General features: G+C 40.9%; 4 protein-coding genes and 2 pseudogenes across 14 annotated transcripts; 4 read left to right on the top strand and 2 right to left on the bottom strand.

The window, feature by feature from the left end:
- Positions 1-6,707: 6,707 nt before the first annotated feature.
- Positions 6,708-55,260, bottom strand: METTL9 (methyltransferase 9, His-X-His N1(pi)-histidine). Of its 6 annotated transcripts, none has more exons than XM_028090430.2 (6): positions 55,213-55,260; positions 54,846-54,938; positions 40,627-40,817; positions 36,097-36,306; positions 28,336-28,520; positions 6,708-8,923 (listed from the first exon to the last, which is right to left on the bottom strand). In XM_028090430.2, the coding sequence occupies exons 2-6, from the start codon at positions 54,888-54,890 to the stop codon at positions 8,718-8,720; spliced, it is 837 nt and encodes a 278-aa protein (XP_027946231.1). In that variant the 5' UTR covers positions 54,891-54,938; positions 55,213-55,260; the 3' UTR covers positions 6,708-8,717. The 6 variants fall into 6 exon arrangements, with proteins under 6 accessions (XP_027946231.1, XP_027946228.1, XP_027946227.1 ...); XM_028090429.2 differs by lacking the exons at positions 54,846-54,938; positions 55,213-55,260 and adding exons at positions 26,566-26,638; positions 52,483-52,901 and having other exon boundaries at positions 8,765-8,920; XM_028090428.2 differs by lacking the exons at positions 54,846-54,938; positions 55,213-55,260 and adding exons at positions 26,566-26,638; positions 52,483-52,900 and having other exon boundaries at positions 8,765-8,923.
- Positions 10,821-20,857, top strand: IGSF6 (immunoglobulin superfamily member 6). 6 transcript variants are annotated; one of them, XM_028090431.2, is made up of 7 exons: positions 10,821-10,956; positions 14,230-14,589; positions 16,827-16,921; positions 17,593-17,640; positions 18,026-18,106; positions 19,025-19,057; positions 19,444-20,857. In XM_028090431.2, the coding sequence occupies exons 1-7, from the start codon at positions 10,851-10,853 to the stop codon at positions 19,498-19,500; spliced, it is 780 nt and encodes a 259-aa protein (XP_027946232.1). In that variant the 5' UTR covers positions 10,821-10,850; the 3' UTR covers positions 19,501-20,857. The 6 variants fall into 6 exon arrangements, with proteins under 6 accessions (XP_027946232.1, XP_027946234.1, XP_027946233.1 ...); XM_028090433.2 differs by having other exon boundaries at positions 18,999-19,057; positions 19,444-19,516; XM_028090432.2 differs by lacking the exon at positions 19,025-19,057.
- Positions 55,261-69,223: 13,963 nt separating the features above from the next.
- LOC148162850 (solute carrier family 68 member 1-like) lies at positions 69,224-119,907 on the bottom strand. Its single transcript, XM_088029024.1, has 7 exons — positions 119,899-119,907; positions 110,490-110,660; positions 108,790-109,515; positions 97,011-97,165; positions 93,915-93,998; positions 89,848-89,958; positions 69,224-69,356 (listed from the first exon to the last, which is right to left on the bottom strand). The coding sequence occupies exons 2-7, from the start codon at positions 110,637-110,639 to the stop codon at positions 69,224-69,226; spliced, it is 1,359 nt and encodes a 452-aa protein (XP_087885150.1). The 5' UTR covers positions 110,640-110,660; positions 119,899-119,907.
- On the top strand, positions 101,126-101,803 carry LOC114198789 (nucleoside diphosphate kinase D, mitochondrial pseudogene; annotated as a pseudogene).
- CDR2 (cerebellar degeneration related protein 2) lies at positions 115,395-143,671 on the top strand. The gene is made up of 5 exons (XM_028090447.2): positions 115,395-115,756; positions 124,773-124,885; positions 139,750-139,898; positions 140,157-140,321; positions 141,774-143,671. Exons 1-5 carry the CDS (start codon positions 115,678-115,680, stop codon positions 142,636-142,638), a joined length of 1,371 nt encoding a protein of 456 aa, XP_027946248.1. The 5' UTR covers positions 115,395-115,677; the 3' UTR covers positions 142,639-143,671.
- LOC114198765 (non-histone chromosomal protein HMG-14 pseudogene) lies at positions 122,558-122,890 on the top strand (annotated as a pseudogene).
- Positions 143,672-144,179: the final 508 nt, after the last annotated feature.

Here is a 144,179-nt window from a genome sequence, read left to right as displayed (position 1 = left end):
TTTATTTGTCAGAGAGAACGCAAGCAAACACAAGCAGGGGTTGCGGCTGGCAGAGGGGGAAGCAGGCAGAGGGAGGGGCAGGAACCCAATGCGGGACTTGATCCCAGCACCCTGGGATCATGACATGAGCTGAAGGCAGACACTTAGCCTACTGAACCACCCAGGCACCCCAAACCTTTGAGGCAAATATTACCATTACTGCTACTTCAGAGAGGAGGAAACAGGTTCCAAGAAGTCAAATGACCAGCCCAAGGTCACACAGCTACTGAGTGGAAGGGCTGTTCCCAAACCCAGAGCCAAGAGATCCAAAGCGTTGACCAGCTTTGCTCCCCAGCCTCCCTGCTGACCACCTGGAACCTCAAACTCCAGGTGGCCGGAGCTGTCTCAAGGATAGGAGCCCCGCTTCAATTTGGACCCACCCAATTTGTGCTCTTGAACATAGCCCTTAAACTCTCTGGGCTTGCATTTCCTCCTCTGTACAATGGGGACTGCAACAGTACCTTCCTCACCAAGACTCTGTAAACATTTTTCAAGTTCATGAATTTATCCAGTGCGCAGTCGGTGCTGAATTTGCTTTACCTACACTTGCCCATTTCTTGCTCACAACAGCTATGAGGTAAAATACGGAAAATATGTAAAGAATTTGCCTTGTATATTAAATAGGTAAATGCCTAACCGACTGAGCCTTCAGCTCAGGTCATGATCACGGGATCCTGGGATTGAGCCCCGCAGGAGCCTGCTTCTCCCTCTCCCTGCTGCTCCCCTTGCTTGTACTCTCTCTCTCAAATAAATAAATAAAATTAAAAAAGAAAATAGGTAAGGAACGGAGCCCAGCACTGGCACACAGAATCACTCGATGAACAGTAGCTATTATTACTGATGCTATTGTTTTTACGGCTATTACTACAAATGTTGCCATCACTGCTGTTCTTGTTACTACTATTAAGTGGGTTCGAAGCCCCTTCCTGGAAGTTTGTGCACACTCTCCCATGGACGCCCCCACCCCCAAGAGCCCTTAAAGCTGCAGCTGCCCTCGGCCCACTCTCCTTTCTGTCTCCACTGCTGCCCCCGCCCCATGAACCCCTCGGTCCCCTTCCCTGGGGAGGCCCCGCGGCGCCCCCCCCAGCCCGCGCAAGTCCCCTGCGCTCGGTCCCGCCTGGTCCTCCGCCCGGGGACCGCCGCGCGCGCCTCACCTGCGGTGCCGCTGGGCCGCTCTGAGTCCCGCGCGCAGGGGGGCGCGGGGCGGGGCCACAGGGCTCACCCGGGGCGGCCGGAGCGGCGGGGGCGGTGCCAGCCTGCGTGGCGCGACCTCCTCCCTGCTGGGTTCGAGTGGAAACCCCGCACAGAGAGCCCGGGGCGGGGCGGGGGGGGTGTCGCAGAACCCAGCGTGCCAGACGCAGACGCACAGAATGCACGCCGCCTGGCCCCTCTCTGAGATTGCGGCCGGCCAGGGAGGATGAAGAGCCGAAGACAGAGACACCACGTGCAACGTAGGGACTTTATTTGATCCGGATGCAAACAGACTGTTAAAAAATTATGACAGTTGGAGCAGTGTGGTCACTGGATAGGCAAAGGTGAAGTTTTTTAGGTGTGAGCATTGTAATGTGGTTCTCTTAAAAGTCCTTCTCTTTTGTAGATATATGTCTGCAAAACTGAAACATGATGTCTGGGATTTGCTTGGCAATAAAGGGGCCCTGAAGTGGCAGGAGCCTAGGTGAAACAAGATTGGGCCATGCGTGGATAATCGGTGAAACCAGTGAAAAGGGGTAATTATTATCTTTTTTCCTTTTTAAGGGCTTGGGATTTTTCCATAATGAAAGTTTTTTTTTTAATAATAAGAACTGTGAATATGTTCAGACTGGTTGGTCCGTAAATGTGACCTGATTTATCTGAAGGGAAAAAGAAAAATTCCTCCCAAATTAAAAAAGGCTCGTGCACCAAAATATTTACTGCCCCAGCATTAAGTATATACACACACAGCAAGTGGTGGTAGAAAAAGACCCAGTGTAAGTGTACACCAATAAAGAAATGGTTACATCAAGTGTGATACAGCAACTTTATGGGTTCCATAGCCATTAAAATGGGCATTGTAACAAAGACCATGTAATAGTAACACAAGGAAATGATTTTAGAACCCAAAAATTAAATATTAAGTAATAAAAAATTGCACTTTTATTAAAACTGGAAGGGAGTCGATTGAAGTGTTATGGTTTGGGATTATGCATAACTTTTACCTCTTTTCTAGTGAAAATAGAATTGTCAATTCTAGAGATTTCCTTGCAATCCTTAATATTTAACAAAACACATCTCAGTACCTGAACTTTTTAAAAATAGCTAAAATGCCTAAAGCCGACATTATTTTGTCAGTGGCAAAATTAGAGATTCTCTTCAGAAATGACCACCTAGGGGCGCCTGGGTGGCTCAGTCTTTAACCGTCTGCCTTCGCCTCGGGTCATGATCCCTGGGTGCTGGAATCGAGCCCCGCATCGGGCTCCCTGCTCTGCGGGAAGCCTGCTTCTCTCTCTCCCACTCCCCCTGCTTGTGTTCCCTCTCTCGCTGTGTCTCTCTCTGTCAAATAAATAAAATCTTTCTTTTTAAAGATTTTATTTATTTATTCGACAGAGAGAGACAGCCAAAGAGAACATGGCAGGGGGAGTGGGAGAGAGAGAAGCAGGCTTCCCGCAGAGCAGGGAGCCTGATGCCGGGCTCGATCCCAGGACCCTGGGCCTGAGCCGAAGGCAGACGCTTAACGACTGAGCCACCCAGGCGCCCCTCAAATAAATAAAATCTAAAAAAAAAAAAAAAAAAATAGCCACCTGTACTGTTCTGTTGCTCATCTGGTCAATATTTATATAATACTAGTGTTTAGTGTTCTCAAAAAAAAAAAAATTTCTTTTATCCCCAGCTCTTGGTTTAATCCTTTAAACAAGAAGCTCACTCTCAAGCCTTAAATGATGGGAAATGTCTTTCATCCTTTGTCAAGTTTTGATTTAGAAAACAGGTGTCAGGGCACCTGGGTGGCTCAGTCGTTAAGCGTCTGCCTTCGGCTCAGGTCATGATCCCAGGGTCCTGGGATCGAGCCCATTGGGCTCCCTGCTCTGCGGGAAGCCTGCTTCTCCCTCTCCCACTCCCCCTGCTTGTGTTCCCTCTCTCGCTGTGTCTGTCAAACAAATAAAATCTTTAAAAAAAAGAAAAAGAAAACAGGTGTCTATGAGTTTCACATGATTCATCCTGGAAGGATAAGAGTATCTTTTCATTTTTATATTTTTTAATATTAAAAGTTTATAAATATGTGGGGGGGTACATACGTGTGCAGAAAAAGTCTGAAAGGGCATATACTAAAATGTTAATACTGGTTCTCTCAGGGTTGTAGGCTAGGTGAAGTTTATTTGCACTTTCTTCTTTTCACCTATGTGTATTTCCACTTTGTCTATAACAAACATGTTACTTAAAATGCAAAAGCCAGTAGGGCTTTATGATCAGTCACAGCCACCTTATAAATAATAAAAACAGTGGCAGGGGTGCCTGGCTGGCTTAGTTGGTAAAGCATGTGATTCTTGACCTTGGGGTTGTGAGTTCAAGCCTCATGTTGGGTATAGAGCTTACATTAAAAAAATAAAAATTAACTTTTTAAAACTAAAAAAAAAAGTGGCAAAATCAAGTGTAGGAAAACCTGTTTTGTTCTGCTGAGTATAAAAAGGACTGCCAATGTATTCTGAACCACCTCAACTCTACCATTTGAAAAATGTTGAGAGTTCAAGGGTATTTAAAACCAATATTCTGAAAACAAAACACAATATTCTGTGTTGACTTCTAAACAGGCTATAAGAAAACAACATTCGGGCATTGTACCTGCTCTTAATTATTTTCCAGAACTTAAGAAGTGCAGATGTATAAGGCATTCCAATTTTACATGATCATTTATTTGGGGGGAATCCTTTCATTTTTGCATATATTCAAAATGATTTTTAAATGGTCTTGTAACAAAAATACTGGTTTTTAGTTCATGAGACTACAGCATACTGACTCCAAAATCCAGAGGGAAATCTTAAGTTCTAGTTATGTAACAGGACTCTCCTAATTCTCCAAAAGTATAAAATGTCATAGCCAAAAAGAAGTACTTTGATATCAGCACGGATTCCAATTCAGTGATATCAATATAAATAGTGAGTCACAAAGCACAAATTACTAGTAAATGAAACCCAATGGCATATAAGTTGTGCTATAAAGACAAATCATAGGGAATTCAAATCAAACCCACAATGAGTTAACACCCACATCCATTAGGATGGCTACTATGAAGAAAAACAGAAAAGAACAAGCATTTGGAAGAATGTGGAGAAATCGGAACACCCTTGTGCAGTGTTAGGAGTGTAAATGGTGCAATGGAAAACAGTATGGCAATTCCTAAAAAAAGTAAACAGGGAATTCCCATATGACCCAGCAGTTCCACTTCTGAGCATATACTCAAAAGAAGTGAAAGCACTTCTCTTGACAAGCACTGAGTGATATACGGAGCTGCTGAATCACTATATTATACACCTGAAACTAATATAACTCTATATGCTACCTATGCTGAAATTAAAAAAAATTTTAAAAAGGGGGTGCCTGGGTGGCTCAGTCATTAAGCATCTGCCTTCGGCTCAGGTCATGATCCCAGAGTCCTGGGATCAAGCCCCACATCGGGCTCCCTGCTCCGTGGGAAGCCTGCTTCTCCCTCTCCCACTCCCCCTACTTGCGTTCCCTCTCTCGCTATATCTGTCAAATAAATAAATATTTTTTTAAAAAAAGGAAAGAAATTTTGACACATGCTACCACGTGGCTGAACCTTGAGAACGTTATGCTGAGTGAAGTAACCCCGTCACAAAAGGACAAATGCTGTATGATTCCACATACATGAGGAACCTAAAGTAGTCAAATGAATAGAAAACAGAATGGTGGCTTCCAGGGGCTAGAGGAAGGGGGAATGGGAAGTCGTTAATGGGCACGGAGTTTCAGTTTTACGAGATGAATAGTTCTAAAGATAGACGATGATGGTTGCACAGTATGAATGTACTAAATACCACTGAACTGTACAACTAAAGATGACTAAGGGTAAATTTAGTATGTGTATTTTGCTGCAACTTAAAAAAATTGGAAGATAAATAATGGGGTCATGTCAGAGAACACTATTTACTTATTTGAGAGCAACAGAGAGAGCACAAGCAGGGTGAAGGGCAGAGGGAGAAGCAGACTTCCCGCTGAGCAGGGAGCCTGATGCGGGACTCAATTCCGGAATCCCGGGATCATGACCTGAGTCGAAGGCAGACGCCTAACCGAGCCACCCAGGCACCCCTAATAATTTTTAAACTAAGCAACTAAATGGGATATGATATTCTGAATTGGCTCCTAAAACAGAAAAAGTTCATTAATGGGAAAATGGGCAAAATCCCAGTACTGGCATTTACTTAATATACCAATGCTAATTTCTTAGTGTTAACAAACACATCACGGCTACATAAAGCGTTAACATTAGGGAAACGAGGTAAAAGGTATAGAGGAACTCTCTGTACTATCTCTGTAAGATTTCTCCAAATCTAACATTATATGAAAATAAAAATTTATTTAAAAATAAATTTTTAAAGAGCAAGTGACAACTTAAAAAAGTTCAAATTAATTCCCACATAGTAGACAAAGACAACACAAATATATTGGAATTGATAAAGGAAGCAGCAAAATATGAATGCCTATACATAGCTACAGTAGATATGAAATTTTAATTTTTATTGTGCCATTCACTGTCGCCTATCGCCTCATCATCCACTAACTGCAAATAGGCAGGCTGTTGAATTTTATATTGCAGCAATATTTCCTTAATGATTCTGGGTGCATATTTTCACTTAGATTGTGAACAAATGTTTCTTAGCACGGGTACAATGTGAACTTCCTTCTGCCAATTCCTGCCATTTTATCTTTTAAGTTGGTTGTAAGGTTGTGAGCATCCCGTTTCAGGTCAATTATAAGCCAAGTATGTGCTCAGTGGGTGCCTAGGTAGTGCAAGTCACACCAGACAGCCCTGACTCGGCGCAGGGTCTTCCAGTGTAATATGGAGGCGCTGGCTAGAAGCGAATTTGGGGGTACACAGCCATCTGCACAAACGTGGGGGATCACTTCAGCCACTGGAAGTCCATGTTGAATATGTGCTGTAGTTGTTAGAGAAAAGGATCATGAAACACTTCAATCAGTAACCAAGTAGTGGGAAGCAATTGATGAAAACTCTTCAGTGACGAGTCTGTTTAAACGCTGTACTCAGATCTAAGGGGAAACAAAGTTTTAATCAGAAAGATGACTTGAAACAACTAAGTTTATTTCCCAGCCCAGCTTCTTTGCTGTTAAAGGTCAACCGCGTAGAAACTGGTAAGACATACAGAAGGGCAAAATACACTATTGCTTTTAACTACTCTGCACAAGGGAGAAATGACTGAGGGTATTTTACCTTCTTTCCTTCCCTTCTCTGTAACCAGTGGCTCAACACTCAAGGGGCTCGCGCTGCAGGTGCAAGGGGCTGGCGCTGCAGGTGCAAGGGGCTGTGAATCACCGGTGCAGTTTGCCTTGCCTTTCCCCGTGACCTTCCAGGTCAATAGGTTAACTTGCTTTGACCACAAATAGAGCTCCTCTTAATTTCTCCAGCACAACCTTAAACTTGATATGAAGCACTTACACGAGGAATGGTGCAGACAAGAAGGCAGCTTTATTGTACTTTGGGGAAAAAACAGAGGATTCCATTTAGGGGGGAAAAAAGCCATTGACACTCAGTAAGCAACACTGCCACCTAGTGGAGTGGCGACACACCACCAAGACTTTCAAGACCAGGTATCAAATGTGCTAGGATTTGCTGGTTTAAATTTTCATCCTAAAACTGAACTGTTAGTATGTTGGTCTTCAGAGAACCTGATTTTGAGAAACTATTTTTTATCTCTGAAATGCATAAATGCTTTCTCTTTTTGGGGGGATAAAGAAGAGAGGTTTTTTGTTTTTTTTAATAGACCATCAAATTCTTGATTTCAAAATTATGTAACACTTTGCGGTAACCTGCCTCTTTGAACATCCATACTCTTGCACTCTTGTTCGACAGTCTAAACAGCAAGATTATGACAGTTTATAAAGAAACAAAACTCAACTGTTTAAGAACTACATTAAGTTTACTCATTTCCTCTATTTTTATAATCCAGGGTGCTAAGTATTCGCATTTCACTTATTTGAATTCCTGGGGGGGGGGGGAGCACTAGAATGCACCAGTAACAGTTTTGCATATATCATATAACCCAACTCTTCTTATGACAACACAATAACAGTGGAAGATACTGGTGTGAGGATGTGGGAATGCTGTTCTTAATGAATAATAAAGTAATTCTTCTCAAGGCTTTCGTTCTCCTTTTATACCCAGGTGTTGCAGTAAATGTGTTGACTTGATGACTTCTATGAGCATATAAATGAGAATATTTAATGAAACACCTGGCTGAAAAAAAGAAAGTCATGAGAATAACATATTGTTAATAACCACAATCTCAAATCTGTGCCTCTGTTATTACTGAGATTTTAGATTCTGGGTTAAGTGCTCTGCTCTCTTTGGAATATGCATAATGGTTATTGATCTTGCTAATGAGTTCCTCTGTTGCAACATTTGGGGGTATATGGCTGGAGGAACTCACGGATTCTAGAATGTAGGAGTCTGACAGGGTCTTCATCAATCCATATTCTTGGCAAATAAACTCAGTTATGGATTTCAGGAAGAACCAGGTTCTGGGAAAGAGGTATACACGTGTAGAGAAAGAAGTGGAATTAAAACATTTTTAGGCTGCATTTTGCCAGCAGCCACCATCAAATGTTTCAATTCTGAGAACCTGAGATTATCCAGAAAAGCAGAATTCTGAGCATAGGGTGGAAGCTATCCCAAAGTCAGAAGCCAGTGTTTTGCATTTCCCAAAGCAACATGAAATGGGGAATGGGGGGTGGTCCCTGAAGTACTAGATCTGAATGAGGTTGTTCTTCCAAGGGTTGATCTCGACTGCTTTGGTTCAGTGCTCACCACAGTCTGCAATAATCCCCTGGCTCCCACCCAGTAACAGTCCTGACTGCATCTGTCACATACTGCTCCTATTTGGGCACCCCTGAAGCCAATGCAATAAAAGATCCTAGGGAAGGAAGCCTTATATTAACTCAAACATGATGCCAGAGTCATCTCCAAAAAAGTTTATTAGCATGATTAAAAACATTTTTTGAATAATGACAAAGAATTTCTAAACATGAAAGAGTATCAGTGGCTATACCTTATAACCAAATATTTGCAATTGAACGGACAGCTTTATTGCCAGTCTTCATTTTATTAAAAACAATCATCCATATTTATTGGTTCCATGTGAGGTCGTGACTATTGCTTTGACTGGGAATGAGTCCCTACTGTAATTAAGTATAAAAAATATCTTCCATACTTGGAGTGTGACCTGTATACTGAGTAAAGAGTTGATAAAAATCCTCAAAGAGTTGGGTTTTGTTTTTTAAAAACATTCCTTTTACACACTACAAAGAAATAATTAGTATTTTGGCTTTTTAAATTCCTACATGATATTCAGAATGGCAGTCCCCAAAGGTCCTCCCTTCACATAATCACAAACGCAGACCCTTTTCTGGAGTGTACATTCTTGGGGTGGGCGCTGAAGACTCGGGCCTCCACGTGTTTATACTGGTTTGAGAACAAAGACAGCATCATCCAGAACGTAGTAGTCATTATACATGTCGCCTTCACACAGGTATGGTAGTCTGGTGAAAGCTTCAATAACAAAACCAGCTTTTCTGAAAACTTCAGGCAGACTATTCACTTGTTCTTCCCAATTCTGTCCCTTGATTTCTAAAATTTCTGATGGTTTCTCCCACTTGCCACCTACTAAAACAAATAGAAACATTAAGTTAAATTCTTGAACAAACAAGTTATTCAAAGAGAGAAGGGACGAAAAACAACATTTGCCAAGGACTTGGTATGTGTCAAGCACTGGGTACTTCGATGACTCATCTCCCCGATACCCTCTGAGGAGGACAAAGAGATGAAGTATGGACCCAGAGGGCTGAGGAACTCGCCCAAGCTTGCAAGGTTAGTGAGGGTAAGAGCAGAAATGTAATCCCAGGTTTATCTGCATCCAAAGCCCGTACTTTTACCTTCTCTGACAGTTTTAGATCTTACCCTCCATTAGACCAACTGAGTTGTCAGTGTTCATGGTTTTGGAGAACTCCTCATTAAATACAGGAAAATGGAAGCAGAGAGTTACCCATAAAATATGAAAGAAGGTTTAGGGATAAATGCAAGAAAATATACCCATGATGTAGTAAATGTATGCAATGTATTAACTAGAAAGGTTTATCAGGCTGAAAATAGACTAATGAAGGCTTTTAATTTATAAAGACAGATCACTGGTGTGTTTTTCAAGGGAAGGTGATCCACTCCCTAACTTTTGTAACACTTTTATAAAAGTTAAGCTCCAAAACCAGAGAAAGGTAGAGTGCTAGAACGGACGCGTCAGCCTAGCATTTCTTGGACTAGTGGCTAAAGTCTGAATCTGTTCCTTCCAAGCCCATGAGCATCAGATGCCTGTGGAATGGGGGTTGGGGTGCCTGGATAAGGTCTTCAGGCCTTCAAGTTCACACCAAGCATTGGGTCCAGACACGTGGACACAAAGATAATGATATATGTCAATTCTGGGGTGCTTTTAGGACTTGTGATGTTAAAAAAAATGCACACGTTAGAAGTATTACTAACTTCAGACAGAGAGTAGCTTTCTGTGAGAAAAGACATCATCAATAGGTGCCAAGAGTCCAAACACTACAGTGGAAAGATCTGTCGCTCGTCTTGGTGGCCCAGCACCTGAACCCTCTTCCTAGAATGGTGTCGGAGAGGCAGCGAAGGCAGGCACTAGCACATGATCTACACTCGTACACACCCGCCTGACACGTGGGATGAAGCACAAGTGACCCAGAGAAATGGCCACAAGACCACGCAGCTGGCACGGCATCAGGTGGTATGAACAACAGAGTGTGGTCCGTGCCACAGTCCCTAGTGCTTGGCAGCAGCAGTACACGCTTCTGATCAGTTTTGCAGCATAATCTGAAGCGTCTGTCTTGGCTGGAGACCCCACACAGGATCCTCCAAGCCTCCCGTGACTGTGTGAGCTACCCTCGAATCCTTCCAGTCAATTCCCTCTCACTGAAGTCAGCCAGAGTCCATTTCTGATGCTTCCAGGGAAGAACCTGACTGATGAGATCTCCGCGGGGCAGGAGAGGGGGCAAGAGGGAACCACCACAGAGGGCCCACACTTGGTTTCAACAACACAGTAACAAGGGGTTACACAAATCTGAGGTACAACTCGTTAATGCCACACATGTTTCTTCATTGTACCACGATGTACTGGTCACTAATTTTTCTCTCCTCTCTACATGAAGACACCTTCTGCTTCTTCCAGCTTTCCAGTGTCAATGCCCCAGCACTGAGCACACAGTAGGTGCCCCAGCATCAGCAACCACACGACTCTGGAAATTTAAAGTACCAATAACCTGTCAAACAATACTCTTTCCTGGGAATACACACTACGTGTAAATCAAAATCTCCCTCAAAACATCTACAAGCCCAAGAAAAAATTAACCTTATGAATATTTAGAAATGTGCTCTAGGCTAAAATCTCAACTCTAAGTGGTGAAACTGGATTACAAACAATTTTTTACACAATTTCAAAAAGTTCCTGGTTATGGTTCCTTAATAAGAGTTCCTCTCTTCAGTTCTTCTTTTCTAAAGAGGCAGGAAAAAAAGAGCCAACTCTCCTCAAATGCACAGTGACCACCACCGCACACACACACCCCAAGAAATGGAGACTGTGAAGGGAGGCAGGATCATTCTCGGCCTGGAAATCAATCTGATTCTCTTTTATGTCGGTAAGATTCTTTCTTTTCTCCTCCATTTTATCTAATCAATCACTATTCCTCATCTAATGCATTTATATTTTAAGCCCCTACAGATTAATTTTTCAATGTCTAATGCTATGGAAATGGTCTTTTTTCCCAAGACAAATAGTGTAATAAAAGAATAGCTGAGGAAGTTTCAGATTAACCTTGAAAATTCCCTTTGCTGCTTTAAAGAAGAGCACCTCACCAAACAAAGGGTTGAAAATGTTCTTAAAATCGCATGTGCTGGTCACAATGATGCCGTGTCTGTAAGGCAAACACGCGCTGCACGTGACAGGCACTACACAGTACTTGCTGAATATTTTCAAAGAATAAAGTGTCTGAAAAGCCAGATTTCGGTAAATTAAAAAGTACTTGTCATTAAAAAAAAAAAAGCTGCCATGGCTCCTTCCATAGAACATAACCATCCCATAATAGATATATTTTTTAAATTCTGCTTATACTGACTTTTTCCTCTATGAAGGAGAAAGTGGTTCTAATAATCCATCTCATCATAGTTGTAATAAAGCTAATAATCTCAGAGTTGCTCACAAAGTCTGTGTCATAGGACAGAGAAGGTAGCAAAAGCTCTTAAAATTGTTTTTTTCTCATCTGTGAAGAATTATATCAAAATGTTAACAATGGTTATTTTGAGCACAAGGACTATGAGTGATTTCAGTAATATTCTGATTTTTTTTCCTAATCCATATAAATGACTTTCATAAACTATTTTCATTAGTATTATTTTAAAAAAGAATTCTTATTTTTTAAAGATCTACTCTGACAGATATGAAGAGAGAATATCTGAGATTTACCCAAAAATGATGTGGGAGTGAAGGAGCAGGTGCGGGGGCGAAGGAGCAGGTGCGGGGAGAGGCGAGACAAGACTGGGGCAACAAGTAGCAGGGAGTTCACCGTGCTAGCCTGCTGCTTTTGCGTATGCTTGAAATTCTCCATGCGATGAAGTGTCAAAAATCAGTTTTCTATTTATTTTCCAGCCTGGATCACAGTAAAGTGATTTTTTTAAGAGGGGGGCGGGGGAGGGACTGAGGGAGAGAGAATCGAAAGTCAGACGCTTAACCGACTGAGCCACCCAAGTGCCCCCCAAGTGCCCCGAAAGTGATCTTTCTTTTATTCCCCTCTACCAAGAAGATAAACTTTCAGCCATTGCAGAGGGTACTGCATTAAAAAAAAAAAAAAAAAAAGAATCCTATAGGATAAGAGAATTCTTAAAGAGAAGTTCTTGCAGGACTAGGCTTGGTGTGACCCAGTACCCAAACTTCTCTTTTGCAAAGAGGCTGTGTCACTGGTGCGGGGGAGGGGCAGCTGTTTCCTCACCCATCAGCCCTCTCAAAGGAAATCCTTGACCGCTCTTCTTGGACACTGAGACTAACCGTTCAGAAGTCGGAAGTAAGTGGAGACATGAAACTACAAAGTTGCAAATATTTCTTCTTTCCTGGAACATTAGTTCTCCAAAATTTTTTCTTCCCTTTTAAGACTATCTGAAAAAGGACTTCAGACTGAGATGCTGTCAGTTAACTGTTAGATTTTGGCAGGCCCAACTCCATTTGAAACCCCCAATATATATTGATCATTATAACTTGCAAAGTGTTTGTACTTCTAATGGGGCTGCCTTTGAGTAGGAGACATGAGGCTGTATTTACCAGACTTAGGAGTGAGTCCAATCCCTCACCTGCAGACAAGTGAGGAGCCTGCTTGTCTTTCTCCAGGTGACCTTACACTCTCCTCTGGTCTATATTTATCAGGTCATTAAAACACTCCCAGCTCATCTCAGATCGTACATATACTAAAATTAAAACATGGGGAGAATATATCTGCATCGCAAATGCCACGATTCTAATTTTAATTTATCTTCTAGTTCTGGATGAAGACTAAGAAAACCATTAAGTGAAAAAACAAAACACAAAACTCTTGTCTGAAATTCAAGCATCAGACCACTTGGATTACTTTTCCAATTTCATTTACAGTAGCAAAGGACAAACTCAGAAAAATAAGACCATTTGGAACACATAATCAGGCAGAAGTCAAACTAAAAACTTGCATAAATTCCAATTTGTCTCAACCAATACTATTTTACATAGACCCTCCCTTACTCCAAAAAGGGTTTAGGGCAGATCTTCCCATCTATAAAGTGTGGCTTTCCACCTCACGGGCCTGGGATTAGAAGGCCAAGATGGGGACCCAGGCAGCATAATGTGGATGAAGCATGCGGCAGAGAGAGCACTAGACGTGGTGTCTGGTCCCGGGCCTGCTAACGCCCGCTGAGACGCCCGCTGAGATACCCACGATTATCCCTAAAACGGGCATGTGACACCATGTGAACAGGAGAAGTGGAGACAAGGCGCGGCAGCAGAACTAGCTACCTTTTATTAAATTCTTATTAAGGCTTAGCCAACTAAGTATTCCTTATGCATCGATGGCCTCACTTAAACCTCCCACTAATCCCTCGAGCTGCATATACTATCCCCACTTTGCTACAGACCACAGAGCTAGGATCTGAACTCAAGTCTGTGCTCTTTATCACAACACTGTTCATCAAACAAGACAGAAGCTACCAGGGACTACAAAGCAGGGTGCTGGTGCAGGGAAGAAATCAAATCTGCTCACTGTGGCATGGCTAACTCATTAGGTCTCGGCTTGGTAACCAAATATGCTGGAGGCTAAGCCAGGTCTGTATTTCCCCAGGTGTGCACCTTGTCTTTTATGTTTCCTGTAGGGACAACCAGGCTTACAAAGGAATAATTGTGAATTGCCATGAATTCCTAGCAATCCCAACCCTCACAAGGCCAAAGACAAAGAAAATCCCCTCACTCATGTGCTCAGTCAGCAGCGACACTTGCGCTGACCACACCGCTCCTGGGAGGCCGGGGGTACAGATGGGGCAGGACGTTTAGCAATCAAGGGAAAGCTTATAAGGTCCCCAAGAGTAAACTTGGGGACCCCAAATTCCTGACTCCAGATCTGCCACCACCTCTGCCTGCAACGCTGACTCTACCGGCACCTCTCTGTCCTCAAGTAACCAGACATCATAACTGACAGCAGGGTAAGGTCAGCAAGTGCGAGGGGTTAGGAAAAGTGAGGACCACTGCTGTCTTATTAGTATAGTCTTGTTTGTGCTGAGGAAGTGGTAAGAAAAAGAAAGGACTCTGGAGTTCCCTAGCCCTCAAATGTCAGTGAAACAGAAGCACAGGCAAAGGGAAGTGAGAAGCCTCCTAAACATGGCTCGTGTGCTTCCTCCCACAGGTGCTACACGTGAGTGTATGGTCTTTGTCCATCAACCGCCTTACCTCGAAGTAGCCCACACTCAAGGGGCCGCGACCATTCAGTGTTCCTTCTCCCACACGGGGTGCCCTTCAGAGCAACCAAAAAGCCTGTGGTTTCGCTACGGCACAGACCAGCCTGAGAACCTATGCTTCGATGGCTGCACTGGTGATGCAGGCAAATTCACAGTGAAGGAAGCCCTAACAGAAAGAGCAGTCTCCCTCACTGTAAACAGGGTGGCTCTGAATGACAGCGCCATCTACATCTGTGGAATCGTCTTTCTCAACTCAAAGGAACCAGGAGCTAAGCGGACCGGAGAAGGGACCATACTGGTGGTAAGAGGTCAGTCAGCTGAGGCTTTGCTCAGCCCTTTAAATGCATTACGTTACTTATATGCCGAGATGAAGGGACAGATGTGCTAACTCAACACCCTAGCCAGTGAAGGGCATGATCTGACACAAGCTGACAGGACACTGAAGCACTACTCCAATCCCATCTCCCAGCCTCTACAGACACAAAGTCAGGGCTCTGTCTCTCTGTGACCAGACTCTACTAGCGCAGGCTGGCCAACAGGTCCTCCTTTTGTGAATGACAGTGACCGGTAATGTGCCAAGTCCAAAGGGAAACTTGGGATGATTAGAGAGCAGCTTGTTCAGGAACTGGGCTGGCACTGCACTATCTAGAACAAAGCATAAGTGACCAATACATTGGACCTGGGGGGGGAAAAAAGGCAGTATGGAGAATAAACACAAATTTGAGGAGAAGCCACTGGGAGACCTCTGACCCCACCCATTCTACACGGACAGAAAAACAGAAAGGGATCGGTGTGACACTGACTTCTTGAGATTTGCTAAAACCTATGACAATTTCCTCATTCAAGTGAGGGTCTTGAACCTAGCTACATCCTATAAATCAAGAAATTTCAGGAAAAAAGCTTCACACAATTCTGGGGGAAAGAAGAGAAGGGAAAGAGTCCTTGACTTTTTTGGATCTCTTCCGTTAGAAAGGACTCTGGTACAATGAGCACTGAAATCATTAAAACATTAACTCAAAATCAACCAGCCCTACCATTTTAAAATAGGACTTTAGGGACCCGAGATCATCCTGTATTATAATTCCTGCTTTTAATTACTAGGGGTATTCTAATGGGCTTTTGGTATCCCATTGTCATTGAACCTTAGTTTATTCTCACCCATAAGATAAATTATAAATGAGTTAATACCTACAAAGCACTTTTGATGATGCCTGGCTTATAGCAAGTATGCTTAAATAAATGTCAGCTACAGATATTAAAACAAATATACAACTTTGGAGACCTGTATTAATCTTCTATAAAAAATGTTAGCCAAAACTAAAAATAGTTTGTAAAGAGATGAAAGGTCTCAAGACTGCAAGTTCATATGAAGACAGATTCTTCTCTAAGAGCAGAAATGAAGTATTACTAAGACAGCAATTTCCTGCCTCTTCTACAGAACTCCTAATTTAGCACTTGAAACTTTTTAAAAAAATCTTACAGATATGGCTAATTTGTTACAAAAATGTATGCTGTACAAAGTGAGTTCACAGGATGAGCATCTATGGGATATTTCGTTGAAAAGTACAAGTTGTTCAGATAATAATTACAAATCTAATTGTATTTTGTGCCTCAAATAATCAGGTAATAGAAGACATGGCATGTTGCTCTATCCCCACCCAGAGCATGGGACACTTCCTACAAGGAGGGCGAAATTCAGAATGTGAAAATGGATTCAATAATTCTACTTCCAAAAGTTTATTAGAAAGAAGGGGCACATGTAACAATGCCTGTCGTTTAAAGGTGTAGTAAGCCCTAAGATCCTCCACGTATGGCCTTCTCAGATCCTTGAACAGACTGCACTATTCAGTTGTTTATACGAAACAGTTCAAGGTTACAAATGTCAGCATTCACAAATACATGGCAAAAATATCTTAACTCCACGAACAGACTGTTGGCGACCCTTGTACATCATTTCTATCAAAAGAAATTTTAAATGTCCTTGAACAAACTGTCCTAAAATGTTTATCTAACTTCAAATAATGTGTTATATAAAAAGTGATTCTGAGCATTATGACAAGTAATTAATTGAATTTAAAATTTTTTTAGTTTTCAAAATGAGTAACAATTTTGGTATAACATATTTAAAGAACTGATGAACTGGTTTTAATTCTATCACATGCTTGAGGGTCTTCTGAATCAAGAGACCCTGAATAAATGTTTAAAGAAGAGCCAAGGGGCACCTGGGTGGCTCAGATGGTTAAACATCTTCCTTCGGCTCAGGTCATGATGCCAGGGTCCCAGGATAGAGCCCCTCTTCGGGCTCCCTGATCAGCAGTGGAGTCTGCTTCTCCCTCTCCCACTGCCCTTGCTCCTGTACTCTCTCTCCCTCATTCTGTCTTTCAAATAAATAAATAAAATCTTAAAAAAAAAAAAAGAAGAGCCAAGCAGAGCAGTTCATGTTTCACCTCTAACACCTGTAGCTCCAGTTATACTTTATGTATGTATTTGCAATAATATGTTTCAATAGTGATTGTGGCTCTTTCTGTTTTTGTAATTAACAAAGAAATGAAGGAACTACACAGCCCCCTGATAGCTGCTGTGTCAGTGCTCTCCATCTATGTTACTGGTGCACTTGTGATCTTCATAATCCTTTCCAAAGTAAGTCAAATTTCCTTGCACTAGATGTCCCTATAGCCTTGAATATTATCATAAGGAAATGATTTCCATCTCTCCACATGTGAGCCTCAGAAATTGCTCACCTAATTAACATCCTCCTGTACATCTGCAGGAAACACCACCTGCAGGAACAGTCTATGGAAGTGTAAATTCTCATGACTGAAATTATTACTAATCAGAGTACAAAACTTGCAATGGTTTCTCTTTAAAACCAGTAATATGAGAATAAGAAATCCTTCTTTATAAACTATCTTATTTGCGATCTTTCCACTGGGAAGCATTACTGTTATCTATAAAAGACCTAAGAACAGCCTTTAAGAGCAAAAAGGGGTTAACAAAGAGACTAGAAGCTGCCTTAAAATATTTTTAAAAGGCCTAAAGTTTTTGAGAAGGAATATCTTCTGGCTGTTCATAGGCTATAAGAGGGGGTACATATATGCTATATTAGGATCACAACAAAGCCTATAGTCAACATCAATATGAATTATTTTATTAATATAATAAAAGCATCTCAGGAATTACATAGAAATTAACTCTAACTGTATATCATTTAAATGTTAAGTTAGTTTAATCTTAATATGGCACAAGATATCTGCCACAACTGTTTTGAGTGCATAAAATGTCTCATAAGACTTTCCTTTTCTTCTTTACAGTCAAAATCTAACTCTTTAAGAAACAAAGAAACAGGATATTCACAAAAGGTACAGACCAACGCCTGTAAAATACCCTTCAAACGGTGGCTGGTTGTAATTATTTCAAACCCAAAATAATGAAAAAATTACAGAGAACATCATGGTAATTTTCAACCACAGAAACCATTTCTCATTACTGAGAAACTCAAGGATAATCTCAAGTGGTAAACTTTGTGATTTAAATGCGATCATTCTCAACCATAAATCCTACCTAACATACTCAAAATACAAGAGTTAATGGTCAGTGTAGATGTGCTGGGGGTTGGGGGTGTGCGGGGGGGCGGTAGTGTCTCTGACTGGTGGCAGTAAAGAAAGACAAAGCTCAGATGATGTGCAATAATCATCTCTTCTAGTCCTAAGAGAGATAGGAATTTTTTCTCCTTTGTGTTTACAGAAGAAGAGTGCCCGACGTATTTTTCAGGAAATTGCTCAGGAACTATATAGTAAGAGACAGGTGGAAACAAGACAACCACCTGTGAGTATAAAATATCAAAGAGATGTAATGCAGATATAAAGCATGCTTGAAAAAGCTAAGCCACCAACAAGCCATCAATAATCATGTTTTCCTATAGAGGAATATGAAAGAGGACTTTCATATAGAATACATTTTTATATAGAACCTGTTTTGATAAATACATAACAAAGGACATCTGATACAATATTAAATAGAGACCAGGTTGACATCTTAGTGACATGGAATCTTTCAGAAACACACTGGATATAGGCAATGTTTTCAATTCAGACAAGGGTCCTTTTGGGATTAAAAGATCCTTGCACGCATGCAGTAGCAGGCAATAAGTAAATGTTGCAAACAACTGTGAGTCAAATTATACAGAAAACATCACTTATTGCTAACAAGGCAGAAAAAATTCACATTAGAAAAGAGGAGCTATTGAAAATAAAAATCAAGTATTTCTTCAGTCTGAGGTTAGAGTGGCAGGAAGAATGCATTCATATTATCTGTGAGATATCTGACAGTGTCTCTTTAAAGTCCTTTATAACAGGTTTTTCAAACAAGATGCTGTTTTAGTGCTAGTGGGACAAATAGTTACGAGGGTGCACAATCAGGCCGCTCAGATTTAAATTAAACTGTATACTATAATATAATGAATTTATACACAACTAAGGATTTTTTTTTCTTAAACAGCTGCCAAGAGGGCAAATGTAACAAGGGTCTGATATGAGGTGTTGTGTTTTTTTTTTAATACAACTTTTTAAAAAGGATTTTCATCCAGGAGAGAGTGTGGTCTAAGTAGTCATTTCATACTTCAGTGTGTATACGAATTACATAAAGAAATGGTCTAATCACCTAAGATAGATATCACTCTGAATAATTATGAATGCCTGTTCACTCTTTCCTTACTGAGGCCGGACCATCTTTTTCTGCAAACAGACAATGATAAGTGTCCTGAAGACAAGTCTAGAAGTAAGTACTATTGTTATGTAAACCAGGACTCTCCCAACAGCATCTCAAAATCTCAAATTTCTGGTCAGCAAATCCCAGACTGGAAAACACTACAGGCCAAATAATCCTGTTGCTTCTACAACAACATGGACAACAAAAATGCAACTGAAGGGAATCTTAATATATATATAATAAAGAATAAAAAAATGCTAAAAAAAAGAGAAGAAAATTAATTTTCAGTTCCACATCTTACTCTAAATATAGGAAGAATAGTAACTGGACCTTTAAGATTACTGGAGGCTACTTGGGACACAGAATGCAAGAGGGCATACTAGTTTATATGTTGCTTACAATGGGACATCATTGGTTATATAATCTTAAATATGGCTTGTTACTTACTCTTGCAGGAGAAAGGCAACACTTACGAAAACAGAAGAGCACTTTCCAACTATGAAAGACCATAGAAATGTTTTAATTTCCAATTAAGTCACTGAAAGTCCAAATCCAGAAGTTATGACAGTGTTATTGGACATACGCCCATCAGGGCTTTAAAAAAACAATCAAAGGCAAATGGAAGACAATTCTCCACAAGGAAGGATGCCACAGTACAAAGAAACTATCACTAAAAGTAATTACCTGAAATACTAAAACCCTACAAAATACAACTGAAAAATACTTTCTAACTTGCCAGAATTCTGCGTAGTCTAGCATTAAAAAAACTTCTGTTTTCCTAACATACATCCGCTATTTGTGTCATTTGACATACGAGGTATGTGAGGACTCCTACCCTGAAGATTAGAAGTCACACCACATGCTTCTGTCTGCTTCTGTCTTGAGTGGAAGAATTGTCTTTATGGTTGTGGAAGTGATGGGCCAACGAGACTAAGATGGGAGGGAGAGGAAAAAGGAAGGGAAGTGCCAAAATTTGAGTTTAAAAAAAAAAAAGGAAAGAAGAAAAGAAAAACCATCTTGCAAAGTACCTTGGAGCAAATACTGTTCTCCTGGTATTGCCACTGGGTAACAGTAGAGTGCACATTTTCCTGCCTGCATATGCAAAATGACTTACATCATGCTACTAACAAAAAGTGAAAATAGAGTAAGAATATGATCGCTAAAAAATAGAAGCTCCGATGCGGAAGGTTAAACAGAAAACCTCAGAACCTCAGAACACAGAAGCCCCAGCCAACTCTAGATGTCAGTGTTGGGCCAAATAACAGCACCAGGGAAGCAGTGGGCAAGACACTGTGTTTACCTGTGCCTTTGCAATATTGATTTTTAACCAATTTAGGAGGGGAGTATCAGATAAGGGGTGGGGTCCAGCAAAGATGTTTATGGAATCATTACTATGTCACTGAGAAAACATACTATGGATTGTTCTTTGAAAGCTACCTCATTGTAAAAATCTATTTAAAGTACCCACAAGTGTGCATTCGTTATTAAAAATGAATTATAATTATATATAATTATAATATATTTTTATTTCATTAAAGTGTTTCTTTTAAAATTGTATTAAATGAGGTGAATTCTATTTTTAAAACCCAGAATTTTAAAATATTTTAAGATCCCTATGAAAATGTTTTGCAGTGATGGCCTGAGTCAGTGGTCTCCAACACATGTAATCACATGTGCCAGGAAAAAATGGAAAGAAGAGAGAGGGGGGAGCATGTGTTTCTATATATATGTGTGCGTGCCTATGTCGTACATTTGTGTGTGTATATGTGTACATGTATGTGTGTAAATTAAACAACTGGCATAAAAAGTCATAGAAATAGAAATGCTAATGTTTTCTTCCTATAACCCAAAATAAATGGTCTTGTGTTCTCCTGGGTGTACAGTCCTACTTTGAGACTGCTGTCTTGGATGAAATAAATGAATTTCTAAGCTAGATGGCAAAAAAAGGGTAAGCACTAACTATCCAGGTAAACAGAATGTGTTAGATTAGATCATTTACTTTTCATTTCTGGGAGTCATTACATTTTGGTACTCCCAGGGCTGAAAATACACTGTTCTTTGTGTAACTTAACTAACAGACAAAATCCCAAAGATAAATTAGTATTTGATTTAGAATAAGCCTTACCCAAAGCAACAAGGACTGTGTTTCCAAGATTGCTGTTTAAGCTGAAATTGGGATATGCTCTTCTTTGGGAAAGTAGTTACATTCCCTTAGGTCATATATATCAGTTATTGATGTATATATTAATATTCATTTTTTTATTCATCCATCTAGCCAACAACATCTACTGGGTACTAGACTAGTTCCAGTCAAAGGCCTTTCTTTCATGCCACCCTTGGGCCACACTGACCTTGTCCTTCCCTAATCCCACCTTGTTCACACTCCTCATGCTTTTGCATATGCTGTTCCCTCTGCCTGGTAAAATGCTTCTCAGATACAAACACAGCTCAAATGTCACCTCCTACATGAAACCTTCCATAACCTCCCCTAGCTGTTAATGGGTCTTTCCTTCTCTAAACCCATAGTACTTTGTCATATTTCTTATCACACTATCCTGCCATTGCCTGCTCACATCTATCTTCTGTATGATTCTCTAAATATCTTAAGACTAGAAGCAAGTTTGTCATTATCTTTGTATTTCCACTGCCTGGCGTTGCCTGGTCAAAACTAGGCACTCCAATGCATTTATATGAATACAAATGAACACTGTTTCTATAGAAAAATATTTTTTCAGCATGTCACCTGAGATATGAAGCACAATTCACTCCCTAGCCATCGACCCTCACCCCTCACTGTAAGCAGAATCCCTGGCAGTATTAATTTTCCTACTAGCTGAGCATCCAGAATTTTCACTGGAAAAAATTAAGCTACAGCTTTCTGTTTAGAGGATTAGTTTCCCATGACAATGAGAAGAGAATAAACTGAAACTACTCCCAACAAGGGGGAAACAACAAAGACATGGTTCTAGTGTCTATACACCCTACCCTCTGGACAAGAGCACTTAAACCACATACCGAAAGATGTTAGCAGGATTTTCAGAATAGGTAATTTCTTTCTCTCTGCTACATAAGACCTGAGTGAATCGGAGACCTCTGGCTCATAGGCACAGGGTGAAGACTCTGGGGGGTCAAGTCACATAAACCAATGGAGAGTGTACACACTTGGAGACAAAGTTGTGATGCCTAATGAAGTCATCAAATTATGATGATTACTGTGAAAAGAGTGAGGTCTCAAACAGACCTGAAGGACACTTGAGAAACATTTCAAACTGAAGGACTGTGAACAAATAGGATCAATAAAGCCACAAACAGAAATAAAGTAACAGGACAGAATGGGATGACCTATATCTAACGCGTATTAAATATCAACACTGAGACAGACACGGTAGGGCACTCTCCTATACATTAGATTCTTTAATACTCAGGACAAACCTTGAGGTAAGGACTAGCCCCACTCTTAGAGATGAAACACTAACCTTAACAAGAGGCCCGTGTTTCAAACAGGGCCAGCCCTCAAAGCCCAAGCTCTTTTCCATGCAACAGTCCTACCAGAGTCTTGCTTACTTCTATTTAGACTTATGGGAGTTTTAAGACTAAATATGCCTAATTTAACCAGAACAATGACCCTAGAAGAAAGTAAGAAAGTTGCCAAAGTCTACCTCTCAACAGGCACAGGCCTCGCTGGTTTCCCAGGAGAATTCTACCAAACTTTCCAAGAACAGAGAGCCACATGCAATTTAAATTGTTCCAGCGCATGGAGAAAAAAGTTGCAAATTATTTTTTACAAAGCTAGCAGAACACTGACACCAAAACACGACGAAGATAACATCCTCCAAATAAAGATCAGATATAAATCCATTATTATTCATTAATATTTTGCTAATATATTTATTCAGAAATTCTGTAAATACAATCTAGCAAGGACTTACAAGAAGACTATCCCATCTAAGCCCAGAAATGCACGGGTGGATACACGGTATACAATACCATTAGTTTAACAAGTCAAAGGAGAAAAAAAGAGAATGACTAGCCCCATAGATATTGAATATACAGGTAACAAAATTCAACAGCGATTCCTGACTTTTTAAGCTCTTAATGAAACAAGATTTAAAAGACTATGTATTTCAAGCCAAACAACAGCAATCTCAAGCCAAAAGACAGCATCATATTTAAAGTAGAAATATTCTCATTAAAGTAAAAAACAGGACAAAAATGCCTACCATTTTTAAAAACATTTTCTGGAATGAACTACCAATTCACTTGGGCAAAAAAAGTTTAAATATGAAAAGTAAGTAGCAAAACTATTTGCAGATCAAGGAAACACGAGAGAATCAATACAGAAGCTACTGGAGACAATAAAACAATTTAGAAATATAAATGATTACAAAATTAGTATATACTCAAAAAATCAATTCCTTGGGTATATACACCTACCAATCATTCTAAAATATGATGAAAGAGCCGTCTGCAACAACATGGATGAAACTGGAGGACATTATGCTCAGTGAAATGAGGCAGACACAGGAAGACAAACACTGCATGATCTCACTCATAGGTGGAATCTAAACAAGTCAAACTCGTAGAACCAGACTGTAGAATGGTGACTGCCTGGGGCTGAAGGGTGGGGAAAACAGGGAGACATTGGTCAAAGGACACAAACTTCCAGTGACGAGTAAGTTCTGGGGATCTAATGTACAGTATGATGACTACAGTTAATAATACTATGCTGTACACCCGAAGTTTACTAAAAGAAGAGATCTGACTTAAGTGTTATATCACACACAAAAAAGAGTAACTATGTGAGGTGGATGCATTCATTAGATTGTAGTAATAACTTCACAATGTATACGTACATTAATCATCACGCTGTGCACCTTAAATACACACAATTTTTGTCAATTTCCCAAAAGCTGGGAAGAAGTTTGAAAGTTAAAAAAATGATAGAAGAAAATTTTCTATTTAACAATATCCCACCCACAAACACACCATTAGAATAAATCCAAAAAAACTGTGTAGGACCTTTATGAAGAAAATTTTGTTACTAAAGATAAAGAATTGAATAAAATGAAAGGCACATCCTATTCTTAGCTAGGAAGACTCAATATTCCCTAAATTAATATATAAATTAACTAAGTGCTACAGTTGATCCCTTAAATAAAATAAGCCAACAAAAATCTGCAAAGGAACTGCTAGAAGGGGCCTGGTGCTCTGACATGAAAATGTATGCTAAGTTACAGTAATGACAACAGTTTGGTATTGGCACACACCGAAGGATGAATCTTAATAAAACCAAACCCATTCGGGACTTCAGTCTATGATAAAGGTAGCATTTCAAAGCACTGGGGAAAAGATGATTATTCCATAAACGGGGTTAAGATCCCAGGCTAGCTATCTGGAAAACTGTTTTTCACAAGCACTTCCACCTCTAGAAATGGATCACACAGATAACCTTAGACCTAACTTCCTTCAGGTTTGTTTTTTAAGATTTTATGTATTTATTTGACAGAGAGCTTGTGCTCTCTCTCGTTCGCTCTGTCTCAAATAATAAAATCTTTAAAAAATAAATAAAAAATAAAAATAAAATTACAGCACCCAAACCCAACCCCCAATTCCCGATGCCCCTTTCTTGCTTTTATAGTTCATTTTCTCTGTAACATTTATCACCAACAGCATGCCATTCGTTTCCTGTCTTCCTCACTAGAAATAAGCTCCATGAGGGCAAGACTATCTGCATGTTTTCCACTTGCTACATCTCCAGCATCTAGGCACTCAGTAAATACTTTTTTAAATGAATGAAGATAATCCGTGGCATAAGAGTACCAATTCCCTTCCACATTCATTGCAAGCCCAGCCCAACAGTGTAAATATGCTCAGGGCAGAGGGCTCCTCCAGACCCAGAGAGTGCATCATGACTGTCCCAGACCCCTCACCAGTTGCTGGCTGGGCAGGAACATGTGCCCCTATCCTTGACAATGGGCCCTAAAGTGATGGGGAGATTTCTGGGGAAGGTTTCCCTCACTAAAAAAAAAAAAAAAAAAAAAAATGATGTTTGGGGAAGAATGGTCCTCTCTTTTCAAGATTTTTTTTCCGGGGATGGGGAGGTTAGGGGGGCGCAGAGGGAATGGGAAAGAGAGAATCTTAAGCAGGCTCCACACACAGCGCAGAGCCCAACGTGGGGCTCCAACCTTGAGATCATGAACTGAGTGGAAATCAAGAGTCAGATGCTTAACTGACTGAGCCACCCTTCTGACCCTCTCTCTTTTCAAGATTTTGTCACGCCTACACATGACGTTTGGCACTACATTATCCATTTTGTAATTCTAAGAGGAATGCCAATACACTGAAGATGGAGAAAAGAAAGCAAGCTCTGAACTTCAACAGAACAGCTGTATAACAGAATTAACCCAACCATAGAATCGCTATCCTAAAATAAACTCTTAATTTTTAAAAGCAACTTTTAGTTGTTCCTTGTTTCTTTTTTAAGATTTATTTGTGTGTGTGTGTGTGTGTGTGTGAGAGAGAGAGCGAGCGAGCGTTGGGGGGGGGCGTGCGCGGGGGTAGAGAGAGAGGGAGAGAGTCTTAGGCAGACTCCACACTGGTAGGAGCCCAACATGAGCCGAAACCAAGTGTTGGCTGGCCACCCAGCACCCAGCTCCTTCTGTTTCTTAAAGCAGAAAGCAACCTAAAACATACTTACATATATGCAAAGACCTGCCTAAGAGTGTTCATTTCACTGTTATTTATAAAGCAAACTGCTGGTACCTAAAAGTACATAAACAGGGGCTTCGTCAAGTAAAGTTATACATCCAGTGGGGTGCTGGTAAATGTTTACCAACCACCTTGGAGAGGAGAGAGGCAATACTGTAGTGTTTGCCAATTTCCAAGACTTAAGTGCTCCCACCACTGACCATACAATGGTCAGTTTCAAAAACAGTCATGTTCAATGACCAGTTCACTAACTTCAGGACAATATAATAATCAGCTCTCATGAGCCAGTAAAACCAGCTCCAGCATACCACTGCTTATATCCAGATGATGATGTAGGTACATATGTGCTGATAAGGAACAATTTTCTAGATATACTTAAGTGGAAAAAGGCAACCAAAGGATTTACAATGGGATTTAATTATATAATCATTTTTTTCACGTGCACACAGAATTATATTTGCATAGACTATCTTAAGAAGAATATTCAAGAGACCTGAACAAGACTGTGGAACTGGAATGGATGAGAAAATTTTCAGGTATAACCTCCTGCTAGCTGCTTGAACTCTTTTTACCGTGAACTGCATTTTTTATAAAAATTAGTTTTAAAAAAATTAAACATTTAATGACCCCTAACCAAAACTGGGTCAGTAAACCAAATAAACTGAAATTGAAATTAGAAAGAACACATTTTACATTTTTTTCCAACTTAACCTAAGTAACAAAATTGCTGTGGTTTGATTTAAAGACAAATCCAAGAATTATAAAAAGATCATTTCATCTACAATTGCTTTCTGTTAAAAACTAGACTGAGCCAAGTAGGCCAAGCACACTCCTATATTCTTAAAACAGCCCAGTATTCATGAACTCACACGGCAAGGTCACTATGCAGTTCACAGTCCTCACACCGTGTCACATGGAAATCATCAGGATCTAATGAGTGACCTAGAGAAAGGAAGCAATAATAGAGTGCTGTGGAGCAATCTGCAAAATGTACAGGTCACTAAAGGTCACCCACAGCAACAAAGCTTCTTGTCTCAGGTTTGCTATGTGTCACGTGTCAGACTCCTTGGACTCAACTCTGCGCTATGTGCCCACAATCAAGGAGCTTGTTTTCAGGCCTTGTCCAGTTGGATTTCCTCTCAATTTTTAGTGTGAGCAACACAAGGAAATAAAATTCATGGTTAAATTGATGTTTCTTCCCCTGCTCTTCCACCTCCTGCTATGCCAGGAAATAGCACTCAAATTCTATCATGTGGTTGCCCAACAGGACACAGGAAACTGGGACCTTACAACCTGATGACTAGTGATTGCAATACAGAGATGGAGCAGAGACTTAATTACACAGTGAACAGCACTGAAAAAAGGTCAGGTTGCTGAATTATCAAGGACATTTACTATCACTGTCGTACGCATGTGCGCGCGCACACACACACACACACACACACACACACACACACACACACACTTAAAGCAATGTTTTCTTTACCATGACAAGCGATTCTACACCAGGAATGTAAAAATGGAGAAGTCAGACGGGGGAAGGACTATCAGGTCTACCTGCACTCTTTCCCACTCTCCTATGTCTAAAGAATTCTCCATTTCCCCCATCATCAACATGAATCTAAAATCATTTGGTCAATGTTAAAGCAAGCATTTAATATGAAGGGACTATGACCTGAGGGGGAAAAAATAAGGAGAAAAAGAAATGAAGGAGCAAGTGAGTGGCAATGATTTACATTGGATTTCCATGGTGATAAGCAAACATGAGCATTATTCCCTAAGACAGATTTTCACAGATATTTGATAACTACAACGCTTGCAAAATAGTAATGGATTTCTTAAAAATGTCTGCAAGCTCTTGGAGCTTTTGAATCCAAGGCTGAACTAGGCAGTAAAATGGGAAAACTAAAGATTTTAAAATATTAACATGTATTACTTACATAATAAATAGTTTTTATATTACTGCACATTAACTTATGAAAATGCAAAGGAGACGCTTAAAGTTGAAACTTTCAACATGACCTGAAATGCAAACCATGTTAGCTAAAACCATGAGTTAAGGTGACTACAACCAGGTCACAGTAAATATGAAGTCCTATGAAATCAAACTATTTCTTTTAATATATTCTTCATTCAGTATTGCTGAAGAGCAAGACTATGCAATCACAAAACCAAACGTCACACAAAGAAATGATACATGCTGGAACACAAATGGTCTTCAGAAAGGGTAAAAAAGATAACAGCATTTATCATTTTGACAGTCTGGAACAAGAGATGTAAAGTATAAAGCAGCTATGACATTCAGCAATATATACAGGTAAATTAAAATGCATCACTTTGTTCTTGACTTAGCTTATAAGCTAATAAACAAATGGTTTAGGCTCGATTTCGGAGCAGAAAATATGGACACATTTCAGGTTTTCAATTTCAAGCAGGCAGACCCAGCTGAGTATTCACTATTACCAGTGCAAAGGGAGTACCAGAATTCTACAAAATCCGCATTAAGATGAGCATTAACCAAGGTGATATTTTACATGAGTTAACCATATTCCTTTAAATTCTAGGCTATTCTAGGAAAACAGACTCACAAACACCAATAAATCTCTATGCTGGGTAAGAGGTGACCGGACCACACTTACCGTTTTCCACATAGGGATGAAAGGGTAAAACCAAGGCGAGGATCACCCTGCCTCTAGTTGGCTCCAAGACACTTCTGATATCTTTTAACAAAGTCAGGGGCTGATCACAGCGGTCCAGCAAATTCAAGCAGCTGATGACATCATACTGGAACCCTGTATTCTGCCATTCGTTTATACCAAGCACTCTGAAAACATCAGAAAGAACCTGATTGATACAAACCCACTTAAAGACATCTTTAAGAATAACTGACATGCCAGTACCAGGCTCTAACTTTATCTTCTAAATCCAAGTAAATGCAAGATCATTCACTTGTCATTTATATTTGCAGTAATAAAATGGCCAGGCAAAGAAAAACAACAACCCTATTCCTTTAAATTTAGCATTTCACCTATTTCCAAATCTAAAAACATATACTTCCTTTATAAGAACTAATCATGTTTAATACCATATGAAGATATAAAGTGATAAAAATGGTTATAACTAGGCCACCAAATTCCTTTTTTTTAACCTAAAAACATTTCATTCATTTAAAACTACCTCTTTTGAACTTTAAGCAAAATACAAGAAGTCACCTTTTCTTTTAGTAACTCCACTAGTTGCTGAGATCCAGGGAACTGTGAGTTAGTAGTTCTAAGCTTAGAAATCAAGGTTAGTAGGGTCGCCTGGGTGGCTCAGTCAGTCGAGCATCAAACTCTTGGTTTTGGCTCGGGTCGTGATCTCATGAGTCATGATCACATGAGTTGTGATCTGATGGGTCACAGGATCGAGCTCTGCATCGGGCTCTGTGCTCAGCCACAGGGTAGGGGGATCTGCTTAAAGGATTCTCTCCCTCTGCCTCTCCCCCCCCAATGCCCCTCCCTCTCTTTCTTAAAATGGATAAACAAATCTTTTGAAATAGGCCATCAAATTCTTGAACATCAAATGAACAAAAAACCCTACTTTCTACATCCATTGGAATTTAATCATAAAATACATCAGATATTCGTGTTTTCTATTCCTGGGGTCCCTCCTATTTTTAAGAATGGCTGGGGGTGGTATAAGATAATTTCCATTTACAACCTATGGCCTTTTGAGCACATCTCTGTTCCCAGGAGACAGATGCCATCTCAGACTTAGGATCTTCATATCTGAATAACTATACAGAAAACGATAAAGCACAGGACATCCTATTAAAACTGTAAGGGAAGAGCGCAGTTAACACACCACTCTCAGCCCTCAGTCTCTCGATCTCTCCCTCCCTCTCTCTCTCAGAACACTTCTAAGTCCTTTACAATGTTTTATCCACCGAGAGAAGGAATTCTCTTATCAAGAGTCTTTGTTAAGAAATGGGCAGAAGACATGAACAGACATTTTTCCAAAGAAGACATCCAAATGGCCAACAGACACAGGAAAAAGTACTCAACATTGCTCGGCATCAGGGAAATCCAAATCAAAACCTCAATGAGATACCACCTCACACCAGTCAGAATGGCTAAAATTAACAAGTCAGGAAACGACAGATGTTGGCGGGGATGTGGAGAAAGGGGAACCCTCCTACACTGTTGGTGGGAATGCAAGCTGGTGCAACCCCTCTGGAAAACAGTATGGAGGTTCCTCAAACAGTTGAAAATAGAGCTACCATACGATCCAGCCGTTGCACTACTGGGTATTTACCCCAAAGATACAAATGTAGGGATCCGAAGGGGTACGTGCACCCCAATGTTTATAGCAGCAATGTATATACCAACTGTGGAAAGAGGCAAGATGTCCATCGACAGATGAATGGATAAAGAAGAGGTGGTATATATACACAATGGAATATTATGCAGCCATCAAAAGGAATGAGATCTTGCCATTTGCAACGACGTGGATGGAACTGGAGGGTGTTATGCTGAGTGAAATAAGTCAATCAGAGAAAGACATGTATCATATGACCTCACTGATATGAGGAATTCTTAATCTCAGGAACAAACTGAGTGTTGCTGGAGTGGTGGGGAGTGGGAGGGATGGGGTGGCTGGGTGATAGACATTGGGGAAGATATGTGCTATGGTGAGCGCTGTGAATTGTGTAAGACTGTTGAATCACAAATCTGTACTTCTGAAACAAATAATGCAACACATGTTAAGAAAAAAGAAAAAGAAGAAGATAGCAGGAGGGGAAGAATGAAGGGGAGTAAGTCGGAGGGGGAGACGAACCATGAGAGACGATGGACTCTGAAAAACAAACTGAGGGTTCTAGAGGGGAGGAGGGTAGGGGGATGGGTTAGCCTGGTGATGGGCATTAAAGAGGGCACGTTCTGCGAGGAGCACTGGGTGTTATGCACAAACAATGAATCATGGAACACTACATCAAAAACTAATGATGTAATATATGGTGATTAACATAACAATAAAAAAGTTAACCACTGGAAAAAAAAAGAGTCTTTGTTAGCCACAAGATTAAGGCAATTCTGTACATTACTCACTCCTGCTTGGTTATGACGATCAGAATGTGGCATGTGAGGCGGAAGGCAACAGGAGAAAGGATCTTTGGTAAACAAGTCTCTGATAATGCTGAGTAGATACAGCACAGTTACCTTAGAAAATTCTAAAAGTATAATGAGGGCTGTTTTAGAAAACTCATTAGCATAGTGATATTTGAGAGCATTTTCGAATAGTGGAATAAAAGGAGCACAAACCACTCAGCCGCATCTTCTTTTCAGTCTAGATTTTTTTTTTTTTAAGATTTTATTTATTTGACAGAGAGAGACACAGTGAGAGAAGGAACACAAGCAGGCCTCCCGCTGAGCAGGGAACCCCACACAGGGCCCAATCCCAGGACCCTGGGATCATGACCCGAGCCAAAGGCAGACGCCTAACATCTGAGCCACCCAGGCACCCCACTCAATGATGATTTTAAGAAACTAGATGTAGCTCATTCAAACTATAAAGAGCGTACTTTTGGGATACAAATACTATCAATTCCCATTTTATTTATTTATTTAAAGATTTTTATTTATTTGACAGACACAGAGAGAACACAAGCAGGGGGGGGAACAGGAGAGGGAGAAACAGGTGCCTGGCTGAGCAAGGAGCCCGACGCGGGGCTCAATCCCAGGACCCCAGGATCATGACCTGAGCTGAAGGCAGTCACTTAACCAACTGAGCCACCCAGGTGCCCCTCAATTCCCATTTTAAAAACCGAGATGAACCATTAAAAAGGACTATTTGTATATTAATACCTTAGTCAAACAGCCTGTTTAAATTCATAAATTGCAAAAACAAATTATATACTTGATTTAAAACAAAAACAAAAAGTCTTAGGCCCATCTATAAGGAAGCAGAAGCCAAGCATTATCATCATGTTTTAATCTAGAATAATCTCACAAAATCCATCTCTGAATTACCTGCAGATTTTGAAAGACATGCTCCTAACAGAAAATTATGGCTTTAACACAGGGACAGTGACAGCTACATGCTTAGAAGCCCAACTTCATCTTTACTTCTGTTTGGTGATTTTTCACTTATAAACTCAGTTCCACCAATGAAGACAAATGTACTGGCTCCACTCAAACTGCATGTTAGCCCAGGAATAAGACACATGGTGAAGACTTCCTCATGAGAACAGTGGAAGAAGTGACTTGTCCAAATCACACTGCAAGTCACCCGCAGAGTAAAACTGACAACTGGGAAACTCTCCTACTGCATGCGCTATTCAGGTCAATGAACCCACTCTCCCCAGATAAGGTGAGAAAGAGCCTGACAATGGGTCTGTGAATGAATGCCATCAGGGTGGTGGGTCGAGAGAGAAGAGCAGTCTCCAACATCTTTTCATTAAAAAGAGAAAATAAAGAGGATGTTAACATGAGAAACAGAATTCTTAACTACAATATTTTCTTTTCAAGAAAGATCCCAAACCTCCGGATAATGGAGATTAAAGTCAGGCACCTTTCAAACTTACATTAAAGATCTGTTCTCTGGTGTTAAAAATGTACATACAATTCCTTTTTGATTACCCACATGTGAACGGTCTATGTGAATTTAACTCTAAACCCACCCCCCTTCGCAGCTCAGCATCTTCCCACACCTGTATTTCCTCCACCATCTACTAACTTCCCTTCAGATCACCTAAACTAATTTTGCCACTAACTTTTGGTGAAGCAGACCAAGAAAGGAAAACATGCTGCCAAAATTTTTCCCTGCCACAGAATCATTTTTTTTTATGTACTGTCACTTTAATTGTGGAACTGTTCAATGGTGCCCACAATCAAAAATTAACTGTATAATCCTTTCCTTTGTATATTAATATCTTAGTCAAACAGCCTATTTAAATTCATAAATTGCAAAAACCTGTTTTGGCTTTTGCAAAACAGGTTATTTCTAACCCTGGAATTATTATTTTCAAGAACACAAGTTAAAGTAATAGCTTACCTTCCAGGAGGATTTAAAATATATATATGTGTGTGTGTGTGTGTGTGTGTGTGTGTATATGTATGTTATATATATATTTAAGGATTTTATTTATTTGTCAGAGAGAGAGAGAACACAAGCAGGGGGAGTGGCAGGCAGAGGGAGAGGGAGAAGCAGGCTCCCCACCAAGCAAGGAGCCCACCAGGCAAGACTGATGTGGGGCTTGACCCCAAGACCCTGGGATCATGATCTGAGCCGAAGGCAGACGCTTAACCGACTGAGCCACAAAGGCATCTAAAATATATTTTACAGACGTGACAAAGCAATCAATATTTTGATAAATCCTAAATGAAAAGCAAAACACCAACAGTATAAAGAAAAATTATTGTTTCGTTTTAAAAATCAAAGCCATATCCTTAAGTTCTACAATTGGGTTTTCTGGCATAAATCAATGATATCTTAGCAACACAGAGGAAAAACCCGGCTGTTTTCTGTGTATTATTTCAAAAATGATATCCAGAACCTTTATTAAAAAGTCAGTTTTTCATGCGCTCAGACATTGCAGAGAAACAAAAAATAGCTAGCTCCCAAGCCAAAAAACAAGGTATTAAGCTACAAGTCTGCCCTGCCATCATGGGTTGGATGAATCCCAACCTTAGTGAGATACTACTTCCTCATTAAAATGTCAGATTGTTAAAAAAAAAAAAAAAAAAAAAAACCTCAGATTGTGCCGAAAAACACCACTTCTGTGAGTATGTTTTTAATCCTAATAATATGGCGGAGGGAATATCAACCAGCATGAATTTCCTATTTAGGTAAAATTGTGAATAGATTTTGGCATATGTGCTATACATCAGGAAAAAAATTAAACTAAGTATTTTTCATCTGGAGGTAAGTTTACTACTAGGTTACATAGCATGTAAATGCTAGATACAATGAATTATTAATTCAAATGTCTAAGTTCCACTGATAATTCCATTCAGGCATTTAGTCTCAAAAAAGGCTTCAAAGACAAGCAAGGAACGAAAGGGGCAAGAGTGGGTAGGAGGAGAATGAACACGTTTCAAACACCTTCCTCCCCATTCGCACCTTCAAAACATTTTTTTTAAAGTGGGAGGAGAGCACCAGATTAGGAATTAGGCATGATTTAAACCATTGTTAAAACAAAGGCCAAAACATTCCAAGTTTTGAAATGATACATTAATTTTTTCTTTTTTTTTAAGATTTTATTTATTTATTTGACAGAGAGAGACAAAGCGAGAGAAGGAACACAAGCAGGGGGAGTGGGAGAGGGAAAAGCAGGCTTCCCATGGAGCAGGGAGCCCGATGCGGGGCTTGATCCCAGGACCCTGGGATCATGACCTGAGCCAAAAGCAGACGCTTAACGACTGAGCCACTGAGGCACCCCTGATGCATTAATGTCTAAATGAAGAAATACTTATTACCACACAGGCCCTCCAGGATCTAACCTAAGACAGACTACTGGAGCTAAAGGGGATCTTACAAATCATGGAGCTCAACCTCACACAGATAGAAGTCTCCTATAATAGCACCCCTAACAGCTATTTAAACACGGAGAGCTGGCAAGGACTTGGATGCTCAAGCTGTTAGGAAGGTAAATGTCCCTAACTCTACCTCAACTTCTGAGAGCTAGCTGTGCATGATTATACCAAAGACAACACTTACTCTCCTTCCACATAAAATCCCATTACATTTGTTGATCGTGACCTTCCCTCCCACCCCTTTCCGACTTGGTCTTTTCTTCAAGCTAAAAATTTCCATATTTTGCCAAAGTTCAATCCAGTCCTGCTCCAAGAGCTACACCAATGCTCAGTCTCTAGGGTTAGAGTGTATAAGCAGAAACATACACACTATGGTGGACAGGAAAGTGAGTGCATAATTCTTCTTTCCCTTTTTTGTAAGGCTCAGCCTGGCTTCCAAAATATCAGGGGAGGAAGCAGGCCCTATTCTCACCTCCCACATTCTGTACCCAGCACCTTCTTCCCCCATTCAGTAGAATCCATACTGAATTAAGAATACCTTCTTCCTAAGTCTTTCAAGCAGGAGATGGTCTTATTATTTTTTTTTAAGATTTTATTTATTTGAAAGAGAGAGATGCAGCAAGAGAGGGAACACAAGCAGGGAGAAGCAGGCTTCCCACCAAGCAGGGAGCCTGACGGGAGCCCAACGCGGGGCTCGACCCCAGGACCCTGGGATCATGACCTGAGCCGAAGGCAGACGCTTAACAACTTAACAACACCCAGGCGCCCCTGGAGATGGCCTTAAAACCAAGATTTGACACTTCATAGCCATTAGGATGGCTATTATCCAAAAAATAAATAACAAGTATTGGGGAGGATGCAGAGAAACTGGAAAACTTGTACATTGCTGGTGGGATGTAAAATGGTGCACCTGCTGTGGAAAATGGTACGACAATTCCTAAAAAAATTAAACACAGTCTTACCATATAATCCAGCAATTCCACCTCTGAGTATATACCCAGAAGTGAAAGCAGCGACTTGAACAGTTATTTGTATACTCGTGTTCACAGAAGCATTATTCACAATAGCTAAAAGGTGGAGGCTATCCAAGTGTCCATTGAGAGATGAATGCATAAGCCAAGTGTGGTATAACCCTACAACGGAGTATCATCCAGCCTTGAAAAGGAAGGAGATTTTGATACATGCCACAACATGGATGAACCTTGAAGACATTATTTTTAGTGAAATAAGCCAGTCACAAGAGGACAAATAATGTGTAATTCCTATTTCAGGTTCCCAGAATTGTCAAATCTGTAGAGACATGGCACAGAATGGTGGTTGCCAGGGTCCGGGGAAAGGGAGGGGGAATGATTTGGGGAATAAGTGTTTAATGGGTACAGAGTTTCAGTGGGAAAAACTAAAAGGTTCTAGAGATGGATGGTCGTGATGGTTACATGGCATAAATGTACTTAATACTACAGTCAGTGGTTAAAAATGGCTAAAATGGCAAATTCCATGTTATGTAGTTTACCACAGTAAAAAAAAGTTTTTTTTCACTGAAAAACAAAATTCAGGCTTTAAGAATGTCAGATTCCAATCAGGGAAAAGTCTCTCCATGTGCTCGACCTTTACCAAGTTGTCCTTCACCTGCCCTTCACCTGCCCTTCTCCTTCTACAGTGCCGTCCCCTCAAGTCCAAAATAATACTGACAAGGAAAGATGATTTTTCTCTGTTTCTACTTTACTGTAATATGGAAAGTTTTAAAAAATTTCTAATCATGGAAAATTGTTTGATTCGTATCCTTTAAATAATATACTCCTCAAATGCTCGATTTGGCAGCACATTTACTAAATAAGAAGAAATACATCTAAAACCAAGAAATATACCCCAAACCATGTCTAAAAATTATACCTGTATTTCTTCTTCTGAAGCTGCCATATCATAGTTTCAGACAGCTCAGTGGCATAAATTTCTTCAAAATGAGGGCTCATGATTTTTGTGACTTCTCCATCTCCAGCACCTAAATCAAGAAGTCTATGGGTTTTCCAGTCTGGATTAATTTTTAGCAGTCTCTGAAACTGATCGGGTGAAAACACAAACATTGAGCCTCTTCCTAGCAACCTGGAAAAAAAGGACAAAAATGGAAGAGTCCATGCAAATTAAGCACCCCCACATACATTCAGAGCAACTACAGTAATTCAGCCCCAACAGCCTCCTGAACCTACAAAATGTTTATTTTATGTGATTATATAGTTAAATTATACATTACCTTTTATATGATTTATAGGGTTAAAAGCAAAATTAGTAAAATAAGAAAATACCTCCAGGTATCATTCGGCTCTAAGATTACAAATAATACTCCATAAAGAGTGGGGAAGGGGGAGGAATAAAAAGTGGAAAGGAAACAGGATGAATGAGAGAGGAAGGGAAGGGAAGAAGAATGAGTAAGAAATTAAAAGGTGAATGTGAAGAATTTACATCAAACTAGGAAGGAGAGATGGATGGAGTAATGTTTTCTGTTACAGGCCAACAGAATCAGACTGTAGCACCAGCCAGTAACACTAAGCAGAAAAATCAAATAGGGAAAAAAAGCTGTTATCAAACTAAACAATGGGTGAGGAAAAAAATAGCTTCACTAGCATAGATTTTTAAGAGACACTAGAGAAAAGCAGAAGAGTGGTCCCTATTTTATCAGTTAATTTGCATTTAAAAAGTAGACTCATACTTCCATCGATTTATATATTACACAATTGTCTGGGTCCTATTATTTCTTAAGATCCTAGAAAACATTCAAAATCACAGTAATGCCTTTAAAAAAAGAGCTGGAGAGGAGTTAAATGGGGATCAGAGAGAACTCTTGGAACAGGAGCTGTGGCTCAAACCAAGTCTCACGGAAGCATCATGCTGGGGAGCAGAATGCACTCCCCGCTTAGCTCAAATCCTAGTCTTTCCAGGGCAGGGATTCTTCAACTCCCTTTAAGGGGTAGAACTCTTTCTTGAAATGAAGTGGAGCTCAGAGACGACACAGAAATGGTAAATGGAGAGCTGCTGCAGAAATAAGGTTAAGAGCCTTGGAGAAGCTGCCACATCTGGGCCTTTCCCTGCAGCCTGAAGCAGCTCCTGAGGCACTTCCTCTTCAGACCCTGGAACACAGTTTGAAAACCATGGATCTAGGAAATGGCAGGGAAATCTGTACTGTACTGCTACTTTCTGGAAAAAATCATAAGGTACAACATGTCACATGGTGACTGGAAAGATGCGTGCAACCTGGTGCTCCTGGTAAGACCAGTTTTAGAGAAGATTAAAACTGCAGAGTTCATATAACAAACTCCCTCTCTCCCATTTACCCATTAAGGCCTTAGGAGAGTTTAACCATATCTAATAGTGTGTTTACAGTAAATCTTCTGCCCCAGAGAAACGCTAAAAACTAGGGGGCATGGACATCAGAGACTGCTAACTATCCCTTACAGAGAGAAGCGATTTCCTCCAAGACAGTTGTTTTTTTTTAATCTGCTAGTGGAACAATAGGCTGCAGAAAGCAAATCTGCGAAAAGGGACTGAACTGACTGGAAGAGCTTTACAAAGTTTCCCACAGAAGCCAGAGTCCGAGCAGGAAGAGGGTACAGGCCGCATGGCCTGGGGGACACAAGTTCCCTGAGTTGGTGCTGACTTGCCACAGGATCAAAAGCAAGTTGCAAAAACAGTTATTTGGCTTAAACTTTCCTAGTTATAAAATAACATGCTTCCCTAGCCAACTTCTTGGGATGTAGGGAACCTGGACGTGGTAATCCTAAAACTCTAGAGCTAGAGGTCATCTGAGGTCAGAGCTCAGGAGGTCATCTGACTTATCTACATTTAAAAGGCACCAAAGAGAGAAACACTGTCCTATTTTCAAAGATCCTGAGCAAAAGAGGCTCCACAAAAAGATTCAAACTGTCGAATCAAAATTCAAGCCCAGTGTTTCTCAACCAGGACCAACTCTGCCTTCTAGGGGGCAGTGGGAGAAGGTGGGGGAGTCTGGGGTAGCAGGTGGGAGCAGGTGGGGAAGTCTGGGATAGTCCCAATGGCTTGGGAATGCTGTCAGTGAGGGAGGCCAGAAAAGCTAGATCTCCTGATACATGTGGGTCAGTCCCACACAATAAGTATCCCACCTAAAATACCAAGACACTCACCTAGCTCAATACAAAGTTTCCAGCAAACACATACCATGCAGAGGTATGGCTCCCTAATTTGTCTTTAATTTCCAAAGTTAGTGATGTTCATGGGGGGGGCGGGGCTGTTAGTGTTTAATAACCAACCTAGGTTCTCTGGCCATAATCTAAGTTCTCTCTAGATGTAGAATCTATAGAGAAGGTGTGCCTCCTTATCAATATTTTCCTTATAATATAAACTCTGAAAACAGCTATCAAGTCTATCCTGACTTGGCCTTCCCCTTGATGATATAAAGGAAGACTGATAAGTATCTTCTTAATTCAAGAAAGTACCATACAGTACAGGATATCTCAGAGATATTGCAAGTCCACTTCCAGACCACTTCAATAAAGGAAATATCACAATAAAGCAAGTCAAATAAATTGTCTGGTTTCCCAGTGCATATGCAAGTTACATTTACAAGATACTGTGGTCTATGAAGTATGCAACTGCATTATGTCTAAAAAAAAAAGTACATACCTTAGTTAAAAAATACTTTATTGCTAAAAAAAAAAAAATGCTAGCCATCAGCTGAGTTTTCACCAAGCCATAATCACTGATCAGAGATTATCATAATATAGTAATGGAAAACTTTTGAATATTGTGAGAATCACCAAAATATGACACTCAGATGCACAATGAGCAAATGCTACTAGAAAAATGGCACTGATAGACTTGTGTGATGCATGGTTATCCCAAGGTTCCAATTAAATAATAAAAAAAATGCAGTATCTGTGAAGTGCAATTAAGAGAAGTGCAATAAAATGAGGTATGCCTGTAATTATTTCAGAAAGAGACGGGCATTCATGGTAATAATCTATCATGGATGGAAAGTACCAACAGGCTCAAAATTAAGCTTTCAGGTGAGATAGGACCCAGGACAAGACATGTTTTGGGAGAGTGGGAGGTGAGAGCCATAGATAAGGAAACCCAAAGGGATTGATTAAATGTGTTGCCTCTCTTTGACCAAACTGTGAAATTCCAAATCAGGGAATTTTAACCAGGATCCAATGGGGTGGAAGTTGGGGGTAGGGGTAGGAGTGAAGGTGAGAGGTGGTGCAGAGTTTGAAATCTCCCAAAATTCTATGTGAAATGTTGAATGTAAATACTATTTGAAGAGAGGACTCCTACCTTTTATCATTTTTAAAGAGGTGAAGGACCCCATAAAGGATAAGAATTACTGCTACAGTAACTTGTCCCCCTTCCAAAGAAAAATAATACAGTACAGAACAGACCCTCAGAGCAGCCAATTTTAGAAACAAAATGTCAGACCAAGTTGTATCAACTCAACTACCTACACAAAAATAACAACTGTTTCCTGAAGCAAACAAGGCAACTTCATATAAACAATGAAGAAAATCAAGGAAGAAATCTTGAGAAATGGCTGGTGGTGCCTAAAAACATATTTAAGGACCAGATGATAGACTGGGGATCCAGACATTCAGGAGAAACTGGCTCCAAACCTCAAGGGGAAAAAAAAGTAGGCCCAACCAGTGGCTTTAAGCAGTCCAACAAGGCTTCGTAAACCCTGAACCCTACTGATTTTCTCCTTGGCATTCTAGATTCTTGGGCCTTGGGGACGTTTGAAAATTTGGCCAAGGAAAGATAAAAAATATTCCTGAAGTTTCTTCCATGGATTTATATGCGAGAATCACTCTGGAGATAGGTACTTCCACAGTAAGCTTAAAAGATTCTGGTGAGCCTAGACATTATGTAAGAACAGATTTTGTAACCTTCACTTGAAATAAACCATCACATGTTGTGTTGATTAATTAAATCCCCCCAAAAAACCTGCTCCTAGGAAGTGTGCTTAAGGCAAAGATTTTACTCTTCAGTTTATGTTAAGGACTTAGTTCTTGCTACTCTCTACCATAGGGAACTAGCAGCATTATGGGCATCACTTGGGAGTTCGTTAAAAATGCAGAATCTCAGGCCCCATACCTACTGACTCACAATCTCTATTTTAACCAGATCTCCAGGTTGGTTCTTGTACACATCAAAGCTGAGAAGCACTGCTCCAAGGAGAACACCCACTGTAGAAATACAGACTAACGAGGTTCTTTATCAAGTTATGGTGAATTTAAAAAGCATAACTGCAGAAGGCTGAAGATACTGGACCCACTACCAAGGATTCTGACTAGTAGAAGTGTCATAGCTGAGGTAGTCAACACGTTCAACAAAATAACTTCTCTCTTTCATTTTCTCTTTATAAATCTAAGGATAAGGAAAAAATACATAAGATTCACTTACCCATTGATAGATGTTCTAGACATAAACAGGCTAAAAACGGATGACACGAAAGAGTGATATAATTGGATAAATAGCCAGCCCGATTTCTCAATGCTGTTATTTAAGAAGATCTGCGTTCCTTGGTCAAGGTAGCTCTGAACAAAGACAGCCTGGAGTGATTCGCATAATTTCTCTCTGTTGCACACATACCACTAAAAAAGAAGAAGAAAAAGTGAAAACACACAACTAAAGTGTCATCTAAGAAGTCCAAAAACAAAAGCCAGAGGACTAAATCAAATCTAGTATTTCCAAATATTATAATCTCATGGCACTTGGCACTTTGAGGATAATCATCTCTTATACTCAGATGACCTATAAAGCGTAAAATACTTCTACATACATAATTTCTCACTTAATTCTCATTCGGGGTCTTTCGGGGGAGTGTGGGAAGGTTGAACAGGTTTCTGAGTCATGCAGCTTTAGTAGGTTAGTAGGAGGCAGAGCCAGGCCATAGTCCAGGTGTTCTGAGTCCTGGCCTAATATTTCAGTCTCTATACCCCCAGTACCCTGAGATCTAGGAAAGTTCTGTTGGCCTCTCCTTCACTGAAAATCAACATCAGAAGGCAAAAACTAGCATTATTAACTTTGTTTTTAGATAAGGAAACAGTCACATAATGCAGTGATTTAATTCAAAACCACCAAACAAATCAATGGCAGAGTAAGCAGCAGAAGTTAACACTCCGGTGACCAGATTAATCTGCCTTTCTTCTTATAGGCTATGTAGAGGCCTTTAGAAATAGCGAGGTCGGGCGCCTGGGTGGCTCAGTTGGTTAAGCGACTGCCTCTGGCTCAGGTCATGATCCTGGAGTCCCGGGATCGAGTCCCACAACGGGCTCCTGCTCGGCGGGCAGTCTGCTTCTCCCTCTGACCCTCCCCCCTCTCATGTGCTCTCTCTCATTCTCTCTTTCAAATAAATAAATAAAATCTTTAAAAAAAATAGAAATAGCGAGGTCATATGACATTCTCACAAACAGGGGCAATATGTGCTTGAGAAAGATTAAAAAGTTACTTAAGGTCACACTGCAACAACAAGAAGACAAAGTGATTACATGCTGGAGAACCAGGTATCTAGGAACAGGCTCTAACCAGAACGCACTTTTGAGAACAAAATTCAAGAACCTCAACCGTGGATAAAATGTAATCCTCCACGATAAATGTTTTCCATTTTCATTTAGAGTTAGCATACCAGGGAAGGGGGGAGGTAGACTGTAGGGTAGGCCAGCTTTAGAGTCAGCTCCACGGTCAAGTCCCGGCTCTGCCATTCCTGTGTAAACTCAGACAAGTCACTTAATCTCTGAGCCTCGTTCATTCATCTGTAGACTAGAGATGTCACTGGTATCTATCTATCCTAGTAGGGTATTGAGAGGATTAAACAAGATAATGCAGCCAAATCCTCAATATAGTACCAGACACACATAAGAATCCTATAATAACAACAATGAGATTCCTCTAACATGGCCTGATAAATAAGAGTAGGCCATTAATTACAATGATGAAACTGTAGGGTTGACCAGTTATTATTAATCCATTATCTGCTAAGAAACAATCAATTTTTCCCAGTAAACAGTCTATTGGCCAAAAGTAATTTGCTTCCCCCTCACAAATATGACCATTTATCAGCAGGTGTCCCGTAACTGCTTACACAACTGGTGGACCAATTTTACAGTCAGCCAAAGCTTGCTAAATGTTGAATGAAATCCTGGGTAACATTCCTGACACTAACATTGAAAGGAACCAGGTAGAAACTAATACAAACAAGCAAACAGGCACATTAAAATCACAAAGATTAACTCATCTTTTTTACAAACCCTATATCCAAACTAGATACCAAATCTCCCAGCTGTTGACTGATTTGTGTTAATTCACCATTTAAACACTGTTACCAAAACTGCTTGGACTTGAAAACAATTTTCATTTTTTCTACTCTATATGGTAAGCTCTGAAGCTTCTTATATTTACTGTCTACACTTTTTTCCTTGGTCTGAAAATGTTCTTGCTTAATCATTAACTAACTCTTAATATTCATTGTGCCTGAAGTTATGCCCCAGTGCAGGTCATAAACCATTTTTTATTATACTCATGACCTTCTGGTGCACATTCTGAACTCTGTAATACTGAGGCCACTCTGACTTTTATTTATTTTTTATTCTCTGAAATGACTAATCAAGATGAAAGCCATCACCTTGGTAGTAGGCAATCAGGTACATTCTATTAACGCAGACAAGAAGCCATTCAAGTGAAACAGAGGAGCTAAGAATTCCCTTGGCATCCACTTGTAAATGGACAACTGGAACAACAATGGACTCTGACTTCCAGAACTAAGCAAGACTTGGCATCATTAACTGCAAATATTGCTTTCAAGTACCAAGAGGAAAACTCAAGTTCTTAACAGCATTTCTCTCAATTTGTTGACATTAACACATGTGGTTGAACCTTTATAGCCAAACAAGGTTTCAGAAAAGAAACTGCTGGGGCGCCTGGGTGGCTCAGTCAGTTAAGTACCTGCCAGCGGCTCAGGTCATGATCCCAGCGTCCTGGGATCAAGCCCGGTGTCGGGCTCCCTGCTCAGCGGGGAGCCTGCTTTTCCTCCCTGCTCCTGCTCTCCCTCACTCTCTCTCTCTCTCTCTCAAATAAATAAAATCTTAAAAAAAGAAAAGAAACTGCTTACTGAACAGAATGTGCTACAGAATAAAAGGAGTAAAGCCCTCCTCCTTAAAGATAAAGGTTGAAATCCGTGTTCCTCCTGACCATCTGCAGGATACAAAAGTCAACTCCAAAAGCAGCATTATTCGTAATTACCAAAAAGTGGAAACAACCCAAATACCCATCAACTGATGGATAAACAAGGTATGACTGATCCATACAACAGAATAGGGATTATTCAACCATAAAAAGCAGTGAAGTACTGATTAATGTGACAACATAGATGAACTCTGAAAACATTATGCTAAGGGAAAGAAGCCAGTCACAAACGGCCACAAATAATACGATTTCACTCTCATAATCACTCTCATAAAGTGTCCAATAGGTAGATCCAGAGACAGGAAGTAGATTGTAGTTGGCAAGAGGGAGTGTCTACTAATGGATACGGGGTTTCTCTCTGGAGTGAAAAAAATGCTCTGAAATTAGAGTGGTGATGGCTGCACAAATCTGTGAAAACACTAAACACCACCGAGCTGTGCATTTTAAAAGGATGAATTTTATGGTATGTGAATTATATCTCAATAAAGGTGTTTTTTTTACATACACATACTTCTGGCATTTTTATCTTCCAGAAATTAAAAGTGGTTTGAAAATTTAAGTGACCCGGCAAACCTCTTTAAAAATGCAAATTTTTAAATGCAAATCTGATCACATCACAACCCTGCTTCACATAAGTCTAAAGTTAATACCCAAAATGCTCAATATGGCTTCCCAGGCCCTACACAGTTTGTCCATTTTGTGTCCACAGCCTTACCTCCTAACACTGTCTGCCACCCATAACCCCTGGTCATTTGCTATGTCACAACACTGCACCCCTCTCTTTTTCTGGAAGGCTCCTTTCTCATGGCTGTCTCACATGGTGTTTGCTTTGTCCCCTGCATTTCCCGCATCACCGCAACCCACTTTCTCTTCACCTGGTTAATTCGACCTAAGCCTAAATATTTCTTCAAGTATGTTTGCCTTGAACTTGCAGACTAGGCAGTGTTCCCCCCCCCATTCGAATACCCTCTCCTATATACCATATATCTCCTCAGCAACATTTATGACCACTGAATTGAATAACTGTACATAATTGTATTTTCAGTGTCTATCCTCCCAGGGAGACAAAGTTTCATAAAGGTAGGGACAATGACTGACTTCAGTGCCTGGCACAGATATAATGAACAATAAATGTTCGTCAAATCAATCATTGTTAAAATCACAGGCAGTCTAAGGGCGTGGCTCAGTGGGTTAAGTGTCTGACTCTCGATTTTGGCTCAGGCCATGATCTCAGGGTCCTGAGATGGAGCGCTGGTTGGGCTCCGTGCTCAGCAGGGAGTCCGCTTCTCTCTCCCTCTCCCTCCGCCCCTCCGCCCCTCCGCCCCTCCCCCTGCTCACGCACACTCTCTCGCTCTCTAAACAAATAAATAAATCTTAAAAAAAAAAATCACAGGCAGCCTCACAGAATTTGGAGGTTCTAGCAAAATCCTAGAGGGGATATAAGGACAGCCACAGAGATAGCTGTCACTGGGTTTCTGTCAATTTCTAAAACTTCAAGGTTTTTGAAAGGTCTTGCTTTTCTTAAGTTATTTTATTATTTTACTTTATTTAAGTAATCTCTACACCCAATGTGGGGCTTGAACTCATGATCCCAAGATCAAGAGTCATATGCTCCACTGACTGAGCCAGCCAGGTGTCCCTGAAAGGCCTTGCTTAAACCCACTTCTGCAAACAGTGGTTAAACCTACCCACTCACCACAAAATTGCATCATCCCAAGCAAGCAACAAAGGACAACACTGACTGAACACCTACCTTGTACCAGGCACCTGGCCAAGTGCTTCACATTTCATTTACCACCTCACAACTTCTGGATAAACGGGAAACCTGGGGTTTCTAAGCACTTCCAGCTGATTCAGGTTCCTATTCTAGGTGCGTGTTGTTTTATAAAAGTTTCCTTCAAAGAAGCTTCTCTTTAGTCTATCCAGTGTGTCTGAGATTCATTTTCAGAAAAGAAAGCAGGACCATTCTGTCTAACTAAACTGGACTGGGTGTGTTTAGAGAAAAGATAATCTGATCTAGATAGCAACTAAATTACAGGGTTTCTCAGCCTCAGCATTACTGACATTTGGGACCAGATAATCCTTTTGTTACAGCATCTGTCCAATGCATGATAGGATATTTAGCAGCATTCCTAGCCTCTACCCATCAGATGCCAGGTGCACTCCCCACCAGTCATGACAACCGAAAACATCCTAGACACTGCCAAACGTCCATCCCCTGGGAGGCAAAATCACTACTGCTTGAGAATGACTACATGGGCCAACCCAGAAAATTTCATTAGTGTTTCCTAATTATCACAGCTTAACAGTGATCCAGGGAAAATAAAGATGAACTAGCCTCCAGGAACTTACACTCCAGAGGAGAAAAAAATCAGAAACCAAGGGAACCGAGAGAATCATAATGGGATTATGATCTTGGCCAGGACCTTCAGGCCTTAAATAAGCAATCCCTTGCTCTAAGATTAGATAGCTGATAGAAAATCAATGCAGGAGCCCCTGCAACCATTTGGCGGTCCCCCGGAGTTCCTCTCTCCAGACAATCCAGCTTAAATGAAAAGCTGTAACGAGCTCACAGCACTGGTGGCCTGTCTGTAGGCTCCCATGCACTTTCAAGCAGGTGAGTTCTTTGAATGTGTGCTCCTCAAAGACGACAGAGACCAAGGTGCGCAGGCAAGAACAAAGCACCAGCTTGTTAAATGTTCACATTGGAAGGACTGTGTTCCCATCCTACTTACAGTAGGCTGGCCTCCTCAGCTGGAGACTGGTGTCTGGAAAAATGTCATCTTAGCAACCTCCTTTAAAGCTTACTTGAATTTTCTTCAATCCAAATAAGTAAGGAAATCTTTTAAATAACAAATTCTAATCAAACCAAGTTATGCCACGCAGTCATCTACTGATGCCAAGTACAAAGTAGAATGTGATAACTAACCAAGACATCTTCTAAAAATTACAGTAAATAGCAATGTTATCCCTACTTGCAGCAGACTATAAAGATACTAAAAATTAGACACATAAACAGCCAAATCAGGTAGACGTGAGTTCTTAACATGTATGTGACAGTATTCACTAATCAAAATAATAAGGTATTAGGTCAGGTCTTACAGATTAAGCCCCTGAACATCTCCTAATCTTTATATAACCTTGGTGGATGAATCATTCCTTCAAAGCATAAATGCAATTTTCCTATAAGATTATATTTGCTTATCAGACCGAGGGACACAATTAGAAGTTTTTCTGAATTTCTTTTTGAGTTCCTCAATAGTCAAGCGTCTGCTATATAATAGTCTTTTCTTCCAAAATACAAAGGACTTGAGCACAGTAGTAGAATTGGAATTAGAAAATTATTTTAAAAAGCCAACGTCCTGATTTTAGGTAATATGGTATAATAAAAAAATAAATATTTGGTCTTTAACCCCTAGATCCAGGCAGAGCTCCTAAAACCCTTGGGGAATCTCCTGAGTGATAAGAGAATATTTTGCATGCTAATACGATGGGGGGGGGGTACTACTGGAACTTTCAGCCCCACCGCCAATCTGTAGGGAAGGGAGAGGAGCCAGAGATTGAGTTCAATCACCAACGTCAATGATTTAATCAGTCATGCCTAGGTAATGAAACCTTCATAAAACTGCTAAACTACAGGGTTCTGGGAGCTTCCACGTTGCTGAACACACTGATGTGCTGGGAGGGAGGGTGGCTCACCTGGAGAGGACACGGAAGCTCTGTGCCACCGTCCACCCGCCCCCATACTTTGCCCTATGCATCTCATCCATTTGGCTCTTCCTGAATTGCAGCCTATAATTTATAATAAACCAGTAAACGTGTAAAGTATTTTCCTAAGTTCTGGGTCATTCTAGCAAATTATCTAACCTGATGGAGGGTTGTAAGAACCTCAGAATTTGTAACCAAGTTGGGCAGAAGCATGGGTAGGTAGTCTGTGCACCCACAACTTGCAGCTGGCATCTGAAAGGAGGGCAGTCTTCTAGGATGGAGCCCTTAAACTTCTGGACGGATGTTAATTCTGGGTTGTGTCAGAAAAGAAATGAATTGTAGGACACCCAGCCAGTGCCAGAGAATTAGTTGGTGTCAGAAAAAAAGACACCATAGGTAAGATTTTTTTTCCCCAACATTAAGCTTGACCAAAGCATGCACAAACTGGATGAAGGCCCAAACTTGGAACGGTTGTCCCATCCCTGTCTAACTCACAAGCTGCAAAAACTCCAACTGGTGTTTTTGTATAGTTACATAGCTTCAGTGTCTACACAGAGGTCCACTAGAGTGGAGGCAGTTACCTATTAAGGAGGCACCCTACTTTCACAGACCCTCTGACAACACAAAGTTTCCTAGGAGAGACATCATGAAAAGGTGGGGAAAGCTTGGGCCTTGAAACCAGACAGAGCTGGGGTCAAAACCCAAATTGCCACCTACCAACTGTCTCCCGAGCAAATTTTCTCTCTCTTAGGCTCACTCTTCTATCAAAAAAGGGGGTGTAGCACCTACCTCTGGGAGTTGTTACGAGGATGAGAGAGGATGATACATTAAAGCGTCTGGCACACAATAGAAGCACAATAACTTGATTTCCTTCCCCTTCCTGTCCAAGGCCCACAAAAGCCAGTCAGAGAACTGAAGTTCAAGGGAATGCCTAAAAGCCACACTGTAGGTCTGGGCACCCAGCCATTCTCAAAAGGAATGAGTAACCAAAGACCTGAGGCATTTAGTACCACTAAAAACAATTGGAAAGGCTCCACTGATGGGATCCATGAACACAGAATCTTTTCTACTACAGGGGGTGGTCAGACCAGGCCTGACGACATTGACCTCACAGCTAAGGCTTCAAAAATCACATTCTAAGTTTTGCAATGAGTCCTATCAGTCCAGACATTCAATCACTGACACTTTCTTGCATCTAAGCACAGCATAAGAGTAAATCTTCAAACCATTCTTTATTTTTCCACAAATGACACAAACCTAAACCAACAACCTCTTTATGTGAGATTTTCAACCTCTTTATGTGAGATGTGAATGACAGGGCACCCTCACGTCCATGTAGGGAAACAATTCATATGGATTAGATTAAGTTGTTTCAGCTCTGATTTAATAAATAAATTATTGGCAATTTTCATTTCAAATACTCACTCACTGCTAGAATTTTATAATCCTAAGATTTTACCAAAGCTTCAGAAGGTCTGAACAACTGTCTTTTACTGGCAATTACCAGGGTGCCCTCAAATACCTTCAAAGGGGAACATAAAGGCCTCTGGTATATCCAGCAGAAGAGAGAGATCCTAGTGTTCCGTGAAATTGAGGCAAACACTTATACAGGGTTTCAACACAGATTATAAGGAAAGAAACTCTTTACAAAATCTCTTTGGTATTCGGCTACAAAGGCCTCCAGGTTCTGGAAGGCAGTTCAGGAGAGGACACAAATCCACCAGTGTCCATCTGGCTAGCTGGCAACTGCCCCTGAGCATTGTTAACTCATGCCTGACTTTGGTCAGCCTCCACAAGTAAATGAAGAGGGGACAGGAGGCCGAATCTGTCCACAGCACAACCTTTGACCTATGGCTGTGATGTCCAAGTATTTTTTTTATTTGGAAAAAAAACAATCGTTTCAATTATCTTAAATCCCTGCTTGTAACATAACACAGTTCTGAACTTTTTTAAAAAGGTGAAAAAATAAGGCAGATACACACAAACTTCCAATTTTAAGTTACACCTTACTAATTCCAGATAACCAATGTTACCTGTGCTCTTAAAAATCCTTACAGTACATCACCTGAAGAAACTGTCTTGGCCTGGTTCCACAGAGTCCCATAACAATTCTTTTTTGCTCCATCGACTCAGAAACTATTGAATGACTTATTATCAAGAACCTAGTTAGCAGGGCCTTAGAGTCCTTTCAAGTTTCAGTAGCTCCATAATAGTTGCATTAACTTTAAGTAGTAGGTACAATGCATCAAAAGCACTAGATCCAAAGTTTTTGTTGTTGCTATCTTCAAGTTCCAAGCCTGCCAATACCGAAAAGTGACATATCTAGTTTCTCACTGCCTGGCTCTATTTCTTCCCAATGAGTCAAACCATCCACTGTGCAACCTGTGATTAAGAAATGTGCTCCTGATGAAGGAAGCTGGAAAGTTTCTTTGGGGAAAACTCATTTTCTAGAAGGGGCCACTTGTAGGTCATAAAGTACCAACCACGCTATTCAGCTGCTGCAGCATGAAGTACTTGCAGACAAGTAAACGAATGTGGTGGCTCTATGCCAACAAAACTTTATTTGTAGACACTGGAATCTGAATTTCATATAAGAAATGTTCACATGTTACAAATATATTATATATTTTCTGCGACCATTTAAAAATGTAAAACTAATCTGACTTCATAGGCTGTAACAAGTCAGTGAGCCCAATTTGGCCTGCAAGCCATATCCTGGCTTTAAGAGAAGCCCTTCCTTGCTTCTCCCTTGCCCAAAATGAAAAATAATCCCAGTTTTGAAGCTAGCACACCCAACCAAGTTACTAAAATGGTGCTGCTCCTACAATTTTAGAGCGACTTTAGCTCAAAGGAGCCTTGCATCTCATCTCTAGGCGATAGTAAATAAATAATTTTTAATGATAAACATTTCCCAAGACCTCTCTTTTAACCAGAGAATCCTCCACCATAATTTCTTCATAAAATAACCATAAAGAAAACTTGTGCTAAGTACGGTTCAATTAAATCCATAACCCCACTTTCATGCAAATCCAAAAGAACCAGATGTGGCTGGCTATGGAACCCACACACCCAAATGAACACCAGAAAACCTTGCATGAAACTATAAATTTGAAGGGGGAAAGAATGTTAGAGTTAAGTTACTTCACAAGTCAGAAAGTTTATAAGGCAAACCTAGGATCCTGGAATATAAATCATCAACGCAGCATTCTGCAGAGGGGACAGTCCCCTCTTTTACTTTATCTCACTGTGGTTTCTACAGTTTCTTTTGTTCATTTTCATCTTTATTCACGGGCAATATTTTCATAATGTCAATGCATCACCTCAAAATAACCTCTGGATTGATCACTCTAAGGAAAAGGGCCAATCCCCCCCTAAATATTCAGAAAGTACCAGATTAGTCTTCACCTTGGAGAACATAGCTGCCAAACTGTTAGTCCAACTGGTTAAAACACACCTGTGTACACACATACCTGAGTAGCTCAGAAGTGTAACAAAGTAAAGGAGATACCTGAAACCAGTATCAGTTTTCCTCAGAACCTAACTGATTCAGTTTTAAAAAGGTACAAATTAGAAAGTACCTCCTGTTAGGAGATAATGTGAGGCACTGTCTATAGTCTACCTATTCCAAAAAAACCAAACTACTTAAACAGCTTTTCAATTTTTAAAATATAACCAATTCCTCCATAAGCAGTGAAAACATATCAAGTGTGTTATAGTATACATAATCAGGAGTCATCAATACCTACAGCTAAGAGACTCAACCGTAATTCCACAACAGTGGAAATCTGCCTCCTTTTTATCCTACCCAGAACCTTATTTCTACCAATTATTGAAAATGACGTTTCTAATTCATTGTTTTACACCACCATCCATATTCCATATGGCTATGTGACATTCTGGTAACTGTACATTATCACTGCAGTACTTTAGGGTTTTCTCTGAGAATGATTAGTGTTAAGTAATTAACCCGTTGCAAAGAATGTGGTTTTACAACTTAGGATCACCTACTGACTTTAAGTACACTCCTAACAATATCATAGGCATGATTACCTAACAAATTACAATAGCTGTGGGATCACAAAAAATTTCATGGAAATGTATGATTTCCTTTAAAAATAGAAAAGGGGCCACGATCAGTAATTACTAGATAAAAACTAAACACTACTTTTCTTAATGAATTGCTTTATGTCCTTAGATAATTCTTTACTTTCATTAGAATACACGGAATCCACCCCAGTGTAAACTCTCTGAACGCCTGGCATAGTAAGAAACCTAACATAGGAAAATGAGAAATCTATGAAAACGATGAGACACAAAATGGGGAATAATCGCTTACTGCTCTCTGGAAAGGCAAAATGCACTATAAATGCTAGCAATTATAAGCCAACACTCCGGCAGAGTTCGAAAGCCTCCTTTCAATGAATTCAAGGTTAACCACAAACTACATTACAGTCAAAAATGAAATATCACTCCTAATTCTGCAGTTGACCAGCAAATACTTCTGTTAAGTGGCACAAAACTCAGCTAATGAAAAGACGACCTAACCGGTCACCTCGCACGGTTCACGATCCGCAACTCTGAAAGGAATTCACTCCTGCCTAATTCTGTTTTTTAAAAAACCCTTCCAGGAAAAGCTTGCATCATCTTCTTTCCTAACCACATCTTTCCGGTCAGATAACCAACACCGAAGTTTAAAGGAGATCTCTCTTAGGCCGGAGGGGGAAGGTGCAGGAGAATGGGAGTGTGAGGACCTGTCAAACACATTTTTTTTTTTAACTGCCGAGGGAAAATGTCACCCGAATAAGCCCAGAGAGTTAAATGGCTCACGATGCATGGTTAAATTTCTTTATGGCCCTTTGTATGCTCAGAGATTCGACCAGACAAAAAGAGGGACCGGCTTTTCGCTTTGATTCCCGGGAGTTATAAAGGCAGTCCAGGGTAATGGGCTCGGTCTGGTCGTTTACACCGCAGGCCCCGGGGCCAGATGGATGCCCGCGGCCACGCGCCCGCCCCAAAGTTCCTGCGCCCTGCGGCCGGGCGCTTGCGATCACCGCCCGGGAGCCGGGAACAATGCGGGGCTCCGGGGCCCACCCTCGGGCCCCGGGAGGAACCGGGAGGCCGTTCTCCGCCCGCGCCCGGGAACAAAAGGCGCCGCGGGGCCCTGGGCCGAGCGCCCGGGGGTGGCGGCCGCAGCGCCCGGCCGGGAAGACGTCGGGAAAACTTTCTGAAGGGCCGAGGCGGCGGGGGGCGACGGCCCGGGGGGCCCTCTCTCGCCGCGGCGCCCCGCACAATAGCGGGGCCGAGCGCGGGAAGGCCCGGCTGCCACGCCCCCGCCCGGCCCGGGCCCGATCCCGGCCGGCCGCGTACCTGGTGGTTCTCCTTCCTGCCGCCCGCGGCCGCAGCCGGCCCGCCGGGGCCGCTCGTCATGTTCACGTACAGGGAGCGGGTGAGCGGGCTCCGCAGCGTCCACATCCTCCGCGCCAGCCACACGGACGCCAGGCTCAGGCACAGCCAGCCCACGAACAGTCTCATCGGGGGCCGCGGCCGCTCGTTCGGATCACCGCCGGCGCCGGGGCGAGGAGGAGGAGGCGCCGCCGCCTCCGGCCGCCGCCGCCACCGCCCGGGCTCGAGCCATCGCGCCCAACTTGCCCATCCAGCCCCTTCAGGGCCAAGGCGGGGGGTGGGGAGGAGCGGGCGGCGCACAGCTTTCCCGCCTCCCCCTTCCTTTCCGCCCGCGGAACGCCGCCGCCGCCGGCGCCAGTTTCCACCCGGAGCACGTAAGAGAGACCGGGGCGCGCTCCCCGGTTGATTGAGCCGCCGGCCGGGAGGCGGGACAAAGGGAGCGCGCATTCGGCCGGCGCGCGTCCACACCTTCCGTCTGGGCCGGGGCTCCATGTAATGGCGGAGATGATTTTAATTTTCTTAGAGTAGGGGCGATACTTCAGAAGGTAGTTCCTGAAACCTTCCGGTCTCTCCAAAGTGGTGCCCTTAGGACTTCTGGTCATTCCTCGCTTTAGTCGTTGCCTCTGGGTGCTTCATCCCCCTACCCCCCGGCCCCGGCAGGACTTCCACCTGGTTGTGCAGATCGACCCGGGGGTGAGGAGAGGGGAGTCTCCTGCCGTTCGTACGTCCATACTGTCAGACCAACACCTTGCCTGGGACGGACGCTGCCAGTTCTTAACTGTCACTGGCTCGGCTGCGTGGTTTCCTATTTACATTTAGAGCCGACGAGCCAGACCCCCACCCCTACGGCCTCCACCCTGCTCCGGAGGAGCTACAAAGCAGTCAGGAATCTGGCGGGGGGGGGGGGGGGAAGGATATCACCAAACTCTCCCCTCCTCCCAGTCCTGTTCCCCGAGCCTGGCAAGTTGCTGGCTACATGTTTCTAAGAGGCATCAGTGAAAGCTCTGCCTTTGTTGGAAGCTACTGCAGCTGGGACACCTGCAAGTAATATTTTGAGGTACTGACGACCCTGCCCAAGAATGAAGACCAGCCCCCCGACACACACACACAAATCAGAGTCCCTTGCTGCTAGTTTCCTTGAACAGGCGGAAGTTGAACCCAACACTCTTAAAGCAAACTCAGCTCTGGAAGCAGTCATTTAGCCGGATGTTTCTTTGATCATTTATAGCACGAGGAGACTTAGCAACGTTTCAGAACTGAAGGGTTACCCTGTGTTCCTGTGTCTGAAGTTCTTCCTGCTGCTACAACCAAGCTACAACTAAGGAGTAACATATTTCACAGGTTCTCTAGCTTCAACACCTTTCCAGGTTTGTTTAGAAACTGCTTTTAATTTCACTGCACTAGAAATAATGTAAATACATTTATTTTAGTTCCAAAGAAACAAGCCTTTCCGTTTACTCCAATATTGCTCTTCAGAGATTGTCATTTGTGAAACAGTGGTATGGTGATCCACTGATGAGGAACAAAATCGTCCTTTACCCACAAACATTTTTAGTAGCTTCTTAAGAACCTCAGCTCAGCACTTTTAGGTTAACAGGGATGTCTTGTTGCCTAATGTGAGGTAGGCTATATAACTAACAAAAACACGGGGCGGGGAAAGGGGGAGGATACTTTGTGTTCTCTCTTTTCAGTATACTCCCTAACTGCTTCCTGCCAAAACTGCAAAGAGCAAGAACCTTCCTAAATCTAGTTCAAACCTCTAGTGGTCCTGGCCCTCGTCATCAAAACTATATGAGCCAGTCCGAAGAATTCAGTTTGTTTACCAGGTCACCTTTCCCTCTATCTCTTGAAATCAGTGTCAGATAAAGCAGCTCTGTCTGAGCCAAAAGAAAGCCTTCATATTTTTAGAGGGGGTGGGGTGGGGAGGAGGGTGAAAGCAGCAAGAGTATGTAAAGTGACATATTTCATTCCTGAAAACAAAGGAGTCAGAAAGGTATGCCCCCCAACTATAGAGTAAACCTGAGGAGCCACAGCTTAGAGACTACAAACTGTGTCAGATGAACAAGAAGCAACTAGACAGCTGCTGCACTCAAGGATTTGGAGGTCCGTTGACGGCCATGGAGCCTAGCATCTCAAAGGAGCAGATTTTCGTTTTTATACCTGAGCAGCTGGCCTGGAAAAATAAATCACCCACACATTTAAAAGACTGTATAATAATCACAAAATAGTCAAATACATGTTATTTACACTTAGCAAGCACAGGAAGACAGCAAAGCACAACACAATCAAATGATTTGCCTAAAGGTAGAGCAAATTCAATAGCAGACCTTTTCATAGAACTTGGTATCCCAGCTCGTGATCCTTCGATCCATCAAAGAAGCCTCAAGCCTCGCTGTCTCTCTCTCTTCTCAGAGAGCCTCCTGAATTACAAATGAGGAGGAAGGAAAACAGCAAGAGTAAATATACTAAGCAGAAGTTCAGATTGCCCTCGGGGACTGCCCCCTTCCTTCATCTACTAGAATGTCACTACTGTTTATTAAAACCTCAATTAAAAACCTCAGTTATCCATAATGGAGAGGGGAAGAGGCACAGATAACACGAGAAGCCCAAAACCAGCCAATATCCTTTCTAACGTGACTTTCAAATGCAGTCAGTGATATTCCAAAGATACATTAATGACACCCCTGTACTGACCTCTGCTCACTGTCCTCCTGACCAAGAGTTCAGGTGTCTAACTTGGGTCATAGCTCTGTGCACAAGCCCCAAATCTTGACTGGATCACTTCCCTCTCTAGAACTCTAAGCAAGGGTACCTTTTGTTGCAATTTTCTTATCAGCTACAGATTACAACATTTTCATGTTCTCTTTTCAGTGACAAAATATAATGTAAAGGGAACCCATTGAAAAAGGGACTTGGATCTGTGGAGGGCACAAAATGTGCCGGTCACTGTGGGTCACTGTCATCTCCTTGAAGAGATAATAGTCTAAAAAGAACTAAATCACGTGTTTTCATGGACTTTTTTTAATACTTCTTAATGTCTTGTAGAGTGTCAGAGAATAGTGCAAGTATTCCCCAATATATTCAGTAGATGTGCCCTGTAGTAATTAACCAATGAGCACCTCTAAAAAATAAATTAGTAAATGTATTCAGCAGTTATTTTAATTAGTAAATATAGGGGATTTGTATCTGAACCTGGTTGACCTAATTTCAGTTATAGGTAATGATCACTGTGGTTTCTGAGTGATAAATTCTAAGCTCAGGTGAAACTGCAAACAGATTAAAAAAAAATTGGCAACGTATAGTAGCAGAATTAAACCAGGAGTCAGACCTATAGAAGCAAGTTCAAATAACACAGTGTACTCTTGGAGATCTCCCAGTGCAACTCATTAGCATGGTGGTGTGACACAGACTACCTGAGTTTGAAGCCTGGTTCTGTGCTTCTTGATAATGCAATTTGAGGCAAATAATTTGACCTCTATAGGTCTCAGTCTCCTCATCTGTAAAATGGGAATAATAATTGTTACCTATCTCATAGGGATGTGGTAATGATTAATATAAAGGGCTTAATGTACTGCCTCAACACATAGTAAACTCTCCAAAAAAATGTTAATTTGCTCTTGTTTCCAATGTAAGTTGGATAATTCAACCTCTTCTGATCCCCACCCCCTTTCCTCATTTATAAACTAAGGGTCATGATTCTGAGCTGCCTACATCACAATACCTCTGTGAGAATCAGATGATCTGAAAGTCTCAACCAACATTATCATAATAAGGATGTTCAGTCCTAACATGACTGTGGTCTCTGCAAAGCTACTCGCCATAAAACATTCCCTTAGAGCCCTTGATAAGAGCTCCTCTTCATAATATGTCTATTCCCAAGTTCCTTCCTGAGGCTTCAAACTAAGGGAGGAAGGAAGGATGAGAAGGGGGGGAAAGATAAAAGTAGAAAACATTCAAACCTAAAATCACAGAATCAGGCAGCAAATGGAAGTCACCTACTTGTCAAGGATGCCTATCTTCTTAGTAGGAAAGCCTTTTGCACTCTGATACATAGAACTCCATGCCAACCATGGCATTTCACCTGCTTAGAAACTTCTAAGCCCCGTTGCTTCCTTCCCCTGCCCCGCCGTCACACACCATGGTAATCTCATACCTGTCTCAGTTTATGTCAGGAATAACATCAGAAAGACAAATACCACTTACACATAGCCAGTAAATATTTATTGAATACATGCCATACACCAGGCACTGGACTAAGTGGAACAAAAAATAAACACAATGCCTCATACAGCTTGCTGTCTAGTAGGGAGGCAGACCTGTCCAAGGAATTAGAAAATGAATATATAATTACAAACTGCTGAATGCTAGAAAAGAATTGGATATTGTTAGAACTTATAACAGAGGAATCTGACTTGACTAGGGTATGGGGAGTGGAGTGTTTAGGGAGAACTGCCCAGAGGAAGTGTGGCATTGAAGCCCTCGTTTTGACATCTCCTTGCTCAGTTTGAGAGCTTCTGAGTTGCCCAAGTTCCTCTGGATTATAGGTGCATGCAGTAATTATGAGAAAAGAAATAGGGGTGCCCTCGGAGCCTCTTAGGACGTGAAGACTCACGGTGGGCCACCTATGTAATTATGTTGTACACATACATGACTGCTTTTAGGATCCTTCAAAAAAAATTGCACATAATAGTTTAACTCACTTAAAGGAATATATGTAGTATTTTAAAATAACATATTCAACTTTGCAATGTCCTTCTAGGAGGAGGTCTGAGTCAGAGCTCTGAAAAAAGAGAGAAGGCTATTGTTTTTCACTCACTTTTCTGGGGCATTTTCAAAGGTCCAAAGATCTCCTTTGATCTTGTTTTAAGTATATTTTCAAAACATCCCTATCCTTGGCCTCTTAATTGCTGTCTCCTGCATGTATGTGGGTTTGGTCTTGTGAATGGCCGCTTCCTCTCCACCCCATGCGCCGTGTTGGCTCACTTCATGCCGCTGTGTTTTCATATGCTTATTTTGAAACTATAAAGCCTTTTTGTTTTGTAACTATAAAACATTCAAACTTATGGTTTATGTGAAATTCATGAAAAAAATTGCATGGTACAATGAGAAAGCTTTAAAGCTTAAAATCTAAATATTTCATAATAGACAAAATATATATGTACATACATAAACATAAGGAATCTTAAAGAGTTTGTATAACATAGCACAGAACCACATCTCTGCTGGCATGGAAAGATGACCATTTTATTTTGCACAACCACGTACTGGTCTGACGATTGAGGAAGAATATGTTTATGAAAGAGGATACTTGAGCAATCAAGCAACCTGAAAATCAGACAGAACTATCTCCCTTCTCTGGTGAAAACAGTGATTGATTTTTTTTTTTAATAGCCACAACTAATGTCAGTTTGCTTTACAACTCAGCCTAGGATTGTCCTTTAACGTATTATGTGCACAAACCATTAAACCCAGAGGAAAGGCATTTGGCCATCAAATAACCAAAACCTCAGCATGGTGAGACCCCTGCAGCTGTTTTCCTCTGGTTCATGATTTCCCCTTACCAAGCATCCTGTGTTCCTTACAGTTTCCTAAAATCAACAGTCAATCCTGAAAACAGCTATTAGGCTATTCTACAATAGAAAATTTATTTTAAGTTCAATAGCTTTGTATGCTGAAGTCTTTCGAGAAAAGTTTTGGATACGACAGGGGCAGGCATTAGAAGCTGGCAGCTTCGGGCGCCTGGGTGGCTCAGTTGGTTAAGTGACTGACTGCCTTCAGCTCCGGTCATGATCCTGGAGTCCCGGGATCGAGTCCTGCATCGGGCTCCCTGCTCAGCAGGGAGTCTTCTCCCTCTGACCCTCTCCCCTCTCATGTGCTCTCTCTCTCTCAAATAAATAAGTAAATAAAAATCTAAAAAAAAAAAAAAAAAAGCTGGCAGCCTTTCCTTTCACCAATAGCACTCCCATTCCACGTTTTTCCTCCAGCCTCCCACACCAGCTCTGGGAGGTAAGCGCGCGAGAAGCCAGCTTTGCTCAGAGACCTCAAGAAAGTATAGTTTGTTATCTGTGAATATAGAACAGGTTGCTCTACCTCCAGGAAAATCCATCTTATAACCAAAACTATAAATGACATTGGAGCCGGATTTGCTGCTTTTTTTAAACATCTTATAAGTTTAAACAAATTCCCTTAGGTTAGTTACATGCACTTTTTAAATTTTCATAAAGAGACCTATTTACAGATAATTTTTACCTCTACAAGGCTCATTATCCAAAGGAATAAGTATTTTTTTAAAGATTTTATTTATTTGAGAGAGAGAACATGAGAAAGAAAGAGAAATCATGAGCAGAGGGGAGGGGTAGAGGGAGAAGCAGACTCCCCGCTGAGCAGGGAGCCCAATGTGGGGCTCAATCCCAGGACCTAGGATCATGACCTGAGTGGAAGGCAGATGCTTAACTGACTGAGCCATCCAGGTGCCCTGGAATAAGTCTTCAAGGAAAAAAATCTAAGTTATCCCTGTAGTTATTTGATAGTACAGTGGATTAATTTTTAGATTCTCCAATACCCTCTTTGATACATGGACTGGAATTTCTCCATTGTTCTAGACATGGGCATATTTTCATCTTGATACATGGTAGAGCATATCATATCTGAGAACATTTAATATTTGTTAGCTCTTTTATGCCATTTAGAATTTATATCTGGACACAAGCGTCAGGAATACATTACATTTTATTTATTTATTATTTATTTATTTATTTATTTATTTGAGAGAGAGAGAGAGAGAGAGAGAGAGAGAGAGAGCATGAGAGGGGGGAGGGTCAGAGGGAGAACAGACTTCCCGCCGAGCAGGGAGCCCGATGCGGGACTTGATCCCTGGACTCCAGGATCATGACCTGAGCCGAAGGCAGTCGCTTAACCAACTGAGCCACCCAGGTGCCCTACATTTTTGACATATATGTTTAATGATGTTTTAAGAAAAAAAATTAAGTCAGGTCTTTTTTTAAAGATTTTATTTATTTATTTGACAGAGAGAGATAGCGAGAGAGAGAACACAAGCAGGGGGAGCTGCAGGCAGAGGGAGAGGGAGAAGCAGACTCCCTTCTGAGCAGGGAACCCGATGCAGGGCTCAATCCCAGGACCCCAGGATCATGACCTGAGCTGGAGGCAGACGCTTAACCCACTGAGCCACCCAGGCGCCCCTAACTCAGGTCTTTTTGACATGATAGGCAGTACATGCAGTTGATCATCAGAACTGCCCTGTTAAAATTGCCCTGGAAAAAAAAAAAATGCCCTGAAAAAAATTCTAGAAATAGGGAAATAAAATTGCTGTCTAAAAAAAAATCACACTTGGGGCGCCTGGGTGGCTCAGTCGGTTAAGCGGCTGCCTTCGGCTCAGGTCATAATCCCAGGGTCCTGGGATCGAGCCCCGCATCGGGCTCCCTGCTCGGCAGGGAGACTGCTTCTCCCTCTCCCTCTGCCTGCCTCTCTGCCTACTTGTTCTCTCTCTGTATCTCTCTGCCAAATAAATAAACAAAATAAATAAAATCTTAAAAAAATTAAAAATTTAAAAAATTTAAAAATCACAAATAAATAAATAAATAAAAATCACACTTTGTAAAAGCATATGTATAATGGATTAGAGCAAAGAGATGCAAAGTCACCTTTTAGAGAGGCAGGTCCCCAAGGCAAGACTTGACTGCAGATTGACTGAAGGAAGGTCATAACATTTCTACAGAAAAAAACAGCTCATTGTGGGTGGAGGTGGGGAGGAGTGTCAGCCTTAGAAAATGGAAAGGCAGGGGTGCCTGGGTGGCTCAGTTGTTAAGCGTCTGCCTTCGGCTCAGGTCATGATCCCATGGTCCTGGAATCGAGCCCCTGCATTGGGCTCCTGGCTCCGCGGGAAGCCTGCTTCTCCCTCTCCCACTCCGCCTGCTTGTGTTCCTGCTCTCACGGTGTCTCTCTCTGTCAAATAAATAAATAAAATCTTTAAAAAAAAAAAAAAAGAGGGCGCCTGGGTGGCTCAGTTGGTTAAGCGACCGCCTTTGGCTCAGGTCATGATCCTGGAGTCCCGGGATCGAGTCCCGCATCGGGCTCCCTGCTCAGTGGGGAGTCTGCTTCTCCCTCTGACCCTCTTCCCTCTCATGCTCTCTATCTCTCATTCTCTCTCTCAAATAAATAAATAAAATCTTAAAAAAAAAAAAAGAAAAAAAAGAAAATGGAAAGGCAGGCTGATTTGGTCATGGATCTCCATCATCAGCCCAGGAGGCAGTACCCTCCACTTGGCTCTGTGCAGCAGATGTCTCTCTGTGTGGATGGAGATGGGTGCATCCATTTTAACCAGGTTCCATGACATCATCCATTAACATCACTCTAAATGGCCACGTCCCTCATTACAAGCTCACCACATGGTGGGGATGTGCTGATGGGGAATGCAGGATCTGTCTCATTGATAAATTTCTCAGTGTAAATTAGTAAATAGGTTTGGGTGTTTTTATTTTTTATTTTTTGCACTGGGCTGAGAGTTCTGTTAATGTGCCTGTGGGTAATGAGTCCATTCTCAGTGTACCCACATATCAAGTTTCAATACCAGCAAAACATTAGGCAATGGTGATTTACCCACATCATTCTCCTAATGGGGACTGAAGATGGCCAGCCAGCCTTCCTTCAACCAACAAATATCAGACCTCGTTTGTCTGAAAAGTGCAATGGGTAGGAATGTGAACATTCCCAGGTTGTTCAGACATGCCTGTGGTTCTCTTTCAAGGTCTTTTTTTGCCCCACAATACACTCTAGTCCCTAAACCCCATGTCAGTTTATCCAGCTCTCATCTTTATCATCAAAAACAGGGTGAGCCTTCATACCAGGAGGCAGGAAATCAGATTCTTGTTATGTCCCTGACATTTCCCATGTGACCTTGGAAAATTACATCACCTTAATTATTTTGTCTGTAAAAATGGTAATTAATAAAGACCACCTGTACATGTACACCTAGATTAAAGACTTCCAGTTACAGGATCTGTTCCTTCACCTGCTTACTTTCTTTTGTGAATTAGGAATTCTGTGGATTTTTCCCCAAATGCTAATACAAACATACCTGTACTTACATAGTACAAAAGAGAAGTGGTTTAACTGTTTTTCCCACACTAACAATAAATCTAACCAATTCAGAATTCCCTAGCGCTCCACAAAATAGGAAATAATTTACTGCAAAAAGTACATACCTGTGACAAAGTTTATAAGCAGAGACATCTATTCTTTTGATAGTTGTATGCTTGACAAATTGTCAGCTGCTTATGACCCGAAGTCAAAATCCTTGCATTTCTTAGTCCCCATTCCATCACCCTCCCCCATAGTGTGAGGCTTGCCCAGTTCCCTGGGAGGCATTTGGGAGGAAAAGCACTCTAGAAATGAAAATGGGTGTATTTCTACCACATGAAATTCTAGATCTGGGCCACAGCCTTGCTTTTCATGAACAGACCACTAGAAACGACAGAGGACACTAGATGCCAGTTGTTGCACTAAGTGTTTTACATGTGGCATCTCTTTTAATCCTCATTACAATCTAATGAGGTTGATACTATTGTTACTACCTTTTTGTTTTTTTTCCAAACAGGAAGAATCCAAGGCACACAAAGCTTCCATTGCACAGCCAGTGGGTGGTTGAGGCAGGATTTTTAAGTAGGAGGTCTGATTTTAGAACCCAGATCCTTCACATAGTACTCTACTGCCTCCTAGTGTTTATTAGCTGTCCTCAGCCCACGAGCATCAGAATCCCCGGTGGTGCTAGTTACAGTGCAAGTTCCTGGGCCATCCCAGGCGTACTGATTCAGAATCTGGCTGCAAATAGGGGTCTGTAACATGGCTCACAGGGAGAAGGCAGGGAAGAGGTTCTTAGCAGAAGCAATATGTACTTTAATAAAAAAAATTACTAAAAAAAGTATTCGATAGTCGTGAAGTTTTTAATGAGATAATGATTTTTAAAATGTTGAGATAACCTAAAAGAAGAAAATATCTCCTTTTTTAAAAAGATGTATTTATTTATTTGAGAGAGAGAGCATTGTGGGGGGTGGGAAGAGGGGAAGGGCAGTAGGGGTAGGGACAGAGGGGGAAGGAGACGGAGAGGGAGAGAATCCCAAGCAGACTGCACACCCAGCTAGGAGCCAGACACGGGGCTCATTCCCATGACCCTGAGATCATGACCTGAGCCGAAGTCAAGAGTTGGACGCTTAAGCGACTGAGCCACCCAGGTGCCCCGAAAATGACATTTCTAAATAGCAAGTCAAATGGCATTTGTGTAATCACTTCAGGACAATCTCCGAAAACTAAAATGAAAACAATTTCTGTGGTCTTTAAATATTTTTTAAGTCAGGTAATTCACCCTCTGTAGTGTACAATTTGAGTTTTGACAAATGCATACAATTATGCATTTGTCAATCAAAATATAGAATATTTCCATTCCCTAAAAAAAAATTCCCAGCACCCCTTGTTGTCAACCTCTCTCCCCACCTTAGATCCTGGCAATCACTAATGTGTTTGCTGCCCCGATGGTTTTACCCTTCCAGAAGCCAAAGGCAGATGCTTAACGACTGAACCACCCAGGCACCCCAGCACTGTGTAAGTTTAAGGTATATAGCATAATGACTTGGCTTACATCTATTGTCTAATCATGACCACAATAAGTTTAACATCCATCACCTCATATAGATACAAAAAGAAAAAAAATAAAATGTTTTTTTTTCCTTGTATGAGAACTCTTAGGATTTACTCTCTTAACTTTCAAATATACCATCCAGCGGTGTTAACTATAATCATCATGTTGTACATTACATCCTCAGTACTTACTTATAACTGGAAAGTTGTGCCTTTTGATCACCTTCCCCCTCTCCTTCCCCTGCCTCTGGTAACCACAACTCTGACCTTTTTCTGTGAGTTTTGTTTTGGTTTGGGGTTTTTTTGGTTGTTGGTTTTTTGTTTGTTTGTTCGAGTCTACTTATAAGTAAGATCATATAGTATTTCTCTTTCCCTGACTTAGCTCACTTAGCATAATGCCCTCAAGGTCCATCTGTATTGTCACAAATGGTAAGATTTTCTTCTTTTTATGGCTAAATTCCATTGCATACACACACACACACACACACTACAACTTCTTTATTCATTCATCTATCTTTGGACACTTAGGTTGTTTCCATGTGTTGGTTATGTAAATAATGCTGCAATAAATATTTACTTATTTATTTTATTATTATTTTTTTAAAGATTTTATTTATTTATTTGACAGAGAGAGAGTGAGAGAGGGAACACAAGCAGGGGGAGTGGGAGAGGGAGAAGCAGGCTTCCGGCAGAGCAGGGAGCCCGATGTGGGGCTCGATCCAGGGACCCTGGGATCATGACCTGAGCTGAAGGCAGACACTTAACGACTGAGCCACCCAGGCTCCCCTATTTATTTATTCTAGAGAGAGAGCGTGTGTGCGCGAGCAGGGAGAGGAGCTGAGAGAGGGGGAGAGAGAGAATCTGTGCTAGGCGGAGCAGATGTGGGGCTTGATTTCAAGACCCCAAGATCATGACCTGAGCCAAAACCAAGAGTCAGTCTCTCAACCAACAGAGCCACCCAGGGGCCCCTACACTGCTGCTATTTTATTTTATATAGTCAATTATCTTGTTTTGAAAATTTTGTGGCGATAATTGTGGATTCACATGCTGTAGTAAGAAAGAGTACAGAGTTATCCCATGTAATCTTTACCCATTTTACCCTAATGGTAACGTCTTATAAACTATAGCATATTATCACAACCAGGATTTTGACACAGATTTCCAGAGTTTTACTTACATGTGTGGGTGTTAGTTCCATACAGTTTTATCACATGTAGGTTCATGTATCCACCACCACAGTCAAGATACAGAACAATTCCATCACCGCAAGGATTGCTTGTGTTGCCCTTTATAACCACACTCATCTCTAACCCTTCCTACTCCCATCTTAAATCTCTGGCCACCACTTATCTGTCCTCTGTTAAGTGTCTGCCTCATTTCAACAAATGTTATATAATAGGAATCGTATGGTATATAACCTTCTGTGATTGGATTTTTCATTTGGTATAATTCCCTGGAGAATCCCCCAAGTTGATGTGTATATCAATAGTTTGTTCATTTTTATTGTTGAGTAGTATTCCATGGTTTATATGTATCATAGTTTGTTTAACCATTAATTTGTCCTAGTTCTTTAACCATTAAGCTGTTCTAGTTTTTGGCTGTTATGAATCCAGCTGTTATGAATATTCATTTACAGGTTACTGTGTAAATACAAGTTTTCGTTTCTCTGGGATAAATGCCCCAAAGTGCAATTGCTATGTTTCATGGTAATTGCATGTTTAGTTTTATAAGAAACTGCCAAAATGTATTTCAAAGTGGTAGTACCACTTTACATTTTCACCAGCAAGATACAAGTGATCCTCAGTCACCTGTTAAAGTGATTAAAAATAAGCAAAAGAAGGTTTTTATATTTACCTTCATTTTAACCATTTCTGGAGATCTTTATTCCTTGGTGTAGACCCAAGTTTCCATCTGGTAACTTCCTTGAATACTTTATGTAATGCAAATCTGCTGGTAATTTTTTCAGCCTTTTGTTTGCCTGAAAGTCTTGATTTTACCCTAATTTTTAAAGATATTTGCATTGTTTATAAAATTTTAAGTTGATGAGTTTTTTCCTTTCAACATTTTGAAGATGTCATTACATTGTCTTCTGTCTTGCATTGTTTCTGATGAAAAGTGTGCTGCTAATCCAATTTTTGTTCCTCTCCATGTAATGTATCTTATTTCTCTGGCTACCATCAGTGATTTATTTTTATCTTTGGTTTTCATCAGTTTGCATATGATGTGTCTAGGTGTTTTTTGTTTCGTATGGTTGGTGGGGTTTTTAATATTAATCCTGGTTTTTTCCTGGTTCTCTGAGCTACTTAGAGCTTTAGCTTCTGGGTTTGATGTCTTTCATTATTTTTTTGAAAATTCTTGGCTATTGTCTCTTCAAATATTTCTTCTAACCTGTTCCATTTTCTTTTTGGGGTGGGAGGAATTCCATTAAAAAGTATGTTTGACTATTTTGTATTGTCCTAAATCTCTTGGGTGCTCTATTCTTTTTTTCCCTCACTCTCTTTGTGTTTGAGCTTGAGTAATTTCTATTGACATACTTTAAGTTCACTGATTCTTTCCTCATGGGGCATATTAAAGTTTGCACAAGTCCAAACTTCTTCACCATCTTTAGCTCCCCATTTCAGGATTGGAAAATAATACAGTCACCATCCCCATCCCTAGTTTTCCCTATCTCCAGGCCCTAAAAGAACTTTGCTGATTTTGGGGTAAACAAAATGAAAACAAATTCAGGAAACATACCATTTTGAATTCTCTTACTGCAGTATGCTGGCTTGGATCAGAGAACTCAGCATATGAATCAGGCTTACTCTACCTACATTCCTTCCACTACTTACTGAACATCTACCACAGACCAAGTAGTAGCAACCCAGTGAGTACTCTTATGATGTGCACCCAGTGGTATGCTGGAGCCTGCTCATCCTGGCTGGTGAGAAACTTGTCAACTTTTCAGGAATTCCTCAAGCTGGTTTTTAAACATAGCAATTATTAAAAAATAAATAATGTAAGTTTATGATTAAGGAAATGATATTAAAAACAAAAGTGGTAAGTACTCAAAACATTACTTTCTCATTACTATATTTTACTATTACTTATGCTTTTAATGTAATCAATGTCTGCTATATCTGTATGGTGATACAGCATGTACATCTGGTATTATGATTATTTTTTAAGCTGGTTTTTATACTTTTTTATTTTTTTAATTATGTTCAGTTAGCCAACATATAGTATGTCATTAGTTGTTTTTTTTTTTTAATTTTATTTATTTATTTGACAGAGAGAGAGATAGCAAGAGAGGGAACACAAGCAGGGGGAGTGGGAGAGGGAGAAGCAGGCTCCCCGCCGAGCAGGGAGCCCGATGTGGGGCTCAATCCCAGGACCCTGGGATCATGACTTGAGCCGAAGGTAGACGCTTAACAACTGAGTCACCCAGGTGCCCCTGTCATTAGTTTTTGATGTAGTGTTCAGTGATTCATTAGTTGTATATAACACCCAGTGCTCATCACAACACATGCCCTCCTTAATACTCATCACCCGGCTACCCCTTCCCTCCACCCCCTCCCTTCTGTAACCTTCAGTTTGTTTCCCAGAGTCCAGAGTCTCTCATGGTTTGTCTCCCTCTCTGATTTTGTTTTTGTTTTTGTTTTTATCTTATAATGGTATGTTACTGAGCATCACTTCCCCCAAATCTGTATTCAGTAATATCACATTTATAGCCTGAAGTTAGCCATAACAGATTTACTTGTACCATGGAAATCAGCATATATTATTGTTTTGTTTTGTTGATTATCTAGACCAAGGGTTGGCAAACTTTTTCTATAAAGAGCCAGATGGGGCGCCTGGGTGGCTCAATCAGTTAAATGTCAGCTCAGGTCATGATCTTGGGGTCCAGGGATGGAGTCCTGTGTTGGGCTCCCTGCTCGGTGGGGAGTCTGCTTCTCCCTTTCTCTGTGCCCCTCCCCCCTCCTCATGCTCTCTCTCTCACTCTCTCAAATAAATAAATAAAATCTTAAAAAAAAAAAGAGCCAGATATTTTCAGCTTGTGAGTCACAAACAGTTCCTGTTACACAATAATTATTTAACAAGCCTCTAAAAATGCAAAATTTTTCTTATATCTCAGACTGTACAGAAAGAGACCATAGGTTGGATTTGGCCCACAGTCTATAGTTTGCCAACCTCTGGTCTAGACTTAAGAAACAAGTAAAGAAAATGTTAATAATGCAGACAAGGGGTGCCTGGGTGGCTCAGTCGTTAAGCGTCTGCCTTCAGCTCAGTTCATGAGCCCGGGATCCTGGGATCGAGTCCCGTATAGGGCTCCCTGCTCCATGGAGAGCCTGCCTCTCTCTCTCCCACTCCCCCTGCCTATGTTCCCTCTCTTGTTGTATCTCTCTCTGTCAAAATAAAATAAAATAAAATCTTAAAATAAAATAATGCAGATAAAACTCAAACTGTCATGTGTATAGCTGTTACACTGTGAAAAGCACGGAAATTGAGGACATATTCTTTCTAGTATTCAAAACCTATTATCAGTCAATCAGAGAAGTTGCTCACATCATTAATGATCAAGTAAAGTTCAGAAGTATGTTTTTATTATTTCAGTTTTGTCTTACTAGTTAACATAAACAAAAATATAAAACAACATTTAGGTTGTAACTATACTCCTTGGTCTATGACATACGTGAGTTCTTTGTTGAACTGAATAGTAATCAAGCTTTTTCATAGTCTTGATTTCATGACTACTGTTAATTATAAAGACTAACAGTGGAATTTTAAGAAATAACAAAAAAAAAGAAATAACAAGTCACACTGAAATTATAGGTGTATGAAATTTACAATAAGGAGTAGGTATATTGTATTATTTGCAAGTCATATGCTACACATCCTTTTTATTAGTAAAATGTATAATAAAGTTGTATATGTATATATGTATACATCTTTTTTTTTTTCCGAGAGCCAGTTGTCAAGCATCTTCAGCACACCAATATAAACAACATGTCATGCTAAGCAATGACTGTTCTTGGGTAAGAGAATCTAACAGGGGTGCCTGGCTGGGAAGAACATGCAACTCTTGATCTCGGGGTTGTGAGTTCGAGCCCCACTGTGGGTGTAGTGATTACTTAACAATAAATAAGTAAATAAAACTTTTTAAAAAGAATCCAACAGGAACACAGAGTCTGAGTCAGTTAAATGAGAGCAAGCAACTAACCTGAAAGCTCTGGCGCTCAGTTCAGTGTATGTTGGAGTGTGTGTGTGTGTGTGTGTGTGTGTGTGTCTGTGTGTCTGTGCGTGTGTGTGTGAGAGAGAGAGAGAGAGAGAGAGATTGAGAGTGAGGGAATAGTGAAATAAAGATGTCAGAGGCAGAGAAAGCTACCTCAGCTCTTGCCTTTCTCACTCTAGTCCTTCTATGATTCAATTCTATTTTATGTCCTGTCCCCCATGCCTATGAATTTGCCTACTGGATCCTTACAAGAAACCTCTTTATTTAAGATAGCTGAAGTTGAATTCCTGTTTCTTCATAACTAAAAGCTCTGTGCCTAAGACCCTGAGCAGTATAAATCTGGGTATATGGTTCTCTTACACCGGTCCCTGAATCCCCCAGATTTGACCACTATCAGTCACAGGGGAATCTACAGATGATGGTGATATGGTATTACTTAATGGAAAGAAAAAAAATGATGTCTTCACTAATACGACCAGCTGATGAAGCAGTATAGGGCTTAAAATAAAAGGAAGTGGCATGAACAGTCAGGTGGACTCTGGGAAACCAAACCAGCTCACGGAGTGATTCAAGGGTGAGGAATAACAGGTTGTGACCAGGCCACAAGACCACTTGGAAACAGCCAACAGAGAGGACTTAACTCATATTTAACTTTCTTATTAAGTTTATTATTATAGTCAAAACGTCCTAAAACATGTTAGATTTTTTTGTGTTCTCTGTTTTGTTTTCTAAACAAATTAGAGGTTATAAAGAACAGTTTTGCCTTCTGGTATAATGTAAACTCTATCAGAACAGATAAACAACTGAAGTTTTGTTTGACTCTCATGATAGCCAGCATTGGCCTTAAAGAGCCCCTGTGTAGTCTGTCTTGTTCCTGAGTGAGAATGGGCTCCAAACCAGAATCTGAATTACTGCAATGCCCAGGGGGACCAGGCAAATCGAATTAAACATAGCATCATGAAGATCTAAAATTGTACTAGGGAAAGAAAAAAAGATTTAAAACATAATTAGTTTCTCTAGGGGTTTCTTATTAATTCAAAGCTACATAACAAAAAGTTTCAGAACAGTTTTGCTTTTTAAAAAAGTAACAGAAATGTTATTAAATAATCTGGATTTTTTTGAATAATTGAATAATCCCTACCTTTCAGTTGCCCATACCAGAGGAGGCTGACATATAAGCCTGTGATCATAAAGCCTGAAGGACCACAAACACACACACACACACACACACACACACACACACACACACGGTACATGGGAGGAGGGCGGGCGGAGGTGAGGTATAATGCATAGGTATATACATCTACATGCTCATAATACTCCAGGCTTGAAATTACCATCCAACAGGTTTTAAAGATTTATTTTTTTAAAAAGATTTTATTTATTTATTTGAGAGAGAGAATGAGAGATAGAGAGCACGAGAGGGAAGAAGGTCAGAGGGAGAAGCAGACTCCCCGCTGAGCAGGGAGCCCGATGCGGGACTCGATCCCAGGACTCCAGGATCATGACCTGAGCCGAAGGCAGTCGCTTAACCAACTGAGCCACCCAGGCGCCCCTAAAGATTTATTTATTTTAGAGAGAGAGTACATGCGCGAGCATGCATAAGTAGGGGGAGGGGAAGAGGGAGAGAATACTCAAGCAGATTCCCCACTGAGTGCAGAGCCCCATGCAGGGCAAGATCTCACGACCCATGAGATCATGACCTGAGCCAAAACCAAGAGTTGGACACTTAACAACACAGGTGCCCCTTTCTGACATGTTTTAAACAAAATGGTGGGAACTTGGCATTCATTTTTATTACTAAACTTATTATTATTCTTCAACATAATTAGAGGTTACAAGAGGAAACTGTAGTTAACAGTGATATTCAGGAGTAGCATGTCCTGGTTTTCTGCCAAGAACTTCACTAAGCTCCAGATTTCTATGACTTTTGATTATGTTCCTGATATATTTTTTTCATTTAAATCGTATATAGTAAAAGAGGACTCCTGATTATTTGGGTGCTGACTATCCAGTCTGCTGCTGCTTTTTGGTCACCTAGGCTACCTAAAATATCACCTCATTCATTTAGGCAAGTGAGGAAATAAGTGAAAAGTTCAAACTATGTGATAGTTTAGGAAGAAGAAGAGGCAGTTTGTTACATTTTCATACGAAAATCAGTCACTATTACCAGAAATTAGGTATCATTCATTCATCTTAAAAAAAAAGAGGTACTGTGTTATTATTAATATGCTGACAATGGGCTAATAAGTACTGGGTATTCAATAGTTCCCACCCTCAAGAAACTCACCTCCTAGTGCAGGAGCTAGATATTTATCAAGCAATCACAGATAAGAGTGATTTACATATGGCAACATAAAATCACTGCATTAGGGGTGCCTGGGTGGCTCAGTCTGTTAAGTATCTCCCTTCAGCTCAGGTCATGATCTCAGGGTCCTGGGATTGAGCCCCACATTGGGCTCTCTGCTCAGCGGCGAGTCTGCTTCTCTCTCTCACTCTTCCTCTATGCTCTCCCCTCTCTCCTCTCTCTCTCTCTCAAATAAATAAATAAAATCATAAAAAAATAAAAGGTCACTGCATTAAGTGCATTAAGTGCTGTGATGGAAAACACAAGGTATTAGATAGGAGCACATAGCCAGAGGGTCTGGCCTACTCTTGGCAAGTGGAGTCCAGAAAAGGCTCCCCTGGGGAAGCAGTATTTGAGCTGAGTTCTGAAGAATAAGTAGGCACTAACTAGAAGGCCTCTGCCTAGAATCATATGCAAAACCTCCAACCATCACTACCTCCTCCTCTAAAAGCCATAGCTGGGAATGTATGTCCTAGGTGCTCTGGACTGGACTACATTGGTTAGGAATGGCCACCCCTTCCACCAGGCCACCCCTGCTCCAGCAGACCACCCTTCATCTTGAGTCCTACTCAGTCCACGAAGTGATTGATTATGACCTACCGACCCATTGTTCTTGTGCTGCTACTTTCTGGGCTCTGAGACAAACACAGGCTTGGGTCACAGGATGGGCCATCCAACACATACCAACTGTAGCCTCTGGAAGTAACAGATCCACCAAGGGTGCCAATATGAAATATGGTGTCACCTCTGCTCCACCCAAACTATCTATGGAAAACCTCATTTCTGGGGGCATGTAGTGTTTTGTCTTCCCTGTATTCCTTCTTTCCTTTAAGAAAAAAATCCTCTCCCTTCTTCCCTCCCCAACTGACCACCCAACTCCCACCCTGAAGTTCAGGCACATGCCCAGACCTAGTCAGAACTCCAGCCTCAGGCTACAACTACTGAGTCAGGGATGGGTATGTACCTTACAGAAAGCTTTTCAGGGTCCACTGGGGGACTTTTGCTGTGCTACTGAGAGAAATGTACATGTTTCCTTTAGGATCTTGGACTGTTGGGCCCAAGTAAGCCTGGAGTTACCTTGCTGCCATGTGGTAAAAGGCTGCACTCTATACAGAAGGAAAGTCGGGGACAGAGAAAACAGGTTCCTATCGTAATCTGAGTACTTACCCAGATCTGCCTCTGCCTGACTTTTCAGTTATAAGAGCTGGCAAGTTCCTTTTTTATTTCAGCTAGCCTGCACTGGGTTTCTGTCACAGCCAAAGTAGCTTGAATAATGTACCTTTCCCATTGGCACTTATGTCCAAATTACCATAAATTGGCAGCCTCTGACCATTATAGGGAAAGGATTCAGTGATTTCTAATTGGCCATTACTAACAAGGACACAGGAGGTTTGAAACAGCTGAGCACAGATTTTTGAGAATGAGAAGACAAGGTCATGGTTGTACTTTTGAACGTGATGTTGTAGGTGCGCATATGCCTGTCTCACGACCTTTGGCTGTTCACTGACTGGAACCACAAGACAGACCAGATGAGAGAACTGGATTGACAATGGGTGCAAGATGCCAACAAAGTAATGGAAACCCAAGTTCCAGTTTGAAGCAGCCTAAATCCACATTTCTCAAACACAAAGAAGAAAGGAATTGGCCTAATCAAGACCTTTAAAGGGGAAAAGAACCACAGGGCCATGACCATGAGCTGCTGGACACGGAATTACTACAATATGTCCTCAGAAGCCCAGTGTTTTATGAAAAGACTGGTTTGTGCTTGGCTGAGGCACTCCAGTGCATTTTTATCTGAGTGTTTCGTTAGCAGCAGGAGCCCATTACCCTTTGGCATTTTCTAGTTATAACAGATCCCAGTTTCAGAAATATCAAGAAATTGGATTCCACCCGCCAAGGGTTCTCTCCAGGAGATATTCGATCTCCAAGACAGAACCGTCTTTTTCTCTTTTTACCATGGTGAAAGGGCGCATGCGGAACTCCTGTGGTAATCTGCAGAGGCAAAGCCTCCTGTGAGCACGTGACCAATACTGCAGAGAGAAAGCTTTAGGCTAGAAGCTCAAGGAAAGGCAGGGGGATGAACATTTAAATGAGTAGGGTGATTTGATAACTACCTTGCTGTGGTTTAAGACCTAGTGCTTTTGGGCATACCTTGTTATTATTACTGAAACTGCAACCATTTTAATGTTTCATGTGCTCCAAAGCAGAGGCCATTTCCCCACTACTTTGTTGAATCATTTGATGCTCTTCAAAAAAATCTCCCTGGTCTTTCTGCTCCTTAAGATTCCTTCTTTCTCTTAAAATGTAATTCTAATCTGGGAAAGATGTCCAGGATTTAGGGAATTTCTTTTCCTCTCTCACATTATGTTCCCTCTACCTGGATATGGTTGAACCTATTGACCAGTTGGGCTTTTTATGCTTTCCAACCTTCACATTTTTGAGTGAATCTCTGGTAGAAAAATAATTCCTAAGCTCCACTTATAATTTTGCTCAATCAATAAATATTTACTGCACACTTACTGTTTTAGGTGCTTGCAATATAGAGTAAATAAATCAACGATCCTTATCATCAACAAAGCATACATTGTAGTGGAGGCAGAAACAATAAACAAATATTATAATATAATATATTTATATATTATATATTTTATTTTTATAAATATATTTATATATATTTATATATTATATATAATATAATCTTATAATAATAATAGCAATCGCATATCTTGCTTATGGGAAAAATTTTTGCACCCAATTTTCTCTCATAATGTTCTGCTTTCAAAAAGAAAAAACACCTACCCGCAGGTTATAACGTTCTAAAATATTGCTGTTTGGGGTCTTTTTCTTCATTTTCTTGCCTTAGCTTATACTTGCTAAACAATAATATTATTTTGTGGCAGTACAGATGCTTTTGAATTAAGGATGGGAAACTTTGAGTTCATATAATCTGTTGCTACCTCAAGAATAGGAAGGGAACTTCTCCTTTCTAGGGTCAGCCTGATGAGACCCTTGTAAGAATAATGATGGTGTCACATGGATTACATGTTTACTATGTGCCTGGCCGTTTGACACTTTTCTGTCATTGCTACAGATTTTCACAATAACCCTGAAGAAGACACTAAGGCTTAACCAGGTTGAGTTGCCCAAAGTTCCACAGCTAGTAAGTTTGGAACTAAGGTTTTTATCTAGATCTGAACTAAAGATCTCAACAAGAGAAAGTGGTATTTATAATATGCATTTATGAGAAGGAAAAAACACATTTTTTAAAGATTTATTTATTTGAGAGAATGTGTGTGTACACGGGGGAGGGGCAGAGGGAAAGGGAGAGAGAGAGAAGGGAGGTGGGAGTTGGGTGGTTAGTTGGAGAGGGAAGAAGGGAGAGGATTTTTCTTAAAGGAAAGAAGGAATACAGGGAAGACAAAACACTACATGCCCCCAGAAATGAGGTTTTCCACTGATAGTTTGGGTGGAGCAGAGGTGACACCATATTTCATATTGGCACCCTTGGTGGATCTGTTACTTCCAGAGGCTACAGTTGGTATGTGTTGGATGGCCCATCCTGTGACCCAAGCCTCTGTGTTTGTCTCAGAGCCCAGAAAGTAGCAGCACAAGAACAATGGGTCGGTAGGTCATAATCAATCACTTCGTGGACTGAGTAGGACTCAAGATGAAGGGTGGTCTGCTGGAGCAGGGGTGGCCTGGTGGAAGGGGTGGCCATTCCTAACCAATGTAGTCCAGTCCAGAGCACCAAGGACATACATTCCCAGCTATGGCTTTTAGAGGAGGAGGTAGTGATGGTTGGAGGTTTTGCATATGATTCTAGGCAGAGGCCTTCTAGTTAGTGCCTACTTATTCTTCAGAACTCAGCTCAAATACTTCTTTCCATGTCAAGGGGCTCAATCTCACCACCTTGAGATCATGACCTGAGCCAAATTCAAGAGTCAGATGCTTAACTGACTGAGCTACCCAGGCACCCCAGAAAAAAAAAATTAAAGAATAGTCATATACTGGGGCACCTGAGTGGCTCAGTCGGTTAAGCGTCTGCCTTCGGCTCAGGTCATGATCCCGGGGTCCTGGGATTGAGCCCAGCGTCAGGCTCCTTGCTCAGCGGGGAGTCTGCTTCTCCCTCTCCCTCTGCCCCTGTTCCTGTACTGTCTCTCTCACTCAGTCTTTCTCTCCCAAATAAATAAAAAATCTTTAAAAAAAAAAGAATAGTCATATAATTTCTGTGAAAATGAATTCAGAAGGTTTCAATGAAAAGCCAGGACCTATAACAAATACCAAGATCACTAGCAGCTCGATATGATCACATTGCTGAAAAGGAAATGTAAGAATCTAACTGTCTATACACCTGCTTTTCTTTGTGAGAGGTTGGAGATATTGTTAATGTTTTCACTTAGTCTTCTAAAGACTAACTGGAAACAAACAACTGTATAATATTTCTCAAAAAACAAACAAACAAAAAACAAAACAAACCCTGAGATTGATTATCTCCTCCTTTGGACATAATCTTGTCCTCGGGTGGTTCCCTTGCAATGGAACATTATCACTCTTATATACAGAAGAAAGACACGAACAATGGGGAAGAAATCATCATCACTGGTAATTCCACAGTAAAACACAGGATATATATTATTGTGGTCCTATGAACTTGTGGATAGAGTTTCCTCCACACAAGCTTACATCACAACCCCATTTCTGACACATCATTAGTAAACTGAGTTAGCCTCAATCATAATCTTTTGGGCCAAATGTTTTTAATTTGGAATGGTACAAGGGCTCCTGTTCATGATACCTGGCAAATGGACTTAGTATAGAACATTGTTAAACACTGATTATCTCAATATTTATTCTAGCAACCCCAACAGATGTATTGCTTATATGTACACACTTCTTTGCAGCTGTAATATTTTGTATATTTTTTAAGATTTTATTTATTTATTTGACAGAGAGAGACACACAGCCAGAGAAGGAACACAAGCAGGGGGAGTGGGAGAGGGAGAAGCAGGCTTCCCACCGAGCAGGGAGCCCGATGCGGGGCTCGATCCCAGGACCCTGGGATCATGACCTGAGCCGAAGGCAGACGCTTAACAACTGAGCCACCCAGGCGCCCCTTGTATATGTTTTTTAAAAGATTTTATTTATTTATTTGACAGAGAGAGAGAGAGAAAGCACAGGTAGGCAGAGCGGCAGGCAGAGGGACAAGGAGAAGCAGGCTCCCTGCCAAGCAGAAAGCCCGATGCGGGGCTCGATCCCAGGACCCTGGGATCATGACCTGAGCCAAAGGCAGATGCTTAACAACTGAGCCACCCAGGCGCCCCTATGTTTTTAATCCTATCTTCCCAAATAGACAGTGATGGGGGAGGGAGAAGAAGTCATATCTTAAAATTTGAGGCTCTGAATAGAAGGAGTGTCCTAACTACTGACTATTTCTTGCTTTTCCAGTGACCCTATAGTAAGCGCATGAGCTCTTCAGAGAAGGGGTTGTTTGTTTGTTTTTCCTATTCAAAGCTCTACACATCAGTGGCTTCACAGGTCAAGAGTATGTAAAAATATTAATCAAGGAATTTATAATAGGTATTTCAGAACTACAGGAGAATCAACCGCCTGATATTGAATTGATAGCTTGAAAGAACAAAATCCACCAGCACCAAGTATAATATGTAAGACTATCTCATTTCTAGTCTAGATAACCTAATCTTTAGTACTGAATAAAACCACCGATTTAGTCCTAATATGAAACAGAAATCATTAAACAAGCAGAAGAGAGTTGTTGCCTGAGAATTTCCAGGCTGTTGCTATAGTAAATCACTATAGTAAATCACTATAGAAAGCACTTATTTTCAAAAAACAGCTTTAGAATTGATTTTAATGATTAGCAACATATAATTAAATACCAAGAATATTTTTATTGCTTGAAAGACAAAGTCTTGAGGTTATTTGTTATTTGTCAATTATTCACCCTGAAGCAGTTCATTTTTGATCTGCTTCTTTGCTGGAGTTTAAGACAGTATTGTTTACTACATCATTAAGAGAAAAGTCATGTTTCTAAACTTTTGTTGCAAGTATAACTTTTGAAGTATTGTGAGGCTTTCAGACAAAAGAGAAGTAAAGGGAAAGCTGCATTTACAACATTTAAAAACACACTTGGGGGGCGCCTGGATGGTGCAGTTGGTTAAGCATCTGCCTTCGGCTCAGGTTATGATCTCCGGGTCCTGGGATGGAGACCTGCATCGGGCTCCCTGCTCAGTGGGGAGTCTGCTTCTCCCTCTGCCCCTTCTCCCATTCATGCTCTCTCACTCTCACTTTCTCTTTCTCTCTCTCAAATAAATAAATAATCTTTAGAAAAAACACACGTGAATATATAGCAGACTGATCTAGAAGAGTATTTTTAAAGTAATGTATTTTGAGTTTCCTGCAGAGTATCCACAGATGACAACTGTAATTCAACAAATAAATTGGCAGATTTTGACTACTGGGGAAATGCATCTTTCTATTCCAGAATGTCTCATCAAGCAGCAAGAATTTGGCCAGGACTATCAGACAGTGCTACCACATGGAGTGTGCAGTGCATTGCATCCTGTAACAAGCAGCCGAGTGCCCAGCTTGGGCTCCTCTTGCATTCTGCTTATCTCAACCTTGGATTTAGCTCGTTGTACTAGACTTTCTGTTTCCAGTCTGCCTCACCACTAATGCCATGTGAGTTCTGAAGGACAAAAAAGCATCATGCCTCACGACTCTTTGTATCTCAATTCCCAGCTCAGTGCTAACACCTACTAGGTACTCCACAAATGTTTGCTGACAAAAGAATGCAAGCATGCTTAATTGGCCAAATAGGAGGAGTAGCCTTTTTTCTATAATATACTAGAATTTCACTGTCATATTTTTTTGTGCAAAGTGTGGACTTTGCTGCATTTTTCATAGAAGTTACATGTATAAAATAATTAAGATAATCAATTTCCAATATTATGACATAAAGTACCTTATCCCCTATAATTAGAAGAGATTACACATTGGTTTTCTTGCCCAAGTACCCCATTTATGAATCTCCATTAACCATTAACTAACCATTACATTTATAGGCTACTGAGTAGTATATCCTTGGGTCAATAAGAAGAAAATAGATCAGGGTGCCTGGGTGGCTCAGTCAGCTAAGCATCCGCCTTCGGCTCAGGTCATGATCCCATGGTCCTGGGACTGAGCCCCATGTTGGGACTTCTGCTTCTCCCTCTCACTCTCCTCTGTGCTCTACCTCTCTCTCTCTCTCAAATTAATAAATAAATTTTTTTAAAAAGATGCTCTATTTTACCAAAAAAAAAAAGGGGGGGGGGGAAGAAATTAGATCTATTAAACTTAGTAAAATAATATACCCCTTAGAACCAACATTTCTCTAACTGTATCAAGAAATCACAGACCAGGCGCCTGGGTGGCTCAGTCGGTTGAGCGACTGCCTTCAGCTCAGGTCATGATCCTGGAGTCCCGGGATCGAGTCCCACATAGGGCTCCCTGCTCAGCCGGGAGTCTGCTTCTCCCTCTGACCCTCCCCCCTCTCATGCTCTCTATCTCATTCTCTCTCTCAAATAAATAAAATCTTTTAAAAAAATAAAAAAAAAGAAATCACAGACCATTTTTCAAAAATGGCAGCGGCAAGAATAATACCCCTGAACCATACAGATCTGCATATGGTAACAGTAAAGTATTAATCAGATATTAGAAAACTCTCTTACAAGCATGAAATTTATTCCAAATAGACATTTGCTAAATTCATATACCATGAATCCCAAAGCACTCTCTGATCACCTAACCATATCCTATTAAGTGTGCAGTTGGCCTCTGGACTTCAGTCAGGCACTTTCAGATTACCAATAGCTATGTAAGGCCACCAGATACCAAATGTTATCACTCAAAGATAAACGATACTTGAGTGCCCTAAATAAGTTCATACCTCTAAAAATGCTTACTGGACCAGGAGACTACTTTACCAACGTGTCTGGTTGTCAACATATCTTTGCCCAAGTCAACAAGAATTAATCTCTAGAGCCTCTGTTTCCAAGGAAGTAAATCTCTAGGTTCTCCACATTGGCTGCACAATCGAATAAGCTAGTAAGCTTGAAAAAAATACCAAAGTCTGGATCTCACCTCCAGAAATTCTGATTTAACTGGTCTAGGGTGTGGCCTGGATATCAGGACTTTTTCAAGCTCTAAGTGATTCTAATGTGAAATGAGGTTGAGAAACATTACTTTAGGGCCTCTATTCTCAAAGAAAATTTAAAGGGGCACAGGTTAAATACACCCCTTCTTCCAGCATCCTCTCATATTTATCAGTGAATGAACTTTGAGTCCTTTCTACCCCAGATCCTGTTCCTCTCCCTTTCCCAGCCACCATAGTTTTCTTCCACAACACTGCTTGAGACTTTTGATGTTACCTGTGTTTCAAGTAACTTCCCCAGTGCAGGTGGAAAACATTCACTTAGTAGATGTAGAAGCTGAGATTGAAAAGAGTTCCTTCAAATCCTATAAAAGAAATGCCATCTAGAACAGTCCACATTCACTTCCAGTGTATACTCAACTCATTTCTTAACACGCAATTACCCAGTTGTGAGTCATGCCTCTATAACCAAGTATTACCAAGTTCTATTGATTCTAACTCCTTAATCTCTCTCATGTCAATCTCTTTCTTGCCTGCCATGTTACATTGCTTTAGTTCAGTCCCACGCCAGCATTTCTCATATAAAAGCAGTTCATTGGCCTTCAAACTGTTCTATCTTTGAAATTCAGCTAACCTCCCTTCAAACCATTCTCCACGCTGCAGGGTGCTGTTTTCAAAAGCAAATCTGATATTACTACTCCTTGGTTTAATAATAATAATATTCCATTTCTTTTAGAATCAAATCCACACTTCTTAAGCCCTTCTTTTACCATTCGCAGTTCCTCCAAGCATGTCATATGATCTCATGCCTCTTTCTACTTGCACAGACTCTGACTACGTTTTCAGAATTCATCTGAGAGATCACTTCTTTGCTACCCAGTCTGAATTACATGCTTAGCTAGGTGTACTCACACAGCATCCCATGTTTACATCTCTCAATAATACTTAACACATAGCATTATGATTTTCACTATAATTGACATCGAGCTTATTCAGAGTGGGAGCTGCATCTTTTGTCTCTTTGTGCTTTAGGGCTTATACAGGACCTGATATATATATAATCAGTGTTCGGTAAATGTTTGTTGAATGAATACCCTGCCATTTTACATGTCCATGTTTTACATGTACCATGTTACCCTTCTCTGGCTACCTCCAATCTCTGTTCACAGTATTAACACCTCCATTGAAACCCAGCTGAAGAATCTTCCTCTGTAAAGCCTGGAATTGGTTTCTGAGGCAGTGTTGACCACACCCGCATTTTAGCCACCATTATATCTTTTATATACTTCTAATTATAATAACTACCACTCTATGCTGAAGTCATCTGTCCTCGTGTCTATTCCCTTTACTACATTATATGCTCCTTAGTGATAGCAACCTATTTCATTGACCTTTGTATCCAAAGCACTTGTTACATAATAAACAATGAGTAACCAAGCTTTAATTTTTGTCCCCCTCTAATCCTTGTTTAATGTGACTGCCAGAATGTTCTAAAACAAAATTCAGGTAATGTCTGTCCCCAGCTTAAAAACTTTCAATGATTTCCTTTATCTACAGCAGTCTTTCCCAACGAACAGCTTCTGTACTCCTGGTAGGACACGTGACGATTTTCAGATGTCACAAAATTGTTCTTTTTATTTTAGTGGTTAAGTGTTTTGTGTTAGAAAAGAATGAAACCCGGGGCGCCTGGGTGGCTCAGTCGTTAAGCGTCTGCCTTCAGCTCAGGTCATGGTCCCGGGATCCTGGGATGGAGCCCCGCATTGGGCTCCCTGCTCCGCGGGAGGCCTGCTTCTCCCTCTCTCACTCCCCCTGCTTGTGTTCCCTCTCTCGCTGTGTCTCTCTCTGTCAAATAAATAAAATTAAAAAAAAAATGGGGGTAGGGGTGTAAGAAAAACTTTTAAAAATAAATCCTTGGCGGGCGCCTGAGTGGCTCAGTTGGTTAAGCGACTGCCTTCAGCTCAGGTCATGATCCTGGAGTCCTGGGATCGAGTCCCGCATCAGGCTCCCTGCTTAGTGGAGAGTCTGCTTCTCCCTCGGACCCTCCCCCCTCTCATGCTCTCTCTCTATATCTCATTCTCTCTCTCAAATAAATAAATAAAATCTTTAAACAATTTAAAAAAAATAATAAAATAAAATAAATAAAATAAAATAAATCCTTGGCTATGTAGAAAATCCAGAAGAATCAACAACAAAAATCTCCTGGGACTAATAAGCAATTATAGCAAGGTTGCAAGATACAAGGCTAATATTCAAAAGTCAGTTGCTTTCCTATGTATCAGTGATAAACAAGTGGAATTTGGAATTAAAAACATAACACCATTTATATTAGCATCGTAAAAATTAAGGACTTTAAGTATAGATATAACAAAATATGTATAAGATCTATATGAGGAAAACTACAAAACTCTGATGGAAGAAATACAAAATGAAGTAAATAAATGGAAAGATATTCCATGTTCATGGATAGGAAGATTCAATATTGTCAAGATGTAAGCTCCTCCTAACTTGATCTATATATTTAACACAATCCAAATCAAAATCCCAGCAGGTTATTTTGTGGATATCAACAAACTGATTCCAAAGTTTATATGGAAAGGCAAAAGATAAAAAATAGCCAACACAATACTGAAGAAGAACCAAGCCAGTGGGCTGACATTACCTGACATCAAGACTTACTATAGAAGCGCCTGGGTGGCTCAGTCAGTTAAACATTTGACTTCAGCTCGGTCATGAACTCAGGGTCCTGGGATCGAGTCTTGAATCAGGCTCTCCACTCAGTAGGGAGTCTGCTTGTCCCTCTCCCTCTGCCCACCCCCTGATTGTGCTCTCTCTGTCTCTCTCTCAAATAAATAAATAAAATCTTTTTTATAAAGCTACAAAATCAAGATAGTATGCTATTGGCAAAGAGAATCAATAGAATGCAATGGAGAGGCCGGAAATAGATCCACATAAATATAATCAGCTAATCTTTGATAAAGGCACAAAGGCAATACAATGCAGAAAAAGGTAGTCTTTTCAACACATGATACTGGAATAACTGGACATCTACATGCAACATCTAGACACAGATCTTACACCTATGTAAAACTTAACTCACAATAGATCACAGACCTAAATGTAAAATGCAAAACTATAAAACTCCTAGAAGATAACACAGGAGAAAATCTGGATGACTTGGGTATAGTGATGATTTTTCAGATACAACAGCAAAGGCATAATCTATGAAAGAAATAATTGAAGGGGGGGCACCTGGGTGGCTTAGTCTGTTAAGTGTCTGCCTTCAGCTCAGGTCATGATCTCAGCATCCTGGATTCGAGCCCCATATCGGGCTCCCTGCTCATCAGGAAGTCTGCTCCTCCCTCTCCCTCTGTGCTCTCTCTCCCTCTCTCTCTCTCTCTTTCAAATAAATAAATAAAATCTTTAAAAAAAAAAAGAAAGAATTGAAGGGTACTAAATGAAAAAAATATGCAGCCAAGAATACTATATCCAGCTAGGCTGTCACTGAAAATAGAAGGAGAGATAAAAAGCTTCCAGTACAAAGAGAAACTAAAAGAATTTGCAGTCACCAAACCAGCCCTACAAGAAATATTGAAAGGAGTCCTCTAAGCAAAGAGAGAGCCTAAAAGTAACATAGACCAAAAAGGAACAGAGACAATATACAGTAACGGTCACCTTACAGGCAATACAATGGCACTAAATTCATATCTTTCAATAGTTACCCTGAATGTAAATGGACTAAATGCCCCAATCAAAAGACACAGGGTATCAAATTGGATAAAAAAACAAGACCCATTGATATGTTGTCTGCAAGAGACTCATTTTAGACTCAAAGACACCTTCAGATTTAAAGTGAGGGGTTGGATTTGCAACGATGTGGATGGAACTGGAGGGTGTTCTGCTGAGTGAAATAAGTCAATCAGAGAAAGACATGTATCATATGACCTCACTGATATGAGGAATTCTAAACCTCAGGAAACAAACTGAGGGTTGCTGGAGTGGTGGGTAGGAGGGAGGGGGTGGCTGGGTGATAGACATTGGGGAGGGTATGTGCTATGGTGAGTGCTGTGAATTGTGCAATACTGTTGAATCACAGATCTGTACCTCTGAAACAAATAATGCAATATATATTAAGAAAAAAAGAAGAAGAAGAAGATAGCAGGAGGGGAAGAATGAAGGGGGGGGAATCGGAGGGGGAGATGAACCATGAGAGATGATGGACTCTGAAAAACAAACTGAGGGTTCTATAGGGCAGGGGGATGGGGGGATGGGTTGGCCTGGTGATGGGTATTAAAGAGGGCACGTTCTGCGTGGAGCACTGGGTATTATGTACAAAGAATCATGGAACACTACATCAAAAACTAATGATGTAATGTATCATGATTAACATAACAATAAAAAATTTAAAAAAAACTAATGATGTAATGTATGGCGATTAACATAACAATAAAAAATTTAAAGAGAAAAAAAATAAAGTGAGGGGTTGGAAGACCATTTACCACACTAATGGACATCAAAAGAAAGCTGGGGTGGCAATCCTTATATCAGACAAATTAGATTTTAAACCAAAGACATAAGAGACATAAGAGATAATAACATAAGAGATGAGGAAGGACACTATATCATACTTAAAGGGTCTATCCAACAAGAAGATCTAACAATTGTAAATATTTATGCCCTTAACATGGGAGCAGCCAATTATATAAGCCAATTAATAACAAAATCAAAGAAACACATTGACAATAATACACTAGTAGTAGGAGACTTTAACACTGCCCTCACTGAAATGGACAGAGCATATAAGCAAAAGATCAACAAGGAAATAAGGGCTTTAAATAACACACGAGACCAGATGGGCTTCACAGATAAATATTCAGAACATTCCACCCCAAAGCAGCAGAATACACATTCGTCTACAGTGCACATGGAACATTCTCCAGAGGAGATCATATCCTGGGTCACAAATCAGGTCTCAATCAGTACCAAAAGATAAGGATCATTCCCTGCATATTTTCGGACCACAATGCTTTGAAACTCGAACTCAACCACAAGAGGAAAGTTGGAAAGAATTCAAATACATGGAGGCTAAAAAGGATCCTACTAAAGAATGAATGGGTCAACCAGGAAATTAAAGAAGAATTTAAAAAATTCATGGAAACAAATGAAAATGAAAACACAACTGTTCAAAATCTTTTGGATGCAACAAAGGCAGTCCTAAGAGGAAAATATATAGCAATACAAGCTTTTCTCAAGAAACAAGAAAGTTCTCAAATACACAACCTAACCCTACACCTAAAGGAGCTGGAGAAAAAACAGCAAATAAGGCCTAAACCCAGCAGAAGAGGAGAAATAATAAGGATTAAGGCAGAAATCAAGGAAACTAAAAGAACAGTAGAACAGATCAACGAAACTAGGACCGGGTTCTTTGAAAGAATTAATAAGATGGATAAACCCTTGCCCAGACTTATCAAAAAGAAAAGAGAAAGGACCCAAATAAATAAAATCATGAATGAAAGAGGAGAGATCGCAACCAACACCAAAGAAATATGAACAAGTATAAGAACATATTATGAGCAACTATATGCCAACAAATTAGAAAACCTGGAAGAAATGGATGCATTCCTAGAGATGTATAAACTACCAAAACTGAACCAGGAAGAAATAGAAAACCTGAACAGACCCATAACCAGAAAGAAAATTGAAGCAGTCATCAAAAAATCTCCCAAAAAACAAGAGCCCAGGGCCACATGGCTTCCCAGGGGAATTCTACCAAACATTTAAAGAATTAATACCTATTCTTCTGAAACTGTTCCAAAAAATAGAAATGGAAGGAGAACTTCCAGACTCATTTTATGAAGCCAGCATTACCTGATCCCAAAACCAGACAAAGACCCCATCAAAAAGGAGAATTACAGACCAATATCCCTGATGAACGTGGATGCAAAAATTCTCACCAAAATACTAGCTAATAGGATCCAACCGTACATTAAAAGGATTATTCACCACGACCAAGAGGGATTTATTCCTGGGCTGCAGGGTTGGTTCAACATCTGCAAATCAATCAATGTGATACAATACATTAATAAAAGAAAGGACAAGAACCATATGCTACTCTCGATAGATGCAGAAAAAGCATTTGACAAAGTACAGCATCCTTTCTTGATGAAAACTCTTCACAGTGTAGGGATAGAGGGTATGTACCTCAATATCATAAAAGCCATCTATGAAAAACCCACAGCAAATATCATTCTCAATGGGGAAAAACTGAGAGCTTCTCCCCTAAGGTCAGGAACACGGTAGGGATGTCCACTACCACCACTGCTACTCAACATAGTACTGGAAGTCCTAGCCTCAACAATCAGACAACAAAAAGAAATAAAAGCCATCCTAATCAGCAAAGAAGAAGCCAGACTCTCACTCTTTGCAGATAATATGATACTTTATGTGGAAAACCCAAAAGACTCCACCCCAAAACTGCTAGAACTCCTACAGGAATTCAGTAAAGTAGCAGGATATAAAATCAATGCACAGAAATCAGTTACATTTCTATACACCAACAACAAGACAGAAGAAAGAGAAATTAAGGAGTTGATCCCATTTACAATTGCACCCAAAACTATAAGATACCTAGGAATAAATCTAAGAGGCGAAGAATCTGTACTCAGGAAACTATAGAATACTCATGAAAGAAATTGAGGAAGACACATAGAAATGAAAAAACGTCCCATGCTCATGGATTGGAAGAACAAATATTGTTAAAATGTCTAGGCTACCTAGAGCAATCTGCACACTTAATGCAATCCCTATCAAAATACCAACAACTTTTTTCACAGAAATGGAACAAATAATTCTAAAATTTGTATGGAACGAGAAAAGACCCTGAATAGCCAGAGGAATGTTGAAAAAGAAAAGCAAAGCTGGTGGCATTACAATTCCGGACTTCAAGCTCTGTTACAAAGCTGTAACCATCAAGACAGCGTGGTACTGGCACAAAAACAGACATAGATCAATGCAACAGACATAGATCAATGGAACAGAATAGAGAGCCCAGAAATTGACCCTCAACTCTATGGTCAACTAATCTTTGACAAGGCAGGAAAAAATGTCCAATGAAAAAAAGACAGTCTCTCTTCAAAAAATGGTATTGAGAAAATTGGACAGCCACATGCAGAAGAATGAAACTGGACCATTTCCTTACACCATACACAAAAATAGACTCAAACTGGATGAAAGACCTAAATGTGAGACAGGAGTCCATCAACATCCTTGAGGAGAACACAGGCAGCAAACTCTTCGACCTCAACCGCAGCAACTTCTTGCTAGACACATCACCAAAGGCAAGGGAAGCAAGGGCAAAAATAAACTATTGGGACTTTATCAAGATAAAAAGCTTTTGCACAGCAAAGGAAACAGTCAACAAAACCAAAAGACAACTGACAGAATGAGAGAAGATATTTGCAAATTACATATCAGATAAAGGGCTAGTATCCAGAATCTATAAAGAACTTATCAAACTCAACACCCAAAGAACAAATCATCCAATCAAGAAATGGACAGAAGACATGAACAGACATTTCTGCAAAGAAGACATCCAAATGGCCAACAGACACATGAAAAAATGCTCAATATCACTGAGCATCAGGGAAACACAAATCAAAACCACAATGAGATACCACTTCACACCAGTCGGAATGGCTAAAATTAGCAAGTCAGGAAAGGACAGATGTTGGCAACGATGCAGAGAAAGAGGAACCCTCTTACACTGTTGGTGGGAATGCAAGCTGGTGCAGCCACTCTGGAAAACAGTATGGAGGTTCCTCAAAAAAAGGAGCTACCTATGACCCAGCAATTGCACTACTGGGTATTTACCCCAAAGATACAAATGTAGTGATCCGAAGGGGCACATACACTCCAATGCACCCCAATTGCACTACTGGGTATTTATCCCAAAAATACAAATGTAGTGATCAGAAGGGGCACATGCACCCAATGTTTATAGCAGCAATGTCCACAATAGCCAAACTATGGAAGGAGCCTAGATGTCCATCGATAGACGAATGGATAAAAAAGATGTGGTGTATATATTGGAATATTATGCAGCCATCAGAAAATGAAATCTCACCATTTGCAATGACATGGATGGAACTAGAGGGTATTATGCTAAGTGAAATAAGTCAATCAGAGAAAGAGAACTATCATATGATCTTGCTGATATGTGGAATCAAGAAACAAGGCAGAGGATCACGGGGGAAGAGAGGAAAAAATGAAACCAGATGAAACCAGAGAGGGAGACAAACCATAAGAGACTCTAAATCTCAGGAAACAAACTAAGGTTTGCTGGAGTGGAGGGGAGTGGGAGGGATGGGGGGTATCTGGGTGATGGACATGGGGAGGGTATGTGCTATGGTGAATTTTGTAAGACTGTTGAATCACAGACCTGCACCCCTGAAACAAATAATATATTGTATGTTAATTTAAAAAAAGAAATAATTGATAAACTGGGTTTCATTAAAATTAAAAACTGCTCTGCCAAGGACAATGTCAAGAGAATGAGAAGACAAACCATAGACTGGAAGAAAATATTTGCAAAAGGCATACCTGATAAAGGATTGTTATCCAAAATATGCAAAGAAATCTTAAAATTCAACAATAAGAAAAAGAACAACTTGATTAAAAAATGGGCAAAAGACCTGAACAGACACCTCACCAAAGACATACAAATGGCAAACAAGCATATGAGAAGCTGTTCCACATGAAAAGGCATTAGGAAACTTCAAATTAAAATGAGATAAACACTTACTAAAATGACTAAAGTCCAAAATATTGACAACACCAAATGCTGATGAGAATGTGGAGCAATACGAACTCTTTATTTCTTTGCTGATGGGAATTCAAAACGGTACAGCCACTTTCAAAGACAGTTTGGCAGTTTCTTATAACACAAAACATACTCTTATCATACAATTCAGCAACTGTGCTCCTTGGTACTTACCCAAAGGAGAAAACATATATCCATATAAAAACCTGCATATGGATGTTTAAACAGCTTTATTCACAATTGCCAAAACTTGGAAGCAACCAAGATGTCTTTCAGTGGATGAATATATAAATAAATTATACATCCAGACAATGGAATATTAATCAGTACTAACAAGAAATAATTTACCAAGCCATGAAAAGACATGGAGGAAACATAAATGCATATTACTAAGTGAAAGAAACCTATCTGAAAAGGCTACATACTATATGATTCCAACTATCTGACATCCTGAGAAAGGCAAATCATGGAGACAGTAAAAATATCCTTGTCGTTGGGGTTAGAGGGAAGGGTGGGATGAATAGGTGGAGCACAGGGGATTTTTAGGGCAGTAAAACTATTCTCTATGACACTGTAATGGTGGATACATGTCATTACACATTCATCGAAACCCACAGAATGTACAACACCAAGAGTGAACCCAAATGTAAACCATGGACTTTGGGTGATAATGACATGTCAGTGTCATGTAACCAATGTACCGCTCTGGAAAGGGGGTGGGTGTTGATGTGGGGGAGGCTGTATCTGGTGGAGGACAGAGAATATAGAGGACCTCTGTACTTTCTGCTCAATTTTCTAAAACTGCTCTAAAAAATAAAGCAAATAGGGGCACCTGGGTGACTCAGTAGGTTGAGCGACCAACTCGTAGTTTCAGCTCAGGTCATGATCTCAGGGTCATGAGATCAGGCTCTGCACTCAATGTGAGTTGGCTTGGGATTCTTTCCCCCTTCCTTTCCCTCCCCCCTTTACCCCTCCCCCTGCTTGCACATGCTGTCTCTCTCAAATAAATAAATAAATAAAATCTTTAAAAAATAATAATAAAGCAAATAAATAAAAAATAAATTAATCTTCTACTGCCTCACTACCACCATTTATCTCACAGTGAAACAAAAGTAACAAAGCAGAGCTGCAAGGACCTACAAGACCTGGCCTCCCTCGTGCTTACTTCTTCCTTGTGAGATCTAGAAAGCCAGGCATGGTATCCCTCTATCCTTTTACACTTGCTGTGTTTTCTGCTTCCCCCAGAGGGCCTCCATGGTGTCCTCCCAATTCCCTGCATTTATTCAAATGTCACCTCCTAGGACCTTCCATCACTCTAATTAAAAATGTAGCTTTCCCCAACCTTTCTTATTCCCCATCTTATTTTATTTTTCACCAAAAAACTTATTGCCAACTAACATACTACGTATTTTATTTACTTTTTGTCTTCATGTCTCCCATTAGAACTAAGTCTATGAGGACAGAGATCTCTGTTGGTTTGTTCGCTGACACTCACTGACCCTATCACAGAGCATAGGACATGGTAGGCTCTCAATGACATTTGTTGAGTGAATAAATGAATAGCTTATTAAGAGTTCTCTCATGCTTCCAGACATTTTCCATGCTGTTTCTTCTGCCTGGAATGATGTTCTTCAGTGTTCAGTAGGGGAAATCCAACTCAACCTCCAAAATTCAGCTCACTTCTCAGAGGTGCTCCCTTGTCCAGGGAGACTGAAGTAGGAATCTCTTTTCTGTATTACCACAGTGCCCCATTTTATGCTTCTGGTAGAGCCCTTATCACAGTGTTTTATAATCTGTGGGGCTCCTTGGAGGCTCCTTATTCATCTTGTATCCCCAGCACCTCTAAACCTGGCAGATAGTAGCATGCCCTCAGAAACATTCGTGAATAAATGACGTAGATAAAAAGATAAAAACAATCAATATGTAGTTTAGTGTGAATTATATAGACATTTGTAGTATCCTTTAAGGAACATCCTTAAAGATACTCCTATGAAAATTTCTTTGGCATTAATACTCTCTGTTATAACTTCCTCAAAATCTGAGAACTAATGACTAATAATATCCAAAGTCCAAGATAATTGCCTGGTAATCAATGTAAAAGCCTGAGTTTGCTTTCATATTTCCTTTACATTATTTCAAAGGCATTTTTACTCTACCTTTTTTCTGGGTTTCCATATCCAAACTCTTTTAGCTTAGAGAGTATCATCATGGGAGCTGGTTTTGTAAACAAAGCCTTGATGCCAAAAACCACTGAGGAAAGGGGTAACCTGAAACAGACAAAGAGAGCATGGGTCTGTATCACACAGTGTGTGTGTGTGTGTGTGTGTGTGTGTGTGTGTGTGTGTGTGTGTATCAAGGACCTCTTTGTCAATTAAGTCCTCCTTGACCCTAACCAGACAATAGTAGAAATAGTATAGTAGTTATAGAATGTTGACCCCTCAGTGATAGTGGTTATAGAGCTAGAAGAACCAAACTCTTTCAATGAAGAAACAGATCAAAGAGAGACACAGCTAGACTCAAGTGGTTGATAAGTGAGAGCTGTATGTGCCCTGTCCTGTGTTGAGTCATTTAAACCCCACAACAGGGGTGCCTGGCTGGCTCAGTCCATGAGTTCAAGTCCCACGTTGGGCAGGAGACTACTTAAAAAAAATTGTAAAACCCACAACAATCCTATGAGGAAGACATTGTCACTCCTATTTTAGAGATGGGAGAATAGATGAAATTGTCCACAGTCCCATGGCTAGTAAGTAGGAGAGCTGGGATTCACACTGAAGTTTCTCAGCCCAGGTTTAATGAAGGGTTACTTAAGTGTGTTCTAACTAAGAATCCTGCCATATCATTTTTGATAATTAGGTTATGTCATATAAAAAATCAATAAATCCAGTGCGTTGACTGAATAAACTGAAATCCTGTCATATTTCCACTAATGGTGGAAACCTTGCAACCAAGGAGGAAAGAGAAGAAAAAGCAAGAACAGGGGGAGGAGGAGAAAGAAAAAGAAAGGGAAGAAAGATGAGGCAGGAGGATTGGAGGAAGTATAATTTTATGGGAAGAACTTGGGTTTCACTCCCAGTCCTTCAGTCTGATGGTTATATTACCTCGGGAAAGTTAACCCCTCTCATGAGTCTTAGTTTCTTGAAAATGAGGATAATTATGGTTGTATGATAATATTGTAATACAATTGCTGTCTATCTTCCCCACTAGGCTGTCAGTACCACAGGGTAAGGGCTACATCTGTTTTGGCTCATTGTATTAAGTTCTCTTTTTTTTAAGATTTTATTTATTTGACAGAGAGAGAGAGGGAGAGAGCACAAGCAGGGGAAGCAGCAGGCAGAGGGAGAAACAGGCTCCCAGCTAAGCAGGGAGGCCAACGTGGGGCTCAATCCCGACCCTGGGATCATGACGCGAGCCGAAGGCAGATGCTTAACCGACTGAGCCACCCAGGCGCCCCCACTGTATTAAGTTCTTATCTGACATGCTCAGGACAGTCAACAATCAGCTAGAGCAAAACAATCCTTTTTACAAGAAGAGATGTTAACTCTTCCACCCAGGCGCCCCCACTGTATTAAGTTCTTATCTGACATGCTCAGGACAGTCAACAATCAGCTAGAGCAAAACAATCCTTTTTACAAGAAGAGATGTTAACTCTTCTGTTTTAAGTGAAATGTACTCATTCACCAATCTTTTCTTTGGGTTTTTCCTTTGAGTATGGGCCCATGGGTGAAAGTACTGTGCCATCTTTCTCCCAAGGACAGTATCCATATTACATGATCTACAGTTTCTACTGCCAATTATAGAGAGAACCTAAAGTTGTTTACAAGGCAATCTGAGAACACAATAGCTTTAGGTTTTTATGACTTTCCCTCAAGACATTTATAGTTCTCATCACATCAGATCTAATAGTATTTTTTTTACATCTTGCCTTTGTCTAATCTTTATAAAGCATTCAACTTAGTTTTCATAGAAATAACTTTCATCTCACCCTTATAGATCCTAAGCAATTAAATACTGTCATTATAATAACATTTGCAGCTGACATTAACAGATTTAAAACAAAAAGTACTAACTCTTGCTAAGGATACAACTTAATTTTTTCAAAGATTTTATTTATTTGTCAGATAGATAGAGAGAGAGCACACACAAGCAGGGGGACTGGCAGGCAGAGGCAGAGGGAGAAACAGGCTGAGCCAGGAGCCCAATGCGGGACTCAATCCCAGGACCCCGGGATCATGAAGTAAGGATAAAACTTATGCTGCCAGAAAAGCACAGGTATCCTCCAGAGTAGCCACTTGTCAAAAGCATACAGCATGCCATGTACATAAAGAGTATGTTTTAGGAGCACCTGGCTGGCTCAGTTGGTGGAGCATGCAACTCTTGATCTCAGGGTCATGACTTTGAGTCTCACGCTGGGTGCAGAGATTACTTTATAAGTTAAAGGGACACCTGAGCGGTTCAGTTCATTGGGCGTCCAACTCCTGGTTTTGGCTCAGGTCATGATCATGGTTGTCAGATTAAGCCCCACATTGGGCTCTGCACTCAGCATGAAATCTACTAGGTATTCTTTCCCCCTCTCCCTCTCCCCTTCTGCTCACTACCCTCTGCCTGCTTGCGTGCTCTGTCTCTAAAATAAATAAATAGATACATACATACATACATACATATATACATATGTAAGTAAACTTTTTTAAAAATTAAAAAAAGAGAGATAGAGTATGTTTTAAAGGGAATCTGTTACAAGGCCTCCTATATTGTATCTCCAGCATTTACCACTATGCCTGACACATTAGGAGGCAATCAGTACATATTTAAATAATATCTTTTTTATTTTTTTTAAGATATTATTTATTTATTTGAGAGAGAGAGAATGAGAGAGAGAGCACACGAGAAGGGGGAGGGTCAGAGAGAGAAGCAGACTCCCTGCCGAGCAGGGAGCCCGATGCGGAACTCGATCCCGGGACTCCAGGATCATGACCTGAGCCGAAGGCAGTCGCTTAACCAACTGAGCCACCCAGGCACCCCATATTTAAATAATAACTACCATACAAGGCTGGGGTGAGACTTGAATGAGCAAAAGCCACACAATGCTTATACACATTGGCATGTGGTAAATGTTGGTGCCCTTTTCTTTCCAACTGTTTGAGACATTTTATTTACTTGTTTCCAGTCTCATTCAAAAAGAATTTGAGATGGGCGCCTGGGTGGCTCAGTCAGTTAAGTGTCTGCCTTCGGCTCAGGTCATGATCCCAGTGTCTTGGGATTGAGCCCTATGTTGGGCTTCCTGCTCAGTGGGGAGTCCGCTTCTCCCTCTGCCACTCCCCCTGCTTGTACTCTCTTTCTCTGGCAAATAAATAAAATCTTAAAAAAAAAAAAAGAATTTGAGAGTTGTAAGATGTTTACTGAAGTTTCTTCTTGTTAAATTACTCATTTTAAAAAAAGTGATTTGAGTCAGTCACTTTTCTAGACACTGGTGAAGACATGGTCCTACACTGTAAGGAGCTCAGCACCTTGCTTATCAACCCAAACATAACTTAGTAACAAAACCCTGAAACAGGAAAGGAATTATGTAAAGAGGAAATCAAGCAGCTGGATTGGCAAAGCTTTCCTCAACATAAATTTTATTAAAAAAAAAAGAGGCCATGCTGTCTCAATGTTTCTACAGAGCTGATAAAGAATGTACCTGTGTTAAAATAACACATTCCTCTCTAATCTGTAAATAGGGCACATGTCAGAAAACATTACCAATCAAGTGAATTTTACAGCTTACCACCATACTAAAGAACAAAACCTCTCACCAGCAGCAGCTTACAGTTTTTCAAGTAAAAAAAGATAAGATGGACCTTTTTTTAATTTTTAATTTTAATTCTTACAATGTCACAGAGCAAAGGCCACTTTGCCTTAACATCAGTATAATAAGCATACTGCAATAGGTAGAACAAAGCTATCTGAGATTTCACTTTGGTTTCTGAGATCTAATCCTGTTGTAGCATTGGCTGTGTGAACCTGAGGGATAAAAAATTATGATGCCCTTTCAAAGGCAGGGGAAAGTTGCCCAGGACAAACAATTATGAATATCCTATTATGTTCTACTCTCTAATTCCCAATGATGCGTCTTATGATCGTCTCTTAGATACATGATTTGTAGTGGTAATATAACAGGCAGACTCTGATAGGTCCTGCCTCCATGTGATATTCTCGTAGCTAATATTTGAATAAATGTACTTACTGACGATTGAACTTCAGTAAATCTGCATCAACCATGTCAGCTAGTGGCAGGTTAAACAAGCGAAAAGAAGCTTGCACAATCACCCTAGAAGCAATTTTAAAAATATACATATAAAATATGCATATAACTAGGAGGCACAGATTTTGTTTAAAAAAAACAAACATCAAATGAAAGTTGAAATTTTGTTTGTAAGAAAGAAAAATGAAATAATGTACAGTTGACTCTTACTATTATTTGATAGAGCACAAGTAGGCAGGCCACAGACAGAGGGGCAGGCAGAGGGAGAGGAGAAGCAGGCCCCTCACGGAGCAGGGAGCCCGATGCGGGGCTCGAAGCCAGGACCCCGGGATCATGACCTGAGGTGAAGGCAGGCGCTTAACTGACTGAGCCACCCAGGTGTCCCCCAAAACCATTTTTTAAAATCCCAAGCAAAAAATAGTTATTTCATTTTTTTATTCATTTATTTATATTTAATTTTTTAAAAAAGATTTTATTTATATGACAGAGAGAGAGCGCACAAGCAGGGGGAGCAGGAAAGGGTGAAGCAGGCCCCCCATGGAGCAGGGAGCCCGATGCAGGGCTCGATCCCAGGACCCTGAGATCATGACCTGAGCTGAAGGCTGACACTTAACCAACTGAGCCACCCAGGCGCCCCAGTTATTTCATTTTTAAAAGAGAAGTATGTATTCATATCTATATAATATTTGGGGGGATAGAAGTGTGTGCCTAATATATCTTTATTTTATAGTACAGTTAACCCTCAAATAACACAAGTTTGAACAGCATAGGTCCACTTATATGGGGACTTTTTTGAATAAATACAGTACAGTACTATAAATGTATTTTCTCTTCCTTATGATGGTTTTCTTATTCATGCTTTCTTTTTTCTAGCTTACTTTATTGTAAGAATACAGTATATAATACATATAATACACAAAATGTGTCTGCTTCTCCCTCCGCCTCCTGCCTCGCCTGTTCGCTCTCTCTCTCTCTCTGACCAAAAAATAAATAAAATCTTTAAATAAAAATAATGGTTTGGGGTTTTTTAGTTTTTATTTAAATTCCAGTGAGTTCACATACAGTGTAATATTAGTTTCAGGTGTACAATTTAGCAATTCAACACTTCCATACAACACCTGGTGCTCATCACAGCAAGTGCACTCCTTAATCCCCATCACCTATTCAATCTCCTCCCACCTCCCCGTAACCATCACTTTGTTCTTTACAGTTAAGTCTGTGTTTTTAAAAATGGTTTTTATGCTGTTTCCTCATTCCCAAATGACTACCTTCTCATTTAATCTGATTAAATTATGGGCTGATTCTAAAAAACAAAACAGGCCAGGGAAATTAATCAGACAATTTTCTCTTGCTATCAAAAACAGGATAAATTAAGGACTATAAAAGAACATATAACATTTTAATTATGATAGGAGAATGAAAATGGGGGAATAGTTTAAGTAAAAAAAAAGGCAAAAAATTTTCATTCTAAAATCACTATAAAAATGTCATTTTGGGGGCGGGGGTGCCTGGCTGGCTCAGTCGGTGGAGCATGCAACTCTTGATCTCAGGGTTGTGACTTCAAGCCCCATGTTGGGTGTTGAGTTTACTTAAAAAATAAAATCTTTTAAAAATGTCGTTTTAGATATAGGCAGGGCCACCATTATATACTTAGAAAATAGTTATCTATGTGAGGTTCTAATGTCATGAAATTCTGCCAAGATTTCAATCCTTTGAGTTAGTTACTCTACTCTCCACTACCAATCTGTTCAAAATGCAAATAAATCTTCATGAACATTTTCTCAAATTGTTCCAGCAGTGACCTGGGGTAGGAATATTAGTTTCTCCACCCAAAACACATTTTCTAATGATCAACTATTTGTAGGAACTGTAGTAGGTAATGGCGCCACAGCGATAAGAGACTAGACCCTACTCGCAATAAGCTCAGTCCAGTGGAGGCCACAGGCAGTCCCAGGCAGGGGGGTAAACGCTCCAGCACAGATAAGGGCGTGGGAGTCATGCAGGAGGGACACCTAATCCAGATGAGGACATCAAGGAAGTCTTTTCAGAGAAGCACATCCCTGAACTGCAGCCTTCAGAAACACCAGGAGAGAGCCAGGCAGGAAATGGTGAACAGCTTTCCAGGCACAGAATGCTGCATGTTGACATAAGGTATTTGAACCAGGAACTACGAAGTATTCCTGTTTGGTGTGGAGTACAGTGAAACTGAAGAGTAATAGAAAATGGGGATGAAGAAGTAAACAGGGACTATAATAACAAAAGGCCTCATCTGTCATCATTTGGATTCTATCTTGAAAGCAGTAAGAAGCCACTTAAGATCATTAAGCAAAGGAATGACATGTTCTTCTAGGAGCAGTGTGGAGGAAGGGTTTGGAGGGACTGGAGACAAGGGGACCATCTGGGAGGCCGTATACCTCTCCATCTGAGAGGATGAGGACCTGAGCTACAGGAATGGCAATGGGAGCAGAGAAGGGATGGATTCGGGACGTATTAGGAAAATAAAACTACTACTAAACTGATAGCATATTGGACATAGGAGACAAAGAAGAAAGAGAAGACAAAAACAAAGTCACAGACCTGGATGCCCAGGCAGACTGTAGGCCATTTCCCAAGATGGGGACAAAGGCAAAGAACATATTTGGGGGCAAGATCCTTATTTGGCAGCAGCATTTACTAAATGATGCACTTTAATAGGTTAAAAAGAGGAACTTTAACATCAAAAACTAATGATGTAATGTATGGTGATGAACATAACAATAAAAAAATTAAAAAATAAATAAAAATAAATAAATAAAAAGAGGAACTTTACTACAAAATCTAATGTATGAAATAACTTGAAAAAAGAAGCTGTGAGGGGCGCCTGGGTGGCTCAGTCAGTTAAGTGTCTGACTCTTGGGTTCAGCCCAAGTCATGATCTCAGGGTTCTGAGATCAAGCCCCGCATCAGGCTCTGCGCTGTGTGGGGAGCCAGTTTAAGATTCTCTGTCTCCTTCTCCCTCTGCCCCTGCCCCTCTAAAAAAAAAAAAGAAAAGAAAAAAATCCTAGGGTAATTTGGGGATTGGCACTGGCATTTACTTACATGATAATAGTGAGGTAAAGAGCCAAAAAGTAATAATATTGCTGTCCGAGAAATAACATGACAATGGAGGCTGTTCCTTCTAGGTAGAAAGAAATTAAGATAATTTTATAGTAACCACACTTCTTCAGCCAGGACTGACTGATAAGTACAAGGCACTGAAACGGAAACAGAGTGACATAGTGTTAATAAGTTGGATTCCCACGAATTAGGCTTACTCTTGCTGATGACAAAGTAAATGTTCTCAGCAAAAAAATAAATTTGCTTCTGAATTGTAATATCGTTGAAACACACAAGTGATACTGTCTATTGTGACTAGAAATGCTATTACTCATATATATCCATAAAAATTGACTAAGGATAGTAATATTCCATAATAACAAAGAAACAGCTATTATTTCCTATAAAACAAACAAACCTGAAAATGGTTTCCTACATTTTCATTTTCACACTAATATGAAGAGATTTTACTAAAACCAACCATATGAAAGAATCCATCACTTAGAAACAATCAACATGGGGCGCCTGCGTGGCTCAGTCTGTTAAGTGTCTGACTTGATTTCTGCTCAGGTCATGATCTCTGGGATGGAGCCCCGCAATGAGCTTTGCACTCAGCGGGGAGTCTACTTCCCCTCTCCCTCTTTCTGTGCCCCTCCCCTCCCCCGCTGGCACACTTTCTCTCTAAAATAAATAAATAAATCTTAGGGGCGCCTGGGTGGCTCAGTTGGTTAAGGGACTGCCTTCGGCTCAGGTCATGATCCCAGGATCCTGGGATCAAGCCCCGCATCGGGCGCCCTGCTTGGCTGGAGGCCTGCCTCTCCCTCTCCCACTCCCCCTGCTTGTGTTCCCTCTCACGCTGTCTCTCTCTCTCTCTCTGTCAATTAAATAAAAAATAAAATCTTTAAAATATATATATATCTTAAAAAAAGAGAGAGAAACATCAACATTGCTTTATGGTGATGTGAAAAGTCCAATTAAAATCTAATATAAATCCAGATTTTAAGATTTGGGATTAAAGCCCAGAATTTACCCAGCATACAGTAGGTAAAACAATATTTACTGAATAAGTGAATATATATTTCACTATTGTTCTTACTGTAATATATCTGAAATGTAATTTTTAGCCAAAATCAAGTACCATAAATAATAGTTTATGATTCTATCCACATTTCTTTGGGTTTTGTTTCTTGCCTAATCTTACGTATTTTCATAATTCTAACAGGCTCATGTTGAGAGCTCAGACTTAACATTTTTTTCTGCATTTCAAGCTATCATTGAAAAAATTCATTGTTCTAGAGTGAAAAGTTTGTGCTAAATATACATATGTACATTAACAAAGATCAGAAGATATTCTTTGTTTTCAATTAAAAATTACATTGTTTAGCCTTGAAAAGTTTTCACTAACCAAATGTACATACATTACATGAGAATTTTGAATGATGTAAGTAGAATACAAATGTACTGTAATAAACAAAAGGGTTTTTTCCCCCTAACTTTTTGGCTTACTTCTCTACTTTCAAGGAACAAGAGCTCATTTTCTGGATACTAAAGACAATGGCTCAGTGACTGATGTGATCCAAGGCATTTCTTAGAGTTCTGTAAGAGAAATACATAGAACACCCCGGCAAGTCCCATTATAGTCCTCCATATAATAATAATATTGTAAAATTACACATTTCTACATGTTGAAATGAAGCTGCTTGTTCTTGGTATCTAATACAGGAGTATATAAAACACAAGAAATTATGGGCGCCTGGGTGGCTCAGTCAGTTAACCGCCTGCCTTTGGTTCAGGTCATGATCCCAGGGCCCTGGGATTGAGCCCCACATCAGACTCCCTGCTCAGCAGGAAGCCTGCTTCTCCCTCTTCCTGCTTCTCCCGCTGCCTGCCGCTCCCCCTGCTTATGTGCTCTCTCTCTCTCTCCGACAAATAAATAAAATCTTCAAAAAAAACCACACACACAAGAAATTATAATAATATAAGAAATATGTGGTAGAGTAGAAAGTGAAAGATTTTGAAATCAGATGTCCCTTGGTTTGAATTCAACTTTGCCACTTTACCAGCTGTGTGGATCATAGACAAGTTATTTTACCTGAAGGACATTTCCTCCAACTAACACTCTCTCTGTGTGTCTCTGTCTCTCGCTGTCTATCTTGTCTCTCTCTCTCATCTAGCACATATTTAGTTATTATTATAATGTCCAATATACAAAAAGATATGAGCCAATGATATAAATGATAAAAATGTTGAGAGAGACTGCTTTTTCACTTACTAAAGTCTTCTACAAACTGAGGGTTTTGGCTCTCCATTCATGTTTATTGAGTAGGAGTTTGTGAACAGTGTGTCTCAGCACAAGTGTTGGCAAACCTATGCCAAAGAAGCCTAAATCAAAACAGATAAAATCAGTGTGTTCTTGCAGTGAAAATCAAATAAAATATTTGCCACATCAAGTCTTAATAATAAAAGCTAACATTTCTAGAGGGTTTAGTTTGTGCCAGGAACCATTTTAAGTACTTTGTATATTTTGAGTCACTAAATCCTCATAATAATTCTATTCATTAGGCATTATTTTTATTCTCATGTTACGGATGAGGGAACTGAGGCACAGAATGGTTAAGTAACTTACCCAGGGTCACATAGCTCGTGAGAGGGGAGCGGGACTCCTCCCTGGCAGACTCCATGCTCTTAACCCATTTACTATCCTGCCTCTCTGAGGGGACTGGGATGTGGAAGAGTCACAGACCTATTAAAACAGTTATTAGAGGGGCGCCTGGGTGGCTCAGTTGGTTGAGCGACTGCCTTCGGCTCAGGTCATGGTCCTGGAGTCCTGGGATCGAGTCCCGCATCGGGCTCTCCCTGTTCGGCTGGGGGGTCTGCTTCTCCCTCTGACCTTCTTCCCTCTTGTGCTCTCTGTCTCTCATTCTCTCTCTCAAATAAATAAATAAAATCTTTAAAAAAAAACAGTTATTAGAGAGAACGAGCATGTGTTCGTTCTTTTCTCCTTTCAACTATTCAACTCCTCAAAAAGAAAGCCCTGAGAAGACAGCCTGAGAAAATGAAAATATGGTGCTTATCCTTCATCACTATACCCAACAGTTAAAGTGACTTAGACAAATAAATAATGAAAACAACAAATTCCAATCAGCTGTCATTTTTTTCTTTTTACCCCAATAATTTATGTAAGTGTCACTTCTCTGGAAATTAAGAATACACTTAAAGCAACTTTGGGTTTCCACTTTATAATGATTTTTTATTGAGGTCAACAGAAATTCATGTTAGTTTGAGGGTTTGAGAAAAGGGATTGTTGAAATCTTTTGGCCATGCTTCCCTTAAAATGTAATAGCCAAGATGAGTAAGTCACGGGGATAAAAGATGCAGCATAGAGAACGCAGCCAATGGTATTGTAATGGCATTGTATGGTGAGCACAGCATAACATACAGACATGTGGAATCACCACATTATATACCTGAAACTGATGTAACATTGTGTGTCAACTACACTTCAATAAAAAGTCTAAAAATTTATAGCCAAGAGAGACGGGGAGAAAGTACTTGCTGAACACATATCCAACAAGGGACTTGTCTCTAGACTATGTAAAGAACTCTTACAATTCGGTAAAAGTTGATGACAAACACTCAATTAAAAAATAGGCAAAAGATCTGAACAAACAATCCACCAAAAAGGTATATGAATGGCAAGTAAGTACGTGAAAAATACACTAACATAATTAGTAGCCATTAGGAAAGTGTTAAATCAAAAACCACAATAAAAAACTGCATACTAAAACTAGAATGGTTAAAACTAAAAAGACTGATCATAAGCATCGTTGAACAAATGGAACACTTTTACATTACTGGTAGGAGTGTAAAATGATCTGGTAAACACTTCAGCAGTGTTTTTAAAAGTTAAACACATAACCTACCATGCAACCTAACCATTCCACTCTTAGGTATTTACCCAAGAGAAAGAAAAGCATACATCCATTCGAAGACACAAATGTCCATAGCAGCTATATTTGTGATAGGCCCAAACTGGAAACAACCCAAATGCCAATCAAAAAGTGAATGAAGGTCCGCCCTTTCTCCCTCAGGGCTCAGTCAGTCGCGCTCTTTGCGCTCAGCCAGCGGCCCTCGGGCCGAGGGTCATGGGCGGCCTCTTGGGGCGCGCGGCGCTGCCGGGGCTGCTGAGCGGCCCGCGGGCCCCGAGCCCGAGCCTGCTCGCATGCCCCAGCTCGGGAGGGTCCTCCTGGACCCGGGAGCGGACCCTGGTTGCAGTGAAGCCAGATGGGGTGCAGCGGCGGCTTGTTGGGGATGTGATCCAGCGCGCTGAGAGGAAGGGCTTCAAGCTGGTGGGGATGAAGATGCTGCAGGCGCCAGAGAGAGTCCTTGCTGAGCACTTCCATGACCTGCAGAGGAAACCCTTCTACCCAGCCCTCATCAGCTACATGACCTCTGGCCCCGTGGTGGCCATGGTCTAGGAAGGCCCCAACGTGGTCTGCTCCTCAAGGCCCATGGTAGGACACACCAACTCAGCTGAGGATGCCCCTGGCACCATCAGGGGGGACTTCAGTGTCCACATCAGCAGGAACATCATCCATGCCAGCGACTCCATGGAGGGGGCCCAGAGGGAGATCCAGCTATGGTTTCAGAGCAGTGAGCTGGTGGACTGGGCAGACGAAGGCCACCAGAGAAGCATCTACCTACCCTGGGCACTCAGGCTGCCTTCAGCTACCCCAGCAGCCACCCAGGATCAACTAACTACCTCTGTCGTCCAGAACTTAAGCCCACACCTATGATTCTCCCTTCTGTCCCAGACCACCTCCCTGTCTACCTTCTGCCCCACCCCAGCCCAGAGGGGTTGAGCAACCAACTTTATGTTCCCTTTAGTATCCTAAGGCAGTAAGAAATCGGACCAAATCCTTTCTGTACCAAAGTGCCAGATAACCTTTGGGGCGTCTCCAAAAGTGTGTAGTGTAACCACCCTTCCCCCAAAGGGGGGTGGGACATTAAAATTCGCTGTGTTGTGTAGGGGGGGTGAATCGTTTAGTATAGTTTCTGCCATCTCTGAGGTAGGACTTTATGCAAAGTTGTAAGAGTTTGAGAGTACAAATAAAGCTTACGCTCATACACCAAAAAAAAAAAAAAAAAGTCAATGAAGAAACAAATTGTGATATATCCGTACAATAGGATACTCTTCACCAACAAAAAAAAAAGAAATATTGAGGGTGCCTGGGTGGCTCAATTGGTTAAGCATCTGCCTTCGGCTCAGGTCATGATCCCAGAGTCCTGGGATCAAGTCCTGAATCGGGCTCCCTGCTCAGTGGGGTGTCTGCTTCTCCCTCTGCCCCTCCCCCAGCTCATTCTCTCTCTCTCAGAAAAAAATTGATATCCACAAAACATGCAAAGGAATCTACACCAAAAAAATAGTACATACTATATTATTCCACTTACATAAAATCTAGAAAATGCAAACGAATCTATAGTGACAAAAAGCAGGTGGGTGCTTATCTGGAGATGAGGGAGGGTGGGGAAGGGCTGGAGGAAGGGATTATAAAGGGGCTCAAGGAAACTTTGGGGGGTGATGAGTATGTAAACTATTTTGAATGTGGTAATGGTTTCATGGAACATACATATGTCAAAATGTACCAAGTCACACAGTATAAATAAACGTAATTTATTGAGGGTCAATCATACCTCAATAAAGCTGTAACAACAACAAAAGATGCCTTTCTTTCAACTCTTACATTTTTTCCCAAGTACTTAATAGATCATGAAAAACAACAACTGGGGCCTGTGTTAAAAGCTATTAAGCATAGTTTGTAACAGAAAACTACTGGAAATAGCCTAAAATCCATCTACAGTTCAATTATGAACACTGATGTAATTTACCCCAACACAGCTATTTTTAAAAAGTAGATTTACATATGACATGGAAATTTCCATAACTTTTTAAGTTTAAAAAACAGGATACCCAAAACTCATAGATGTTTCAATAGTGCATGAATCTTTACAGCAAACATACTATTTTTGTGGGTGCCTGGGTGGCTCAGTCGGTTGAGCATCTGCCTTTGGCTCCAGTCATGATCCTAAGGTCCTGGAATCAAGTCCCGCATTGGGCTTCCTGCTTGATGGGGGAAGTCTGCTTCTCCCTCTGCCCCTTCCCAGCTCGTGTGTGCGCTCTCTCTCTCAAAAATAAATAAATAAAATCTTTAAAAAATGTATTAATTTTGTAATACAAAAACAAAGAAAAAAAGAAGTTATGATTTGCTCAGATGCACAGCAGTCCTTCACTCCATCAGAATTCAACCGTCTGGCGCTCTCTACCCAGAACATGGCTATGAACTAGAGGAAATGAAAAACATCTATGGGAATTACTTGGTAAAGCTCATGTATTTTGCTTTGAAAGAGCCCCTCAGGTCTTCACTAAATATCTATCTATCTAAATATTTAGGAATAAATTTAATCAAAAGAAGGGCAAAACGTATCCTCTGAAAACTACAAAGCATTGTTGAAAGAAATTTTAAAAGATTGAAACAGATGGAAAACACTCTGTGTTCATGGGTCAGAAGATTTAATATCGCTAAGATAGCAAAGTACCCACACTGATCTACAGATTCAGAGCAATCCTATCAGCATCCCAGCTGTCTTCTTTGTAGAAATTGACAGGCTGATTCTAAAATTCACATGAGTTTGCAAGGGAGCCAGAATAGCCAAAACAATCTTGAAATAGGAGAACAAAGTAATAAGGCTCACACTTTCCAATTTCATCAAAAAAGTGAAAAGATAACCCAAATGGGACAAAAATTTTGCAAATGGTATTTGCAAATCTGATAACAGATTGTATCAAAAATATGCAAAGAACTATTACACCTCAGCAGTAAAAAGACAAATAACCCAATTAAAAACTGTGCAAGTGAACTGAATAGGTATTTGTCCAAAGAATATATAAAATGGCCAGTAGCATATGAAAAAATTCTCAAAATCATCAGCCATCAGGGAAATATATATCAAAATATCAGTGAGATGCTATTCCACTCACTAGGATGGTTATAACCAAAAAGACAGGTAGTAGAAACTGCTAGTGAAGATTTGGAGAATGTTAGTACACTATCAGTGGGAATATAAAATGGTGCAGCCACTTTGGAAAATAGTCTGACAGTATCTCAAAATGTGAAACAGAGTTCCTACATCTGTGTGTCCATGCAAATAGTTGTGTTAATGTTCATAGCAGCATTACTTATGAATAGTCAAAACGTGGAAATAACCCAAATGTTCATCAACTCATGAACGGATAAACAAAATGTGGTGTATCTATACAATGGCATATAATTTGGTCATAAAAAGGAATAAAGTATTGATACCAGCTACATCCATATAGAAGTCCAGAATGAGTAGGGAAAGTAGTAATGATTGCTTAGGGCTGGGGGGTAGGGAGGACAGGGAAATATGGGGGCAATAGCTAAAAGGGTATGACTTTTTTTTTAAGATTTTATTTATTTATTTGACAGAGAGAGACACAGCGAGAGAGGGAACACAAGCAGGGGGAGTGGGAGAGGGAGAAGCAGGCTTTCCGTGGAGCAGGGAGCCCGATGCGGGGCTCGATCCCAGGACCCTGGGATCCTGACCTGAGCTGAAGGCAGATGCCTAACAACTGAGCCACCCAGGTACCCCTGAGATTTTTTTTTTTTGAGGTAATGAAGTGTTCAAAAATTGACTGCAGTGATGGTTACATATATCTGTAAATATACGAAAAACCATTGAATTGCACATTTTTAAATTTTTTTAAAGATTTTATTTATTTGACACACAGAGAGAGAGAGAGAGAGGGAGGGAGAGCATGAGCAGGGGGAGGGGCAGAGGGAGAAGCAGACTCCCCGCTGAGCAGGGAGCCAGACATGGGGCTCAATCCCAGGTGACCTGAGTCAAAGGCAGATGCTTAACTGAGTGAGCCACCCAGGCACCCCACATATTTTTTTTTAAAGATTTTATTTATTTCTTCATGAGAGACAGAGAGAGAGAGAGAGAGAGAGGCAGAGGGAGAAGCAGGCTCCCAAGGAGAAGGGAGCCCGATGCGGGACCCGATTCCAGGACTCTGGGATCATGACCTGAGCTGAAGGCAGACGCCTAACCATCTGAGCCACCCACGTGCCCCCACATATTTTTTTTTAAAGATTTTATTTATCGGGCTCCTGGGTGGCTCAGTTGGTTTGGTGTCTGCCTTTGGCTGGGGTCATGCTCCTGGAGTCCCTGAATAGAGTCCCACATCGGGCTCCCTGTTCTGGGGAGAGCCTGCTTCTCCCTCTGCCCCTCACCTGGCTTGTGCTCTCTCTCTCTTGCTCTCTCTCTGAATAAATAAATAAAATCTTTAATTTATTTATTCAGAGAGAGAGAAAACATGAGTTGGGGGGAAGGGCAGAGAGGAAGAGAGAATCCCAAGTAGATTCCACGCTGAGCATGGATCCCAATGTGGGGCTCCATCTCACAACCCTGAGATCATGACCTGAGCTGAAACCAAGAGTTGGATGCTTAACTGAGCCACCCAGGTGCCCCAAATTGCACATTTTAAATGGGTGAATTGTATGATATGTGAATAACATCTCAATGAAGCTGTGAAAAAAATCTATTCTTTTTATTTTTTATTTATCATTATTATTTTTATTTTAAGTAGGCTCCACACCCAGCATGTGGCTTGAACTCACAACACTGAAATCAAGAGTCACATGCTTTACCAACTGAGCCAGCCAGGCACCCCTACTCTTTTTATTTTTAACATAAGAGTTTAACAAACTTTTTTATTTTTACTTAGAGGAGATACTATAGACAAGTACATGATTAAAAGTGTGAAGATGTATATATATATTATTAGACATATTTATATAAAAATGTATATATATTTTAGTATCTAATAATGCAGACAAGAGCTCAAACAGTTCCCCATACTGGGTCATTGAACATAGGAGCAAACAGCTTGACAAACTTCAAACTGTCCTGAAGGAATAGCATCATTTCAATATGCACACCCAGTACCGGGGACTATTCTGATAACCCCAAAATGATACTCTATTTGGTACACTCTGCTAAGTAAACCATGTAAATATAGTACATTTTAGAGACGGAATCTAAAAGTGCATAACTCTAAAGGCAGATGCCTCTGAACCTCCCTGTTCTCATCTGTAAGCATAAGAAGAGTCTCTCCCTTGAAGGTGGTTGTGAGGATTAGGTGAGATAATGTGTACAACGTGCTTGGCATGGTTCATGGCACATAGTAAGCACCCAATGTGACCCACCATTTTTACGGTATATACAGTAACCAAACTATGACAAAGGCCTCGAGCTAATCTTCAAAAAGACAAACCATATCCTGTATGCTTTGCATAAGAAAGTGTGGCAAAACATGCAGAAGAATGAAACTGGACCATTTCCTTACACCACACACAAAAATAGACTCCAAATGGTTGAAAGACCTAAACGTGAGACAGGAGTCCATCCAAATCCTAAAGGAGAACACAGGTAGCAACCTCTTCGACCTCAGCCGCAGCAACTTCTTCCTAGAAACATCACCAAAGGCACAGGAAGCCAGGGCAAAAATGAACTATTGGGATTTCATCAAGATAAAAAGCTTTTGCACAGCCAAAGAAACAGTCCACAAAACCAAAAGACAACCGACAGAATGGGAGAAGATATTTGCAAATGACATATCAGATAAAGGGCTAGTATCCAAAATCTATAAAGAACTTATCAAACTCAACACCCAAAGAACAAACAATCCAATCAAGAAATGGGCAGAAGACATGAACAGACATTTTTCCAAAGAAGACATCCAAATGGCCAACAGGCACATGAAAAAGTGCTCAACATCGCTCGGCATCAGAGAAATCCAAATCAAAACCTCAATGAGATACCACCTCACACCCGTCAGAATGGCTAAAATTAACAAGTCAGGGAACGACAGATGTTGGCGGGGATGTGGAGAAAGGGGAACCCTCCTACACTGTTGGTGGGAATGCAAGCTGGTGCAACCCCTCTGGAAAACAGTATGGAGGTTCCTCAAACAGTTGAAATTAGAGCTACCATTCAATCCAGCAATTGCACTACTGGGTATTTACCCCAAAGATACAAATGTAGGGACCCGAAGGGGTACATGCACCCCGATGTTCATAGCAGCAATGTCCACAATAGCCAAACTGTGGAAAGAGCCAAGATGTCCATCGACAGATGAATGGATAAAGAAGAGGTGGTATATATACACAATGGAATATTATGCAGCCATCAAAAGGAATGAGATCTTGCCATTTGCAACGACGTGGATGGAACTGGAGGGTGTTATGCTTAGTGAAATAAGTCAATCAGAGAAAGACATGTATCATATGACCTCACTGATATGAGGAATTCTTAATCTCAGGAACAAACTGAGGGTTGCTGGAGTGGTCGGGGTGGGAGGGATGGGGTGGCTGGGTGATGGACATTGAGGAAGATATGTGCTACGGTGAGCGCTGTGAATTGTGTAAGACTGTTGAATCACAGATCTGTACTTCTGAAACAAATAACGCAACATATTTTAAGAAAAAAGAAAAAGAAGAAGATAGCAGGAGAGGAAGAATGAAGGGGATTAAGTCAGAGGGGGAGACGAACCAGGAGAGATGATGGACTCTGAAAAACAAACTGAGGTTTCTGGAGGGGAGGAGGGTGGGGGGGTGGGTTAGCCTGGTGATGGGTATTGAGGAGGGCACATTCTGTATGGAGCACTGGGTGTTATGAACAAACAATGAATCATGGAACAGTACACCAAAACAAATTATGTAATATATGGTGATTAACATAACAATAAAAAAATTAAAAGAAAAAGAAAGTGTGGCAAAACTTAAAATATTTTAGAACTATTTCTATCCCACATGGTTTAAATATTCTTGAAACCATGTAAACATGTAAACAGTAAAAACTCATCTGTCTAGAATGACTTATTTTCTGAAGAGAATAATGAATTTTACTTATTTAATTATGAAAATAGTAAAAACCCGTATCATAGCCTAGGTTAAGTCATATTTTGGGGTGATATATTTAGGTGAAGGAAAGCAATATGATTCATCAACTCTCCAGCTGGTGTAAAAAACCCAGCAGGCTGGTGTACTTTTTGAAGGAGGACATACCCTTTCCAGTAATGGTCATGAGCATGGAAATTTAATAACCTTCTGGAATTCCAGGACTCAGTCTTTTAGCCAAGTGTTTTGAAACCTGGCTTCAAGAATTCTTGATCAAGTAACCCTCTTCCTTATAGTAGTTACAGGAACATTAAAGGCCTGGGTAAAGCAAAATTGCCATTTATTTCCATCCAAACCTCTGCTATGTGAGAAAGCTCAGGAGAACAAAATTCAAAAGCTAAATATTTCAAATATCATGTGGCTCTGCTCTCATTAGGTTCTCTTTTCCTTTTTCCTTTCATTTCTTGTTTCCATTATGTTTCTACCGAATCTTATATAACACCTGGGGCTCTGAATCTTTGGTCTCTTTCTTTTTTAAATTGAAGTACAGCAGTCACACATGTTATATTAGTGTCAGGTGCACAACATAGTGATTCCACAAGTCTATATGTTATGCTGTGCTCACCTTAAGTGTAGCTACCCTCTGTTATACATTATTGCAATATCATTGACTCTATTGTCTTTGGGTCTCTATGAGCGTCATTTTGTCAAACTACTGATACAATCAGGTTTTTAATCTCCTCAGCTAGGTAAGAGTTAAACCTTTATCCCTGTAGAAAGTTACAGGAAGAATCATCACATACCTGTGGGCAAATAAAGCCTGCCCCATACATGATGCTCCTTATGGAAGAAGGAAGAACATCCTTAGGAATGAGATTATCTGCAAAGATCATCATGAAGTTATTGAAGAAGGTTAAATGGAAGACTTGGAAGAAATTCGTTATCAGAAAAAGGTGAAAGTTTTTCTGGGTCAAGATCTGTCTTATCAGTGAGACCATGGAGGTCCAGGGGAGATCCTGTTCACTTTCTGAGAAAAGGTTTTCCCCAGGGCTTCTTGTAGGTTCAAAGTGTTTCATATGGTATATGCCAGTGTAAATGCTGGCCATGGCAAGAATAGCAATGACCACAGCAACAGCCTGAAAATTGAGTAAAATTTCCATGTTATCGGAGATGAGGGCACAGAAAAGGACACTGGTGGATCCTACCAGTGATGTCATTTGGCTAATTTTAATAAGCTGAAGCCGACTTTCTTGTCTCGTGAAAATCTCTGCAAACAGTGTACACTGGGCTTGCTGAACAAAGGTAAGTGTGCTATCAAAAGCACATAATGATACCACCAGGTGAAGTCCACTAAGCCAGTCACCTTCTTGATAGTATTTCCAAGGGAACCAAGGAAGCAGGAAGGCTACTGAGTATAAAGGGGCACCGTAAAAAACAGAACAATGTTGACTGGAACAGCAGTCGGCCTGAGAGTTGTTGTGAAAATACCCAGTCAGGTCATGAAGAGCATTCCAGATCATTAAAATCATCTAGGAGAAAAAAAAACCACAGGATTATTTTAGTGTGGTTTATATTGATGAAAATGACTCCTGAATTTTTACTTAACGGGAAGTAACAAAAACCAAGGGGGGGCGGGGAGGAAAAGTTCACTGCTTTCAAAACCATCAGGGGGCGTATATCCTGTAATAGCCATAATCCTATTGGTTAATACCACTCCAAAAGCCAAAGTGCGTTCACTTTGTGTTTAGGCATTGTACAAATATTTATATCAATTTATTAAATCCTTAAAATGATCCTATGAAGCGGGTGCTACAATTATCCCTACTTTACAAATGAAACTGAGGACCACAGAAGTTAATCAATTTGCCTAGCTAATTAATGACAGAGCCAGGGTCTGAGCCAAAGCAGATGACCGCAGAATCTTTCCTTTCAGTCATTATGTTAAACTGCTTCCCCTTAAGGCACACAAGGCCATGCCTCTGCAGAGAATGATGACCTGTATATATACCATGATGGAGTTTTACGTAATTCCATTAGGAAAGGTTAAAATATCAATGTTTGCCATTGCAAAATGCCAAAAAATACTAAGTAAGTCAAGTATATTGTTGTTGGTAATAAATGAGTAACATTATAAAATATAAGGGTTTTAAGACCATTAACTCTATCCACTCTGACTATATAATTGGTAATGAGTTACAATACAATTTGTGATTACCATGGACCTTTTCAAGACATAGAATATCTTAATAATAATTCTAATTGTTCCATATAAGTGAATTTTCCAGATAGCCAAAGATTTCCCTTTAAACTCTAAAGCTTTTATGTTTCAAGTGGCAAACTTTTAACAGTTTCTTTGCCCTCAGAGGATCTTGGACATAGATAACCTTTTCTTGAAAAGTCAGCTGTGTGAAGAATCAGCTCTTTGGAAAATCATAATCACATACAACTGTGGGGAAGGAGAAACTCTGTCCTAGGTGATATAATAATGAGGGCTCCATCTCACCTGTGCTTGGTAAAAGGCCACTTCTGAAATCTTGTACAGATGTAAAAAAAGCTTCACAGAGTAGAAACTGAAGACAGAATTTAGCATTTCAGTTCCTAATGTTATCATAGAATATGCCCAAGCAATGGGCTTGATACTTATAAGTATCATTTTCCATGCAAAGGAATTCTTCTTCCTTTTGTTTAAAAAAAAAAGGAAAATGGTTAAATTCACTGTTTGCATATAATAGCTGATGGGTGGCAAAATTCCACTGGACACTAATTTAATTTTAGTTAAGTAAAAGTCAAAAACCACTAGCTATCACCAGAGTCAACACTTTAGTTTCTTATCCATTCACTCAACATTTTTTGAGAAGTTGCCAGGGACCCTAATTTTCATAGAGTATAACTTACTTTCATATATATATGAATTCATATATATATGAATAAAAATATATATTTTAAAAAAAATTTTAGTGGGGCACCTGGGTGGCTCAGTCGTTAAGCGTCTGCCTTCGGCTTGGGTCATGATCCCAGAGTCCTGGGATCGAGTCCCACACTGGGCTCCCTGCTCAGTGGGAAGCCTGCTTCTCCCTCTCCCACTCCCCCTGCTTGTGTTCCCTCTCTCACTGTGTCTCTGTCAAATAAATAAAATCTTTAAAAAAAAATTTTTTTTTGGTAATCTCTACACCCAACATGGGGCTTAAACCCATGACCCCAAGATCAAGAGTCACATGCTCCTCCAACTGAGCCAGCCAGGAGCCCCTACTTGAATATATTTTTAATAACTCTTCCAAGTTATAAAAGCGAGATTTATCCATGAGTTTGGATATGCTTTTTTTCTTTAAATTTTTTTGTTATGTTAATCACCATACATTATATCATTAGTTTTTGATGTAGTGTTCCATGATTCATTGTTTGTGCATAACACCCACTGCTCCACGCAGAACATGCCCTCTTTAATACCCATCACCAGGCTAATCCATCCCCCCACCCCCTGGATATGCTTAACTAGAGGCCAAGGAGATGTGTCTATGGCATTATTATCCTCCCTACTTGGGAGGGTGCAACAGAAAAGGAACAATGAGGTGACATCCTTTAGCTAAAGCCACACAGAAGGAATAGAACCTTTCATCTTAGTATAAAGTTGACCATTCAGTAATTACAGACTTGCTTTGGAATATTTATTCTTGGTCTTCTCTGGACAGACTGTAACTTTGGCCCAAAGGACATATCTAAGATGGATATTAGAAATAACACATTCTGGGGGTGCCTGGGTGGCTCAGTTGGTTGAGCGTCCAACTCTTGATTTCAAGTCAGGTCATGATCTCACAGTTGTGAGATCAAGTCCTGAGTCGGGCTTGAGATTCTTGCTCTCTGCCCCTCCCCCCACTCGCATGCACTTGTTCTCTCTCTCTCAAAATAAATAAAATCTTTAAAAAAAAAGAAATAACACATTCTGGTCTTTGCTCTGATATATATGTCCCTCTTAAATCTGGACTATTGTCTCAGTCTTTCAATGACTTGATTTATGCAACTGGAAAATAGGAAAAGTTTAGCCAAGCAAGAGGTGGGTACAGATTCATCTTCCTTTTATCCCTGACTATAGTTTAAGATAATACCATGATTTTTCTGTTTTATCCCTACCTTCCTGGAATATTTGGCCAGGTCTGCACAATCTTACTAAGTCACAAAACAGACAAATATTCAGATAACTCAAGAGAAGTTACTTGCTTAAATAATCCTTGGGAATTAAGCAGGCACTGCAGTCTATACTGCCCAATTTCTTAGGGGAGGGCAAGCTACAAGCAAGGAGTGAACAAATGACCAAATTATCTAAGTCCCTGAGCTTCACTTTGTATTGGGTAGAGCCAAAAATGATTCCAAATCTATGGGAAGTAGGGCCCTACAATTAAAAGGGATTACGAAACCCATATGCAGACCAAGCATTGTCTGTAGACTGAATAAAGAATATTTTGCTCATATGTGTACTACTATTCTTAAAATGTTTGTAGATTCTGCTGTAATGATAAGATACCATCTGAATTTTTTTGTCATTATGCAGTGCACAAACACTTGAAAAGTACAAGCACCATTATGTGGCGGTCAGTCAATATTTTTGGCTTTAAAAGTAATACTCAGATTTGAAAAAGCTGGAACTACCGGTGAAGACCCCATTCTAGAGAGTTACTTTTGGCCTAAGTGAGAATGAAGATTGAAGACTGGGTTGCCAAGAAGGCCAAAACAAGGGAGTCAGTTGAACCAAAAGCCAAGATACAAATTTAGTTCACCAAAATGAGGCACTCTTCTTTTTCTTAGTTTTATTTCAGGCATGCTGAAACAAGAAGCATGCCACACCTTCTGAGCTGATCTATCACTAAGTCAGGAGGTGGGTATTTATAAACTCAGAATTTTGCAAAGGGTCATAAACTTGCCGAGTTAAATTTTTCTGAAGATTTTATTTATGTGAGAGAGAGAGTGCATGACGGGGAGGGAAGGGGGAGAAGCAGACTCCCTGATGAGCTGGGAGTCCAATGTGAGGCTCGATCCCAGGACCCTGAGATCACAACCTGAGCCCAAGGCAGCAGCTTAACTGACTGAGCCACCCAGGTGCCCCGAGTTCAATTTTTTAAAAAAGAATTTGAGTTAAGCACCGACCCTGTCTGAAACGTATGAATATAAGGTTTTATTAACATTATGAAAAACTCTTGTAGCCTGAACTTCTCTTTGTTTATATATACTGAGAGGAGGAAGTAAAATCACCCTCAGTTCCAAATCCCCCTTATTTCCATTTGCAAAAGGAACTACCAGTATTTTGCTTTATATTATTTTTATCATAGTACTTATTTCAGTATCAAACTGAAAATCACCACTTACAATTTTTTTTAAAGCCACCACTACTATCTAAATCTCTCCTTACCTGATTTTACTACAGCAACAAAACACAAGCAAAAATATTGTATCTTTACGAGCAGAGACAAAAAACTTCTGAAACTGGTTCTTCTTTACCACAAAAGGTTTTATACTGAAGAGTTTAAATAGCAAAATGGTATAATGATTAGGCTGGGCAGGTGTACAATGTACCCATGAATTATTAAATGAAAACCCAAACCCTTCCTTTTAGAATCAACTTGGCTTGTTATTCACTAACCTACTACTACACCAACTAATATTAATGTCACGGAAGAGGCTGTTCATGATTACTTCTAAGTTTTGACTAAGCAGACTATAAAAGAATGATGGAGACCCCTCCAAAGCATGGCTTTGAGCAGCGAAAGCTAACATTTCTTTTTCAATGCAATTTTTGTTCACACTTTCCCAGGGAAAAAAGTTTCCCCAAAAGGTGTCCTTAAAAAGAACCCACAAATACCAAAGACATAAAGTCTTTTTGCCATTTTAAACTATCAATAATGTTAACTCTCCATATCTTTCTTCTTTTTTTGTTTTCAAAGGAGAATATGAAAGAACGTTTCAATACACTGACCAATTTGATTTGGAGTCCGATGAGTTATTTGCCATGAAGAAAAAAGCTAGCACTTTCAGTCTTGCGGATCAGTGACTATGGGAGACGAATCTCTTGAAGGTCAAATGCCTGATTCTAGACCTTCAGCTTCCACAAATCACCGTCAGCAAATCCTAAATCCAATCATCTCTCTTTCCAAAGAGCTCAATGTGTAGTGACTTACTTTTAGATTAAGATAGTTGGCTTTCTTTTCTTTTGGTTCTGGACTATACCTCTACCTGAATTTTGACAATTAGGGCTATAAGGTAACCTACCTTTCTTCTTTAACCTAGCAATAAAAAGTAATCAGTAACATTTTGCCTTTTAGTATACCTGAATTCAGAAGGATTTGCGTTTACCATTCCTCCTTTATTCCTTTCCAACACCATTATTCCCTCTACATTTATTATTTGGCATTCTACTATAGGAGAGAGCGCTGCTGTCTTCTGTCAGCCGATCTTTACCTTTACACCGAGGTCGAGAACAGTGACCTTCCGGTCACCCCATTTAAGAATTTCTGTGTTTTGTCTGCACGATGATAGGAAAGCCGCACCCCACAAACAGTATCAACTTTAACTCTGTGGAGAACGAAGTTCACTGCCCTGCTGGCCATCAAGTGCTAGGGCTGCACTCAATTCCCTCCAGGTGCAATGTCGTGAGCCCGGGTACTTAACTGGCGATCTTTGAACCTTTTAAAAATCGTGTGCAAAAGTGCTTTTAATTTTTTTTCTAAGGAGATACCTTCAACTGCACCCTTTTCCGCCCCCGGATACTCAAATGAGCCCTCCTTTTCAGGGGAAGTGAGTACAACTCTCAGTGGGTTGGAGATGAGCACTCAGATAATCAAGGAGAAAACAGCTAACAACCCTAAACTCCCGACCGACCCTTAATTTCCCCAGATCGAGGAGCGCAAATCTGGGAGTCAAAAGACCAGAAGGGGCCAGCCGGGTACCGGACCCCGGACTCCCGGCACCCTTCGCGCCTCCGCTTGCACGAAGAGCGCCCCACGACAACCGCCCACTGCTCGGGGGCCGCACTCCCGGCCCTCGAGCCCGCGTAGCCTGTCCACCCGCTAACTAGCCGGCCGGGCACCCGCCACAGGCGCCGCTGAGGCCGCCACTTCCACACCCAGCACTCGGAACGCTGGCCCAGAACCGCCCCAACGCAGAGGAGAGGGCGGGGCCCTCGGCCGCACCCCTTCGCCTTTCCCCCGCCTTCTTTGTTTCTTCTGGAGTCGCCATTGGCTGCTTGCCCGCGAGACCGGGCGACCCGCGGGCCTGCAGTGAGACAGGATTGGACGACGTCGCTGCCGCTCGGCCACCGGCCCGCTCACGATTGGCCGAGGCGCCGCCGGGGGTTTGAATCGCGGCCCCGGCCGGGGAGGGTTCTGCCAAAGTGCCACGTTGGGCCCGGCTGCAGCGTGAGAAGCCGGCTCAGGGCACCCGCCCGGTCGCTGGTGCCGGAGCTCCGGCTGTTGGGCGGCTCGAGGCGGGTCGGGAGGCCGGTCCGCGGCGTGCGGTGTGAGCCGCCCCGTGCGGCGGCGGCGGGGAGCAGTTCTGGTCAGGAGACGCGGCGGAGCCTAGGCGGCGTCGCGTCCCGCCGGAGGGCGGCTCTGGCTGAGGGCGGAGGAGCCCGTGGAGCGCCCGGGGCAGCGGCTGAGGCGGGACGGCGGCGGCGGGCGCCGCTGCCCCCGGAGGAGCCGGCCGAGATGCTGGCGGAAAACCTAGTGGAGGAGTTTGAGATGAAGGAGGACGAGCCGTGGTACGACCACCAGGACCTCCAGCAAGGTGAGGGCGCGGTCGCCCCCCCACCTCGGGCGGGCGGCCTGGCCGGGGAGGCTCTCGGGCGCGAAACCGTTAAAAAGTTGCTCTTGCCGGCGGCCAGCGGACGCCAGGTGCGGGAAGGTCCGACGTTCACCTGGCGTGGGCATCGGCCGTGTGCCCTGCCCGCCGGGAGGCCGCTTCTGCGCAGTGACCCTCACCATCCCTGCGTGTGGGCCGGGTACCGTTGGGAGCGCTTCCCGGGTTAGCTGGTTGAATCCTCGCCGCATTACTCGGAGGCGCAGGACGGCCTCTTCCTGGCTTGCACCCCGCGGCCTCAGCGCCTCCGGAGGACCCCCCACCAAGCCCGAACCGAGTGGGAGCTGCTGCAGGTGGTAGGGGTAGCAGTGCTGTGTGGCAGGAACCGTGCCGGGCCCGCCCACCTCACCCGCTCCATCCATTCCTTGGAGAGGAACTTCTCTTGTCCCCATTTCCCAGATGAGGAAAGCGAGGCTAAAACGGCCAAACGACTTCGTTCGAGTCAAGGGTGGAGGCCAGCGGTTTTGAACCCACACACTCAGAACGAGGAGTCGTAGTCACTGCCCAGACCCTTTCTCTCCTTTATCATCGGTTTACAGCTTCAGTTGGGTGTTAGAAAGTTGAATTTGGGGGGGGGGGGGGCAATGCATAGTTCACCATATGCCAAGTGAAAGTGACTTGAGGCACTTTTGCGTCCGCCACTTCTTGGCAGTTTGCGCTCTAGCTTTTTAGTTAAAAACAGGCATTCAGATCCTGGCCTGCCTTGGATTTCTTGCTGAAGGTGTCTCCAGAGAGAAATCTTAGAGCAGCTTTCAAATTTGGAGCCAGTGCCCCCACCTTGTTTTGCGTATTAATAGCAGGAATTTGCAATTGGGGAAGCTTTTTGTGGGTTCTTAACACAGGTGCTCATTTAGTCCTCCCGTCAAGCTATGGACGTAGTAGATAGATACTGTTATTGGGAGAGCTAGGATTTCCACTCCAAACCTCAGAACCAACTTTCTTAGCCACTATTACTGAACACTCCTTAGGAATTTTTTTCAGGCATCTTCGGTCTCTGCAATTCTGTAAAAAGCAACTTTTTCAGCTTTAAACTTTCACTGAAAATTAACATCTCACTTAGTTGAATATTAAATGACCATGATGTTGGTTCATGGCAATCACTGAACTTGGGGTTGGGGGGGGATGTAGGCTTGAATAACTTGTTTTGTTTGTCTTTTCTAAGTACAAGCAACTCTTGGGAAAAGGTGATTTTTGATATGTGGTGGACAGTCACTTGAACCAAAGTGGTTCACCATTTCACTGAAATAGCCCAAGCTGTTCAGTGGCTGCAGTGCAGTATGTGCCGTCATGTGTTCTCAATGTCCACAGGCAAATTTGTCTTATATTTTAACCTGTTTTCAAAATTCCCCATAAGGATTGATGGCCTAGTTTGATACTTTCTCCAAGATTAATGAGGAAACCACTGCACAGTTGCAGCATTTCCCTACAATAAATGAAGCAGTTTGTATAATCAAAGCTAAATATCTTTAGCAAGTATTGATCTGTGCAGGCCCCCCTCTTTTTTTTTTTAAATCTAGCGAACTTAACACATAATAGAGGCTTAGTTTTCATATTTGTTGAACTGAGTTGCTCACACAGGGTTACTCTTTTCATGGCTCTCTTCCATCAGGTGCTTTAGTCCACACTGCACTTCCACCCTGTGGGAAGTTGTTAGGAACAACCAGTTGTAAGATGTCAGTCTATGGGAAACAAATGCAACGTGTTGGCATTACATGTGGAACTCTTTAACCTCTGATCAAAACAAAGCCATCAGATGTTCAAGTTTAATGAAACCTTAATGAGCACAGGTCCGAACCTCCTTAATGTCAATTTGCATTTGGAATTTGTTCTCTGCTTTTCAAAAAACTTTTACATCTGTTATCACAATGGACTTTGACATAACCCTGTATGTCATAACCAAGTGCGTGGAGTAGGAATAGATGTGAAATTCCAACAATCATAACTCGTGAATATGGCCTGTAGAAGAATGAAGTCTGCACTGTGAATGAAAGGATATCTTTGTCCCAATTTTTAAAAATTATATGTTAAAGAACACCTAAACTTCTAACGAATTTTTAAGTGTGTTAATTTCTGAAAAATGTATTATAGAGTCTGTGCCAGGCATTCATCTAGGCACTGGGGTCACAGTGCCTATCCACAAGATAGGATAGGATTCTATTCCTGGAGTTGACAGTCTAGGAATCTATTAGTGAAGCCTGGAGATGTTGCCTCCTGGTATGTGCCCACCTACAGTGCCTGGCACGTGGTAGGCCCTCGGTAGCTATTAGATGCTGAATACAGTTTGGGAGCAAGTCCTGTTAAACAGACTGATAAGCACATCTAATGGGGTTTTATCAAGTGCAGACATCTGTTGTTTTTTGTTTTGTTTTAAGATTTTATTTATTTATTTTGACAGTGAGAGCAGGAACACAAGCAGGGGGAGTGGGAGAGGGAGAAGCAGGCTTCCCCCTGAGCAGAGAGTCCGATGTGGGGCTCAATCCCAGGACCCTGGGATCATGACCTGAGCCGAAGGCAGATGCTTAACGACTGAGCTGCCCAGGCGCCCCTGTTGTTTTTTTGTTTTTTAACATCCTCACTATAAACTTTACTGAACAAGCCTTGTTTGGAGAGAGCTGCTAAAGACTTTTTAAGATCCTGTTCTCAAAGTCATTAAACTACAAACTTGTTTCCTTTAGCAATAGAAGCATTATTTAAGTAAATCGACCATATCAAAGTTTGCTGGCGAATTCTTTTTTACATTAAAATTGCTGAAAAATTCTAACCTCGGAAGGCTGTGGACCACCATTTATACCTTGTTAGAAACATGTAAAGCTTGTGCAGGCTGAAGGAGAAAACCCTTTGCTTTTACAGAACACTTTGATGAAGAGACTGTCTTTTGTCAGAGAGCTGAGTTGGCACAGTAAGAATACTGACAATGATCTCTATGGGTAAGATCCTTTCTGGGACAGCAGGAGCCTTCTGTGCAGGTAATGATGGTGCTTGCTTTGAAATGTACCCCTGAGAACAAGGTGGAAAGACTTCAGAAACTGAGTTTTCTTTTAGTCCAGCTGCTATTATAATTGTCATTTGGTGAGCTGTGCAAGCTTAGAATAAGGTTTCAAATTCCTACTATATGGATTGGCAAATGAAATCTTAAAGGAACCCTCATATTTCTACTTCTTTTCACGATGAGTACATTTTCCATGTGTACAACTAATTTGCTGAATCATTGTTGAAGGGTCATTAAAACTGGCACCATCATTTTTCTTGATGTTTATATTCAGGTTTTTTGCTTTCCCAATTATAGTAACGTTGGCAACAGGAGTTACACAGAAGCATCACCAAATGACGCATTTGATTTTGTAATAGGAAAAGCTTTCAGCCCTAATGTTGTTGAATTACTACTGCAGACTACAGCTAACATGGGAATATGTTGTCCTCATAGTTTGTGAAAACTACAGTAAAATAAAAATATAGCAGTGGAATTTAAAGGTTTCAGAATTTCAGAAGAAGGATTCTTTTTAAAAAATCACTCAGCTGCCAGACTAATCTTTTGCTTTGGCATAGGGCTGAGTAGAGTACCTGTTTAAAGCTTATAGTTTACACTGTTAAAGTTGATGATTATCACTTGCAAAGATTAATTAGTGAAAATATTAAACATACAAAGGTGTTGGTAGGTTGTAATTCTCAAGCCTGCAGTAAATTGTGACTGCCTAGCTCAGTTCATTAGGATTTAGAAAAGACAACCTCTTAGTGAAAATCCTTATTGTAAAATAGAGATGACCAGGTGCATAAGACTTCAAAACTATATTGTTTCCTTTCCTTTTGTGCCTTAATTAAAAATATAAAGGGCATTGAGCATTCTCCCAGTCGCCCCACTAATTATTTAGAAACCCTTCTTGGGCTTACTGCCAGCTTTTGGCTCCTTTTGGTTATGGAAGCCAGATGCTACACAACAGGAAATGAATTTTTTTTTAAGACCAAAAAAAGACCCTTGTCTTTAACATATGAAGTAATATCCTATTATTCAGTGTGACTTCACAGACACTTACTTGTAGTTGAGACTTTTTTTGCCAAATTCTATCCTAAACTTCTGTGAAATATTTAGGAGATTGAGACTTCAGGTTACTGAACCAGGTTGGGGCTTTGTTTAACTGGAAATAAGGAGTGAGATAAGGACAAGTCTCGAATTCTTTTCTGCTTGCTATTTACTGGAACAGTGCTGTGCTTGGCATCTCTTTCGGCTGTGTATTAAGTAGTAGATAGTTTCATAACTGAATCAAAATAGTTGAGGATGGTCTCAAGTTAGTCTTAAGTCTGGAAGAGGGTTTGGCTCAGGTTTTGATCACTAGTTAAGAACACCTTTGGTGAGTCTCTGGTCCTTCCCAGTGAGGAATTACCACCATACAACTGGCCAGGAGAGACTTAAGTAATGTTTAGGTAATGTTTATATGCTTTGTCTTAAATAAGCATGGTGGCTTCTGTGTGGGGATATGTATACACATTACATGTCCTATGAGTACAAAATAATAATTTCTGGAGCATCTGCGTAGTTCCTTTTGCATTTAATGAAAACAGGATATTAACTTGCCTGGGATTGTGTGCGCTTTCACTGGCAGAGCGGGCAATAAAAGCCAAGTAGCTCAACTCTGATTTCTCATTGCCATCTATAAAAACAAGTGAAAAGATTAAGTACCTCAAAGGGAAATGTACTCCCTACCTGAAACAGAGATATGCGGACCTCCCCGTGTAAAGATGGCGTACTCTCAGTATGATGACTGCAAAGTTAGAAGCTGTTGACAGTAGTTTCTGTTTTGCTGTGACTCACCATGTAGATTTGGTCGGGTCAGTTAGCATCTTTGTGCTTCAGATTGTCTCATTTGAAAATCCAGGCTAAATACCTTGAAAAGATAGATTAATATCTCTTAAATGCTTTGAGCTGTTTGTAAAGGTTCTATGCCTTGTGAATAGAAGATGTTATTTCATAGACTTGTTATCTGAAGTCTTAAGTACATTAATTGACATTGTTAATATTTAAATCACGAGAGAATGTATCTTAACACCTGTCTACCAACATATATAGATTTATTATAAATGGGTGTAATATGTTTTAAAATGAGCTGGAGTGGTGTGTGGTAGGTTTTGATGCTTTGTTTTTTCTTAATGAGGGAAAACTAACCAAGTAGAATACTAATTATGCATACTAATGGACAGGACCGGGTAACAAAAGTTGTGGCTTTTCTTTTACTACTTTCTCTAGGTTAAGTTTTAATGTCGGTGGTAATGAGTAAATACAAAACCTTATTTGTCAACCTCTAAAAATTGTTTAAAGAGCATATGTAGTGAGGTTCCCTGTTTTCCTAATATTTTTTTCGTAATAAATGCTTTATATGACATTAAGCAAAATGACTTTCCATCATACTTAGAATAAAATTTAAATATTCTTTACCATGGGCTAAAATCTTGCATGTTCTGATTGCTGCCTACCCTCCAGCTTCATCTCTTCCCACTCTCCCCTTCATGCTTCTGTCACACTGGCTTTTTGTCAGGTCGTAGACTACACCAAGTTCTTTCCTGTTGGAGTGCCTCTGTGTGGCTTTTTTATATGGCGAGATCCTCATTTCTCAAGCCTCAGCTAAAATGTCCCCTCAGACTTTCCTTGTGATGTCTCTTTCTAAGACAGATCCTTTATTCATTATCACCAAATCTATTTTTTCTTTCTTACACATCACATTTAATTGGTTGATAATTCTTTTTAGCTCTGCTTTAAACTGTATCCAGATTCCTATCTCTTCTCTCCATTTCTGCCAGTGTAGTCCGAGCCACCATCATCTCTCACCCAGATGATTGCAGCATCCTCCTGTCACCCTGCTTCCACCTTTGTCTCTTGCAGGCTGTTTACATAGCAGCCACTCATCCTGTCAGAAGCTTTCACTGGGTTCCATTTCACTCAGAGTACAAGCCAAAATCTTGATCTTCGTAGGCCCTACACAAGCTGGCCTTAGAGCTTAGAGCCCTTCTGACTTGTCACCGTCTCTGCCCCCCATACACACTTTGCTTTGGCCTCATTGACCTCCTTATTAGCTCCAGTCACACTTCTTCCTAGAGCTTTTGTACTTGTTTTGTCTCTGCCTGGAATGCTCATCCTCTAGATTGATCTACGGGATCATTTATTCAGTTCCTTCACATTTTGATTCTAATATGACCTTTGTCACATGTTCTTAAAGGTCAGCTTTCCACATCCACATTCTTCATATCCCCCTAACTTTATTTTTCCTCTTTTGCACTTACTGCTATTTTTTTATATTCTATCATGCTGTTTCTCCCAATAGAATAGAAGCTTCATGAGGGCAGGGAATTTTTTAGCTAAGTTCACTCTTATATACCTAGTGCCTAGAACAGTGTCTGGTATTAATGTATGCATGCATTTATGAATGAAAAGTGTTCATCATGTTGGGAAGTTTATTTACTTATTTACTTATTTGCTGTCTGGCTTCTCCCATTAGTCTCTGGAAGTGTCAGGATGACAGGAACTTCATCCATTTTATTCACCATTCTTTAACTAAAGCTTAGTAGCATAGTGCCTAGCAATAAAAACATTAATTTGTGGGTTCTCCCACCGCCCCCGCGGCGGGTCGCATCAGCTCGGGCGGCGGGAGGAGCGGTAGCGGCCCGGCAGCCCAGCTTGGCGAAGGGTCTCGGCGCGCCGCGGCCGGTAGGCACCCGGCACGCGCCCGCCCCGCCACCACAATGCCCAAGAGGAAGGTCAGCTCCGCCGAGGGGGGCGTCGAAGGAGGAGCCCAAGAGGAGGTCGGCTAGGTTGTCAGCTAAACCTGCTCCTGCAAAAGTGGAAACGAAGCCAAAAAAGGTGGCAGGAAAGGATAAATCTTCAGACAAAAAAGTGCAAACAAAGGGGAAAAGGGGAGCAAAGGGAAAACAGGCTGAAGTGGCTAACCAAGAAACGAAAGAAGACTTACCTGCAGAAAACGGAGAAACTAAAAATGAGGAGAGTCCAGCCTCCGATGAAGCAGGAGAGAAAGAAGCTAAGTCTGATTAATACCATAAACCATGTCTTATCAGTGGTCCCTGTTGCCCTTCTTGTACAATCCAGAGGAATATTTTTATCAACTGTTTTGTAAATGCAAGTTTTTTAGTAGCTCTAGAAACATTTTTAAGAAGGAGGGAATCCCACCTCATCCCATTTTTTAAGTGTAAATGCTTTTTCTTTAAGAGATGAAATCATTTGCTGGTTGTTTATTTTTTAGTACAACCAGGAAATAGTGGGATATTGAATGTGGGAGGCTTTGATTGTCTTGGGTGTCAGCTCAACATTCCATAGCTGGGGTAGTTTTTATATCCTATTAATACCAAGCATACTAAATGGCAATTTGGAGTCGGTCGTGCATTTACTATGTCTTGAGTATTTTAAATTACTTCTATTCCCATGTTGTTTTTGGTAGAATTGTTTCCTAAAGAAAACCACTCCTAGATCTTGGCTCTCCCGGTCAGAGTTCTGGTGCACTCTGTAACATCTTGGTCGTGGTAGTCCAGTTTTCCTAGTAACTCTGTTAATGTGCTGTGCAAGATTGAGAATTTGAGTATGTAGTATATATGATATTAAATTGTGAATTAATGGGACTTAACAATGTAACAGTGTATCAGCATTTGAAGATCTTGGTACTTGATATACTGTTAAGGAAAATTTGCCTCCAAATTTTAAGCTGGAAGGTCACTGGAATAACTTTTAGAAAAGAATCACAACTACATGGTTTTTTTAGATTTTCGGTACGTATGCTAAGAAGTGTGTACAAATTGAAACGTCTGTACTGATCCTCAAAACAACCAATAGAAAATTAAGAATTTTGTGAAGCACATAAAAAAACATTAATTTGTGAATCAATGCATACTAATAATACTTGGGCTTTGTATGCAGCATAGTTTCTGAAGTCCTCCCTTATATATTATTTCATTTGATTTTTGCAGTCTTACATTGACAGGACCGTCTTCTCTCTAGACAAGAATACCAAGTGTAGGGACCTTTAAAGTCACCATATTGAAAGTGTTAACCTGGTAAATGGTAGTCAGACCTCAGGCCTTCCTACTCAATTCAGTGCATTTCTCACTATGTTAAAGGGCCTCCCATGAAACTTATTATGCAGGGATTTCTGTTACTATATTAGAACTAGTGTCCTTTTTTGTATCATTAAATTTTTATTTGGGGTATTGGGTATAATACAAACAAATCCTGTCTTATGTACATATATGCCTAAGAAGAGAGTTGAAAAATGAAGTTCAAAATAGAAATACAGTTTTGTGCTAACTCAAGGTATAAGCTACTGACATGTAATTACCTTAAAAACTGTCACTGCACTGCTTATCTGGTTTGCTCATCTTGGAGAGGGACATGAAGAGAAGTAGACAGTGTTGTTATTACTGGTGTATTTTTCCTTTTTTTGACTTAATTTTTAGTCTCCTTAGGAGGCCAGGATCTATAACACAAACTTTACTTTGATAGTTGAATTCACAGCAGCCAGATTTCGTGGGAACTTTAGAGACTATTGAAAGATCTACCTATACTTTGGCTCAAAGATCTCCAGAAAGAAAATAGACAATGAGGATATGAATAAGTCCAGTCCATGAGCAAATAATTATGATGTTAGACATCACCACAATGAATGATCATTTCTGAACTAATGAATACATCTCCATAAAGTAGATCACTTTTCTTCAGTCTTACAAGTAAGGGTACACAAGAGGACACATTACCTGGTAGAGGGACCCAGTTCAACTGAATTTTAAGTAGAACTCAAGTTTCTTTCTGTGCCATTCCACCTTCCATTGGGATCTGACTTAAACTTTTATGTGTTGGGTTAGGTCTTGATTCATTCTTATTTTAAGGACTGGGTTATATAAAATGTTGAAGTGAGATCATTTGCATTATCCTAAGATTCACTTGTTGTACTAGATCTCCAACTTGCTGCTGAACTTGGGAAGACATTACTGGATCGGAACACAGAGTTGGAGGATTCTCTTCAGCAGATGTATACAACCAATCAGGAGCAGTTACAGGAAATTGAGGTAATTTACTCATTAAGAGATTTACACTTTGAATTATGGCATGTTGCTGCTGTTGACCAATCATGTTCTGCTGAAATAGCACTTTCAAAGAATCATTGGAGAGGGTGGGGAGGCTGATTTCTGTTTTCTTTATGCTTTCACAACATATGCCTGGTGAAAGAAATTTCTCTTTTCACCTTGGTGAAGTGTACTAGAAGTAAATGGTCCAGTATTTACCAGTATGTGAAGTACAATAAATCTGTGAATATTATACTTCATTTTTTACTTATGCCAAGTGGTATAAGAGAATAATACAATGAACACCTGTGTACCCACCACCCAGCTTAAGAAACAGCTAGCCACACTGTTGAGGCTCCCTTCTTGTTTTCACTCCCTTCCCCAACCACTGCCAAACACCATCCTAAATTTGGGTTTAGAGGGAAAAAATTTTAAGTTGTAGGACCTGATTTCATAATGCATTTAAACTTCTTGTGCCATTCAGAGAATCAGGAATGCCTGGCAGGCTCAGTGGGTAGAGCATGCAACTCTTGATCTTAGGGTCTTAAGTTCAAGCCCTATGTTATGGGTAGAGTTTACTTAAAAAAAAAAAAATCACAAAATGAATATCTCTTTCTCCTTGCTATGATCTTATTTACATTTTTGGTAGATTTTTTTCTTAAAAGTACTTTTTCCACTAGTTTAGCAAACTAAAATGAAAGATACTAGATTAAGGCATTAAAATGCAAGATGGTAGGGCACCTGGGTGGCTCAGTTGTTAAGCATCTGACTCTTGATTTTGGCTCAGGTCATGATATCAGGGTTGTGAGATTGAGCCCCCAAGAGGTTCCTCGCTCTACATGGTGTCTGCTTGAGATTCTCTCTCTCCCTCTTCGTCTCCCTCTGCTCCTCCCCGCCACTCACGCGTCCTCTCTCTCTTAAAATCTTTAAAAAAAAAAAAAATTAAATGCAAGGTACTGTCTTGTAAATGATCGCATTCAAGTAGTCCAGTTATGTGTAGGCCACCTGACTGTAAAGATGGTAATTTTGGGGAGCCCCTGGCTGGCTCAGTGGAGCCTGTGGCTCTTGATCTTGGGATTGTGGGTCTGAGCCCCATGTTGGGTGTACAGATTACTTAAAAATAAAACTTTACAAAAATAAAGATGATAATTTTGGATATTAACCTGACAGTTGTCCTATTAGAATACTTTTCTCTATGCTGTACCCCTCCACACACACCTCCCCCCCCACCAAAAAAAAAGCTTTGCACTTAAAATTACAACTCCTTCCCCTCAAATTGGTACATGAGAAACAGGACTCTTATGTCCTTATGCACAAAAAATGTAAAAGACCTTAAAACAGTGATCAGAATTTACTGAGTGGGGTCCCTGGGTGGCTCAGTAGGTTAAGCCTCCAACTCTTAACTTTGGCTCAGGTTATGATATCAGGGTTGTGAGATCGAGCCCCCCATTGGGCTCTGCAGTGGGCATGGAGCCTGCTTTAAGATTCTCTCCCTCTGCCCTTCCCACCCACCCTAAAAAAAATAAAAATAAAAAAATAAGGCAAATTCATAATCTCAATATCCTTAATTTTACATAGTAGCCGTAATTAAGATGTGTGTATGCAGTAGATCCTTTCCTTCATCAGGATCTATGAATATAGCCAATGATTTGACTGGCTTTGTGGGAAATATACTTTTATAATTCTAGGAAGGTATATCTTATAATGATATTAAAGTCATCAGCTACCATTTTTAGCACATTCTATATCAAAAGAGCATAGAACATGCCATGCCCAGAATTGAATATACAGTTTGCCAGAAACCTAAAAATGCAGAAAAACCAGTTGTTTTTAAAACTGTTAAAACTAGGGGTGCCTGGGTGGCTTAGTCCTTAATCGTCTGCTTTCGGCTCAGGTCATGATCCCAGGGTCCTGGGATCAAGCCCCGCATTGGGCTCCCCGCTCAGCGGGAGGCCTGCTTCTCCCTCTCCCACTCCCCCTGCTTGTGTGCCCTCTGTCGCTGTGTCTCTGTCAAATAAATCAATAAAATCTTTAAAAAAAACTTAAAACTAGCTAAGTATCATACATGGTCAAGGAATTCATACCTGCTTTGTGTCATAGACTTTGCTTTACAACTCATCAGAAGATTTCATAGAGCAGTCCTAGGGCATATACATGAAGACTCACATACTGTGAGATACATCTATTTGCATTTGGGTAGAAACATAGTCTTAATACACCGTATTGATGTTTTCTGTCAAAGTGCCTATAAATCAGTATAAGTGAATACTATAACTGATACTTATTTTAGAATATCTCCCAAGTATAAGTGAAAAAAGTATAAATATTTGCATACATAAGAGAATGATGCCTTTTTGTTACTACAGGAGATCACAAACACAATTGCTTTATGATCTGAGTTACTTATTCTCTACCTTCTCCACCCCTCCCCCCCGGTGGTATTGAGGATGATTAAACAGTTAAGACGGATTGTTGACATTCTGAAAAAAATCCACAGATCTTTGAGATTCTCTAAATCTACAAGTAATAGGGGCGCCTGGGTGGCTCAGTCGGTTAAGTGTCTGCCTTCAGCTCAAGTCATGATCCCAGAGTCCTGGAATCAAGCCCTGCATCGAGCTCCCTGCTCAGCGGGGAGTCTGCTTCTCCTTCTCCCTCTCCCCCCCATCTCGTGCTCTCTCTCACAAATAAATAAATCTTTAAAAAATAAATAAATCTACAAATAACACTATACCATCTATTGTCTTAAGATGTTGCAAAGTATAATGGAAATGAAGTATCCAGTTCAGATATTAATGATTAAATATAAATTTAAATTAAACATATGTATAAGCCATTCAAATAAATTTAGTCTGGAATATTTCAGAACCATTTTCATGAATCTTGTTTCCATAATAGAGCATGCAGCCCCCTAGTTCATAGATCCAAGCATTGTAGCATTCAACATTTTACTCTTAATCCAAAGCTGTGTTTTGACTGAGAACCACACTTTCATAGATTTCTTCTCTACCATTGCAGTTGGCTTTCTTCATGTTTATAAATCACTTTATGAAAGTCAGTGAGGATGGGACAAAATGGGGAGATGAAATGGCAGTGCTGGTTAAGCCTGCTTATCAGCCAGAAAACCCTACCCACCCCCCACACTCACAGCCCAAACTGGCCTTATTGCCTGCTCAGGTCACATCTGTTCCTGTGCAGACTCACGTCACAATATAGACTTCCAGTAGTCTAAAACAAGGAAAGCTTGATGCTCTTATAAAAGGAAGCAGGCAGCCAAAGAGCCTAATTCCCTACTAAAAGGTGACCCTTGCATTATGTGCTTCTTATTGTAACCTTCAGGAACCCCCTCAGCTTTATAAGGGCTCTTTCTTTAATTCAAACCTTATGTCAGTTGTTTTCTCTTTTAAGTAAACTTTTTATTGAAATATGCATATAGGAAAAAGTACAGTTCCTAAATATATAGTTGAATGAGTTTTTATAAAGTAAATGTACTGATGCAACCAACACCCAGATAAGAAATGAGAACATTATCAGCTCTGCCAGTTCTCACTCCCACTAACCAGGATTCTAACATTTAGATTAGTTTAGCCTATTTGAACTTTACCACTTGTACAAGTTTTAAACCAACTTTTCAGAATGTTTATTGGGACTTTTCCTGACTAGACAAGTTATACATGATCATTTTTTTAAAGTTAGAAAAATATATAGTTGAAAACCAGAAAGTCAGTCCTTATCCTACCACCCAGAAAAATTTGAAATGAGACAATCCAGAAGAATAGTACTGGAACAAACTACTAAGAGTGGATAAGGAACTGTGCAGAACTGGCGAAAATAGGATAAAATCCCCCAAACTGTGACATGTTATAGGCATTATAGAAATAGACGACCAGGAAACTGTCAAGGGTATTTTGTAAGTAGAACTACAAGTGTGCTTTCAAAGACTCTGAGTGGGTTTCAAATAATCCTCATAAAAATTGATCAGTATTGGGCGCCTAGGTGGCTCAGTTGGTTAGGCGACTGCCTTCGGCTCAGGTCATGATCCTGGAGTCCTGGGATCGAGTCCCACATCAGGCTCCCTGCTCGGCAGGGAGTCTGCTTCTCCCTCTGACCCTCTTCCCTCTTGTGCTCTCTATCTCTCATTCTCTCAAATAAATAAAGTCTTTAAAAAAAATTGATCAGTATTTTTTATTGGTTTTTTTTTTTTTTTTTTAAAGATTCTATTTGAGAGAGAGAGAAAGAGCGCACACAGAGAGGGAAAAGCAGGCTTCCCAACTGAGCAGGGAACCTGATGCAGGGATTGATCCCAGGACCCTGGGATCATGACCCCAGCTGAATGCAGATGCTTAACTGACTGAGCCACCCAGGTGCCCTGTTTTGTTTTGTTTTAAAGATTTCATTTGAGAGAGAGATCGAGAACGTGCATGCGCACACGAGGGGGGGAGGGGCAGAAGAGAGGGAGAAGTAGGCTCCCCACTGAGCAGGGAGCCCGCTATGGGGCTCCATCCCAGGACCCTGAGATCATGACCTGAGCCAAAGGCAGACACTTAACCAACCGAGCCACCTGGGCGCCCCTTAGTAATTGTTTTTAATGAAAAAGAAATTAAACTATTGAAAGTAATGATTAGCTTCAGAGATGCCTATAGCCTGTGTGACTTTTATTCAGTGTTGATGTGAATCGTCTAATTTTTCAAGATTCCAGAGCAAGTTTTTCTCTCCTGGATGAGGAGGGAGGAGAGAAGCTTTGGAGAGTAATGAGATCTGACACCATCAGACATAATCGGATTCTCTTAAAGATTCCTACAATCATGTAAGCAAGCTTACAGCCTAATGTATTTGTTGCATCTCTGTTTGGAAACCTGCATTATTCCTACAGGACTTGTTACTACCACTTAAAGTAGTGTGGTCTTCAGGGCATCCCTTGTTTCAAGAGTTTATGTCTTCCTTGGAAATTTTAAAGCATTTTATGCTTCCTTTACTACATTTATCAATATTCTACTGTATGCTTATTAATTTGTTCTAGCCCCCTCAGCCCCCATCTATTTCCCATTGCAACGTTGAAGGCTGTTGCTGTGTTTATCCATGGTCTTTCACACATAGTAGATCATCAGTAAATACTTGTTGAAATCAGTATCCTTTATTTTTTTTTTTTTAAGTAGGCACTGTGCCCAGCATGGACTTGAACTCATGACCCTGAGATGTGAGAGTCAACATTCTTTACTAACTGAGACAGCCAGGCACCCCTTGAAATCAGTATTTTTTTTTAAGGTTTTATTTACTTCTTTGACAGAGAGAGCTACAGCGAGAGAGGGAACACAAGCAGGGGGAGTAGGAGAGGGAGAAGCAGGCTTCCCACCGAGAAGGGAGCCCGATGCGGGACTCGATCCCAGGACCCTGGGATCATGACCTGAGCCGAAGGCAGACGCTTAACGACTGAGCCACCCAGGCACCCCTCTTTACTGGTTGATACTCTCTTTCCTTAAAGTCTTTTTTTTAAGATTTTATTTATTTATTTGACAGAGAGAGACACAGCGAGAGAGGGGAACACAAGCAGGGGGAGTGGGAGAGGGAGAAGCAGGCTCCCCGCCGAGCAGGGAGCCCGATGCAGGGCTCGATCCCAGGACCCTGGGATCATGACCTGAGCCGAAGGCAGACACTTAACGACGGAGCCACCCAGGGGCCCCCTTGAAATCAGTATCTTAAGAGAGGAACAGATAAATAATTTGCAAAGCACTTTTAATGATTCCTAAACTGTGGGTTTCCACCTCTGGAGATTTTTTTAAGGTGATAGAAGGAGCTCTGTCTTCAGCATTAGAAGATTCAGGTTTAAGCCCTCGATTCTATGGCAAATAGCTAGAGACTTTAGGCATGTGCATCACCTCTCCAAACCATGTTTGCTCTGCTGTGTAATGGTGATAACAGTGCTTGCTCTACATTGGCACAGGGTTGTTCTGGGGGATGAAGTTAATATAAGTATGTATCTTAGACTATAAGTTGTTGCACAGTTTATCCGTGTTATAAGAACTTTAGTAATGAAAGAATCTTAATTTAGAAAAAAATAAATCCTTTTCAATTACTGGAAAATTGGTCTTAGCCAAGCTTTTAATAGTGAGATTATATTATAGATGGTTTTTATTTTCATATTCATACCCTTCTTTTCCTCCTTAAAATTTCCTACAGGGAAAATAAAATATTTTAATTAGGGAAAAGAGGTTTTTCAAAGGTAATAGGAAATATTTCTTCAGTATTGTAGAAGGTCATTTTGATACTAAATTCAGAGGATTTGGGTGGTAATCCTTAATATAAGGATAATCCCAACACTGCCTAAAAGCCAAATTTCCATTCCATTCCTTACGTGTTTTTAGTTGGGGTTGTGTCTATCTTTTCCTGCATTCCAGGTCAAGGTTCTGCAGTTACAAATAGGTAATATAATCTTACTTTCTTTTTTAAAGGTTTGCCTCAGTTGTTAAGGTGACCTGTTTATAGCTTTTGTGCATAACCTGAACCTTGTACTCCTAGCCAAGGTGGCATCCTACACAAATTCCAAGACACATGTGCGATAACTCATGGAACTTAAACTTTGATACTCTGGCCTATAAAATTGACATTTTTGCCTGTGTTTTTTGCTATGCTCGTGTTCCCCTCCCCATGTTTTGCTTAAATGTCTCCCTTTCTGCTATTTACTATGACAGATGCTTTTGTACTTGAGCAGTTTTTGGCACTTGAATTTTGGGATCTTGGCAGTCCTGTCAGATTCATTTGAGGCTGTGTATCAAAGATTCTGAATGAAGAAAACCAGAACATTAGAAGCATATCTGTACCTTTAAATGAAGGGTAGAAAATCAACTAACCCATTTCCTTCTACATTCAGAAAAATTTGAAAAATACTAATTTGAAACTTTGGAGGCCAAACATTAAAGCAGTGTCTGACCACACAGAGTTCTGATTTTCTGGCCTTGCTGAGAAAGCTAATAATTTTTCTTTTAAGTTGCTGACCAAGTTAGTCAGACTTCTTTGTTAGGTAACCTATTACAGATTTCTTGGATGGAGGAGTAAAGGGCTTTTCTGATTAGTTTTGATTTAATAAGATTAAACTCCTACCATGTGAAAACAAGCTCCCTGCCATTCTTTAGATTGTCCTTAAAGCCAAGTCCTCTAAGACCAAAACATCATAAACTCTTCATAAATGGTTTCATTGCGTTTTTATCACAGGTTTATATATCAAACGAGGGGGACTTACTGTAGTGTTTTTTTTTTTTAATACACTAGTCCTCCCCACCCCCCAAGTCTGGTTGCACTTTCCAAAGTTTCAGTTGTGTGGTCAGCCCCCATCCAGAAGCAGATGATTCATTCTTCTTCCATCACATGGTCAGAAGGTCCCTGGTAGCTTCACACTCTGTCATGGCGCCTGTGTCACTCACCTTACTTATCTCATCACGTGGTGTTTTATCATCTCACGTCATCATAAGCACAATGAGATCTTTTGAGCAAGACCACATTCACGTAACTTTTATTACAGCATATTGCTATAATTGTTCCTTTTTTTTTTTAAGATTTTTTGAATTTTTTTGACAGCTAGTGAGCACAAGGAGGGGGAGCGGCAGACAGAGGGAGAAGTAGGCTCCTTGCTGAGCAGAGGGCCCGATGTGGGGCTCAATCCCAGAACCCTGGGATCATGACCTGAGCCGAAGGCAGACACTTAATGACTGAACCACCCAGGCACCCTAATTGTTCCATTTTATTATTAATTTCTTGCTGTGCCAAATTTATAAATTAAACTTTATCATAGGTATGTATGTATGTGTAGGGGGAAAAACATAGTCATATATTTAGGGTTCAGTGCTATCCATGGTTTCAGGCACCTACTCGGAGTCTTGGAATGTATCCCCAGTGGATAAGGGGGGACTGCTGTAGCCTCTTTGTACTTTATTTGCATATTTACTTGTTTCCTTTATATTGGCCACAACTCTAATTTGAACATTATTATATCTTTAAAAGAGGACAATGGGGTCCCTGGGTGGCTCAGTCAGTTAAGCACCTGTCTTCGGCTCAGGTCATGATCCCAGAGTCCTGGGATTGAGTCCCACATCGGGCTCCATGCTCAGCGGGGGCAGGGGGGCAGAGGGGGCTGCTTCTCCCTCTCCCGCTGACTGCCACTTCGCCTGCTTGTTCTCTCTCTGTCAAATAAATAAAATCTTTAAATAAATAAAAGGGGGCAACAATTTTGGGCCCACATAATAGCTGGTAGGAATTATGTCTTTCAGATTACTGGGAGGTATCTGTGCCATGGGAATAAATACAGAGAAGTCTATAAATGGGGCAAGAGGGGAAGGAATTAGTGACTATTGGGACCTTTTCCCAAGAGGGTTATAACCAAAGCCCTTCTTAGAATCTTTCAATTAAGTCTCAACATTTCAGCAGTCTTAGTTGTGGTATAGAGCACGATAAGCTGTTGTAAATAGAGGTCTAGAAATTGCCATTTTGGGGTGCCTGGCTGGCTCAGAGCATGTGGCTCTTAATCTCAGGGTCATGAGGGGGTGGAGCCTACTTAAAAGGAAGAAAAAAAACTGCCATTTAGCCAATATTTTTTTAATCCCTACTATGTCAGGAATTGTGCTAAATGGACTAGAGAGAGAAGAGGCTTCCCTTTTCAAGGAGGGTTAGAAAGACTGGACACTAACAAACACTTTGGTTGTTTATTGTGCTAATTGTTTTGAAGGAAATTAATAAGGTGCCTTGGGAGGAGTGCTGCTTGAGACAGGGTAGTCTGGAAAGGCTTCTGAAGAGGTTATGTTTGAACAGAGGCCTAAAGGACAATCAGAGTTCTTAACCATTATTGTGCCATAGATCCCTTTGGCTGTCTGGTGAGGTCTGTGATGATCCTCTTAAAATATATAGAATAAAAGGGAATCTCTTAAATTGAAATGCCTATCAAAATATTGAAGAAAAAATACTGAAAAAATAAATGTGTGATATGGAAATATGTTTTGTTATTAATAGATTAAATACCAGGATATAATTGTCAATCTAAAAACTAATTTCAAATAGTGATGAGTATAACCAATAAATCAAGATTTCTGCAACCACTTTCATATGATATGAAAATACCTGTGATTTCTATCGGTGATGAAGTCCTAGGTACACCCTCATACTACTGATGGCTCGTTGCCTCCATTCAAAATCAAAGGAGGTGTTAAGTGTCAGAAATTAGAGAAAATGAAGATGTAACTTCTCGCTCATCCAAATTCACAGATGCTCTCAGTTCTGTCTGTGGACCTCAGGTTAAGAACTGCTGGATTAGATGGAACCACCCAGGAAAAACACATCCCCGAAAGGAAGGGGGAACTTGCTTAGAGTGAGACAACTCCACAGTTTTAGGGTAAAGGTACGCTGAGTGTGAAATAAGGATGAGTCAGTAGCTACCTGGTGAAGCTGAAAGAGCCACTTAAGAGACGGTTGGGAAATATTAATTTACACTGAAACACAAATAGATGATAGTAAGGGATTATTGGGGTTCTTTTAGGTATGATTAAAATTGTAGTTAAAATGAAAAGTCTTTTCTCTTAGAAATATATGAATATGTATATATGACTTAAGATGTCTTGGATTTGCTCTAAAATGATTGGAGATGAGAGAAGAAAAGTAGAGATGCAACAAGATTGATGATAATTGTTGAAACTGGATGATGGATAGATGAGGGCTCATTAAACCACTTTTTCCCATTTATATGTTTGAAATTATCCATAATAAAAAGTTTTAAAAACATAGTAGATAAAATTAGCTATTTGTAAAGTGTAAAGAGTCCGTATTTGGGTAGACTGAGGAAGCAGCACATAAGGTCAAGACAGCTAATGTGTTACTGTGGCGAAGTGTGATCGTAAGAACATATGACATGGAGCTGGTAAAGAAGGCTGCTGGGACAGTTATATCGCTTCATCTTAGTGAAGAGCTACAACTCTTGAGGGAAGCGGTAAACATTAAGCTTAGAGTCATTGTTGATCCAATGGAATATTATGCAGCCATCAAAAAAGACATCTTGCCATTTGCAACGACATGGATGGAGCTAGAGGGTATTATGCTGAGCGAAATAAGTCAATCAGAGAAAGACATGTATCATGACCTCACTGATATGAGGAATTCTTGATCTCAGGAAACAAACTGAGGGTTGCTGGAGTGGTGGGGGGGTGGGAGGGATGGGGTGGCTGGGTGATAGACATTGGGGAGGGTATGTGCTATGGTGAGCGCTGTGAATTGTGCAAGACTGATGAATCACAGACCTGTACCTCTGAAACAAATAATACATTATATGTTAAAAAAAGGGGGGGGAAGGGAAAAATGAAGGGGAAATCGGAGAGGGAGATGAACCATGAGAGACTATGGACTCTGAGAAACAAACAGGGTTCTAGAGGGGAGGGGGTGGGGGGATGGGTTAGCCTAGTGACGGGTATTAAAGAGGGCACGTTCTGCGTGGAGCACTGCATGTTATGCACAATGAATCATGGAACACTACATCAAAAACTAATGATGTAATGTATGGTGATTAACATAACAATAAAATTTAAAAAATAGGCAAGAATTATAACCTTAAAAAAAAAAGAATCATTGTTGATCCAAGTGAATGCTGATGCTTCCTGGACCCAAGAGAAAGAGACATTAGTCTCCATGTCCAAGATCAACATCTAATAAGTGTGATCCATGGACCACTTGGACTGACATCACCTGGGGGTTTTGCTGAAAATGCAGAGTGCTGGCTCTACCCCAGTCTCATTGAGTCAGAATTTTAGAGGAAAGGGGCCCAGGTTCCCATAGTTTAATAAAGCCCCCAGATGAATCTTAGCACACTGAAAGTCTTTGAACTATAACTGTAGGTAAGATGACAATAGCTGCCTCTTACTGCGCAGTTTTACCATATGCCCATGCCATGCTGAACCCTTCACACACTTGAACCTTACAGCAACCCTTGTGAGATAGATGATGAGGAAATCTCGTCTGAGAAAAATTAAGCTACTTGCCAAAGGTCACCCGGTTAGAAGTGGTGAAGCAGAACTTCAAACCAAATTCTGACCCCAGAGGCTGTGCTCTCAGCTATTGCTGCCTCCCACCAGGCTCTTTTCTCTGATCTTGGGCCCACCAAAAGTTTTCTGTGGGAATCAACCTCTCACTTGCCTTTTACGAGGCAGGTGTGTCTTAAGAGGATGTGAATATTCCAGTCATTGGGCAGAGACAGCTCGTCGTAAATTAATAATTAGTGTCTGGTCTATTCATTAACCTTTTTTCAGTTGTTGTCAGTCAGTCCCAAATAATACTTGAGACCTATACTTGATATAAAAGTAGCTTGTGAAATTTCTGTACCTATTATATGTATTCCTGTATTCTAAACCTTTGTTCCTAAGAGATTGAACACCTTCCCATTAGTGACAGGAACCTGCTCTGACATTGCTAGCCGGAGGGCAGGGTTCAGGGCCTACTCCTAGGAGAAGCTGATGGGTGCTGAGGGAGTGAAGAATAAACACAAGTTTCTATAGGGACTGTGGTTGGTGTGTGCTCACTTACCTTATTCAGTACTTTTAAGTCCTACAAGATAGGTTAGTCATCGATCCACAACCCCTTATTTTCAATTCTGAACCCAAAAGGCTCTGTAAAACAAGATTATTTTTTTTCTTAAGCTTGCAGCAAATTCATTTAGCAGCAAACCCTGACCTGAACTGATGGTGTGAGGCTGTTTATAATCCTTATTCATACTTTTTTTTTTAAGATTTTATTTATTTATTTGACAGACACAGCGAGAGAGGGAACACAAGCAGGGGGAGTGGGAGAGGGAGAAGCAGGCTTCCTGTGGAGCAGGGAGCCTGATGGGGGGCTCGATCCCAGGACCCTGGGATCATGACCTGAGCCGAAGGCAGACACTTAACGTCTTAGCCATCCAGGCGCCCCTATTCATACTTTTCAATGCAGAAATATTAATGCTCAATTACAAAGTGCTGCCCATACCTCACTGAGGATGTTATAAAGTGTATGGTGTGTGTGCCATGTTGTCTTTCTAAAATTTAAAGACATTTCCAAAAACATTTTTGGCCCTGAGAGTTTCGGATGAGAAAGTTGAAGTAATAACAGTTAAGTGTTTTCTCAACACGTTGCACCAAGTTACATAACTAGATTTTTAAAAAGGTCACATAAGCTTTTATTCAACTTTGCCACATTGTCATTTAAAGAGCCCACTGAAAATCATTTAGCACATTCTTTGAAATAAGTCTGTTAGCTTTGCAAATACAGTTGTACAGTTGACCCTTGACAACACAGGTTTGAACTGTGTGGGTCCACTTACACAAGGATTTTTTTCTGATAGAGAACAGTAGTGTAAATGTATTTTATCTTCCTCATGATTTTTTTTTTAAGATTTATTTATGTGAGGGAGAGTGAGCGCTAGCATGGGGAGGGGGCAGAGGGAGAGGGAGAAGCAGACTCCCCACTGAGCAGGGAGCCCGATTTGGGGCGGGGGGCTCGATCCCAGGTGCCTGGGATCATGCCTGAGTGGAAGGCAGACGCTTAACCCACTGAGCCACCCAGGTGTCCCTTCTCATGATTTTCTTAACATTTTCTTTTCTCCAGCTTACTTTATTGTAAGAATATGGTATGTAATTCATATAAACATACAAAATATGTTAATCAACTGTTTATGTTCTCAGTAAGGCTTTCCAGTCAATAGTAGGCTATTAAAGTCTTGGAGGAGTCAAAAGTTATACATGGATTTTCGACTGTATGGAAGTTGGTGCCCCAACCCCATGTGTTCAAGGATCAACTGTATAGTAGTATAAAAAGCCCCAAGAAAAGTGGTTGTATTCTTTTGTGTTTTTTTTTAAGATTTATTTATTTGAGAGAAAGAGTGAAAGTGGGAAGGGCAGAGGAGGAGAGAGAATCCCAAGCAGACTCTGCACTGAGCGTGGAGCCCAGTGCAGGGCCCAATCTTACGACCCTGAGGTTACAACCTGAACTGAAATCAAGAGTCAGATGCTTAACTGACTGGGCCACCCAGGTACCCAAGACATGACTTTAAAAACACTTTTCTTGGGGCACCTGGGTGGCCCAGTCGGTTAAGTGTCTGACTCTTGGTTTTGGCTCAGGTCATGATTTCAGGGTTGTGAGATTGGGCTCCACTTTCAGGTCAGAGTCTTGCTTAAGACCCCCTCTCTCTCTCTGCCCCTCCCCTGTGCGCACGCATGCTCTCTCAAATAAATAAATCAATCTTAAAAAATAAAAGTCATGTCTTGGGGCACCTGGGTGGCTCAGTCAGTTAAGTGTCTGACTCTTTAGGTCTTGATCTTAGGGTTGTGAGTTCAGACCCCACATTGGGCTCCACACGGGGCATGGAGCCTAGATAGATAGATAGGTAGGTAGGTAGGTAGGTAGATGATAGAATGAATTTAAAGCTGTGTCTTTGGTCTATTACCATTTGATCATTGGTGATGCTTCGAACCTACCTTTTTTCCTCTTTCTAGTTGTGTTCCAGGGAAATATTATGAATATTTCATTTGAAATATATACTGTGTTTCTTTGTCTTCTGGTAGAGTTGAGTAGGAATCAATGTAATTTAACACTGAGGCATGAAGACTGTGATTATTCCCCTTTATCCTTGGCCATTTAGAAAGCAATTTTAGCATTACGAGAATAAATAATCTGGCAAATTTCTCATGAATGAGGAGGATTATGGTGATAACGCTCTCACAATATTAAAAATAACAAGAGTCTTTGAATCATAGTAAGCTAAATATCTCCTTCTGGTTAAATTAATGTTATTTTCCCAATTTTTTGGTCCAGAATGGCTTATGTGGAGAAAAAATTTGATCTTTTTTCAAGCAAAAAGTCATCTAAAATTCTCTACTTTAGGCTTTATTTCTGTAAAACATGGTATTTTTGCTTAAACGTCGATCATGTGTTCCATTGCTTTTTCTCTTGTGGGGTTGTCAGTCTCACTTTAGATTTTCTTGTTGAATATTAATTTTATGCATGTATTATGCTTTGTAAGAGTAGACCAGCCTCATGATACCTAGGATGTTGGTAAGCATTCAGAAAAGTAAGCATATAAAGGATGGCCTGTACTTATTTCCTATTAGACAAGTATTTTAATTGGGATTTAAACTTTTTCTTCACATAAACCTGTGGTATTGTGATATAATGAAAATCATGTATTTGAAATTCGTCTCTAGTTCCTGGCACAGAGCTTCTAAAACACTCGGAATTTCCTGAGTGATATGATGGGAACTGGTTGCCAGAAGGAATACAGCCATGTTATTAGAGGGTTAGAACCATCAGTCCAACCCCCAGCCTGTGGGGGGAGGGGACAGGGGCTGGAGATTGAGGTCAGTCACCATGGCCAGTGATTTCATCAGTTGTGCCTATGCAGTGAAGCTTCAATAAAACCCTGAAACAAGGAACACATGAACGTGCTGGGAGGGTGGTATGTCTGAAGAGGGCGTGGCAGCGCGGCACTACTCTTCACCCCCATACGTGGCCCTGTGCATCTCTCCCATGTGGCTCTTCCTAAGTCAGTCAGTGGAAGTAAAGTGATTTCCTGAGTTCTGTGAGTCATTGTAGTGAATTATCGAACCTGAGGGGAGATTGTGGAAACCTTCAAATTTGCAGCTGGTTGGTCAGAAGAAGTGCAGGTGGTCTCTGGGTCTTGGAGCTGGTGTCTGAGGTGGGACAGTGCTATAGGACCAAGCCCTTCTAACCTATGGGGTCACTACAGGTAGGTAGTGTCAGAATTGAATTGTAGGATACCCAATTGGTGTCAGAGAATCAGAGTCGGTGTTAGAACGCTGCAGGTATTTTGTCTGTTTAATGTATAACCTGGTCACAATCATTTTCTCTTACAGTATCTGACCAAGCAGGTGGAGCTTCTACGGCAGATGAATGAACAGCATGCAAAGGTTTATGAGCAATTAGATGTCACAGCGAGGGAACTGGAAGAAACAAATCAAAAGCTAGTTGCTGACAGCAAGGCCTCACAGCAAAAGATTCTGAGGTAAATTTTCTAGAATCCATTGAGGAAGCCCTAGGGGGAAGTCATTTAGTATAAACTAGAAGAGAATGTGGCTGTGGTGGGTTTGAGTCAATATGGGGTACGGTTTAATTTAATTCTTTATGGAGAATAGAGATTAAATAGAAGTCCTTTCCAATTAAGAAAGCCCAGTTTGAGTGGCTGGCAACTAATCTCTACTCACTGCTTATGCCCTTAATTTAATATGACAAGCAGCAAATGGCTTCTGTCTGTTCCTCATAGTCTGACCGAAACAATCGAATGCCTACAAACCAACATTGATCACCTCCAGAGCCAAGTGGAGGAGTTGAAGTCATCTGGCCAAGGAAGAAGGAGCCAGGGGAAACGTGACCAGGAGAAATCGGCACCCAGCTTCTCGTGTCTGAAAGAGCTGTACGATCTCCGCCAGTAAGAGCCTGCCCTTCTGTGGCATTGATGAGCAGGGGAGCATCTCATGGCTGTGACACATCCTGGACTCCAATAGATTAAAAGTACCCTTTTATGAATGCTACTTGGCAATTAGACTACCAGTGGTTTGAGCAAAACCACTTAAACATACAACTGATAGAGTTTTTGGGTATTAGTAATTCTACAAAAATTTATTTTTGAAAGCTTTGGGAATATTCATTTCAATGCTTTTCATGTGTTAGGTCTTAGTTTAAGTTAAGGTGCAGTATTTCTGATAGACTACAGGTTTTGGGGTTGTATTTCACATTAGAGTAGAAAAAATCGAGATATCAATAAAACAAGTTTTTTCCTACAGAAATGCCTTTATACTTTAGAGTTAAGAGACTGAATATTTAAAAACTACTTCTTGGGCGCCTGGGTGGCTCAGTTGGTTAAGCAACTGCCTTCGGCTCAGGTCATGATCCTGGAGTCCCGGGATCGAGTCCCACATCGGGCTCCCTGCTCAGCGGGGAGTCTGCTTCTCCCTCTGACCCTCCCCCCTCTCATGTGCTCTCTCTCTCATTCTCGCTCTCTCAAATAAATAAATAAAATCTTAAAAAAAAAAAAAACTACTTCTTGAACACCTATTATATGGCAGGTGCTATGCCAGACATGAGGAGTGGTGAGCAAAATAGACCCAGTTCCTGCCCTCATACTTTCAGTCTCAGGGAAAGGCCGATACAAATCATCACACAAATAAACACAGGTAAAAGTTACCTACGACTCTGCACGGGAGAGCTACTGGCTTCTGCATTTGGTGGCTCTCAACCTTGACTGTTCATCAAGTCACTTTGGAGTTTTTCAAACAGAAATACCAATGAGTGCCTCAGGCCTAAATCAGGATCTCTAAGTGCTGGTAAAAAGCTGCCCAGGTGATTCTGATATGCAGCCAAGGTTGAGAACCACTGAGCCTTTCTAATTTCCTTGACATGTATCAGTCATATATCTGGGCTTTGAAGATGAGTGTTCTGTAGTACTTTTATTTTTTTTTTCTTTTTAAAGATTTTATTTATTTGTCAGCACAAGTAGGGGGAACGGTAGGCAAAGGGAGAAGCAGGCGCCCCGCTGATCAGGGAGCCCAGTGTGGGGCTCAATCTCAGGACCCCGGGATCATGACCTGAGCTGAAGGCAGATGCTTAATCAACTGAGCCACCCAGGCGCCCCTCTGTAGTACTTTTAATGGTTAAAAAAAAAACAGTCACAAAAATTGTTTTCTTACGTGTATTTATTTGCTAGCTTTACAGTTTCATTCTAACCACTGCTCTAGGGTAGAATAGGCAAAAAATTGATCACTGTCACAGTTCCTCAAAAATACTGAGTTAAAAAGTCTCCCTCTTTTCATTCCCAGTTGACCTGTGTAACATATATACATTTTTTTTTGGTGATATGTTCTTTTCAACATTTTTCTTCTAGACACTTTGTGTATGATCATGTGTTTGCCGAGAAGATCACTTCCTTGCAAAGTCGGCAAAGCCCTGATGAGGAAGAAAATGAGCACTTGAAGAAAACAGTGACGGTGTTGCAGGCCCAGCTGAGCCTGGAGCGGCAGAAGCGGGTGACTCTGGAGGAGGAATATGGGCTTGTGCTCAAGGAGAACAGTGAGCTGGAGCAGCAGCTGGGAGCCACGGACGCCTACCGAGCGCGGGCGCTGGAATTGGAGGCTGAGGTGGCAGAGATGCGGCAGATGCTGCAGTTGGAGCACCCTTTTGTGAACGGCGTCGAGAAGCTGGTGGCAGACTCTCTGTTCATCCCTTTCAAAGAACACAGCCAGAGCCTGCTGGAGGAAATGTTCGTGCCGGTGCCGGAAGCACACCGAAAGCCTCTCAAGCGCAGCAGCAGTGAGACGGTGCTCAGCACCTTGGCAGGGGGGGACATCGTGAGGGGCCACGAGGAGACCTGCATCCGGAGGGCCAAGACCGTGAAGCAGAGGGGCATCTCCCTTCTGCATGAAGTGGACACTCAGTACAGTGCCCTGAAGGTGAAGTATGAGGAGCTGCTGAGGAAGTGCCAGCAGGAAGAGGACTCCCTGTCCCACAAGGCGGTACAGACCTCCAGGGCTCTAGCCAAAGACCTGGCCGGGACGAACGCCCAGCCTGAGGCCAGCACCAGCAGCTGGGAGCCAGCCTCTGTTTCACCAGAGCCCGTCAGTTCCCCCACCACCACGACACCTCCGGAATACAAAGCGCTCTTCAAGGAGATCTTTAGTTGCATCAGGAAAACTAAGCAGGAAATAGATGAACAGAGAACAAAATACCGATCTCTTTCCTCTCATTCCTAATTCAACCTCCAGCTCTATTACCAACTTGTCTGTCTGCTTTCACCTCTCTCTCCCACTCTGACAAGTGTTTGTAAACCCCACAGCCTGATAGTGCTCATGACGTTTGCCTCGTTGTTTGGCTTACTTAGCAGCTGCGAACAACAGTGGGGAAAGAAGGTAGCTGCTGGTGTCAGTTCTATAATCCAGTTCCATTTAAGCTCCTCAGAAAATCCCACGACAGACTGGCCTCTGGCTGGTGCGCTGATTAGGTTGTGATTCCTTGAAAAGCCCTAGAACCAGTGGATGGGTAGATCCATGCTCCTAAGGGAAGCACGCCTGGAGTTACTATAGTATATAGTACATAGTGTATGGTTATAGGGGCAAAAGGGCAGAGTTAAAACTAAGGCAACTCCTACCGCCTCCTTGCTTCTCAAAACTGTAGAAGTCAGATGGCTGCCCAACTGAAGTAGCTTTCACAAACACTGTTGGATACTGTGAATTCATTAAGAAGAATGTCCAGGAGAAAGCAGGGGTCTATCCAAAATAAATGGCATTAACAAATACTCCAAGCCTTGAGCTTTGTTACATCTGCTACCAGTTGAGCTGTGACTGACAAGTCATCATAATGCATCTAAATCCAGCTGATACCAAACTGAAAGGCAAGCTCTGGTTTGACCACAGTCAGCTTGTTCGCATAGGCCCTAGAGGGCCTCCACCCCCTCCTTCAGATGTTTGTACTCAAAGCTGTAGTGGTTAGCATAGGCAAGTATGTAAATCATTCTTAAAGTCAAACTAAAGACGCAAGATCAAACCCCTCACTCCTACTGTGTTGTCTGAGCTGAGCTGACAGCCACAAGCTGCCCTTACTCAGTTCCTGTGGTTCCTAGAAATGTTTTTGACTTGCTGCAGAAATTCCTGTCTGCTACTTTACTAAACAGTATTGTTCTGTGGGAATCTACTCATCTTCTCACTTGCATACTTTTAATTTAAAACTATTTAAAAGAACTGAAGATCCAGTTATTGTATATATTTTTCTAAAAACCAAATAAAACTACCTATGAAAATGAACAAATGGATCACTTGCGTATTTTAAGCTGAAGCCCTCTTACTGTTATAACCAACTGTCCGTTTTTTTTTCCAGCAGATAGCTCTGAGATTTGATCATGATTTATTTCTATTTTTTCCCTTTCTTTGGGATTCTCATATTGTGTTCATTAGAATATAGGATTGAAAAATACTTTCAAATGAATATACTTTATATATAAATGTTCACTATTTTAGAAATGTCAGACCTGGTTCTGAATTAGTAGCATTTGACTCAAAACATTTGATCAATCATGGGAAAGACACTTCGCAGTATTTAAACATGAAAATGAACACTAAATCTAAATTTTGCTTTCATTTTGAGAAACAAAGAGTTTGTAAAGGAAGTCACCTTGTTTGACCTCCCAGCTCCTCCCCAGGATCAACTAGTTACTAGTTCCTTGTATATTCTTCCAAAATATTCTGTGCATACGTTAGTACATGAGTATGTTTTGATCAGCCTATATTTTTTTTGAAGA

This window comes from Eumetopias jubatus, unplaced genomic scaffold (genome assembly GCF_037043125.1).
Source record: "Eumetopias jubatus isolate StellerSeaLion01/CBP00866 unplaced genomic scaffold, mEumJub1_p1.0 scaffold_12, whole genome shotgun sequence".
Taxonomy (NCBI): domain Eukaryota; kingdom Metazoa; phylum Chordata; class Mammalia; order Carnivora; family Otariidae; genus Eumetopias; species Eumetopias jubatus.
This window is presented reverse-complemented; position numbering and strand designations above follow the sequence as displayed.

What these genes read in the sequence shown, in the direction of transcription:
- METTL9 (XM_028090426.2), bottom strand. Translation starts at nt 52,647, where the DNA reads ATGAGACTGTTCGTGGGCTGGCTGTGCCTGAGCCTGGCGTCCGTGTGG. An exon ending in GCAGGAAGGAGAACCACCAG is followed by an intron (nt 40,818 to 52,482) that starts GTACGCGGCCGG and finishes CTTCTTTTTTAG; the next exon opens with TGGTATGTGTGCAACAGAGA. An exon ending in TCATCCCTATGTGGAAAACG is followed by an intron (nt 8,924 to 28,335) that starts GTAAGTGTGGTC and finishes TATTTGTTTTAG; the next exon opens with TAGGTGGCAAGTGGGAGAAA.
- LOC148162850 (XM_088029024.1), bottom strand. Translation starts at nt 110,639, where the DNA reads ATGATACTTATAAGTATCAAGCCCATTGCTTGGGCATATTCTATGATA. An exon ending in CTTTACCTCACTATTATCAT is followed by an intron (nt 93,999 to 97,010) that starts GTAAGTAAATGC and finishes AATTGCTTCTAG; the next exon opens with GGTGATTGTGCAAGCTTCTT. An exon ending in TATGGAAACCCAGAAAAAAG is followed by an intron (nt 69,357 to 89,847) that starts GTAGAGTAAAAA and finishes TTCTTTCCCTAG; the next exon opens with TACAATTTTAGATCTTCATG.
- IGSF6 (XM_028090431.2), top strand. Translation starts at nt 10,851, where the DNA reads ATGCACAGTGACCACCACCGCACACACACACCCCAAGAAATGGAGACT. An exon ending in TCTGATTCTCTTTTATGTCG is followed by an intron (nt 10,957 to 14,229) that starts GTAAGATTCTTT and finishes TTCCTCCCACAG; the next exon opens with GTGCTACACGTGAGTGTATG. An exon ending in AAACAGGATATTCACAAAAG is followed by an intron (nt 17,641 to 18,025) that starts GTACAGACCAAC and finishes TTGTGTTTACAG; the next exon opens with AAGAAGAGTGCCCGACGTAT.
- CDR2 (XM_028090447.2), top strand. Translation starts at nt 115,678, where the DNA reads ATGCTGGCGGAAAACCTAGTGGAGGAGTTTGAGATGAAGGAGGACGAG. An exon ending in AGCAGTTACAGGAAATTGAG is followed by an intron (nt 124,886 to 139,749) that starts GTAATTTACTCA and finishes TTTCTCTTACAG; the next exon opens with TATCTGACCAAGCAGGTGGA. An exon ending in GAGCTGTACGATCTCCGCCA is followed by an intron (nt 140,322 to 141,773) that starts GTAAGAGCCTGC and finishes TTTTTCTTCTAG; the next exon opens with ACACTTTGTGTATGATCATG.